The following is a 121,896-nucleotide window of genomic DNA, read 5'->3' on the forward strand; positions in this document are numbered from 1 at the left end:
AGGAAGAATATATTTGGGGGAGAAAATGAGAGAAAGCAATCTCATTAGCAACGAAAGAAATAAGTTACCACTTTTCTACCATCAAATAGCACTGACTTTTTAAATAATAATGTTAGCTGTTAAAGAAGGCGAAGTGAAACAGGCATATGCATACATGGTAGTAGAAAGGTAAATTGGTTTGACCCTTTTGGAAAAAAAAGTCATAACATCAAGTGTTATGAAAAAAAGTTGTCTAGTATATGGTTTGGGGAAAACTAGAGAAAACTAAAACTAGATCCCTATGTTAAAGTATGTACAAAGGTGGACTCCAAGGGGACTAAACATCTAAACATGAAAGGTAAAAGTAAAAAGTCAATTGCAGAAAATGATAGGAGATATTCTCCCTCTGACACATATGAGCTGTGTCACCTTGGGCAGGACGTTTCACCTCTCTGAGCCTCGGCTTTCTCATCTTAAAATGGGAATTTTAACGCCTACCTTACAAGATAATGTCTATAAAGCGCCTGGCACCTGCTTTGACAGAGAGGGCTTTCCTCCTGGGTGCACAGCTGGGTCAGCCTTCCTGGTCTCTCCTGTGTTGGTATGGCGATGTGAGTGAGTACTCTGGCCACTGGAGAGTGGGGACAAGTGATGGGTGCACTTCCAGGGGTCACCCTGCAAGGCCTCCCATGCATAATTCCATATCCTCTTCTCCATCTATTGGTTGATTAGAGAGGATTTAGGACTATGGAAGAGGGAGGAACAACAAGATGGAAGGAGCCTGGGTCACTGAATCCCTACTTGGAAGTCTGCTTGGCCAAGAAACCCTGATTAGACTATGTGATAAGATACAAACTTCTGTTGGGTGAAGCCACTGATTTGGAGATTGTCTATTACAACAGCTAACAATACCTACCCTAAGTAACAGTGCCCAGTAATTATTCTGCAATTTGACTAACAAATTCCCGTATTGGGAATCTAATCATTGGGGTTCATTAAATGTAATTTCTGATGAAGCCCTTGGTGGGTGGCAGTGGGATTTCTTAATCCAGTCACTAATCAAAACTGCACACTGCAACATTTCCAGAGAAGTGGCTAATAGAAAAATAGATTCTGTTAGTTGATTTCAGGTTTCTTTCTAAATTGTTAATGTTGGGTTTTGCACACTCTGAGATTGGGATTGACTAGAATGCTTTGACTAGACTAGACAAGCACTCAAGAAATTTTCAAAGGATAAACCAAAACAAAAGTAGGAAAGGGGAAATATGGAAGTAATCAGGTTGTCTGTATCAGCTGATAATAGTCTGTCCCTGGGCACACAGCCAGAAAATTTGAACCCTGGCCAGCAACTCACACACTCCAGGTGATCTGCCAAAACAGAGGGCTGTGATGACTGGCCTAGGAGCAGGGAGGCTGCAGCTCACAGGGGTACTGAGATGCAAATAACTGCTCTGGCCATGCAAAGGAATATTTAGGGCAGTATTTACATAGTGCAAAACTTCTGAAGAAACGAAATATCTGTGGCAGATACTGCTGGTTCTCTACCCAACAGCCATTTCCCCTTCTTCCTTAGAAAACGTATCCCAATTTCATTATGGTCTCAAAGATTGACTTGTGATTGTTCTCAGCTAGTCTTTGTCTTTCCATTCCCCCTTGTCAGTGATTGGTCTAGGACTGAATGTGTGATCTACTTCTGGCCACCAAGATGTTAGGGAAGATTTGCTAGGGCCTTTTGGGAGAGATAAAAGACAGAGGGAGATGGAAAGTGGCCTTTCCTCCCACAACCCCCTTTCCTTTTCACTTTGGACTTTGTGGATGAAGATGTGATTCCTGGAGCTGCTGCAACCATCTTGTCACCATGAGGGTAAGGCCAAAGAGACTCATAGAGACACCAATCCAAACTTACTAAGCCTCTGAGCCAACCTGGGAGTTTGTTATATGAAATAATTATGCCTGTACTATTTGCTTTTTTTCAGGGGTTTTGCTGTAGGTTTATCCAGTAGTGCTGTCAGGGTTAAGTTGATAGAAGAATCTTTGATGAAACTTGACTGATTTTCCTGGAGTTACCTAGACATGGTTCCTGACTCTCATCTGGAGATGTCTGAAGGCAAAAGCCTGGTTAGTTTGCCTGTGAGGACTAATTAAAGAGTGGGTGCTGCTGTGGGAGTAACTTGCCCATCCAGAGTTTTGTGGGGCAAAGAAACATTGACTTTTCCCATGGGCTAAGTGAACGCCATGAGACTAGCTAGGCTAGAGCCTTCTGGAAAGGACCTCTCCTAAAAGAAAGGCCTTCCAGGGCAAAAGGACCCCAGCAGGAGGTCTCTGTGGGGTGCATATCACAAAAGCGTAGGAGCTGGGGACATTGTATGTTGCCAGCCAGGGACTGTCTCTTAAGAGAAAAAATGGGAGTTTCAAGGTCCCCATCAGGAGGTCCCTGAAGAAGCTATAAAAGAGGGATGCAGCATTTGCTCAATGACTGACCAGAGTATGGAGAACCAATCCTCTATTGCCCAACACCAAAGTAGGCTGGAACATGTACTTAGCGGACTTCAGACATTACAGGGCATTCGGCCTGTGGGGCTCTTTACTGCTTCTCCCCTTGCAACCCAGTGCTGAAGGAGCCACAACAAACATAGGGAGTGGAGGAGGTATGGAGGGGCAAGGGCCATGGGGTCATGAAAGAACAGCCATGCTCACGTGATATCTACCATTGTCTCTTGGCTCCATACCTACCTTCTAGCGTTTGCCCTGCAAAATGGGGTCTGGGAGTCTATAAGCTAAAATTCTTAGCATTAAAAAGATGCTTTCCGAGTTGACTTCCTTTCAGATTCTGTCAATAAGAGGCCCTAGTACGAGATCAGAAGGTAGGAGGAGGGGACAGAGGAGTGAACAAACCATTGTTTGTTCTCTCTCTATCTCTCTCTTTCCTTCTTCTGGCAGTGTCTCTGCAGGTGGTTGCATCTCTTCCAAGCCCCCAGCTTCTGAGCACCAGCTCCTCCCCAGTGGTCCCAGCTCTGAAGATGACAAAAATTCTTCCAAGCTTGTAGAATTTAATAACAACACCTTCTCTCTCCCGACTCCATGGCCCTAGGGGTGGCAGCTGCTTCCTGCAGTTATTGATCTCTGTTGCTGTGCCTTCCTCCTTTTTGCTCCTCCATCTTCTAACACCCATTTAATCAATTTCCTGTATTCAGCCCCCTTTGTTGGAAATACCTGGCATGATTTCTGTCTTCCTCATTGAACTCTGATTGATACATCTCTCTTCTTAAGGGCTGATCTGAAGAATTTTCAGGTGAGGCTAGACTGAGGAGAGGAAAGAACTTTTCAATTGGATGAGAAAATCAGTTTTAATATTAGATGTGGCTGAGTTTTTAATAGCTGATAATGATATGTTCTAATGCCTGAAAGAGATTGGGAAACCCAAGATATCACCTAGAGGCAGGGGAGGGAGATGGAACAGAGCAGGTTTAAATGGAAATAGTGACAAAGAATAAAGCCATTTCCTTCCCTGTGAGGTCTGACTGTATCAGAAACCAGTCACACCTGAAATAAGATAAAAAAGCATTACAGTAGGGATTGCAACCTGGAAACTCCCACCAAATGTAATCAACAGACTTGTTTAGTTCAAACAGTGTTTTTCTATTCAAGGTTTCTCAAAGTCGCATTATTGACATTTTGAGCCAGATACTGGGAGGAGGGGGCTGTCTTGTACATTATATTGACATTTTGGGCCACATGTTTTTCTCATACAGGATGTTTAGCAGCATCTCTGGCCTCTAGAAGCCAGGAGTGCCCTCCAGACATGACAATAAAAAAGTATCTAGATATTGCCACATGTCCCTTGGGGTGCAAAATCTCCCTTGATTGAGAAATATTGCTGTAATTGGAAATTTTGCATTAAAAATTAGATTTCCAGTCAGCCTTCCTTGAAAAATCTACAGACTTGTAAACAATGGACCTATGTTTCTACCTGGCTACAATCAGCTGTTGTTAATTCCATCTGTTTCTGTTATATGCTATATTGGTTATCTATTGCTGCATAGCAAATTACCCCAAAACTGAGTGGCTTAGAACAACGTTTATTATCTCACAGTTACTGCAGGTCAAGAATCTGGGTATTGCTTAGCAGGATTCTCTGGCTCAATGTCTCTACAAGGTGGTAATCAAGGTGTTGGCCAAGGCTTCAGTCATCTAAAGGATTTGCTGGGGAAGAGTCAGCTTCCAAGCTCACTGATGTGGTGTTGGCAGGATTCAGTTCCTCATGGGCACCGGACGGAGAGTCTCAGCAAATCACTAGCTGGTGACTGCAGCCACCGCAGTTCTTTATCACGTGGTTCTCTCCATTATCACGTGGTTCTCTCCATAGGGCAGTTCACAGTGTGACAACTTGCTTCATCAGAGCAAGCCAGGAAGAAGACCCAGAGACAGAGAGAGAGAGAGAGAGAGAGAGAGAGAGAGGAGGCCTCTGAAAGAGAGAGAGAAGAGAGAGAGGCAAAGAGAGAATGAGAACTCCAGAAGTCACTGTCTTTTACAGCCTAATCTTGAAAGTGACATTCATCACTTTCACTACATTCTCTTCCCCAGCAGTGCTCAGTGGGAGGGGATTATACACGGGCATGGATACCAAGATGTGGGGGCCACTGGAAGCCATTCTAGAAGCTACTGTATTAGTTTCTTAGTGCTACCATAGCTAATTACTGTAAACAGAGTGGCCTGGAACAACAAAGATCTATTCTCTCACAGTTCTGGAAGCTGGAAGTCTTAAGTCAAAGGATCGGCAGGGCCATGCCCTCTCTGAAGACTCCAGGGAAGGATCCCCTCTTACTCCTTCCAGCTTCTGGTGGTTACCCTCAATCCTTGACGCTCCTTGGCTTGTTGATGCATCACTTCAATCTCTGCCCCCGTGGTCACATGGCATTTTCCCTGCGTGTCTGGGTCCAAATTTCTCTCATCTTATAAGGACACCTGTCATTGAATCAGGGCCCATCCTAATTCAGTATTACTTCATCTTAATTTTATTACCCTGTTTCCAAATCAGATCACATTCACAGGTACCAGGGGTTAAGCCTTCAACATATTTTGGGGAGCAGGCACCATTCAACTACAATATCTTTTCTGTCACAGATGGAGCACGTGCATCTCTGTTGAAGCATGCTGCTGTGCCGTGGGACAATTTTGTCTGCCCACTCCGCAATGATGCCCTATGAATCAAGATCCCTATATCATTGCAGGGGCTCCTTGAGGGAGGATCATTCCTCTACCTCAGTGCAAAGTTTGACAAAAGGTGCTCTGTGCTTTGGCCCTGGGCTCCAGCCCTTCCATTTGTACTCATGGGGTCAGCTCTTCTGCCCTGTGCTTTCCTCTGTCATAGCTTTTATTAGTCTGATTTCATGCTAGTTTCTTGCTAGTCTCTTTGACTGTTAAATCCTTGAAGTCAGGGATCTCACCTGATTCATTTCTGAGCTCTCAGTGCCATTTCTGAGCTCCCAGTGCCCACACATGGCCGGCCATCTCGTGGATGAGTTGATGGATCCATTTGACTAGTAGATAAATGCATACATGGAGAGCCAACATATATAGTATGCAAAGTCATGAAAAACAAGGAATGACTGAGGAACTGGCACAGATAGGAGGAGACTAAGGAGGTTTAACAACTAAATCCAACATGGTGCCCTGGAGTGCATTCTGAAACAGAGGAAATTAGGGAAAAGCTGATGAAATTCAGGCAAAGTCTATGAGTAGTTTAGTCAATGGTATCATATCAGTTTTCTTAGTTTAGACAAATGTTATGGAAGATGTTAACGTTAGGGAAATTGGGTAAAGGGTATATGGGAACTCTTAGTACTATCTTAATAATGCTTTTGGAAATCTGAAATTATTTCAAAATAAAAAATCTAAGTAAATCAGAGTTAGGGAAGGGCAGAAGCTAGGGTCATCAAGGGGATTTACTAAGCTGATGAATAAGTTAGAATTTAAAACAGGAGAAACTGGGAGCAGGAACCACAGAGAACAAGTGCCTAATCAGGGCCCAGTGGAAGGAATGAGCCAGTTTTGTCCAATTTGGCGAACTCTCTTGGCTCCTCATCTGTAAAGTGGGTGAAAACCCAGATGTTGGATGGGGCTTTGACAGCACTTCAGGTCTAACTAGGGTGGCCTGAAACCCCCAATTCCATGGACTGGAACAGACAAGAACTTCCAAGACTTCTGCACATTTGCAGAGGTTTGAGGCCCCATCATTAGCCATGCTTCTTGGTTCCTGCACTATGGGTATATGTATGTGGGCTGATGGCCTCATTCACTGGATACACACACACACACACACACACACACACACACACACACGCACGCACCTCACCAGGGACTTGGGAGTATCTAAATGTTTGAGAATCATAGAGCAGGGAGACATCCAACACAGCACAGCCTTCCATTCACTGTCTGGCTCCTCTCCCCTTTACCTCTTCCCTCCTGGGTTATGTCTGGGGACTCCACATCTTCTGTCTCTATTGTGTGGGGGCAACCTAGCTCTCCTCCTGGAAGCCCTGACTCCCAGGGCCCTCAGGATCACTGCCCCCCACCCTCCCCTACCTCAATTCAGTTCACAGTAAAACACAATTCCTTTCCTAGAAGGAATCTGGACACCAGCTATTAAAATGCCATTTACTATAGCTCCTTACACAGATGTGAAGCCTGTGCTGTCTCCTTTTGAGCTCATTACAGCCGTGGCTTTGATCCAGTGTCTAGACAAACTTGTGGATCAGAAGCAGTTGGGAAAAGCCTGGCAATGTAATTATAGGCTTACAACAAAGCACTGATAGTTCAAATGATTTGGGTTAAATTTATATAACTTAGAGCATATCCAAGGTTAGCCTCATGACAATGTCATCCCTCCTCATTTGCATTCTAATATGTTCTCTTAAGTGGCATGGAAATTGTGAAACTACAGCTAGCCAGTGGAATTGTGGAGAATACCAGGTACGACAACCTCATTATGTATATACCAACAGAAAATAGGTTGAGAACTGCCTCATCAGAGGACCAAGTGAGATCTTTACAAGCTATAAAATGCTTAAGCGAAATTACCAACTAAAGCTCATATTTGACTTGGAAGAGCCTTAAAGGTGAGCTAGTCCAGCCCTGGCTCCTGGCATATTACAGATGGCGGCACTGAGGCCCACAGGAGGGAAGTGGCCTGCCCATAGTTATACCTTGAGCCAATGATAGTCCAGGCCTGGATCCCAGGCCTGCCCCCCAACACATTGAAGCCTCTGTTCATACCTGGAGATGTTCAGATGAAAATAGAATGGCCATAGGGCGAGATCAGCAGCTGGGAATGTGGCCCTTTGTTTTTCTCCTGAATTTCTAAGAACAACGGCAGGCGAACATTATTTTTAGTCACTGAGAGACAGCGTTGAGCTGTAACACTTTTGCTCTCACTTCTCACTGGAGTGTGTCTTGTTTGACAATTTTAGGGCTAATTAGGACCAAACGCAAGGAGACAGCCAAGTTCCACAGAGGGAAGGATGTCGCCAGTTGGGAAGGGTTGGAATCCTGGCTCTGTGATGCCTTTACTGCCTGACCTTGGTCAGGTAGGTTAATTGAAGCAGGCCTTGCTTTCCTCTGCTGTAAAACAGTGGCAGCCGAAGCTCTCTCAAAGGTTGATGTGAAGAATAAGTGTCCCTGGTGCATAGGAGGTGCTTCTGGAGGACTCTCTACTATCTGCCCCAGCCCAGAGCTTGCAACTTTGCTGCTTAAAAGAAGGAGCATTACGGTACCTTACTCCTCTGTTTCCACAGGTGAATGGGCTTTGCTGTCCCCGTCTCCTTCCAAAGACCTCTTCTGTAAGAGATGAAAACACTGCAGGACTTCTGTGTCAGGGCGTGTTTCCAGAGTGGGGAGGAAGAGCACATGAATGAACTGGCAGTTTTCTTCTTTGAGAAACAGATGCCCAGTTTGAACCATCACATTCATCTCTTCAAGGACAGCCCCTTTGCCCTGAGTTCCACATTTTAACATTGTGCTCTGCGATCCATTGAGAGTTAATTGGCACCTTCAATAATAGTGCATCTTACAATCGATGGCATGTTAGACGCTATGAAACATGGTACCTCAAGCAGCTCAGCAAATTCATTAGCTCGTGGAACCACAGAAAGGAGTGATGCTGGCAGCAGGGGCCACAGCACCCAAGAACTGGGAGTCCGTTTTTTCTCCCAGTCTCCTTCTGTCTTCCTCCTCTCACCCTCCCTAGCCCACTTCCCATTTCTCTCTTCTCTACACCCTCTTTCCCTCTCACTGTGTTATCTGTGTGTTATCTTGGCTTCATCCCATCGGGTCAGCTCACCCCACGAAGCTGGATGCGTGGCCCATGCAACTCCAGCCTGTGTGTGGTCTCACAGCGCTGAGACAAGAGAGGAAAAGACAGCTCTTTCCGCCAACTCCAGTAAGAAAAAATCTCAGCAAAGGGACCTGAGTGGGTCATGTGCCCATCCCTGGACCAATCACTACTGAGCCTCAGCCCCACCCCTGTGGCTGGCTGGGAAGGTGGTACCCTGAGGGCCCACCTCTGCATGCCCACTGGGGGCACTCTCCCAAGTGCTGGGTCCACATGGTCCGTGGCTCCAGGAGCTCGTGGTACCTTCCCTTGACTTTTGTTCCTCCCCAAATCAAAGTAAGTCAATCACTTCCACTTTAAAACTCAGTAACTATCATCACTATCATTATTGTTATTTATCACTATGGCCCCAATTTGGACTCTATGTTTACTGAGGACAAGCACATTTTCCTCCATTTCTTTTGAGATGGAGGTCTCTTAATGCAATGAGCAGTCACTAAATTACTCTAGAAATGACTAATAGCTAATGTTTATTAAGCACTTGCCGTGTGTTAGGCACAGTTCTAAGTATATCACATGCATTAGGTCATTTAATCCTGAAAACTCCCAATGAGGTAGAAGATGTTTTTATCTCCGTTTTATAAGTGAGGCAACTGAGGCATGAGGAATTTGTGTAACTTGCAGAGTAAGTGAGAGTTCCAAGGCAGGCAGTGAGACCACATCGGGCACACCCTCAGCCACCACAGTGTCCTGGAGGGAGGGCCGAGTGTGTCCATCCTGGAGTCCAAGGCCCTGCTGCCTCCAGATGACCAGCTCAGTGCCAGGGCAGCAGGGAGTTGAAATCCCTCATGGATTTTATTTTAATCCTTAAAAATAATAGTTCCCATTTGTTGGCGCTGGTCTAAAAGCTTAAATTACATGATCTCATTTTTCTTCTAAAAAGCTCATTTTGAATATGAGGAAAGAGAGATTCAGGGAAGGTAGGTATCTTGCCTAGAGACACACAGCTAGGAAGTTGGGGAGCCAAGCTCATAACTCAGGACTGCCTGACTCCGACGCCTGAGCTCCTAACAATGCACTTCTCCCCAGAGCAAAGAACTCCAGGTCTGAGTCTGGAGTGAGGGCATGGGGGCTGGTCATGGGGAGAAAACTTGGGAGGGTGGATTTTCCTTCTCTGCTCACACACCCATGCCCACTCCCTCCCTGAGAACTGCCATGGCCTCAGGGGCAGGGCTGAGAGGAGCTGCCCACTTCCTCCCACACTCCTAAACTCCTCCCAGCCCTGAGTCTCCAAGTATCTGGGAACAACGCTGCTACCACTTCGGGTAACTGTGGCTATGCTTGTGTGTGAACCGTCCCCACCCCTGGTCTGCCATGCCATGATCTGTGATTCTCACAGGACTGACTCCACGGGACCAACGTGTAATAATAACCACAGTTACCCCTTATGAAATGCCTCACAGAAGCCAGGCACTGAGCTAAGGCAGAGGAAATGACCTCATTCATTCTTAATAATGCCCCTTTAGAATGAGCGTTCAGGAAATTGAGACTCAAGGAGGTAGGGTGAGGAACTTGGCTGAGGCTTCACAGTCAGCAAGAGGCAGAGACAGGATTTGAACCCAGGTCTGATTGACTTCAATGTCCATGACTTTAACACCAACTTGCTGCTCCTTAGCCTGACCGAGACAACAGAGATACAGAAGTCACTGTCCTTGTTCTCAAGAAGCTTGGGATCCAGTAACAGAGTTACATGAGTGAACAAATTGCAATTAGGTGGGAATACCAGAAATGATAGCAGTGACACTAGGTCCTGAGGTGGCACAGAGCAGGGAGGTGTGAACCTGGATGGTGTGTTTTTCATGACTGCTGATGGCAAGTGACAGGACTCCAACTCAACTTGGTTTAAGGAAGGAAAAAGGCAGGGGTGGGGCAGAGATTGATTGGCTCATGTTTCTGAAAAGTTCAGGGCAACTGGCTTCAAGCATGGCTTTATCCAGGAACTCAAGAACGTCAACAGGAGTCTCTCCCCTGCTTCAGCTGTGCTTTCAGCCACACTGACATTATTTTGAAGATGACGCCACTCTCTGACAGGCAAGTTGTCCACCAGAGGCACCCTCCAAGGTCAACATGGTTAGCAACCCCTCTGAAAGGAGAGCTCCTGTTTACTTTTAATTTCAGCCAAATTCCCAGCTTTGAGTGTTGGTGAATTTGCTCAGGTCACATGCCACTCTCCCAATCACTCATTGTAGTCTCCATAAAGGTGGAATCATTGATTGACTATTGGCCAGGTCTGGCTCCTCTGCTCAGTCCTGAAATTGAAGGGAGCCAGCCCCATGCAAATCAGGACACTGTCACCGGGAGAAGGGGAAGCAGGATGCCAAGTGGGCAAAGACAGTGGCATTCCACAGATGAGGGAGGCTTCCGGAAGAGGAGCCCTGGAGCTTAGTCCCAAGAACGAACAGAGCATGCTGGGCAGAGCTGGGGCTGCGAGGAGAGGGTGTTTCCTACCAGAGAGAACAGCCTGTGCCCGGGCGTGGACGTGTGAACTCATAGTTTGGCATAGCTGGAGGCTATGGTGGGTGTGGGAGAGGAGTGTGAGGTGTGGCAGAGAGGGGCCCAGTGAGGGTCTTCAAACCTGTGGACCACGCAGGCGTTTGGACTTGCTCCTGCAGGTACCCTAGGGAGGTAGCACCTCAGGCTCAGGGCGGAGGCTCTGGACTGGATCCCCTGGCCTGACCCTGCCTCTCTGAGTGACTCAGTCTATCTGATTCTCAGCTTCCCCATCTGCAAAACAGGAAGGATGGAGGACAACTTCACAGAATGGAGGTGAGAGCAAACTGAGGCAAAGCCATGATAAGCACAGAGACAACATAGAGGAAGTGTTCAGAGACACAGACCATTATTGTGGACCAATCTTAAGCATCAGAGGAACATACTCTAATCTCCACTCTAGAAAGCTCCCCCGGGGGTGCAGTGGAGGGTGGGGACAGGAGACCAGTGGGAAGAGGTGAGTTTGATGATTCAGGTCCTAGAAGATGTAGAGAAACACTGCTTTGGGGGAGATGGAGAACACAGAGAGAGGGCTCAGGGAGAGAAAATTCCATGGCACTTGGCAAAGAATCAGATGTGGGGAGAGGGAAAAATCCAGGATAAAAATAAACACGGAGACAAAAATCTACCCTTGACCTTGGATCCCTTAACTTGTAACTTTTGAACAAACACATTTTCTCTTAAAAGCATTCAACCAATTTCCCTAGGCTTTTTTTTTTCTCTTCAAATACCCCCCCAAAAAACATCCCTAGACTGCGCGATTCCCAGTGTTGAAATCTTAGGTATCTTTTTTTTTTTTTTTAATTTCAGCCTGAACATGCCAAGCTGAACATGCTCAGAATGTCCTTCCCACCTTGCCAGCCCCTGAAGCCCACCTCCTCCTGTTTGCCCTACTGGGTAAGTGTACCCGGTTTTCTAGGAAACCAGTGTTCGGTACGATGGGAACATGCGCTTGTTTGGGTGGGTTTACGAGCAATTTCATTCACCATGCTGAGTCTAAACGTCAAGTAGGTTTTCAAGACCCAGGTTCTACTGAATTCTACAAAATAAAAATACATTCAGTATTTATTATGAAAAAAATAAAAATAAAAAAAAAAAGAAGAAAAGAAAGGAAATGAGGGAGAAAAGAAGTAGGAAGAAGAGAAGAAAAAGAAACAGCAGCAGCCATGGTGAATTCAAAAGAAAACAAAATTTTAATCCAAAAAGCCCCTCAGTCACTTCACAGAATATTTCACAAGAGCTATTTGATGTCCAAGTGTAAATAATCATGGTGCTGAGATTTTGTGTGAAACTGTCATTTCAAAGCCATTTTTACAGTCGTAAATTAGCTAATCAGCAAATGAATCAGAGACATACGGGTCATATTTCACTCAAATCATATGATTTTAAATCGGAGAGAAACTGCTGTTGGAAAACAAACAGTAAACGTGCTTTTAAACAGATTTTTATGTATTTATTTTAATGTTTTGATTTTGTGAAGGCCCGGAGCTTGATAGCTGGATGAAACGAGGTTGTACACCAATAGGATCGGGTTGCTCATCACGTTTAATGAGAATATAAACCTCCGATTTCCATTACGGCACCTATGCTTCCCTGGGTGGAAACACTCGAGGGAAGGAAGGGATAAACAGGCATGTCTACCTGTCCCTGTACCCAATAAAGTCTCAGGGAGAATTTTCCCTGGGGAACCAGCTGCTGAGTAGACCAAACCAGATTCACCTGGGACACATGTCAAAATGATGTAGACGTTTCTCTAAAAAGGGCTTTGAGGCTGGTGGCCTTTATACACATTACTCTCTGCTGACAGCTGATGGGCAGTTTCCAGACATCTGAGGCCTGGTGGTTAGTAAGAATCATAACAGGCCGGGCACGGTGGCTCATGCCTGTAATCCCAGCACTTTGGGAGGTCGAGGCGAGAGGAACACCTGAGTTCAGGAGATCAAGACCAGCCTGGCCAACATGGTGAAACCCCGTATCTACTAAAAACACAAAAATTAGCCAGGCGTGGTCATGGGCGCCTGTAATCCCAGCTACTCGGGAGGCTGAGACAGGAGAATCACTTGAACCCAGGAGGCGGAAGTTGCAGTGAGCCGAGATCACACCACTGCACTCCAGCCTTGGCAACAGAGTGAGACTCCATCTCAAAAAAAAAAAAAAAAAGAAGAATCATAGCAATATTAGCGGAAGCCTACTACATTGTTACTAAGTGTCAGGCACTATTCCAGGTGCTTGGCATTCATTAACTCATTTAATCTGATGATGACCCTATGTACTGTTTTCCCCTGTATGTGTAGTTCAGGAAGGGGAGGTTAAAGATGGTCATGTTATCCAAGATCAACAGTTGTTATATGCTGAAATGATGTTCAAACCCAGGCAGCAGGGCTCCAGAGTTCAGGATCTTAACCACTGGGCTAGACTGCCACCCCAGGCACAGTGGAGGTCGGGAGAGCCTCCTCTCCTTGCCGCCCAGCACCCGTGGGGGAGTTAAGGCATTCCTTTGCAGTTGTTCCCCAGCACTGCAGTCTGCCTGGGTTTCTCTCAAAGATGTCATTTCATGAACTTGGCTTCTCCAAGGCCAAGTCTGGGGACCCTCTTGGTCTTTCTGGGCCCTGGAGAATGAGCTCTCCCCTGGGCTTGGCCTCCCCCTCCTCCTGCACAGGCCCTATCTGTTTCGCTGACAGAGTGGAAACCTCTTAGACGGGGAGGAAGATTGAGAGGGAGTGGGCAGTATATACTTCCAGAAAAGAGCCTTATTTTTTGTTCCACGTCCCAAGTCTTCCATAGTGAGAAGGGCCCTGAGCTCAGAGGAGGCTGAGAGAACAGGCCTGAGGTTGCCTCCTGCACCGGCCCCACTCCTCCTCCCTCATGTTACTCCAGCCACACTGGCCTCCTTTCTGTCCTTCAAAACCACCAAGCACTTTCCTACCTCCTGCCTTTGCCCATGCTTTCCCCTCTGCCTGGACACCTCTTCCCTAAGGCCTCCAGACTTCTGCTTACAGCACTTTGGGAGGCCGAGGCAGGCAGATCACGAGGTCAGGAGTTCAAGACCAGCCTGAACAACATGGTGAAACCCCGTTTCTAATAAAATACAAAAATTAGCCGGGCGTGGTGGTACGCGCCTGTAATCCTGGCTACTCAGGAGGCTGAGGCAGGAGAATTGCTTGAACCTGGGAGGTGGAGGTTGCAGTGAGTAGAGATCACACCATTGCACTCCAGCCTGGGCGACAGAGTGAGACTCCATCTCAAAAAAAAAACAAATGCCTCCCTTTCCCAGAAACCTCTGACCACATCGTCCGAGGCACCCCCAACCCTCTACTTGTTGCTCCTGGTTTTTCCGACTGGTGCCCCTAGGCAGTTTGCAACATTTATTCATTCGCACATCTAATTGCTCATTGACTTGTGATTCTCCCTTTTCGCTTTTGCCCTCCAGGAAGCTGTGTCTCTATGCACCTATATAATAGTATCCAACAACACAGTATCTAGCCCAGAGCCCCACGCTGAATCTGGAACACAGTACATGCTCAAGAAATACTTACTGAACAACAAAAAGATCAATCAGATTCCGGTTTCAGAGAGGAGCTCTAATAAAAGAATTTTCCTCCTCTTCATCTTCTGTTTCTGGGCTTCAAACTCCATGAGAGCTGGACTGGAGTCCCGAGATGCACATGCAAATTTATTTTCATTTCATTTTAATTTGACAAACATGGAAAGCTGGGACATGGAATCCAGGTCTACTGGTTCCTGCCCTCAGGGAGCTTCAACTTGGTGAAGTGGGCAGGGTGGGAGGGGGACAGAAAAAGGAGGCAGGGTGTCCCCAGCAGAGGAGTGGAAGATGCAAAGGCCTAGAGGTGGGAAAGATCATGGCGTATTTGGGGAGCCTCTGTGGCTTGGCATGACTGGATCAGGAGGACAGGTGGCAGAAGACAAAGCGGGAGAGTCCTTCAGTGTGTCAGTGTGAAGGACAGTCAAGTCCTTCAGTGTGTCAGGCTTACACAGTAGGGACCCCTGAGGGTTTTGCACCTCCAAGTGTGGTGGGGTTGACCAGTGTGGAGCGGGCAAGACAGAGGCAGGGGGTCCCACAAAGGGGCAATGACAGCCATCCAGGCAGGACGAGGACTGAGCGTGCTGACGGGAGAACAGAAGTAAGGGCTATTCAGAAACAAATGTCGGCCTTTCCATGACGCAGTCAGGGAGAGGAAGAAGAAAGGGCAAGGAAGACCCAGAGGTTCCCGTGGGAGACTATCTCAGGGACCCACACTTCCCAGTGGCACCCTGGCCACTCCCACAGCTCTCATCTGAATAAGCTTTGTCCTCAGAATCCTGAACTCATTGTCCCCTGGCAAACCCTCCTCAAGCACACAGCTCCTTCCTGCGCCTGGATAGTGTTTCTGGAAGACCCTGAAATGTCAAGGTCTTTCCCAATTCATCATCGCTGGGGCAAAGCCGCCCAGCTCTCTACCCACAGCAATAACTCTTGGGTTCGAGGGCTGCAGGGAGTGTGATCTACTCTTTGGCAGCTGAAATAGCCATTTCCCTCACGATATAGAACCCCCAATTCACGAGGGTGAGCAGGCAGGGCTCCAAGAGCAGAATACTGCTTCTTTGCTCTCGGTTCAGGGCCAAGATTTAATTTTTAATTTTCAAAAACATGAGTGGTCAGACCACGGCTTGAAAATTGAAACCATCCTCTGAGCACCTCTGTGTCTCCCATGTAGGCCTTCTCCACTGCAGAGCATGACGTGGCTTGGATGGGGCAGCATTTCAGAGTTTCCCAGCTAACAAGAGTAGGTTTAGGTTTTCACCTTGGGCTGCAGCTCACACTACCTGCCCAGCTCCAAATTCTCTAGCTCTCCGTGACCTTGGGCGTGGTTTTCAACTTCTTCGAACCTCAGTTTTCCCATCTGGTAAAAAGAAGCCTTAAGACAATACTTGATAGAGCTGCCGTGAGGAATAAAAGAGATACGAATGTTAACTCCTAAGACATGTCGGCCAGGCACAGTGGCTCACGCCTGTAATCCCAGCACAGAGAGTTAACATTCTCTTAAGACATATCTTAAGAGCTAACTCTTAAGACATGCCTGCCATAATGGGGAATAGTTGCAATTTCTCTGAGTTATAAACTGATCCAGCACTTTTTGTTTAGAGGAGCGAAAATTATATAAACAGTAACTTTACCCACGCATGCTCTCATTTCCTCACTTCTCTGGCCAGGTCTACAGAAACTCTGAGAAGAGTAGGAAGATGGGAGGTTCTCTGATCATTGGCAAGACTCTGAATCTCTCTGGATCTTAGTCTACTCATCTTTGAAATGGAAGCAATAATGCCCAACTTCAGGGTGTAGAGCCAGGTAGGGAAGGGACCTGCCATTTATCTAGCGCTGAGGGAGATATTCTCTGATGGAGGGATGAGCTGTGTGAAGGATTCAAGAGGTCTCGCCGTGAAAGAGTAAGAGGATTTCCCCCTTTTCTTTTTTGAGAAGGAAAGGAAGGCTTTATGTCTTGGAGGACCAAGGTTTCCTTGTCCCATGGGGGAGTAAGGGGCTGTACTTTCAAAATCTTAGGTTCAGAGACACAAATAACTGGCTTGCCTAAAAGGAGCTGGTTCCAAGGGATGAAAAGGGGTGAGATTTCTAAGAATGAGCGTGTGGTTGGGGGAGATGGCCTCACTTGCAGCCAACAGGCCTCCCACCCCCGTGAAGGCCCTGGGAGGGTGGAATCTCCGAGGATAATGACACATTGTTGGACTCCTGGAGAAGGACTGGCCTCATAATTTCCAGAGCCCAGCGTATAATGCAACTGTGGGTCCTTTGTTCAAAAGTTGTTCTGAATTTCAGGATGGTGGCAGAGAGAATGAAACCAAGAGTGAGGCCCTTCTGAGCATGGCGCCTGGGGCAGTGGCACAGGCCGGGCACTTGGGAAGTCAGCCTTGCCTCCCTTGGGCCTCAGAAGCCCAGTGAAGACTTCATGGCCCAGATGGGCACTGAGGAGTGGATGCCACAAGCAGAGGACTCCTTGCCTTCCAAGAAACCATGGCCCAAGAAGATCAGATGACTGGCTCTCATTTTCAGTCGGAATGAGGTTCCTGGAATTCTTTTACAAGTTTAGGGAAAGGAAGCCTCCCCACTCCCCACCCCTAAAGCATTGAGACTGAATATCCTGAGTCAGATTTCACATGACACAAAGTGGAGAAACAAGCCTTGTGTCCGAGTACCATGCGGCAAAGGCTGCTCAGGCCGCATTGCATCTAATCCCCACAACAGCCCTGCTGGCACCAAGCCAGCACTCATTTCCATGAAGGCTCTCAGCCTCCCAGACTCTCAAACCAACCAGCCAGAGCCTGGGCATATCGTGCGTGCATAGGGGACGTGGGGCTGGAAGGCAGAGCCCAGGCCCCTAGGAGGAAATACCCCCTAAGGACAGGCACCTTCTGGGGAAACGATGAGTGTATGAGGGAGGTCAGTGCACGTGGCAGGGATCAGAAGATGCTCACCCATCTAATATCAGTAACATTAATAACGATGGTACCAGCAATAGACAACATTTACTCAGCACTCACTAGGCGTGTCATCTCATCTATTCCTCAGCACAGCCAAGTTAATAGCAATGCCATGGCCCAGAAGAGGAGAACTAGTCTGGGTTCTCCAGAGAAACAGAACCAATAGAATGTTTACATATATCTAAATGTCCATATAGATACACATGTACTATATATGATTGATTGATAGATAGATAGATAGATAGATAGATATGATAGATAGATGATAGACAGATAGATACAGTAGATAGATGATAGATAGATAGATAGATAGATAGATAGATAGATAGATAGAGATAGATGATAGGTAGATAGAAATGACAGAGATGACAGATAGAGATAGATGATGATAGATAAATATAGACGATTGATAGATAGTAGATAGATGATAGAGTAGATGATAGGTACATAGATAGATATAGTAGATAGATGATAGAGATGATAGATATAGATGATAGATAGACAGATATAGATAGGTGATGATAGATAGATAGATAGAGATGATAAATAGATAGATAGTAGATAGAGATAGATGATAGATAGAGTAGAGAGATGATAGATACATAGATAGATACAGTAGATAGATGATAGAGATGATGGATAGATATAGATAGGTAATGATAGATAGATAGATAGATAGATAGATAGATAGATAGATAGATATGATAGATAGAGTAGATAGATGATAGACAGATAGATAGATACAGTAGATAGATGATAGATATAGATGATGATAGATATAGATGATTGATAGATAGATAGATAGTATATAGATGATAGATAGAGTAGATAGATGATAGATACATAGATACAGTAGATAGATGATAGATAGAGATGATAGATAGATATAGATAGGTGATGATAGAGATGATAGATATAGATGATAGATTATGATAGAGATAGATGATAGATAGAGAGATGATAGATACATAGATAGATACAGTAGATAGGTGATAGAGATGATAGATAGATAGATATAGATAGGTGATGATAGATAGATAGATACAGTAGATAGATGATAGATAGATATGATAGGTAGAGATAATAGATAGATAGAGATAGATGATGATAGATAAATATAGATGATTGATAGATAGTAGATAGATGATAGATAGATAAATAGATGATAGATACATAGATACAGTAGATAGATGATAGATAGATAGAGATGATAGATAGAGATGATAGATAGATATAGATAGGTGGTGATAGATATAGATGATAGATAGATAGATAGATAGATAGTAGATAGAGATAGATGATAGATAGATAGAGTAGAGAGATGATAGATACATAGATAGATACAGTAGATAGATGATAGAAATGATAGATAGATAGATATAGATAGGTGATGATAGATGGATAGATAGATAGATAGATAGATAGATAGATAGAGATTTACTTTAAAGATCTGGCTTGTGCAATTTCGGAGCGTGGCAAGTAAAATCTGCAGGGTGGGCCTGGCAGGCTGGAGACCCAGGGAGGAGTGAATGTTGCGGTTTGAGTCAGAAGGCCATCTGCTGCAGAACTTGTTCTTGCTGAGGGAGGTCAGGCTTTCTGTTCAATTCAGGTCTTCAGCCGAGTGGATGAGGCCACCCACTATAAGAAGGTCAATCTACTTTACTTAAAGTCCATCCATGTAAATGTTAATCTTGCCCAAAAACACCCCCACAGAGACATCCAGAATAATGTTTCACCAAATATCTGGGCACTATGGCCTAGCCAAGTGGATACATAGAATTAACCAACAGGTGAGGTGAGCACACCGAGCAGGCAGTGGCCCCAGCTGTAACTCAGGAGGTCCAGCCTTAGGCCCATGCCCTACTGCCCTCCTTGGTGTCCTCTCAAACCATTGCCTGTAATAGATGACTTCAAGAGGCACATGGATGGACTGTCTATGAAATGGTAGTAGGTATGTATCCACTCAGGAAAACAATATAACTAGCACGTCGACCCCATGAATTTTTGGACGTTATTTCATAGGAAGAGATCAAAGAGAACAAGTGAATCTATTTTAGGATTTTAAAACACGATATTAAGTAAATATTATTAGGTTGAACCATGTGATATTGTCATTTTTGTAGGCAAAAATGGTCAAATAGCAGCAGTTTTCTATGGCTCAAACCTATTGGAAGTTCCGTGTTTCATCGCACTGCCTCCTCTCTAATGTAGCAGAAATGGTTCACAGACTGTCTGTTTTCACCTTCATGTGGCTGCAAAGGGTCTGCTCACCAGAAAGTTCAGATCCAACATCCCTGGCTACCGCACACTTGCCAACATATGGGTCCGGGGATGGAAGGTTGCTCCCATGCAGATGCACGTAGGCCAGCCATGCATGGTGACATGGTATCCTGTGATCAGCCGTCTTAAACAGCAGAGAGGCCTCAGGCTTGGGAAGGGGGCACATCAAGACCCAACTAGTGTTTGCTAGCTTATTAGCTGTGTGACCTTGCTTGAGTGGCTTAACCTATCTGCATCCCCTTTCTCTCCATAAGTACAAAGGGAATTGGGGGCCCAGAAAAATAATTGTCTGTCTCGTGTACTTCTAGACAATGAAAACCACATAATCTGTTTCTCTCTGGCCTGGCCATTAGGAAGCTCAGAGCTACACTCCAGGTTTAATTTTCATAGTTTCCACAACTCCTCATACAGCTGGGTGCTCCCTTATCTGTCTCCGCACTATAATGTGAAGTGTTTAAGGACATACGTCATCACAGAGGTGGCACATGATTCCCCAGGCCCTGACCCAGAGTAGGTGCTCAGCAAGTGTGTGCTGATTCAGTAATAATACCCATATTCTAAGCCAGGCACTGTGCTACTTGCCTTGGCCCAATTAACCCTCACAACCATGAGCCTATGGGATAGTCACTGCTATTTGTCCCACTTTGCAGATGGGAACACAGAGACCAAATAGTGTTCTCAAAGTCCAAGAACTCTTAATAGTAAGTGGTAGTGCTAAGATAGGAGCCTAAGCATTCTGGCTCCAGAGGCCCCTGCTTAACCACACTGCAGGAGAAGCAGGTGAAGGAGAGAGCGACTATCTTCTCTAGGCCTCGTGGTGTAACTTCTCTCCTCTCCTCCCATTCTTTTTTATCTTTTGCCCTGCATTGCTGGGTCTTAGTCTCTGTCACTCTAAGGCTCTTACTGTTGGAGCCATAAACACCTTACAGAAGCTGATGGAGCTATAGTAATCACGGGAACTGATCCCCTACAGGCTTTGCTCACTCATCCCTGCCAGACCCTGTGTCCAGCCCCTTTTCACTTAGAACCCCTCACAGCTGCACAGGGGAGGGCATGGTAGTCCCATTTCACATAGGAGGAAACTGACACTCAGACAGCTGGAGTTGCCTGGTTAAGGTCACTCAGCTGGGATTGAACCCAGGTCTGGGTGACCCCACAGTCAAACAAACAAAAGGCAAAGATTTTTGTGGATTTTCTTCAACAATGAAGTAAAGCAGGAAAAGACCTGAACTTTTCCCCTCTCTGGCCTCAGCTTCTCCGTGTATAACACAGAGCATGAAACCCATTAAGTTCAGTTGTCTCATTCAAATTCCAGCACTGCTGGCTGTGTTACCTCGGGCATGTTACTTAACCTCTCTGAGCTGCAGTTTCCTCATCTGTAAAATGGGAATGAGGATAGTAACTGTCTCTACTTCGTAGGGTTGCAAAGTTAAGTGAGATTAAAGCAATGTAAAGCATTCAGCCCAGAGCCTGGCATATGGTAGGCAGTGGGGAATTTGGGATATTCTTATGAAAATGAAAGTTTTGAGATCTTTTCCAGCCAGGTTGAGATCTTTTCCAGCCAGGACCTCGTATAGCCTAAACACAGGCCTGAGCCCTGGCCCCTGTTCCCTGCAGCCTTGGGGCAGAAGCCCAGCTGGGGTGAATACTCCCCCATCCTCATTGCCCCTGTATGGGGGCACTGGTGGGAGAGGCAACTGCCTTGCCCTGTGCATGAGCCTGGCAATGACCCAGGAGGTGTTTCCTGGGCATGAGGTAATGGAAGGCTGGAGCCTGCCCATCATCACTAGGGCAGGGCAAAACAAGAGTGACAATGCACCAGGGCTTCCCACGGCCAAGAGTGGCACAGACCAGCCCAGGTTCCAGCAGGAGGAAGCCTGAAGCTGCAGCATGCACACTGTCTTTGTGTCTTAAAAGGAGATGACCAGCAGGCAGCAGATTAGTCTTGCAGTGAACCAGCCTCCTGCTGGGGGACCTGGGCTGGACCCAAACAACTGAAGAGACCCCATAAGCAAATGCCTGACTCAGGAGTGGCCCATCCCCATTCCTAGCCTGGAAAAGAGAGATACAAACAGAATCAAGTCAGAATAAATGTGTGGAGTGAGTCTGGGCTTTCTCCTCTGTCAGACTGGCCAGGTGTCTGACTCCATGCCTGGCCCTTAAGGTTCAAGAGGCAAGAGAACCTGACCCTGAACTAGCAGGTGTTCAGGCATGGAGGTGAGACAGGCTTTGGAAAGTTCAGTGGTGCCCTTTATGATGATTGGGGCAACAAAGGGGAGGAAAATCAGAGAGGGCTCCTCAGAGGAAATGACCTCCAAGCTGGGTCTTGAAGGGTGAGTAGGCTGTCGAGGCAGTCAGTCACAAAGAGGGTGTTCTAGGCAGAGGGTACTGTATAAGCCAAGGCAGGGAGGCAGGAAAGAGTACCAAGCACTCCAGGATCTACAGGTGCTAGCTGTGAAACATACGAGTAGGTAAGAGAAGGACAATGAGGCTCGTGAGGTTGTCAGTGGCCACAGATTTGTCACTTGTTGGAAGCTTCTTGGGGAACACAGACATCATCTCATTTCCTGTGCCCTCTTTACAGACGAGGGAACTGAGGCTCAGGAAGGTAAAGCAGTTTCTTTCTCCAAGGTCAACTAATAGTAGGGCATCTGAGACTGGAACCCAAGTCTACCTGCCCTACAGCTGAAGGTCTTTTTTGTGTGTGCAGTGGCGCGATCTTGGCCCACTGCAACCACCGCCTTCTGGGTTCAAGCGATTCTCCTGCCTCAGCCTCCTGAGTAGTTGGGACTACCGGTATATGCCACCATGCCCAGCTAATTTTTGTATTTTTTAGTAGAGATGGGGTTTCACCACACTGGCCAGTCTTGAACTCCTAGCCTCAGGCGATCTTCCCACCTTAGCCTCCCAAAGTGCTGGGATTAGAGGCATGTGCCACCACTCCCGGCCAAGCTGAAGGTCTTGACTGCTTACTCCATCACCTCTTACCACCCTGGGACCCTCAAAAGCCATGGTAAGGAGCTTGGATTTTACCTGAGAGTAATGGAGATCTAGAGAGGATTTAAGCAGAAGGAAAAGGCGGCCACATTTGCAATTAGCAGCCTCACCCTGGGGCAGAGCAGAGAATGGACAAGAAGGATCCAGAGTAGAGTAGGTCAGAAAATCAGGCGAGCCCAGTGAGCACCAACCCTGGTGTCAAGCCCTGCCCCAAGGACCTCAGCCCCAACAACCTGGCCCCTGCTTCTCTTTCCAGCTCCTTTACTCCCCGGCTTCAGCCATGCGAAAATTATTCAGCTCCCCTCTGCTGTGGGGCTTCTGTCGTCTTTTCAAATCTGCTATTCCCTCTGCTCGAGCCTTCTCTCTGCTGCTGCTCACCTGACTAATGTCCACTCCACCCCCAGGTTCCAGCTTGAAGATCATTTCCTTCAGAAGCCTTCTTTGACCACAGGGCCTGATATCTGAGTTCTGTGACCCCAGTCACCCTACTTCTCCCCTGGAACATCATTCATTGTTTTCTCCTTTGAGAAAGGGAGGGCACTTGCCCTCGCCCACCCTGGCCCCTCAGTGCCCAGCACAGGGAGCAGTTCCTGGACATCCAGCTAAATGGGGTCTCTGAGGTGGCAAGGCTTCCTCAGATGACATTCAGTGTTGTGTGCCTCCCTCAAACACTGGACTGCCCACCCCTGCCCTCATTGACAGTGACTCCCCAGTCATACAGACATTGTCTCATGAGCCAGGCTCTGGCCACAGTTTTAAGGGAAATTGTTAATCCCGAGGCCCAGGCAATTAAAAATGTCATCGTGAGACTTGGACAACAGTGGTCAGTTTAAGGGTGTTTCTACTCTGAGAAGACTGCCAGGCCCACTCTCACCCTGTTCGGCCTCTGTCAAACTGGGTCAAGGTCCCTTCTTGGGTTCCTCCAGCACTGAGCCATCTCTTGGGGTTTGCATGCCTGTCTGTCCCACCAGGCTGGTCCTATTGAGCCCCATTTCTGAAGCCCAGCACATGGATGAAGCCTGGAACATGGCCAGATGGATAAATGGATGGATGGGAGGGTGGCTGGATAGATGGATGGGTGGGTGGATGGATGGTGGATAAGTGGATGAGTGTGTGGATGGATGGATGGATGGATGGAAGGGTAGATGGATGGATGGATGGATGGATGATGGGTGGATGGGTGGATGAGTGGGCGGATGGATGGATGGTGGATGGATGGATGGGTGGATGTCTGGGTGGATGGATGGATGGATGGACGGATAGATGGATGGATGAGTTGCCTAATAAGCATGGGCCATCATAACGAACAGCTCAAACTGAATGATGTCCAAGGTTTACTGTGGACATGGAGGCTGCCCTGCTCAGCTTGGATGGACTGGAGGGGCCCACATAAGAGCCATCTCTACCTCTGATCAGGACAAGGATGAGCAATGCCTATGGATGACAGAGACTCACTTGACAAAAATGAGATGCCCTCCCTTCTAGGGCATCCCTTGCTCCTGCAGACTGGTTGCTTCCATTCTTGATTCCCATCTGGGTGGACCATACAGTGTCAGCCCACATCAGCCTGCTGTGGGCATCTTCTAGCCCAGACAGATGGGCACAGGACTGGCCCCCTATCTCGGAGAGACCCACAGACTTGCCTTCCTTCATCTTAGGAGGTGGAGGGAACAGGAGATGCCAGATGATACCTATTCCTAGAAATATTGGGACAACCACTGCTTGGAATGGAGAAGGTGGGCCCTAAGGCACAGCCAGATTTTTCTGTGTTAGCAAGGAGATGGGGAATTAAAATCTGTTAACACCTCCCATGTGCCAAGCACTTTACACACTTTGTCTCTAAGCTATACACCAGCTTTATAGATGGTTACTTACACACACACACATGCACAGACATACACCCATTTTACAGATGTGAAAACTGAGGCTCAGAGAGAGGTAGAGTGGCAGGTCCAAGATAACACATTGAATTAGTGGTGGAGCTAGGGTTTGATCCAGGTTCCATGTGGCCCCACAGTGTTTTCAGGGACCCTTCAGCTAGCAAGAACCTCTACCTTGAGTGTCCTGTACCCTCTTCTGTCACGGAGACAGGAGTTCCTGGCCTCCTCCCTCTTCTCTTGCTGAGGCTGCCCAGTTCTCGCTGCTGCTGCCAAATGCTGAGACCTGATTTGAATTTGGGGTTCTCTCCACTGCAGCCCAACAAAGGTTTTTTTTGGAATGCCCCTTAGATTTCCAGATTTTGAAGATGTTTCAACAATGCAGTAAAAGGCAGGTCTTTGCCACAACAAAAGGCAGAAATATCACCAAGAAGTAAACAGAATTCCTTGGCCACTTCAGAGCATGTGTCAACATCTCTTTCCCCTCCTCTCCCTCTGCCCCTTTTCTTGTCTTTTCTTTCTTTACTTTTCTCTTCTCTTCCTTTCTTGTCTGCAGATTCAGATCTTGTCAGTAAAGGTAGCTTGCTGACACGAATGGGCTGAGCCGTGGGTTGCCCTAAACTCAGCAGCTCTGTCTCAGAACAGATGCCGGGGCTTTGGTAAACTGAGAAAGCATAAACTGCTGCGAGACGCTTTCCTGATGACCACAATTACCCACATGGAAAAGCCATTCTGCAGCTCCAGTCCCTCGCCCTACCCCCTGGCACATGTAGTGGCCTCAGCTTCAGAAACAGGGCTTCCCAGAGCAAAAATATATGTGATGTGTACAAAACGGCTTGCTTTCAACCCATGGATGGAAATTAAATGCATTTGGAAAGTCCATGCTTAAAAACAATCTTGGTAGAAAGCGTGCCTGTTGACAATGGTGCCTCTAAGTGAGGCCTCACTCCCCAGGCAGGCTTATGAGGGGCTGAGAACAAGCAGTCGGGCCCCACCTGGGACCCCCTCTCACTCAGGAGACAGTCCCCGGGGCAGAGTGTGTGGGAGTGTATAAGAGTAAGTGTATAAGCATATGGCAGTGCGAGTGCATGTGGCGTGTGTGTGTCTGTGTGTGAATGTGTAAACAGTGAATATGTGTAAGCATGTGTACAGCCTGTGAGAGTGTGTGTGTGTGGCAAGTATGTGTTCACTGCATGTCTAGTCTGTGAGTGTGTGTGTATCCACGTGTGAGGGCATGTGTGTCTGTGTGGGGAATGTGAGTGTGTCTGTACGTGTGTGTGAATGGGTACAATGTGTGCACAATACACACATGCTTGTACGACTGTGTGCATGGCTGTGTGTGTGTGAAGAGAGACAAAGAGGGGCAAGATGCAACCCTTCCATCCTTTTCCAAGGAAGCAAATGTCACCGAGCACCTCCCTTGTGCCTGAAGGAGGAGGAGCTGGGGAGAGTGTTGATCTCAGGAAAGGTGGGGTCGTGGCCTCTCAGAGCTTAGAGGAGATTTTGAGACAGAGACCAGGTTAAGGACATCATCGAAGAGCAAGCCGAGACCGTTTTGAAGGGTGTACTGGAGAGGGGAAAGAGGAATGAAGCGATTAGGCATAGACAGCATTGGCATAGAATGGCAAAGAAACCTAAACTCAGACCAGTCAGTCCTGAGTGTGGGCTCATCTCTACCCCTTCCTGACAGTGAGGTCTTGAGCAAGTCACTTTTTCCCAGGCCTCAGTTTCTGCAAGTAAAGTAGGGCTAAGAAAACATCGCATTCATGGAAACATGGAAAAGAATGTGTGCAAATCAACGGTAGGCCAAGCATTCAAGAAGTCACAGCTGGTATTCTTATTATAATCACGTTCCCCGGATGTGACCTGGGAGGAAGGCATCATTTCCCCATTTTAGGGATGAGAAAACTGAAACCCGACGGCCTCACAGCCACATGGTGACAGAGTTGGGGCTGGCCCTCAGAGCCAGCCGGCTTCAAAATCTACCGCCTCACCTTTTCTGCTGAGGCTCTGACCTCCAGAAATCCTGGAGGTGGCAGAGCTCAGCCTTCCGTGAAGCCCTCTGAGATTCTGTGGGAAGGAGAGGCCCAGCACAGGGCAGGGGCTTCCCTGGTGGGAGAACATTTTGGATACCAAGACAGGAAGTGGCCTCCAATGAGGAACACTCTGTTTTGGAGTAAGCGGGGAGCAAGCTCCTATCTGTGAGGCCCAGGAAATGCCCTGGGGGTTGAGAGGTGACCAAGACGCAGACCGGGACCCTTTAAAACCCTGGCCGTACCATTCCCCTGACCAGTGGTCATTCAACAGCTATTAGCCCCTTCCCATGAAAAGGGGCTCCAGACCACGATTAGACACCATTGCCCTTTCCAACGTCTACAGTGGTCCAAAAATAGAATGGACTTCTTTGTGAGGGAGTGAGGTTCCCATGAATGGCAAGTCTGGGATATGGTTGTAGAGCTGAACACAGTATAGAACATTCAGCAATTCAGTGGCTGATGCAATTTAGTGTGACATTATCTACCAAGAGGCTCTATTCATTCCATCAGACACACAACATGCATTTATTAAGCACCTGCTGGGTGCTGAGAACTGTGCTGTGCACACAGGAGATGCAAAATTAATATAACATAATCCATGCCTTCAAGAAGCCCCTGTTCTAGCTTAAGTCTCTCTCTCTCACTTACGTCCCTCGCTGGTTCTCATTTTGTTTTAGTCATGGATGAAGTTTGGTGGGCCATGGCTTTAGCATTCTAAGCAAGTATACTGCATATTTGGTATTCATTGTTCTGTTTTTTAAAAAAGTATTTAAGACAAGTGACTTAGGTTCTTTTTGTGAACATGAGGCTTGATCTGACTGCTTTTCTTCTAAAGCAGGACTTCTCAATCTCCTCACTAGTGACATTTGGGGCTATAGAACTCTTTGTTTTGGGGGCTGTCCTGTGCTAATGGCATCCCTGACCCCTACCCTCTAGATGCTAGAAGCACCCCCTCCCTAAGTTGGGACCATCGAAACATCTCCGAGTATTGCCAGATGTCCTCGGGGACAAAACCGTGCCCAGTTGAGAACAACTGTTCTAAAGGATTCTCTCCACTAAGGCAAGGCCCAAAGTGAGGAATAAGATACATACAGTAAATCCAGGGTCCCTGCACCTGAGGACCTTCTAATCCTATAGTGCCTGCATTAACTAAACACATGGAAGATAAAGTATGACCATGGATGGTGTGCTGAGCACTGAGCCACGGCCCGCTGGAGAGGAAAGGGCCTAGGTGCTAGGCCTGAAGGCCGGATCATCCAATCCCACGGAAGAACTGTGGGGTTTGAATACCTGTTTCCTCACCAGGAAATGGCATTATTGTGAGAATTTGAGTGAAATCCAATTTGTACAAAGCACAAAGTAGGTGTCCCATCAACATGAATTACCTTCCTTTTTTCTTCAACTCCAATGCCACTTTTCCTAACCCCAGGATCAGCAGCAGCAAATGCCACCAGCTAGCAACTTCACTGTCCTGCCTCACCCCCTCTCTCTGGACAAACGGCAGAGTAAAACAGTGTCCTCTTGGGAGTCCAGGCACATAGATACCTTAGTATCTCTGAGTTGGGGAAGTGTAGAGCCTGGAGCAAAGGCATCACTCCCCAGACTGCCCATCTTTTGTTCCACACACAGGGCAGTTTTCAGACTCATCAAACAAACAGGAAAAAAAAAAAGGTTTCCACAAGCCAGACTTCGAAAGCATAAAATCAGCTGCAGAAAACTTCTGAACTTGAGCTAGCATGTTATTGGGCAAATTTTGAGTGCCATTTGCATTTGTTGCAAACAGCTCTTGGAGGGTTTCTGGGAAACCTGTTGAGCAGTGATTTTTTTTTTTTTCATTAGCCACCAGTTGCTAAATGCATGGGCATCATAGCACTCTGGGCATCATGGTTTGTAAGCAGCTGAAAACCTGAGATCAAGTGCAAGGAGGACTCTGGCTGCCAAATTTCAGGGCAGGGAGAAATAAAAGGAAAAAAGAGAAATGTGGAATGTGTTTCTACTTACTGTCCATTCCAGTAAAATGAAAAGATCTCTCCTCCAAACATGTGTTACTGCTTAGGCCAGAAACTGTATATATTGGTCTAAATCCAGAATGGTCTGTGTGACATATTACTCTGTATGACAAAATTACTACAACCTGCATTCGCTGTAGAAATGCCTGCTGCAACAGTATAGGATGATAATTTGTTGTACAACAGAAGTACATAATAATTTCATGTCAGTGTGGGCCAGGCCTTGGGATTTTCAAAAGGAAATCGCAGATGCATGTGGACCAGTGTTGAATAGGCACCCCCGATCCCTCCTCCTCTACCCCCACCCCCCCAACACTCATATCGTGTGTGATCAGAATAGGAGAAAGTGGGGCTTTATTTATAACATACCATATTCCACTTGAAAGTGACAAGAACACACACACACACACACACAGACATACACACACAATCAAAACACTAAAAATAAAGTCAAGTGGCAATCTGGTGTTCTCATGCATGAGGCACCAGTGGTCAGAGCTGGTTCACCTACCAAAGGGTGAAGGACGGTCAAGGAGCCAACAGACAAGAATGTTCATCTTTCAGCACTGAGCTGCTTCGAACCCGTCCAGAGTGAAGCCACGTGAATTCCTCAAGACCCCTCCTCCCCGCACCCGACAAACCACAGCCCCCACTTTGGCCCTTGTCTGGGCTAAGGTTTCATTACAAAGCCCGGGCCCCATTCCAATCCTCTCATCTGTCCCTCTAACGGGCTCCGACAGATCACTCCACAGTACACGGATTCTCGTTGGGATAATGTCTTGGAGAGTAGCAACCTGAAATATGATCTAGTCAGAGTGCGTTAACGGTAAAGCATTTCTTTATGACACTTTTCACAAAGCAAGGTTGCAAACCAGGGAGAAATATACGACTAGAAAAATGGAATGCAGAACACAAAAACAGCCCAGGTGCTAAGACATGTTAGCGCGTGACACCGTGTTTCCCGATGTGGACACTTCAGTTCCAGGAAAATGTTAAAACATTCTTTTCTCTTCCTTCTCTCCCTTTCCTTCCTTCCTTCCCTTTCTTCCTTCTTTCTTTGTCTTCCTTTCTTCCTTTTGCTCCTGCCTTTCTTTCCTTCCATCTTTCCTCCCGTTTCCTGTCATGTTGGGCAGGTTTTCAGAGTGGGAAAGAAGAGACTTCCCTGGGCAGCGTTATTGAGGTGTGCTTTTCTGGGTGTTACCCCCGATAATCTGGTCATCCAAGCACTGCTGTCCTCCCAGATCACATCATCTAAATTTCAGACCTATTGGTCCACTAGAAAATTAGCTAGGCTCTTCTCAGACACACTTAAAATGTTCCTACAGAGGAAAAGATCCCATAAAACCCTTTTATATCTCAATTACATCAAAATCTCACTTAATTTGTCTCTCCTATCAGGGGCAATGACTTAAGCTACCGTGGCTTCAGGGAACCAAGCCTTCTCTGCTGTCAGCTGGGCAGCCAGACCTGTATTCTGGGTTTGGTGACCGTCGAAAATCTATCTTCTTAGAGTTTTTTGGTTCAATAAAACCTGAAACATATTTTGCCTGGCGTTTTTCCTCAGGATTTTTAAGCCCGTGTGTACTTTATGGCAAATGGGATCCATATGTCCCTGATTCATTGATACTTAAGCCATTAGGATGCTTTGTTGTAAGAACACTTTGATGTCCAAGGGCTGTCTTGCCATTTGCAGGACTTTTTTCTTCACAAACAGGAAGTTTTCCCTTCTCAAGGAGTACACAAAGCAAGAGGCCGGCTCCCCCAGAATGTGTGACAGTGAGTGGGAGGCAGTCCCGGCCGCCAGGATGTGCTTGTCTGGCCCCCAGACCCTGCCCCGGGGTGGGGAGGGAAGGGGCCTTGTGTAAGGAGCCTTGGAGCCAGGATTGGGCCTGCCCCTGGCGCCTGGGTCATTAGTCCCCTGCCCGGCAACCCTGCGACTCAGAACCGCCTTCCAGAGTGGACTCAGCGTGCCTTGGCATGTTTACTGCTTTTTAAGGGACATCAAAATAACACTCAAGAAAAACAAACAGCCAAGCACCATGGCTGAAGAGAAGGGCAGGGACGTCACTTGCCCTCCTTTGTTCAGGACTGCTGTGGAGACTGCCTTGGGCTTGGTTCAGGGGATAGACCAGTCCCAGGTGCAGCGGACACCATTCCCCAGGGCATCTGCAGGATCTCTCAATGATCACTCTTTTGTCAGGGACCAGCGCATACCTCACAAGGTCCAGACGGGCCTCATGACCACCAGGTAAAGGCAGGAGACAGCCAGGGCTTTGGACACTGGCAGGCTTAGGTTTGGGATCCCAGCTCTGCCACCTACCACCTCGGGTGCATGACTTCACCCACTAGAGCCTCAGTTTCCCTTTCTGCAAGCTCTAAAAGCCAGCCTGCAGAGTTGTTATGAAAAACATGCCCAGAGGTGGATCAGCTGCAGCACCAAGCCTTCCTCACTTCCGTCTACACGGACGTGGTCACCTGTTTGGCTTTCCAGCCTCTCAGCCTGCTCTCTCCTGCCCGTGGCTCTCTCTCACATGTTTTCTGGGTGGGAGTGTGGGCTCTCTCCCTCACCCAAGAGGCCAGTCAAGGGCAGGCCCATGACTTAGGCCCAGCCAGAGGAGGACTGCATGTGTGAGTTTGCGTTTCGAGCTTGTGACCTCAGCACATGAGGGCGGCAGGGGTCAGACTCAGTGCAGCAGCAGTGGCACTGGGCAGCCAATGTGTTTCTGCTGTGTATTCCTGCCTCCTCCATCCCGAGACATTCTTGGTCCCATTCACAGTCCAGTCCCAGCTCTCCAGCCTCCTGTCAACTCTGGGAGTCTCCGAAGTCCTGCCGATGGGAGTCCTTATTGCTCAGGATGGAGAAAACTTTTGTTTCTTGCAGCCAAGAACCCTGACAAATCCATATCCCTAAGCCCAGCTCACACATTCACTCTAACATCTACCCTGGTGATAATCCTTGTTCAATGCTCGCCACAGCCTCTGCTCTTCCTGCTCTCTCACTCCCTCACAACCTCCACACTTGTCCGTCACCTCCTCCCTCATGGCCTCTTTTCCTCTGCTCCCCATGTGTAGAGGACACCCACACCCTCTGGGTCTCAAGTAGAGCTGACTCTAGGGGTAAGCACACAACCCAGACATGGCCAGTTGGAGAACTGCACCCCTCTGGACAGGCTCATTGGCTCAGGAATAGGCACATGACCTAAGTTGATGCAGTAAGTCGATCTTGTATGACATTTTCTGGAACTCTTGGAGCATGAAGCACTCTTTCAGCTGGAGTTGCTAAACTAGTTGGTTATAGACCTGGAGCTGCAGGGGGCAAAGATGGACACTGCAGAGGGACAAACTGCCTGAAAAGGAAGCCAATACAGGAAAGTAGAGTCCATAGACAAAGACAGTGTCTTGATGACATTGTTTAAACCCCTGGATCCAGCCATGCCTGAAACCATCACATCCCTAGACTTGTTGAATATGTAAGCAAATCTACTTAAGCCAGGTAAAATTGGGGTTTTGTCACTTACAATGGAAAGAGTACACTGCCTTAAATCCTACAGTTGCTCACTTGAACCAGTCCTTTGCCAATATATGTAACTTCCTTGGTTCCATTCTTCTTCTACTACCCAACCTAGAAAAACCCCAGCCCTAGATGACTCCAACAATCAACCTTCCTGGCTCCAGCTCCCAGGCTGCAGAGAGCTGCTAGGGAAAACCACAGCAGATGTACTGGCTGCATTTCAACTACCTGGTCTCCAAATTCAACCCGGTCCTCGATGGTGCCCTATAATACTACGGGTCACTGGCCCCAGCCCAATGTAGCTCTCCGCACATGAAATTCTTCTTTCAAACCCCCAGACTCATCAGTTCTCTTCTGCTCTCAGCAAGTGTTCCTACCTCTTGCTTCCTTAAGAAGCATTTAAGGCCACCTTCAACTTCTGCCCTTTCTGTTCACATACTAGCCCCACAAAATTCTACCTGTAGGTACAGCTATCCTTTCCTTCTAGGCTCCTGCCTTGGAGCGAGAGGTGGACTGCCTGTTGTCCAAGGCTGAATCTTCCTCCCTTCTGTTTTGGCTTTGGGAAAAGACAGACCTGAGTTCAGCCCCAGCTCTGCCACAAAACTAGCCATGTGGTTTATGGCCACCATGACTTGGCTCCCTGTGATCAAGCTTTCCTGGGCTTTGTGGCATTGCAGAGGACAGCACCTATTCCCAGAATGGGCATTGTCACATAATCACAATGAGACTGTTCATTTTAAAAGTCACATCCTTATTATATGATTATGCAGCAATATGGTCCTGTTGTTATGGGAACATATTATTGCTGTAATCCAATTCTTATAACTGTACAAATATTTGTGTTGGAGTTCCTGGGGGAGGGGGCTGGGAATAGGGCAGTAGACAAAAAGCCTGAAAGGCACTCACACAAAGCTTCCCACCACTTGGCAGGACCCAAGACTGGACAGGCAGAAAACCACCCCTGCCATCGCCCAAAGGCATCCTTTGAAAGGGAGTTGGGAGAAGCTGAGAAGGCATGCCACCTGCATCCTCTGACCTAACATCACCCGGTGTTCCTCACTGCGACCAGCCCCCTCGGCGCACTGCCATGGACAGCATTGCACAGATGTGAGTGTGCCACGTACTCACTCTGCCACCAGTGTTCATCAACCCTCAAATGCAGCATTTCAAAGAAGGTTTCACTGTGTGATCTCCAGCAAGCTGCTTCACCTTTCTGAGTTTCGTTGCCTCATCTGCAGGATGAGAATGACGTGACCCTCTCCTCCCAGGGCAGTGGGAAGCGTGGAGGAGGGTATGGAATGTAGCCCTCCACAGGCTCCTGGTGTGCGGGCAGCACACACGGAACAGTGCCTGCTGTTGCTCATCTCATTCCCTACCCACCCCATCAGGATGTGTGGCCTCTTCCATCCCATTAACTCCTCCTCCTCAACCTATCAATCCATTCTAGTTTCTCAGCTCTGAAATTAAAATAAAACCAAAACCTCTCCTCACACCACATCCAACTCCCACCACCGTCTCCCTCTTCCTTTCTACAATCACATTTCTTGAGTATTTCTTCCCTGACAATGTCTACGCCTTTTTTTCCCGTTCATACCTCAAAGCCCACTCAAGGCCAGCAGAGATTCTCCTCAGATTTACCAAGGATGCCTAGGAAAGCCTATTCTTGTATGTACCTTAGCAGCACAAATACAGAGGAAGCTGGCAGAAGACTGAGGGATGTGTTGAAAGAAAACAGCCCCAGTAGGGCTGAGACTAAGGTGTGGTGAGTGAGGCACCCAAGGTGCAAAGTTTCAGGAGGCGCTCACTCTCAGAGTTGTGCAAGAATGAGCGCCTCCTTAAATTCTGCAGCCAAGGCACCTATTTGCCTTACCCTAGTCATAGCCCTGCTTCTCAAAATAATCCAAAGTTTAGTTTATTTCTAACACAAAAAGGATACAAAAAAGGATACCATGCGGTCACTAAAAGGAATGAAATGGATCCTTTCATACAGCTTTTATGCAGCTACTCCCTCTGGCCACTCGTTGCCATAGGAACAGAGGCCTAGGGTTACTGGAGGTTCTAACGTTTCAAGAGAAGTTGGAAATGTTAATTTTTATGTGAAAGCTTATGACTTTGGAAATTGCTAACAGAATAGATTTCAAGTGTTCTCACCACAAAAAAATGGCAAGTATGTGAGGTAATAGGTATGTTCATTAGCTTGGTTTAGCCATTCCACAGTGTATACCTATATCAAAACATGCTGTACACCATAAATATATACGACTTTTATATGTCAATTAAAATAAATAAGTAAATAAACCAAAAAACACACAAAAAAGGAAGCTCATGACTTTAAAATGTCATCAAAGTCAAATTAAAAATCGAACACTTCGTCTGCCAAATAAAACCTATCACTAGGCTAGATTCAGCTTTCATTCTGCAGATCACAGACTTCTAGGATCTGCTGGCTAAAGAGATGATGATCAGGGTCTGGGAGGTGTAGATGTGTGTTGAGGGTGGATGCAAAAAGAGGCAGAGAGTAAGGAAAGTGGTATCTCTGGTTGCTGGGAGGGCAAGGAATCAGGCCCCCCACCCACAGCAGTAGCATCCTAGGGGATGGCAGAACCGCAGAAGTGGCTATGTGGTGCTATCCTACATACTGGGGTTTCCAGTCTCAGCAAAGACTCCATCCCCATGTGGATCTGAAGAGATCATGCCGGCCGGGCAACAAGTGTCTCCTTGGCAGCCAGTGTGCACTGGGGGAGATGGATGACCAAAGGCTCTCCCTGACATAACCCAGGAGTAGGGGAGCCCCAGGGATGACTGAAGTTGAGTTTCCTGCTAGGCCATCAGAATGGGACCTTCAGATCATTTTAAAGCTGATCAAAAAAGATAATAGGAAATGGTTATTTCTTGCCCACCTGAGATTCACATTCTCTATGCTTTTAAGTGCATTTTTCTATCTTTGTCTATATTTAGCCTTTTAAGTAATTTTTTTAGAGTTGTGCCCAGGCTAAGAACTGCCATTCTTCATATCTGTCTTCCTCACCACCAGATCCTGAGAGCCTTTACCACAGCATTACCCAATAGAAATAGAATGTGACCCACAAATGCAAGCCACATACAAAATTCTAAATGTTCTAGTAGCCACATTTAAAGAGCAAAAAGAAACAAGTGAAATTAATTTTAATAACATATTTTAGTTAACCCAACAGATCTAAAGTAAATCATTTCAACAAACATTTTAAAAATTGAGACATATTCTAAACTGCTAAGTCTTCAAAATCCCTTGTGTATTTTCTATATACAACCCATTTGTCTGCAAGGGGACAGCCACATTTCATGTGCTCACTCATGTGGCCAGAGGCTGGGTGTGGCAAGAGCAGGCCAAACCCAATGTGAGTGCCCAATGAATTAATAACTTGGGGCCCTTGAAGAAGTCAATGAATCGTGCTAAGCCCCAGGATTCTCATCAGGGGATGGCACACACCTTGCAGGCTGCTCTGAGGATCCACTGGGGTCACCCCTAATCCAGCAGGGCCTGGCACACAGGTGCCAAAAGAATTTTGTAAAATAAATAAATGTTAGCTATTGTGTTGTTATATTTGTCTGAAGTCGTGATTCTTAACCTTTTTCGGGGGTGACAGGCCCTGCTGCAAATCTGATAAACACTCCTCTTAGCAAAATATATCCAAACTTAAAATATTGGATAAGATTTCATATTCACAGCCAGGTGCAATGACATGCACCTGTAGTCCCAGGTACTCAGGAGGCTGAGGTGGGAGGATCCCTTGAACCCAGGAATTCAAGACCAGCCTGGGCAACATAGCAAGACTCTATCTCAAACAAAAAAAGATTCTATTTACAGAATCTCTACAAACCGACCACAGACTTCCTGGTGTACAGACTCAAGTAAGAAATCTATGGTCTAAAAACATATCTCTATTTCCAACAAGTGACTATATGAATGATACATTTTCAAATGTATATATCCTGGGCTCAAGAGATCCTCCCATCTCAGACTCCTGAGGAACAGGGACTACAGGTGCATGTCACTGCACCTGGCTGTGAATATGAAATACGTTTTCAAATTTATATATTGTTCATACTCTTTATGCTTTATTAAAAATATTCCTGCCTTCAATTGGTGAGTTTCTCTTTTCTTTTTTGTAGAGTCATTTTTTAAATTGGAAAGCAGCCAGTCTCCTTTCCAGCTGAGTGAGGTGCGATGGTTTTTGCCAGTGAGGGAAAGATTTTGGATATGTCCATCAAAAATCCATGTTTCGCTATATACCTTGATTTTTTTTTGCAACATCTAAGTCATGTACCAGGACTGTATCACCAAATACAAATCTGATGGTCATAAATCATTTTGCCAGACTCGTTCAAATAACACATACTTATTAAGAGAAAATACAATAAATACAAACTAAAATGTGTAAAAATAAGAACAGGGAAAATACCACAAATGGTGCTTACCACTCAGACATCTGTTTATGTTTCAATGTATTTTTCCAGCATTTTTTCTATGGATACATTTTTGATAATCATTATATGTTTATCTATATTTTATAAATTTACATTTTATACTTATATTTGTATATTTACATTATTATATGTTATACTTACTTTTATATATTGATATATTTATATATTGATATATTTATATGTATTTTAAAACTTCATATATGTATTTGTGTGTGATACATGCATATTTATTTATTTACTTATTTCCTGCTTTTTAAAATCTTATTATTTCTAAGCATTTCCCTGGATTGTCTTAAACTCTCCTTAAACCTTATTTGAAGTGACTGTCATATATGCTAATAGTCTACAGAATGGAGGCACTATGCTCTCCCTAATCCTTCCCCTACTGCTAGATTTTTAGATGTTCTCAATTAGTTGCTCTTTTTTTTTTTTTTTTTTTTTTTGAGACAGAGTCTTGCTCTATCACCCAGGCTGGAGTGCAGTGGCATGACCTCAGCTCACTGCAAGCTCTGCCTCCTAGGTTCACACCATTCTCCTGCCTCAGCCTCCCGGGTAGCTGGGACTACAGGCGCCTGCCACCACGCCCAGCTAATTTTTTGTATTTTTAGTAGAGATGGGGTTTCACCATGTTAGCAAGGATGGTCTCGATCTCCTGATGTTGTGATCTGCCTGCCTCGGCCTCCTAAAGTGCTGGGATTACAAGTGTGAGCCACCGCTCCCGGCCCTCAATTAGTTGCTTTTATAAAGAGCCCTGAAATTAATATCTTTCTGTAAAAAAGCTTCCATCTCACTGGGCCGAGGGATCTGTTATGGTCTGAATATGGTCTCCAGAATTCATGTTGAAATTTAATCTCTATTGTGGTGGTATTAAGAGGTGGCACTTTTGGGAATGTGACTAAGTCATGAGGCTTCTACCATCATGAATGGATTTGAGTGGGTTGCTGCCTTAAAAAATGGGCTGGAGGGAACTTGCTTAGGCCCTTTTTGCCCTTCTGTCCCTTCCACCATGTGAAGACATGGCGTTCGTCCTCTCCAGAGGGCACAGCAGCAAGGTGTCATCTCAGAAATGGACTCCAGGTCCTCATCATACACTAAACCTGTGAGAGCCTTGATCTTGGACTTCCCAGCCTCCAGAATTGTGAAAAATAAATTTCTATTATGTATAAATTGCCCAGTTTCAGATACTTTGTTACAGTAGTGCAAGTGGACTAAGACAGGATCTGATCTAAATAAAACATTTTACATGTGTTGCCTTACTCTTTCCAATTTATACTCTTTTCCCAATTATATCTTTCCCATGAGCAACACCAGAATCAGCCAGCCTAGAGCAAACGCTTTGGATGACATCATACTCCAGGTCATCCCCAAGGCTCTCAGGCACCGGCCAGGCATCTGGGTAGCCCAGGCACCCTGGGAGCCTGTGACGAACATTTTACAAGTATTCCTGGAAGTGCAGGGAATAGAGAGCAGCACACCCGCAGCATGATATTCACCCCAAATCACCTTCTTTTCTTTCAGCAGATATGCAAAGCACTCCTGTGTGCTGCATGGCAGCAGGAACTGGTCACAAGACTGAGAGCAAAACAGACATGCTCTCCCTCTGGGAGTTTACACGCTGCTGGGGAAACAGAGGTGAAAGAAATAAACATATATTAAAAATGGAGATAGAAATAAGTGTAAATTATGACTGGTGTAATGGAGGAAAATAATAGGAGCATGCCTAATTTAACCTAAGGCCCCAATGGCCTTGTTTTGAGCAAAATCTGAAAGCGTTAAGCAAGTTGGATTGGCGAAGAGCTGGTGGAAAGGTGGTTTCAGGCAGAGGGAACTGCACGAGTTGAGTTCCCAGGGCAGAAAGAGCTCAATATGCTCTAAGAACTGAGAAGAGCTCAGATGGTGGCTTTGTCACAGAGGGAGGGCAGAGGGCTGAGATGAGACTGGAAGGGTTTGCAGGGTCTGGCCCCACAGGCCTTGTCAAGGGGTTGGGCTTTGCCCTAAGAACAAGAAGAAACTAGTGGCTAACTGGGCAATGGCATGGTTGGACTCACTTTTGCCAGACTGGATGCCGTGTGAGGAGTACATTGGTACAGACAAGGTTAGAGGCCAAGAGATTACATAAGGCCCGTAGCTATCATCCAGGCAAGAAATGACAGTGACTCAGAGGGACAGTGACCTTGAGACAAGAGATACAATCCACAAGGGTTGGGATTGATTAGATGTAGGTGACGAGTGTGAGTGAGGAGTCAGCCATGACTCCCAGGACCCTGGCATGTAGGCCCTGCTCCCTGAACTGTGGGTGGAAGGCAGGCACAATAGAGAGAAGAATAAGGGTCCTTACTGGGTCCCTACTCAAGGGTTTCCACTGAGTTTGCCCTTGAGACAAGGGAAAGCTGCTGTTAAAGATGCAAGTCTAAGGAAATAACTCAATTCCAGTTTTTCAAAAAGTATGTTGTACCAATGACCCAATGCTCTTGGTTCAATGAATAAATAAGTTTGGAAATGCTGTAGACCATATATCTCCCAATTAGAGCTTCACAATCCAATGGGGCACATACAGCTTTCCTCGCAGGAAAAAAACCTGCTTAACTTTGTTTATTATATATTATTTGATCTGTGCTTCATATATTATTCATATATTATTTGATCAAGCTGCTTCATATATTATTTGATCAAGGAGTCATGTGTGTCTACAGCACCTATTAAAATTCCCTGGCACTGAAATTCTGTAGAAAACCATTTAGGAAAAGTTGATCTAACTGTATAATTATTAGTAAAACATATACACACACACGTACACACACACACACACACACCACAAACAAAAATAAAAAACCACCTTCATGGTCTCCTAACCAGGGCAGACCCACAATGAAACACAGCTGAGAAGCAGTTTGTGATAGTTATACCCACTTTTATTTACATGCAAATTAAAGAGTGGTTTATGCAGAAATTTCTAGGAAAAGGGTGTTAATTTCCGATTCATGGGGTGGTTGCTATAGAAAGGGATGGTAACTCCCCAGTGTTGCCATGGCAATGGTAAACTGACATGGCCCACTGGTGGGCATGTCTTATGGAAAGCTGTTTCCGCCCTGCCCCCGTTCTAGCTGGTCATCAATTTGGTCTGTTGTCTGAGGACACCTTCGTTGCCGAGTCCCGCCTCCTACCTCACTGGCCTTGGAGTAGGACTTTGACAACTGAATGGGTAGTTTGCAAAGAGAAGGGAGACGGAGAGGACAGCATAAAGGTATTTGGGAGGAAAAGTCCATGTCCTTAGGCTTGTTATAGCAGCTGCTTCCTTTGTAAAAGGAAAGACCCAGGGACACTGTGAGACCCTGCTTGCTCTCCCTGCCTCCACTGTGAGACTCTCCAGTCCTCTCTGCCACCTGCAGCCCAGATCATCTTTCAAGGGGAAACCTGGTCATATCACCTATCTCCTGAGAAGTCTTCGATGGCTTCCCAGAGCTTTAAGATAAGGATTGAAATCTTCCAAATGGCCTGTGTGGCCCTGCCTGGCCCACCCTCAGCCTGCCTCTCATTTCCTTCAACCTCTTACTGCTCTGAGCTCCCCCATCCTGCTACCTTAATCTCCATCATCGAACCTGCCATTCTGCCTCCATGTCAAGCCCTTTGCTCATGCTGTTCCACCTGGAATGCCTGCCTTCTTAGGCCATGCCCACACTCCTTAGTTGAGTGCACTCCTTCCTTCTGAGCTTAGTTCCCATGTCACTCATCAGGGAAGCTGTCCCTGACCCTTCAGATGATATCAGCTCTCCTCATAGGCTTGTGAGCTTTTCCGTCATAGCACTTATCATAGGATGTCACTCCACATTTGCTTCTCTGATCCTTTGATTGAAGCCTGTCTCTTCCACTTGTTCCAGAAGGTCAGAGACCATTTTTATTTGTTTGCTGCACAGTAACTGGTATATAATAAGTGCTCAGTAAAAATGTGTAGTATACATTAGTAAACAGAAGTGGAATATAAGGGACTGTCACAGGTGAGGGGCTTAGGGACAAAAAAATCGGAAGAGGATAAACGATATTGTTCAAGCAGCGAAGCAGAATCACTAGCAGATACACATTAAGAAATATATGGCAAGGAATTGGCTTACACAGCTTGGGGGCTGGCCAGGGAAGTCAGAAATTCACAGAGCAAGCCCTCAAGAGGGGCAGCCTGGAACTCTCGGCTACAAGCCAAAGCTGTCGCCCACTGGCAGAATTTCTTCTTCAAGGAAACCTGTTTTCCTCTTAAGGCCTTTTAACTAGTTGAATCAGACCCACCCAGATTATCTAGGATAGTCTCCCTTACTTAAAGTCGAATATGGACATTAATCACATCTATAAAATACTTTCACAGCAACACCTAGATAACACATTGATTGAATAACTGGAGGCTGTAGCCTAGCCACATTGACATATCCCAACACCATCACAGACATCAAACAAAGTCTAAAGTCTTTGCTTCAAAACTGGGAGGCAACAGAGAGAATGCAAATTACATTTAGCTTCAGAATCAGGGTGACCGTTCACCTTCTGTAACTTCTAGCTAAGTGAGCCCAGTGTGGCAGAAACTGGCTGGCTCTTCAGCAAAATTGTCTCCTTTTCTTCCTGGGCACACAGCAAGGCTACCTTTCCCAGCATCCCTTGCAGTTAGATTTGGCCATGCAACTGAGTTCTAGCCAATGACACATGAGAAAGGGGTGTGCCAGTTTCAGATTGGTTCATGAAACCTCCCTACCCTTCCCTGTGCTCTTTCCCCCTTCTGTCTGGCTGAATGGAGATGACCCCAGGGCAAATTTGGAATTTCCATGTTGAAGATGGAAGCACCTCCATTATCCTGAGTCCCAGATGGTGGAAAAGAAAAGGCTACCCTACTCACTTGTTACTGTAAAGTGAGCAAGAAATAAACATCATAGTATTTAAGACCCTATTATCTTTGGTATTGGGTCTACTTGTTACAGCAGCTAGTGTTATACTAACTAATACACTTAAGCAAGTTACTACATCTTTCTGAGCCTCGCTTTTCTCATCTTAACCTAGGATAGAAGCATGTTCTTACAAAAATGCGTATGTATTGGTTAGGGTCTCTTTTACAGCAACGGAACTCATGTTAGACAATGTAGAGATCCATTTATGTCTCACATGAGAATTCAGGCATAAGCAATTCTGGGCTGTTATGGTGGCTCCATGCTGCCACGATCCTAGATTCCTTCCCTCTTGTTTGTTCTGCTATCTCTAAGGCATTGCTCTGTCCATGTGCCCCAAGGTAGCTTGCTGTCATGTTTGCATTCCAGCCTGCATATAGAAGGAAAGGGGCATGCTCTTTCCTTTTAAAGGCATGATATTGAAATTGCATGTATCTCTTCTCCTCACATCTCATTAGCAGAACATGGTTCTACCTGGGAAGAAGGAAGAGGGTAAGATATTCTGCCTTTATTCTGGACAACAATGTGCTGAGGTTAAAATCAGGGGTTCTACACCCAAGAAGGGAGAATGGATACTGGAAAATATCTTGCAGTCTCTGCACAGATGTAAAGCCTTTAGCACAAGGCCTGACCAGCAGAAATGGCTGGATAGATAGATGGCATTGATAATTACCCCACCAACCACTCCCTTGACTCCTCAGTTTTCTGGGCCACCTTCTGCTTCCTTCTCACCCCTAATCACTCAGACACTGTAACCCCTCCAGTGTGCATTGAGACAAGATTGTTAACAGGCTTTCATTCAACAAGCCACAAGACACCAAGCTGGACAGAAACCTGCCCCACCCCTCATGCAGATGCTTGATGGGCTCAGCCTATGGACTGGCCTGGGTGACTTGGACACGTCCTCAGTACTTGTTTCTCTGAGCCCAGATGTCAGCCACATGAAGCCTAATGGTCTGCAGCTGGTCCTTGGGCATCCTTGGACTCCCAGAGGCCCAGGCCGAGGAATGATAATAATTATAATCATAATTGCTACTGTTTAGTGTTTGCCAGCAGCTTGGGTGTCAAAGAGGGTGCACATGCTTGCTCATTTGCACATACAGACTCAGAGTGAGGAAGTGTGTTCTCCACTTTAGAAGTGAGACAGCTGAGGCTGCAATAAGTGGACTTGCCTAAGCCCACATAGCAAGTAAGTGGTAGAGGCAGGATTGGAACCCAGGCTTTTCATACCACCCATCCCTGATCCCTAAAACATCAATAGCAGAGGGCCTGAAGCAACTCATAGGAGGTTTCATTCATGTCTTCCCCAGCATCCCTCCCCTTTTCCTCTTGTATGTGCAACGGGAGGATCCAGCACTCTCCCACCCCCAGCCCATGTGGTTTGGATGAGGCTCCATGCCAACCCAGGAAAGCATGGCCCAGGCCTAATCTAGTTAGTGCAATACACCCCCTGGCCACACTAATGGGTGCAGGAGTTGGCTTGTGGCCCAACTAAGAGGGCTGTGGCTTGGAAGGTGACACTGAATAAGAGAGTGTGTGAAGATGGGCCTCAGGCCACCAATCTGTGAGGCCTGAAGAAGGAAGGCAGTGAGCATTGACTTAGGAAGGGACAGGGAGAACATCTTGGATTCTCCGATCCTGTTTAGCTCCTGCTTGAGCTGGAATTACCTGGGCTATGCAGGGACATGAGCCCAGAGCTGCACATCTAGGAAAGGGCCAAGGTGGTATCTAAAGGAGGTCTGGGGCACCTGTTCACAGACAGAAGGAAAGGTAGACAGTAGCCACACTACAGCCTGAAAGGGATGGATGCTGCTTTATCCTGCAGCTCGCCATCCACCTACCCTGCTGTTTTACCTTTTCTCATCCTCTCCTGGAATCCCCAAGGCAGTCCCAAGGCTTATCCATGTACAGCCAATGGGGCCTTGAGCAAATGACTAGAAATTCCTTTATATGTTCAGAGTAGGCAAAGTAAGAACAAAAAGACATCACCTCTCTTATACTGTTTTGGAACTGCTGACTGCCCTCACCACATTGTCCTTATGTATTCGCCCATGGAATGCTGGAGGTGCCATCCTCAGCTGCTGGGAGTGCCGGGAGGTTTCCTGATGGTGCTCGATAACACTGCAGAGTTTCCGGTGTCTCAGGGCTTACTGTTTACTATGCATCAGGTGCTCTCCCAGGTGCTAGACAGTCAAGGGTAAGCAAATGCAGAAACCATGTCTGCCCTCGAGGGGCTCACAGTCTAGTGCCCCATGGAAACCACCAGACTTCCCTTCATGAAGGAGTTCAGGAATTACCAGTAGAAAACTATATCCTGCAGCAGACCTAGATCTGTGTTTTTGCATCCAGGCTTGGCAATGGAAGTCTTCAGCTTTAGCTAGTTATGGGCTGATTTGGTGCCTAGCAGGTGTGTGCTTGAGTGTTTGGCATGAGGGAAAATAACAAGAAACCTGACTTTTTAATAAACTGAACTTTTAAAAATACCTGCAACTGGGTGCATCATTTGGGGTCTCAGGAGGAAACAGATGGCACAGTCCAAAGGGGTGTCAGCAGAGAATTGAATAAAGGGACTGATTTTTAGGGGTGTGGAAGCCAACGAGGAATTGTGAAGCCCCCAGGAAAGTAGTAGTGGGAAGTTGCTACTGCTGGTAGAAAGAAGAGACAAGGGAAGAAAGGAGAGGATGCAGAACCCAGAAAGAACCCAGTTGTGGTTTTCCTGAGGATCTACACACATGTGACTATGGCCATTATTGATGCACCTCCCAGTTCTGTCTAAAGCTCAGCCTTTTCTCCAGAGCGTCATCCCCTCCAAAGTCTGATGAATATCTCCATCTGGGTTTCCCACAGGACATGCAAATACAACAGGTGCAAATCAGAACTCGGAGCTGGATTACTACACAGGCAGATGAAGCAAGTGTCCACCAAAGCAGGGGGAACAAGAAGAAGAAGAATGGAAAGTATTTAAGTATATTGTTATTTCATAAAAAAGTATTAAAGTGTGCAAGTGTTTACATTAGTGACAGAATGACTACAGAGCTATAAGGAAAAAAGTAAACTTTGCATGCATAAAATATAATTCACGCCATGCATAAAATATAACTCTTATAAAAGTTAAAAGATTCTAATTTCTAGAAGAAAATATAGGAGAAAATTTTTATATATTTTGGATAAGCAAAGATCTCTTAGATGAGGAAAAAAACCATGAGCCATAAGAAAAAAATTATAAATGGACTTTATCAAAATTTCAATTTCTTCTTCTTCAAAAGACAACATTAAGAAAATTAAAAGGTAAATCACAGACTCGGAGAAGTTATTCTCAAAACAATTACCTGACAAAGGACTTGCATCCAGAATTTAAAAGAACTTCTATAACTCGGTAATAAGAAGACAAATAATCGAATTTGTTTTAAATGGGCAAAGACTTTGCCTCTGAAAAAAGGTTATATGAATCTCTAATAAGCACATATAAAGATGTTCGACATTGTTGGTCATCAGGGAAATACAAATTTAAACCACAGTGAAATACTACCTCATATCCACTGAAAAAGGCTAAAAAAATTTTGTTAAAGGTCTGACTACACTAAGTGTTGGTAAGGACAAAGAGCAAATGAATTGCTCATGTGCCACTGATAGTAAAGGAGAATGGTACAATCACCTTGGAAAGCAATTTGGCAGTTTCTTTTAAAACTAAGCATATACTTTATGATCAAGCCATTCCATTCCTAGGTATTTACTGAGAGAAATGAAAATATATGTTCTCAAAGGGCTTGCACACAAATATTCATAAGTCTTTTCATAAAAGGCAAAAACTGAAGACAACCCAAATAGCCACCGACAGATGAAGGGATAAACCAACGGTGGTATAGTCATACAACAGAGTAATAAACACACTACTGATATTCACAGCAACGTGATGAATCCCAGAAGTAGGAGGCTGAGTAAAAGAAGTCAGACACAAAAGGATATTTTCAGAGTAACTGCACTGATTTGAAGTTCTAAAACAGGTAAAACTAATGCATAGTGATAGAAGTCCGATCAGTAGGGGATGTAGGTATTGTGTGGGAAGGCTCAGGAAGGAAATTTCTGTTATGATAGAAATATTCTATATTTTGACTGGGGTGGTGGTTACACAAAAGGTGTACACATTTTTCAAACTCACTGAAACGTGCCTGAAACATGCATGTATTTTATGTAAGTCATTGCTAAATAAAGCCTGTTTTTATAAAAGCATTGAAGTCATTATCATAGGAAAAATAAGAATACTGTAGGACTTTTTGGTAAGAGCGACTTTCTGAGAGTGCACCATCATCTTTCCAGTGACCAGGGTCCCACAGTCCCAATCCAGTTCTACCTAAAGTTGCCATCCTCTCCTCACTCCCCTAAACATTTCTTGGCCCTCGTTGGCTCTGGCGTGGAATCGATGTCTATGCTGGAACACGGATGTATCCCGACAATTCCTTCTTTTCCCCCCTCATGTCCTGTCCATCACCAAGTCCTCTTGGTTCCCCCTTCACATTGCCTTCTCCGCAGCCCCACCCAGACAGGAATCAGGCTCCTCCACACCCCTCCCCCACCTCCTGTTTGCCTTGCTCTTCACAGTCCACAGCTGCTTCTCGTTCGTCAGAAGAGACATTTCGATATTCTAGTGCCTACCCATTCTTCTCTTCTCCTTTAGGAAAATAACCTGATTTTGATAGGATTGGCAATGGGCCCAACTGAGAAATTACATTTCCAAGCCCTTTCAGATCCAAGTCTGAAACTTTTGCCCAAAGGCATAGAGATGGGAGCCACTGGTGGGGAGAAGAGCTTCTAGAAAAGCACAGTTACAAAGAGGTTGACTCAGCTGTGCGGTCTTTTGGCCCTTCTCCATCCCCATTCCTCTTTCTTCCTGACTGGAATGCTAATGTGATGGCTGGAGCAGCAGTGACCAGGAAGGGACCATAAGGAGATGCTGAGGATGGAAACAGGTACTAAGGATGGCTGCAGCTGAGAGATTTAAAAAAAAAAAAAAAGAGTCTGGGATGTTAACAACATTGAGGAGATCAGTTAACTGTCAGTTGCCTACTTTGGGTTCTTTTACAAGAGAGAAAAATGAATCTCTACCTGCTTAAGCCAGAGTTATCTGCACCTCTTTTATACTGAGCTGAAAGTCATTCCTACCTGTTGTAGTAACCTCACTGTCCTCTGGATGAAGTCTTGCCTTCCATGGCATGGCTTACAAGTTCTTCATGCCCTGGTCCTCTGGGTTTCTATGGACGAACTTCAGTAGGTTCACGAAATTAGATGCAAAATTGTTTGAGCATGTGTGCATTTTCCCCTAGAAAGAGGACCAACAGTTTTCATCAGATTCCCAAAGGGACCTGTCGCCCTCTCCCCAAGGTTTTTTCAACCTTACATGACAATGCCACTTGGTAGGCCTAATTGACCCCTTTTACACTTGAGGAAACAGATTCTGATCACTTCAGCACCTTGTAAAATGCTGGATTCTTTCTTTCTTTCTTTCTTTTTTGAGATGGAGGCTGGAGTACAGTGGCGCAATCTCGGCTCACAGTAACCTCTGCCTCCCGGGTTCAAGCAATTCTCTTCCTCAGCCTCCTGAGTAACCGGGATTACAGGTGCCTGCCACCACGCCTGGCTAATTTTTTGTATTTTTAGCAGAGACGGGGTTTCACCATCTTGGCTAGGCTGGTCTTGAACGCCTTACCTCGTGATCCACCCGCCTCGGCCTCCCAAAGTGCTAGGATTACAGGCATGAGCCACTGCGCCTGGCCTGGATTCTTGAGAAGTGAAGGGAGGAGGAATAATGGATGAGTCTGGAGAAAAAGGTGCCAGGAAAGAAGTGGACTATTCCTTGTGTTTGAAGCCAGGGCAGAGGGTCTGCATTTGCACTCTGGGCTGGGGCTTTCTGAGGCCTGCTGGGTGTCCCGCCTCTCAGCTAGTGTGGCTTTGAAGACCAAGGGCACTCTTTTTGGCATGTTACCTGCCTTCAGTTCTGCTTGACTAATGTCTCCAGCTGATTTCTCAGTAATTGAGAGGCTCTGGCTTTTGAAGTCATCTCGTCAGCCTGGTTTATTGCTGCTCTGTTCAATTGGTGGTTTACCCTGGATTGGTGCACAGCCCCCATATTTCCAGAGCATGTGCTTGGAACCCTGTCCAGTGGCCACGGGGATTGGGGGATAAGAGGCCCAGTGGATTTTCTTAAACCCCTGTCTTCGCTCAGTTCCCGAAGAAGGTCAATGCAACTTCTGAAAAGTTACAATGTTTGCTGAGCTCCTGGTTGGCTGAGCCCACGTCAAGCCTCACAGACTCTCGTTGAGAGCACCTTCTCGGACTCTCAGATGTTATGAAGGATTTTGTGTAGTGGATATTTTTCTTCCTATGTTTAGCTGCCCAGCATCTGAGCCTCCTTCCTGTGTTTGGGGCACTCCGATTTCATGATTCTTAGTGAAAGACAGGGGGGTCCACCTCCCTCTACTGAAGCTAGAAAGGCCAGACTCTCACTTTCTCCACCTCCCTCACAGGGTACATAGCCAGGGCACCACCAGCCATCTCTCCATATTATCAGGGGGGAACTGGTGACACCAAGAAGAGGGACAATGGAGAGACTGCCTTGGTAGGAGCAACCAGCACAGTGTGGGACAGTAGGAAGGTACTGTGACATCTATAGAGGGGTGGCTCTGGCGGTAGCCACATCCTTGCAGGGCAGGTTCTGTGCTTGATGGTGGCCAAGGTTCTGGGAGACTTTCATGCCAGCCTGGCTCTCTCCTTCATTTTGTAGGTCAGGTAACTGAGGTGCCTACAATAGAAGTGACCCACATACCACAGACAGGCAGCAGTTTAGGACTATCATCCACGTCTCCTGAGCCACAGTCAAATGTATACACTCTTCTCTGACCTAATTCCCTCCTTAAACTTTGAAGTCAGCTAGGAAATACCCTAAAGCCACATAATAATAGAGATCCTCAATTCCATTCCATGAGGCTATCTCATTCCACAAAACAGGCATTTATGTAGCACTCATTATATACTGGGAGAATGTATCAGCTATTGTTCTTAATGAGACTATCTCATTCCACCAAACAGGCATTTATTTAGCACTTACTGCATACCCCATAACTGCAGACACTGGGAGAGTATATCAGCTATTGTTCTTACAACAAATCATCCTTACACTCAATGGCTTAAAACAATAAGTATATATTTTTACTCTTGTGTTCTGCTGGTCTTGGCTCATTCACGCCTCTGCAGTCAGCTGTGTGCCATCCAGGTGGCTCTGCTGATCCTGGCTGGGGTGGCTCACACACTTGGGGGTTGGTTGGCTATAGGATGGTCTGCAATCACCAAAATCTAGAGGAGGAAAATCCTACATTCCAGGAAGATGTCAAGGCTTCAAGAAAATAATGTTGAGGGCTGCTGGGCTCTCCCACGGCATGCTCTTCCTCCTGACACCGCCCTTCGCTGGCCCTCCACCTCCCCCACAGCTGCGAGTCTCTCCACGCCAGAAGGTGAAGCTTACTTGTCCCTTGATGGTTCCAGAGATTGGGTGCTCGGTTTAAGTCATTTATCTCCTCAAGGTTTTTTCTTTTGGGTTTCCCAGCAGCCGAAGTAGGGGTGGGGGAGCATCAGTTGCCTAATATTTATTGTAAAGAGAAAATAACTCCCAGCAAAGCTTCTCTTTAACACTTATTTCTGAAATAAAAATTCATGCAGAGCTTCATCTGGGTACCCTAAATCACATAGAGGACCAAGTCTCCACAATAGCCCTACAAGAACGGAATACAGGATATGCGGAGCTATTTCTTGGGCTGCCTCTGAATGAAGGCTAAGGGGTAAAGATCGACCAACACAAGGCCAGAGTGCAATCCAATATGATGCAGCAGTCACATCCGACTCTGTGTGGCTCTGTAAAGAGACAGAAGCCCCTGGTACAGAAAAGCAGGTGGCACTCTGCATAAGGAAGAGAAAGCCTGGCCTTTGGAGGCTCAATCTGCCAGACACTGTGCTAGATACCATGCATCCGGAATCTCCTTTACTCTCCATGACAGCTTCCTGTAGCAAGCATTTCCTCTTTTACACCAAAGAAAACAGACCAAGAGAAGCTGAGTGACTTGTCCAAGGTCCCATGCTAGCAAGTAAGCAGCCAAAGCCCGTCAGATTCATATCACTTTTTTACCCCTGGGCCACAGAGCAAAGCATTCATCTCCTCAGGGACCCCAACTGTTAGATTAAACAGAGAGCTGTGTGGATCAGAAGAATGAAAATGCAAAGCTCCTATAATTCATAGCAATACCTGGATTTGAAAGTCTCTGCCTACTTTTTCAGATTTCAACTTAGAGAAAATGTTAACGTAGTTGCCAGCTCTTTCTCTTCTATAATCACTTTTACAATGGTAATAATTATGGACACATTTTATTTGTTTGTTTATGACATGCTTCTTCCATTAAGAATTTGGGGTGGTATAAAACAAAAACATGTGATGTGTGTGATACACAGAAGAACCAAAGAAAAGGAAAATGAACCAATCACAAGGTAGTGTGAATAACTTGAAATTGACCTTCTAATCTGGTTCTGAGCTTCCAGCCAGCCAGATCAAAAAGGAATACAAGATTAGTTCTTTGTGTTTATTTGTTTTTTGTTTTGTTTGGTGTTTTCAGACAGAGACTCTCTCTGTTCCGCAGGCTGGAGTGCAGTAGCATCATCTCATCCCACTGCAACCTCTACCTCCTGGATTCAAGCCATTCTCCCATCTCAGCCCCCCAAGTAGCTGGGACTACAGGTGTGCACCATCATGCTTGGCTAATTTTGGTGTTTTGTTTTTTTGTTTTTTTTTTTTTGGTAGAGACAGGGTTTCTCCATGTTGCCTAGGCTGGTCTTGAACTCCTGAGCTCATGCCATCCACCTGCCTCAGCCTCCCAAAGTGCTGGGATTACAGGCATAAGCCACCACACCCAGCCTCAGGAATGTAAGATTAGTTATTCACATATTTTCAGAAGAGGAGAAGAGTATATCCTTCTCTCAGGTTTCTCCTAATACTGAATTCTGAAAGAAGTTTACTTATGAAAGCACCACTGAGTGATACATGTAACAATATCTTCAGTGATATTTTTATAATAAATACATTCTGGAATTCCATATGACTGTCCATGTATGGCATTAAAGCTCAACTCAGAAAATTAAATTCTGAGACAGAAATTCTGATGGGTATTATAGGAAACTGATAGAAATGAGTTCTTTTATATACTGTCAGAAGGCAACATCTAATTCCCTGTTTTGGTATTCAGGCACAGTATTGTTTTTCTTGTTAGATTAAATGCTCAAAATCATCGTCTCATTCCCTTATCACATAGGACCATTTCAGCTTTTAAGCTGCAATTAATAGAAAACCCAACTCAAAGTGCTTTATCCAAAATAGAATTTTTTATTCCTGTTATTAAAAAGTCTTCAGGCACGGCTGGATCCAAGGGCTCAAGTAAACTCAGATAAGCTTGGTTTCGACAATTAGCATGAGATGGGCTTCGTTCTCAGGATTCTTATGGTTTCAGAATGGTTCTTGCAGCTTTGAACCTTCTATATGATCTGCTTCAGACCCGAGGGAGAGATTCTGATCCTGCCTCAGCAACCTCGGGAGGAAAGAATCTATCCTCTTCTCATTGTCTCAGGTTTTGTCATGGTGAGAGGAAGTAACACCTGCCTGGCTTAAGTCTCAATCTCTTAACCTGACCACACACCTTGAGAGATACCAGAAGAAGAGAAATGGACAATGAGGAGGTGTACAGCATGGCTCACAGCATGCACTTTCTGCATTCATGAGTCTACCTGCAAGCACAGAGGGTTTGATCTACAAAATTAGATCATTTTCAAAGGCCTGAGAGATGATTGATGCTTTCCAGAATTTGATTCTTTTTTTGGGGTGGGGGCGGGAGGGGGGGTGGACAGAGTCTTGCTCTGTCGCTGTCGCCCAGGCTGGAGTGCAGTGGCACAATCTCGGCTCACTGCAACCTCCGCCTACTGGGTTTAAGCAATTCTCCTGCCTCAGCCTCCTGAGTACCTGGGATTACAGGCGTGCGCCACCACGCCAGGCTAATTTTTGTATTTTTAGTAGAGATGGGGTTTCACCATGTTGGTCAGGCTGGTCTCCAACTCCTGACCTCGTGAGCCTCGGCCTCCCAAAGTTCTGGGCTTACAGGCATGAGCCACTGCGCCCGTACTCCAGAATTTGATTCTTGTACTTATAATGACCATTCAAATTTATAATCCTTAAATTATTGATAATTAGAGAATCACCTACTCCATTTTCTAGATGAGAATATTGAGGCTGAGAGAGGGTGCCTTGACTATGCAGGCCCTGTTCATTTAAACTGTCACCCTCACCATACAGTAATGATGATCTCTCATATCTCCTATTTTATTGGTTCTAAGATATACATTTTTTCACATTAGTGTTTCTGAAATTAGGCTGTGCGATGGTTATTAACTCATTTATGCTGGAGGTTGCAAAATTTTTTGTGTGAAAAATCAGACCTTGGCAATGACCTTGAGCAGTAGGGTATAAATAACTCCCACAAGCTTAGCGTTCCACTAATAGAACACTAGGCATAAAAGGGTTGTTGTCCAAAAACTACGGCAATTCTCTTTGCTTGCGGCGCAACGGAGCATTACACTTCCACAGTCACGTATCCTTTTGAAGTGAAACATGCCCTGTGACTTGCTTTGCCAACAGTGTGCTTTCCGAGTGGAAGCCATGGAAAGCCGGTGCTGTTTGCCATGTCCTTGTGCCCCTGGAAATGATCCTGGGAGCTTACGACGAACTGGAGCCTCCACTAGTCTGAGTTTCTGTCATGGGCTGAGTTACGTCCTTCGAAATTTCTGTATTGAAGGTCTAACCCCTATACCTTGGGATGTGACTGTATTTGGAGAGCAGGTCTTTAAAGAGGTAGTTAAGTTCGAATGAGGTCACTGGAATGGGTCCTAATCCAATATGACGGTGTCCTTATGAGAAGAAAAGACAAGGACTCAGGAGGGCACAGACAGAAGATACAGGGAGAGAGGCCTCAGAAGACACCAATGCTGCCGAAGCCTTGATGCCAGACTTCCAGCCTCCAGAAATGTGACAGCATGCTTCTTACATAAGCCACCCAGGCTGTGGTCCTGTGTGGTGGCAGCCCGAGCAAGCTCACAGTTCCTAAGTGACCACAGTGAGCCAAGCCCTAAGTTTAATATGTAATGCAAACTAGAAATAAACTTCAGTTGCGTTAAGCCCTGGAATTTTGTAATTGTTTGTTACTGCAGCTTCACCTACTCTATCCTAACTGAAAAGAATGCCTCTCACAGCTGATAGAATAAGAAAGCATGCTTTCCAGAATTTGATTCTTCTTTTAGGCGGGGAGGTGCGGACAGAGTCTTGCTCTGTCGCCCAGGCTGGAGTGCAGTGGCACAATCTCGGCTCACTGCAACCTCCGCCTACTGGGTTTAAGCAATTCTCCTGCCTCAGCCTCCTGAGTACCTGGGATTACAGACGTGCACCACCACACCAGGCTAATTTTTGTATTTTTAGTAGAGATGGGGTTTCACCATGTTGGTCAGGCTGGTCTCCAACCCCTGACCTCGTGATCCGCCAGCCTCGGCCTCCCAAAGTTCTGGGCTTACAGGCATGAGCCACTGCGCCCGTACTCCAGAATTTGTTAAACCATGGTTTAACAGGCAGCCTTTTTTCTTCCTTAGAGACAATACAATAATCATCTTCTAATCAATAACATTATGTATTAATTGAAACATGATAGCACTTAATAGTTGATAAAAATGTACCATTTTGACTTTGCATTTCAACAATAACAGTTATAGAAGAAATAAGAATAGCAATAGTATTAATGATAATAGCTAATATATTCAAGCACTAACTTTGTGATAGGCACAATGCTAAACACTTTCCATACTTTATATTTTTAGTCCTCTCAAAAACCCTGTGAGGGGCATTTTATCATCCCCATTCAAAAGTGAGGAAATTTAAAGAGCTAAAATGAACGGCTTCCACCCCTGCACCCTCCTTCCTAGTAAATTTTAGAACTCAAACCAAGGTCTCTAAATCTGGGACCCTGCTTTATTAAATGATGCTGTCTATTGACAAAGTTTCTCTTTTTATTTTGTAAATATCACATATCTTTTATTTCAGAATATGCACTATACTTCATAGTAATAAAACTTTTTTTTTTTTGGTTTAGTCATTTAGGCTTTCCACTGAAATCCAGGAAGCTTTTCTCATTCATCTGATTTAAGACAGTTTCAAATATCTAAATATAGTTAACTACTGCCTATAAATATGGCGGAATTTTTTATGTGTATTATCCATAGTACATGATATGTCATTTTTTGTTGTTCTTGCTGAAAAAAAAAAAAACGACCATCCTACACACTGTGGGATGATTTATTCGATTGTTGTTATTCATGGCTAGGAAAAACTTAGAATGCTCAAAATAAGCAAAAACATTTCTGCAGCTGCTACAGATGGCCTACTCCCCAAGACTAGGCTGGCCCTGAACACCAACAGTCATGCAGAAGTGCCAGCCTCATATTGAAGCTATTAGCACTTTCAAGGAGCGCATGCTGCGGGTGTGTGTGTGGGGGGGTGTCTCTGTGAAAATTCTGATGACTGGTAGAGTGCCCAAGCGAATCTTTGACCCTGAAGTCAGCCCCAGTCTTGGGGCCCCTCACATGCAAGAGCACCTTTTCTCATGCAACTGGAGCTGTGTGGAGCAGGGAAGGATGAGGTGTTAAGAGAGTCCTAATGAGCCATGTCACAGATGTGTAAAACAGCTGGAAGGATGATGTCACCACGCTCCACGCTCACCCCGCCGCCTCTGCTACTTGCTGCCGTTATTAGAAACAGACACTGGAGGAGGGCGCCTAGAATACGCGCCCGTCCCCTTCTCGACCACTCTCTGGTCCTAATTAGGTAGGCTGGGCCCCAGCTGTGCACGTAAATCTCACCAGGTGACTCCAAACCGTCTAGGCTTCTAATCCAGATGAGTCCTGCTCCAGCTTGCACTAGAGAGAGGCCATCTTCAGTGGAAGATTGATTGTACTTGTTACATTAAAAGCCTGACCTCCGGGTGGGTGGGGAGAAAAATTAAATTCTTAGGGAAAGGATCTGAAAAGGATTGCAATTAATCACAAACTCTGGACATTTTCAATTAAGAGTGCAATTCTTAACACGCCTGATGTCTGATGATGTCAGACTCTGTCATGGCTGTGAGTTTAAGACTTGTTTTCCAAAACAAACATGAGGAATCATCCTGTCTTGTGCTAACTCCAAACATACACGTTTTCTCCTTCTTTAATCTGGAAAAGGAGCCACTGAAGTGCCTACTATGTGTCAAGTGGTTACATAGAGTGGCTCATTCAATCCTTTAACAACCCTAGGAAAGATTGTTATAGATGAAGTTGAGCTCAGAGAGGAGAAGCGACTTATCTAAAATCACACAGCAAGTAAGTGGAGTGGAATTTGAATCCAGGCCAGCCATCCTACAGATCATGTCCCTGGCTTCCCCAACCACACTTAACCACCCCCATCTCCATCCTAGTTCAGTTTCTTTGTTATATGTTACCATACAACTGGATTTCCTTTCCTTCAGAACACTGACCACAGTTATAAGTTTGTTAGTGTAATTAGGTAAATCTTCCCCTTCTGACTGTATGCTCCATGAGGACAGAGCCCACATCTGATTTTGCTAGCCATCCATCAGTCATCTCACCCTCTTTATTCTTGAAAGCTGAGTCAAGATTTCATTCTGTTGTATACTTCTTTTTCAAAGGACTTAAGGACAATCCAATAAGGACAAATCCAATCCAAGTCTAAACCACTCATAGTGGCCCCTTTCCTTTGTCGGCATTTGACTGACAATATGGGCACAAGGGCCAGTTCTGGCCAAAGAAGTAAGATGAGAAGTGAGCTGGTGGAACTCTGGGGAAAGTTTTTCTGCTCTTAAAAGCAAAAGCCTAGGAAGAGCGAGGCTCTCCTCTTCCTCTTGACATTGTCATGTCTGCATCAGACCCTTGATACTGTAGCAGTCGTGTGTCTACAAGAAGAGCCAGTGGAGGAGCAAATCTATAGAGAAAATAAGGGAAAGAGAAAAAGAGCATGAATACTTGATGATGTGGGAGTTGTGAGAATTAAGTAACATTCATTCATCTTGCTGTTATTTATTGAGTGGCTACTAAATATCAGGCAATAGGAGTGTAACAGTGAACAAAATTAAAATGGTCCTTGCCCTTATGAAGCCTCCTCTAGTGAGGAGGACAGGCATTAAATAAATAAACATATTGATATACAATTACAGGGAGTTACATTTCCAGGAGAGTAACCTGTAGTATAATAACCTTCCTGCAAGTCACAATACACACTCTGGACAAAACAACAATTTGAAGGCAATTGTTACCTTTTTACCAAAAGAAGACAGAAACTGGAAGGAGGTTGACTCCATTTTTGCCTTAAAATGCTTTCCAGTTTATGTATCCCAGAGTGGCTAGAACTCAAGCAAAAAGCCTCAGCTGGCTTGAGGAGTCAGAGGATGCAGTTTGGAGCTGCCAGAAAGGTAGAAAGTGAAGAAGAAATGCGGAAAAAGAGGGAGCAATGAAATGTGAACCCCTAAAAACCTAAATTAAAAACTCTACTTCAAATTCTTGTTGACTCACGCACTGTGCATGTGTAAGGAAGATTTCAAGGTTCTTAGCAAAAAGCAACAGCTGGGAAGTTGGAGAAATTGAGCAGTTCAGCTGTTATTCAACACAAGAAAAACTGAGTTTGGAGTTTGAACTTAACCAAGGTAATGCCTTGCTGAAACAAAAATAACACTCTTCAAAGGAAGATAACTGAATCCAGAGGCTCTACAAGGTATTGTTCAAAACCTCCAGTATAGGCCGGGCGTGGTGGCTTATGCCTGTAATCCCAGCACTTTGGGAGGCCAAGGCAGGCAGATGATGAGGTCAGGAGATCGAGACCATCTGGGCTAACACAGTGAAACCCCGTCTCTACTAAAAATAGAAAAAGTTAGCCAGGCATGGTTTTGGGCACCTGTTGTCCCAGCTACTTGGGAGGCTGAGGCAGGAGAATGGCATGAACCCAGGAGGCGGAGCTTGCAGTGAGCCAAGATCGCGCCACTGTACTCCAGCCTGGGTGACAGAGCAAGATTCTGTCTCAAAAACAAAACAAAACAAAACAAAACAAAAACAAAAAAAAACCCTCCAGTATAAAATGAAGCATTACTAGATATACAAAGAAATGGAAAAGTGTGAGTTGTAATCAAGAGAAGAAAACAGGCAATAGAAACCAACCCCAAGACAATTCAAATGTTTGAATGAGCAGAAGAGCATTTCAAAGCATGAATTAGAAATAAGTTCAAGGATTTAAAGAAAAACACTGTCATAATGATAGAATAGTTGAGGAATCTCAGCCAAGAAACTAAAACTATTTTTAAAAACCAAATAGAAATTCTAGAATTAAGAACGATAATATATAAATGAAAAATTTACTGAGTGGGTTTAACAGCAGATTAGAGATGAAAATATAAAGAATCAGTGAACTTGAAAATAAATCATAGGCATTATCTAATCTGTAGAAAAGAGAAGGAAAAGCAGATAAAATAAACAGAGCTTCAATAGCCTGTAAAAATATATCTACCTGTGTAACACGTTTACCTAGTAATTTTGTGGAAAATGAAACAAAAAGCTCAGAAAACACATGCAGGATAAATACAATTATACCCAGCCACATCACAGTGAAACTGCTGTGATAAATAGAAAATCTTTTTAGCAGCCAGAGGAAAATAACACTATGCAAAAGAATAACTATAAAAATGATTACTAACTTCTCACAAAAGCAATAAAGACCAGAGACAATGGAAGGGCATCTTTATGATACTGAAAGAAAAAAAAAATGGTCAACCCAGGATCTTAAGCAAAAATGTCCTTCAAAAAGGAAGTAAAATAAATATTTTACAAGTAAATAAAAATGTACAGGTTTTTTTTTTTTTTTTTTTTGCCAGTCAGCTTAGAATACAAGAAATGATAAACTAAACTTTTTCAGGATGAAAAGAAAGGACATCAGGTGGAAACCCAGATCTACAAGAATGAGTGAAGAGCACTAGAAATAATAAATATGTGAGTGTAAAAGATTATTTTTTCTGCTCTTAATTTTTTTAATGGCAGTCTAAAGAAAAAAACCCCATATGTTGTGGGATTTACACATGTGTATATGCAATATACATTATAATAATGGCACAAAGGATAGGGTTAATTAAATTATAATCTTGGAATAATGTTTCTTATGGGAATTTATACAATATTAACTCAATAGTCTCTGATAACTTAAGGATGCATAGTGTAATCCCTAGAGCAATTTCTACAAAATACAAAGAGATATAGCTAAAAATAAAACAGAAAAATTAAAATGAGATTCTAAGAAGTATTTGACTAACCCAAATAATATAGGAGAAGAAAAATAGAGGAGCAAAATCAGACAAAAATATGTAGAACAAGTAAAAAAAGTAATAGGCCAAAATCCAACCATATCAATATTTGCATTAAATTTCAATAGACTAAAAAACCACTTCCATTAAAAGGTGGAATATATGAAGACCCAGCTATATGCAGTCTACAAAAAAAGAATTCTTAACTGTAACCACACAGATGGCTTGAAAGAAAAATAACAGAAAAAGATATATCTGCAAACCACAAGCAAAAAAAACTGGATTGCTATATTAATTTCAGACACCCTAACCTTCAGGGAGAGGACAATTACCAGAAATACAGAAGGGTGTTTAGAAATGATAAAAGAGTCAATTCATCAGGAAGACGTAACAATGATAAATGTGAATGAGCCTATTAACAGTGTTTCCAGATACATGAAGTAAAACTAACAGAACTAGGGGGAGAAACAGACCAATTCAAAAATCATGTTGGACATTTTAACACCTTTTTCTTAGTAAGTGATAGACAGAAATCATAAAAATATAGGAGACCTAAACAAGACTATTGACTGCATTTACCTAATTGACATTTATAGAACACTACACCCAACTACTGTTGAATAACCAAATGCAGGCCCATAAAACACATGTCAGAGGATTTCAAAAGATTGTACTCTAACAGTATGTTTTATGATGACACTAGAATTAAATTAGAAATTAATAACAGTATTTAGAAAGCTTCAAATATTTGGAAATTAAGCAACACATTTATAACATTATATTCAAAGAAAAAGTAATAAACCAAATCAAATTGTATTTTGAACTGAGTAATAACAGAAATACAATATATCAAAATTTATTAGATTTAGCTAAATTATCACTTATAGGGAAATGTGTAGATTTAAGTGCTTCTATGGAAAAGGAGAAAAGTTTAAAATCAATTAAGTTTCCACCTTAAAATGTTATGGAAAGGCAGGCAAGTTAAATACAAAACACATAGAAGATAAAATAAGTACAGAGTTCAGTGAGATAGAAAACAGACAAACAATGAAGAAATTAACAAAACCAACAGTTGCTTTTTTAAACAGACTAAATAAGTTGATTAATCCTTAGCAATTCTCACCAAGAAAAAAAGAAAATACAAATTACCAATATCAGGAATAAAAGAGAGTATATAAGTACAAACTCTAAATATATCAAAATGATAAAAGGATATTTTGAAAAATTTTATTGCAATAAATTCCACAACTGAGATGAAATTATCAAATTCCTTTTAAAAATGTCATTATAACTTTGCAGGATAAAATGGAATATTCAAATATCACTATATACACAGAAAATTAATTATTATCAAAACCCTTCCCAAAAGGAAAGCTTGAAGCACAGATAGTTTCACTGGTGAATATTAAAAATCATTTAAGGAAAAGTAATATCAATCTTTTATAAACTTTGAAGAAGTCAACATAACCTTAACACCAAAATATGACAAAAATATTACAAGAAAAGAATATTACAGACCAATCTGTCTCATAAACATAGACACAAAAATCTTTGGATAAAATATTAGCAAATTGAATTCAGTGATACATAAAGAGTACATTACATAATAACCAACTGGGGTCTATCCCAAGAATGCAAGGTTGGTTTAACATTCCAAAGTCAATAAACATAATTAACTCTATTAACAGAATAAAGAAGGTAATTGATGAATAAAAAGCATTGGCAAAATTAAACACCCATTCATTGTAAAATCTCTCAGCAAACTAGGAAAAGAAAAGAAGTTTTTCAATCTGATGAAGGTTATCTATAGAAAGCATAAAAGTAAGATTATAGTAAATGGTGAAATATTAAATATTTTTCTTAAGATCAGGTACAGGACAAAAATGTCTCTCTCAACACTTATATTCAACGTATCAGTGAATATCTTCACCAGTGTAATAATTCAAGAAAAGAACACAAAGATAAGAAGAAGGAAACAAGTAAAATTACTTCTGTTTAAATGTGACATCATTATTAATATAGAAGATCCTAAGAAATACATAAAATGACTCTGAGAACTATGAGTGAATTTAGCAAAGTCATAGGATACAAAGTCAACATTCGAAAATCAATTGTATGTCTATATATTAGCAGCAAACATTGAAAAATGAAATTTAGAAAGCCCATTTCCAACAGTATCAAAAAAGTAAATACTTAGGGATAAATTTAACAAAAGGTGTGTAAGACCCTTATACTAAAAACCAAAATATTGCTAAGAGAAATATTTTTAACTAAATAATGGATAGATATGTCATGCTTATGAAATGGAAGACTTGGGATTCATAATCAGTTTTCAGTTCTTCCTGAATAAATCTACTGAGTCAACGTGATCCCAATCATAATCTCAATAGATTTTGTTCAGGTTGCATTAATTCAGTGTCTGGTGTCTTCTTGCTGTGTCCTTACATAGTGGAGAGGACAAATTAGCTCTCTGGGGTCTCCTTTATAAGGGCACTAGTCCCAGTTATGAGGGACCTAATCACCTCTCAAAGGTCCCATCTCCTAATAGCATCACCTTGAGGGTTAGGATTTCAACATATGAATGGGTGGGAGGAATAAACATTCTGACCATAACAAATGGCAAAAGGATAGACAATTCCGTGGAAAAGAACTGAGAGTTTAGAAATAGAACTACATGTATACAATCAACAGGTTGTTGTGTTTTTGTTTTTTAACAAAGGTTCTAAAGACTGGAGAAAAGAAAGTATTTTTTTAACAAGTGCTGCAACAACTAGTTATCTATATTAGAAAAAAAATGACCCCTATTTCCCACCACACACAAGACTAACAAAATATTTGCAAAAACAAATCTGACAACTGATTAGTATCCAGAATATACAGAGAACTTCTACAACTCCATAACAAAAATATTTAATTACTTTATTGCCAAAAGACTCAAAAAGACATTTCACAAAGAAAGATAAACAAATGACCTTTGAACATAGAAAAAACTACTCAATATTATTAGTCAGCCAGAGAAAAGCAAATTAAAACAATGAGATATTAATACCTCTACATGGCCACTAGCATGGCTAAACTTCAAAATACTGACAATCTTAAATGTAAGCTAGGATGTGAAGCAATAGGAATGCTCATACATTGTTGGTAGGAATACAGAATGGTACAACTACTTCAGAAAATGATTTGCCTGTTTCTTATAAACAAATATATGTGAATTATACTTCAGTAAGGCTACTACAAAAACCATGAAAAAAGTTAAATATATATCCACCCTATAATCCAGCAATTCCACTTCTAGGTATTTATCCAAGAAAATGAATATATATGTTCACAACAACACTTACACATGAATCCTCATAGCAGCTTTCATCATTATAGCCCCAAACTGGCAATAACCCAAATATCCTTCAACAGGAGAATAAATAAACAAAGTATGGTATATTTATAAAATGGAGTACTGCTTAGCACAAAAAAGGAACAAACTACTGACACATGCAACAACATAAATTCCTCTCACGAGGAATGTTATAGTGAAGAAACTTGGTAGGCAGCTCTTTAACCAAGTGAGCAGAAGTAACAACACCAACATTGGGACAAATGAACCCCATGTGCTTCCCAGTTTGAGGCCTTGAAAAATACACATCACTTTGGTAGTATTCTTGCCAAGAAATGCATAATGTGAATATAATTGTTAGGAACCAGGAGATAAATTCAAATTTAGAGCCCTTCTGCAAAGTAACTGGCCTTGTATTTCAAAAGGGTGATAAGCATGGAAGACAAGGAAGGACAGAGGGCCTATTCTATATTAAAGAAGGCTGAAAGACATGACAATAAATGCAATCCTGGTCCTGAATTGGCTCCTGGACTGGGAAAAAACGGCTATTAACAACTAGATTGTTGGGTCAACTGATAAGATTTGAATGTAGTCTGTGGATTAGATGACAGAATTATACCCATGTTAATTTTCCTGAGTTTGATCATTGCATTGTTGTTATATCAGAGCACACCTTTTTTCTTAGACAAGCAAGACACACTGAAGTATTTAGGGACAAAGTGGCATAATATATATATATATGCAGAGAGAGAGGAGAATGAATGAATAAATAAATGAATGACAAAGCAAAGGAGCTATATGTAAACAATTGCTGAATCATGGTAAAGAATATTCAAGGGTTCTTTTTTTATTTTTTATTTATTTATTTATTTTATTATACTTCAAGTTCTAGGGTGCATGTGCACAACGTGCAAGTCTGATACATAGGTATACATGTGCCATGTTGGTGTCCTACACCCATCAACTCGTCATTTACATTAGGTACTTCTCCTAATGCTATCCCTCCCTCAGCCCCACACCCCCCGCCCTGTGTCCAAGTGTTCACATTGTTCAATACCCACCTATGAGTGAGAACACACGGTGTTTGGTTTTCTGTCCTTGTGTTAGTTTGCTGAGAATGATGGCTTCCAGCTTCATCCATGTCACTGCAAAGGACATGAACTCATCTATTCAAGGATTCTTTACGTCGTTCTTGTGACTTCTCAATAAATTTGAAATTACACCAGACTTAAAAGTCGGCCAGGTGCAGTGGCTCACACCTGTAATCCCAGCACTTTGGGAGGCTGAGGCAGGCAGATCACTTGAGCCCAGGTGTTTGAGACCAGCCTGGGAAACACGGTGAAGCCACATCTCTACAAAAAATACAAAACACTAGCAGGGCATGGTGGTGCATGCCTGAAGTCCCAGCTACTTGGGTGTCTGAGGCAGGAGCATCACTTGAGCCCGGGAGGTCAAGGCTGCAGTGAGCCAAAATCACACTACTGCACTCCAGCCTGGGTGACAGAGTAAGACACTGTCTCCAGGAAAAAAAAAAAATTAAAAGTCAAAAAGCATGCAATTACATATTTTGATACATGCAATGAAGAGATAATGCATGTAAGGTACTTAGCCCAGGGTAAGCACCTAATAGCAGCTATTGTTCTTGTAGGTAGAAGAAATGGGAAGGAGCTGTGTACCCACTCACACAGAAGGTAACTCGGCTAGCTTTTTGCCCAGCTCTCTCCTTATGGATAAGATAGATGGGACCAAGAGATGGGGAGCTCCTGATGAGTGGCAAAGTTCTGTTTTTTGTTTGTTTTCTACCCTATATCAGGAATATCCACAGTGTCCAGGGAAATGTGAGCTGTATGATAATTTACATTAATAATAATGAGGAGATATTTTTAAATAGGCTTTAGCAGTTATATAACGCAATGCAAAATCCAAGTATATCGGCTTTATTTCTGCAGTGATATACAGTGATAGGCCCAGAATTAGTGATGGTTTAATCCTTAAAACGTTGAGTCTACACTCACGTAATCAACATGTCTGCCACTTTCCTGGAAATATTGACTGAGGCTGCAGTGAGCTGTGACTGTGCAACTGCACTCCAGCCTGGGCAACAGAGCGAGACCTTGTCCCCAAAAAGGTGGCAATTGGTCAGGACCCTGGTCAAGACCCATTAGGTAGAAAGTGACAGAAAACACAACCTAGAATGGGCTAAGCTAAAATGTGTGTAATTAAACAGTCCAGGCTCAGATGGTTTCATGCATGTCTTGACTCAGCACCTTAGACCCTGGGAGCTGGTCTTTCTCTGTCTCTATGTTCCACTCTGGCCTCCTGAGTTTGCAAGATGGCAAAACGGCTGCTGTAACTATGAACTTCCCTCATCTAAGGCCCCAACTCAGAAGGAAAGGGTAAATGCCTACCAGAGTGGCTTAAACAACAGCCTTAGGGTAGTCTGTGATTGGCCCAGTTCGGTTTTCTTTGAAGCCCACTCCTCAACCAATTAATCTGATTAGGAATATAACACACAGTGGGTGTCTTGTGCCAAAGTTAAATACTCGATTCTTGGGGCTGCTGTATCTCTTCTGACCCTTCCCCAACTCCATGTACACACACCTCCAAACCTCAGATAGCACCTGAACCAAACGGAACTAATCCACAGGCCTGCTGAGAGCCAATCAGATTCCCTGTCTGTGATAGAACAATTACACAAGTAATTATTACCCCAAGTCCTCATGCCTCCCAGTAGCCATGCCCTTTGTAATGTGACTTTGTAGCTTCTCTCTTCAAGAGGTGAAGCCTGTTTCCCCCACCCTTGAATCTGGATTGGCCTTGTAACTTACTTTAGACAAGAGAATGCAGCAGAAGGAATGGTGTTACAGTTCTCAGAGTAAGGCCCAAGACCTGAGTCCTTCCACCTTCTCACTTGCTTGCATCTCTGCTTCTGTATGAGGACATGAGCAAGCTAGCCTGTTGGAGGATAAGCCACATAGAGCAGCGCCAAGTCAGCCCATTTGTCTGAGGTGAGGTCCAGACATATGAGAGCACCTATCCAAGACTTACAAAGCCACCCAGCTAACCCAAAGCTGACCACAGATACATGAGCGAGTCCCACCAAGCTCAGGTCAACGCAGCTGAACCACTTAGCAACCCTTAGACTAGTGTGCGAAAATCAACGTTTATTGTTGTATGACACTGAAGTGTTAATGATTGTTACACAGCATTAGTGTGGCAACAGATAACCGATACACTGTCCCCACCAAAAGCATCAGAGAGCCCCAGAGCCAGCAGCCTTGGTGGATGGTGCTGAACTTGTAGAGTCATACGGAGATGAGGCAGGAGGTGGTGCCAAAATCTTGGTGGAGGCCAAACTTGTGGAGACACAGAAACCACAGGCCAGACACAGTAGTTCACATCTGTAATCCCAGCACTGTGGGAGGCTGAGACAGGTGGATCACCTGAGGTCAGGAGTTTGAGAGCAACCTGGCCAACATGGCGAAACCCCATCTCTACTAAAAATACAAAAAATTAGCTGGGCATGGTGGTGGGCACCCGTAATCCCAGCTACTCGGGAGGCTGAGGCAGGAGAATTGTTTGAACCCAGGAGGCGGAGGTTGCAGTGAGCCAAGGTCACGCCATTGTACTCCAGCCTGGGCAACAAGAGTGAAACTCCATCTCAAAAAAAAAAAAAGCAAGAAAGAAAGAAAAAGGAAAAAGATAAAGAAACCACAAAGAGGCAGGGAGGCTGGCCTGCTGCCTCCCAGAGAGAGCAGAGATGGGACCACAAAGGGAGAAATGGGAAGACGAGCTGTCAGCCTGCTTTCTAGTTCCCACAGGTTGAGCTTTACTCTCTGTGCTTTCTTCTGATGAGAATCCCCTTCTTAATCCTCAGTTAGTCACCCTTTTATATGAGTGATTTTAAATGGGTTTCTGTTCCTTAAAGCCATCCTTTATTACTATGGGGTACATAGAGCTCAATGTTTGCCACCCTATAAAAAAAAGAATGAATTTCACATATACATGGGAGCCCAAACACTACCCAGAGCTTGACCACATGGTGAGAAACATCAGGATATAGTTCTAGGATCTATGCTCACCTCCACCAGCAAAGCCACTGGGGCTTCCAGTAGGCACCATTTTCATTTCACCCCAGCAGGTCTTCTTGAAACTCAGCCACACAGATAATTCAGGTGTCCGATCATCAGACCCATCTCCAGGTCTGTACAGCAAAGGCAGCCACTGAAACCTTCCCCAAGAAGTCTGAGATTCGGTCCTGAAAGCAGATCCATTTCCACAGAATGGCTGTGGGTCCTTCCAAACCTGCGATTCCCAAGTGGTCCGGGTAGTTGGGCAATGAAATGTGAACTCAGCTTCCAGTTGCTGAACGCATGCATCCAGTTTGAATGTGGATTTCTGCAATTCGGTTGACAAAAGAGTGTGTGATAGGGTTTCTTTTTCCTGCACTCTCAACTACAGATTTACTCAGATGTCTTTTCACATCATTAAGAAAGTACAAAGCTGGGCGTGGTGGCTCACACTTGTAATGCCAGCACTTTGAGAGGCCAAAGCGGGAGGATTGCTTGAGCCTAGGAGTTCAAGGCCAGCCTGGGCAACATGGTGAAAACCCAACTCTACAAAATAAAAAATAGAAAATTAGCTGGGCGTGGTGGCATGCCTATAGTCCCAGCTACTTGGGAGGCGGAGGCGGGAGGATCACTTGAGCCCAGGAGATCAGGGCCGGTGAGCTATGATCACACCACTGCATTCCAGCCTAGATGACAGAGTGAGACCCTGTCTCGAAAAAAGAGAATAAAAAAAATAAAGTATAGTTATGAGGAGTCACTGGAGAGGCGGTTGGGGCATGAAGGCTGGGGGATTGTTCAACAGGTCAGGCCTCTTGGAGGTTCTAAAATCTCAAAATTCTTGGATTTGAGGAATTCCAAAATTTCCCCCAGAAAGCTGCATAAAAGTAAATGGGTTCTTCATATGCAGCTCAAACTTCTCTCAAATATCCCCAAACTGACAATAGAAAGGCACAAATATGAAAGAACTCACCATTTCCATGGATTTCCTCTGCCCTCACATCTTGCAATGAATCTCATCTGTGGAATTCACAGCACAGACCTTTCTGATACTTGAAGGATGAAAGGAGAATCTGGTGGCCTCATTTTCTGACTCAAGGAAAGGGTTAAAACCATTTTTCCTTTTCCCTGCAGGTGCCCCCTCTGGGGCAAATGAACTCAGCTTTTCCATGTTTAGACCAAAGGCCTCAAATTCCTTCCTGGCAGGTGTTCATGTATGTGAGCAAATTAGATTTTGAAAGTCTTTTTTGCCACAAGTCTCAGGCCAGCAATGTAGGCTGTATGTTGGAAGTCCCAGGCTAGCCAGCGCCACCTCTCCGAGGCACTGCAAGCTGGAGCAGATGAAAAAGGCAAGTAAGAAAACATGGAATTCAGAATCAGAAAAGCCTGGCTTCAAATTCCAGCATTGCCACTCTGCAGCTGGGCAACTTTTGACACATCACCCAGCTCCCTGAGCCTCAGTGTCCTCATTTGGAAAACAGGGATAATAACGCTTTCCTCACCGGGGTGTTTGAGGATCTGACAAGATGTCACATGTCAAGTGTCTGGCTCTTACTTAGTATTTAATAAGTGGTTGTGTGTTATGCTGGGTTCTTGATTGCAAGCCATGTGGTAATCAAGTGGAATTTATTGGAAGGCTATCAGGGGCTCATAGAATTGGCAGAGAAGAGTGATGAAGTCTGGAAAATGGCCAGAAACCAAGGGCTTGCCAGAGAGTTAAGCAACAGGGGCCTTAGCAAGGTCACAAGAATGGGTGGCCAGCACGCCACCGCTGCCGCTGGCCTGGAGAGCCTCCAGCCGCTCCTCCCGGCCCCAAATCACTCACTCAAGGGTCCAAGTCCTGGAGGGAACATGTGGCTACCCTAGCCTGGATTATGTGCACACCGTTTTGTTGCAGCTGGAGAAGAGAGGGGGAGAACTGGGTGTTTGTGCTTCTGTGTAAGGGGCAAGTTCATCACCCCCTGTGCCGTGATGGCACACAGTGGAAGGTGGGTCTCCATAGGGAATAGAAGTGCTGCTGGCCACTGAACAGTCCCAAGCCCACAAATGCTCACCGCAAACGTTACTATTTAAACCCAGAAGAGAAGGCAGATGCTTCTTGATAAAACCAGGGCAGAGTTACATGGCGTGGAGGAAAAGGGTGGGCTTGAGTTTCTGGCAAGCTCCATATGTAAGGGTTAAAATCACCTGAGGTGAGGGACTCTAAGAGGCGCAGTGCTCAAGCCTCCACTTGTACTGACTGTGTGACCTTGAGCAAGTGATTTCAGCTCTCTGAGCTTCCAAGCTCTGAAGGCCCAGTTAGATGATACACCTAGAACACGCCTGGAACGAGAGCGGGTACATGGCAAACACTAAGGAAGAACTAGCTACGGTGATTGCAGTGTCTTCTGTTTAGAGAAGACGACTGGCTTCTCCTGCAACTGAGGCCTGGGGGGTAAAGCAGAGGAGCAGAAGCAATAAACATGGGTAAGTGAGACTGATGTGTCTGGGGAAGTAAACAGCTTTCTCAGAGAGGCTCAGCCCCCTGTCAAGGGAGCTGAGTCCAAGCTCCTCTGGGGCTTCCAGCAATAACACACTGTTATGAGCAACTCCACGAGCCTGGGGCATGAATTTCTCGCCTAACATAAAGATGTCTCTGAACCTAAAATACTCCCCCAAATCACACTCAGTTCTGTCCTCGGAGGTTTTCCAGGGACATTGAGCAACTTACCTATTTTGCAGCTCGGAGCTTCCCCATCCCACCCACTCGTGACTCTGCTGAAATGTCGGAGGAATCTCCTGCCCAGCTTCTTGTAACCCGAGAGTTGCCAAGGGCAGCCACCCTACGGAAAGAGATTCTGGTTCAGAGAAAACATTCTAGACAGAGCCGACATACACGTCTCTTTCTTTTTTCTGGAAGATGATTTTCCACAGTGAGCCACAAGATCCTTTTTCTAAATGAGAAAATAACAGCTTGCATGTAGCAATTGAGAGTCATCTACCCCTTATTAACCCGCAGCATTAATTAATTACTTATTCTACATGGCTCACTATCTTACACACCCTTTGAGGGATGATGGGGAAACACCAAACAAACGTAGGATTTGGTTGTCACTCATTTTCTCCAGGGTTCCAGGTTTCCCACCTTCACTGATTCCCAACAACATAACACAGTGTTACCTTATCACATCCTCATCACATCCTCCTAGAAACCCTTGATTGGCTTTCCATTACCTTTAGGGGCCTCTTAGCACCACATACAGTCTTCCAGGCCTGGCACCTGCCCACTTCTCCAGTCTTTCTTCTTTCCCCATCCCTCACGTCTTCTACTCTCCAGCCATTCGCTCATTCACTTTCCATTCATTCATTCTTCAAATGCGTATTGGGCAGCCACTCCAAGTCAGATGCTGTGTTAGCTGCTAGAACCACAGTGCACAGTGGGGGGACAAGACAAACAAGAGCCTTTCTCTTAAGAAGCTTACATGGCAGGGAATGTAAATAACAATGAGAGAAAGAAAGAGATGAGAGCATTTCTTTCTTTCTGTGAAAAGTGTTGCTAGGAGAATGCCACAGGGCGATGTGATTGAGAGTGAATGGAAGAGGCCGTGTGCCTTTAATTGGGTGGCCAGGGAAGGAAGGCATGAGTTGAGAACCAGCCACTCCAAATTTCTTGCAGTTCCATGATCGTCCCAGGTTTCATCTAACCTCTGTGCACGTGCATACGCCACTGCCTCCTCCAAAATGCCCACTCCACCCCAGCCCCCCAATCCCTCATCTACTTGTAATCCTGGCTCAGATTCATCTCCACAGGGAAGCCATTCCCAGTCTGCCAAGGGCTGACTTGGGCACCCCTTCTCAGTGCTCCCCAGATTCCCTGAGCCTTAGTGCCCACTCCACACCTACTCCATCCCTATGACGCCCAGCATCAAGAGAGCAGGACCCAGAAGTCACCCTTGCTTCATGGCGAGTACCTTGGGAAGGAGAGAAATGCTAAAGCAGGATTGGAGGGCACCCAGTTGGGGTCTGAGCTTGGTGGACATCAACGATTTTTCCAGCAATTTTTGTCTGATTAAATCCCAAAGGACATTTTTTCCTCCAACTCTTTTTCCTTTAGCGTTTAAGCCATATGGTTCTGATTCATTTATACTTAACTAATTACATTGGTTTGGTTAGAGCTATTTGATGTCCGTGAGTCTTCTGAGCCTTTTCATACAATTTTCTAACTCTTTTTACTGTGAAGCCCAAAGTGGTCTTTTGCCAGCTGTAAACAGCACCAGAAGGTTACTGTTTGGTCTCGGTTTGGTCACTAGGCTGAGGCCCTGTGGTTACAAGGCCTCTGAATTTGGCAAAATGTGTTTTTTGACTTCCAGTGAAATTCTAAGAAGGTTCTCAGAAAAATAATGAGATGAGAACACATAAATAAGATATCCAGCTCTGGAGCAAGGCCCCTCCCTTTAGAGAAGCCCCGGTTGGGGTCATGGCTTCCACCCACCTTCCCCATCCTCCCAACAGCAACTGGCAGTTGGGTCACTCAATGAAGTCCTGAGGCATTTCACTTCATGATCCCACCCTGTCTCTAGGATCTTAGAAAGTGGCATTTGTGTAACGGGTAGGATTTTATGGAGATGCCAGTGTTCTGGCCAAGTTGGCCGCAAAGCAGCTCTGTTTTTGTTGTAGGAGATGGAAGGATCTGAAACCAGCAGAGGGCCCACGGTGTTTCAGGCCCTTTTCAAGGATAAAGGTGTACAAAGATGAAGAAACACAGTCCTTGCCTCCAGGGGTTTAGAGTCTAGTGTTCCTATAACGTGTAATAGCAATACCTGTTATTGATCAACTTACAATATACCAGGCTCTACACTAAGTGTTTCCAGAATATTATTTCAGCCAATGTTTGTGATAACTTCAGAGATTGGTACTTGTCTTAGTCCATTTTCTGTTGCTTATAATAGAATATCTGAAACTGGGCAATCTATAAAGAAAAGGAATCTATTTCTTACAGTTATGGAGGCTGCGAAGTCCCAGGTAGAGGGGCCACATCTGGTGAGGGCCTTCTTGCAGGTGGGGACTCTCTGCAGAGTTCCAAGACAGCTCAGGGCATCACATGGTAAGGGGGCTGAGCTTGGAAGCTTAGGTCTCTCCTCCTCCTATAAAGCCACAGTCCCACTCCCATGATAACCCATTAATCCATTTATGAGGGCACAGCCCTCATGACCCAATGGCCTCTTAAAGGCCCCACCTGTCAATACTGCCATATTGGGGATTAACTTTCAATATGAGTTTTGGAGGGGACACACATTCCAGCCATAGCAATACTCATAATATCTCCCACTGGCCCATGAGGAAAGTGAGTCTCCAAGAGTTCAAGTGACACAAGTGCTAAGCAGGAGAATTGGGATTGGAACCCAAGTCAGCCTAATCCCAAAGACCGCAATGCATGGAACATGAATAGCTGCTTATAGAGGCTCATGGATTCTGAAAAGGTGCATGCCAAGAATCAGACCAAAGATCATCCATGCAAAGGTCAAAGAACAAGGCATGAGGCAGGGGGTGGAGGGAGCAGTCGACAGAGACATGAACTAACATCATTGAAGACCAGGCCCAATAACCCAGCAAGGTCAGCACTATTTATATCCTCATGTTTGTAGATGAGGAAACTGGGAGTCAGACTGGTGAGGTCCCTTGCCCAGGGCCTGACAGCCAGAAAAAAGGAACACAAGAGCTTGGACCCTGTTCTCTCTGACTCCAAGGTTCTCTCCAACATATCCTCACAAGTGTGGTCTGTCTCCCTACGGGGTTAATGATAAAATCACAACCTCCCCCATTCAGCTAAAAATCTCCATAAAGCATAACAGTTCAGATGAAATTAAGAGAAGGTCTATTTAAGGCAAGTGACATAAATGCTAAACAGGGTAAGGAACGCTGCCCGAGAAGGGCTGAAGTAATGGAAATGGGATTCAGAATGATGAACAATGCAAAAGATTTATGAGATGCAATACTCCCAAACAGTCTATGTGCAAAGTCCTCAACAAAAGAATGAGGAGGGGCCAGGCATGGTGGTTCATGCCTGTAATCCCAGCACTTTGGGAGGCTGAGGCGGGTAGATCACTTGAGGTCAGGAGTTCAAGATCAGCCTGGCCAACATGGTGAAACCCCGTCTCTATTAAGAATACAAAAATTAGTCAGGCATGGTGGCAGGCACCTGTAATCCCAGCTACCCGGGAGGCTGAGGCAGGAGAATTGCTTGAACCCAGGAGGTGGAGGCTACAGTGAGCTGAGATTGTGCCACTGCACTCCAGCCTGGGCGACAGAGTGAGACTCCATCACACACACACACACACACACACACACACACACACACACACAAAAGAATGAGAAGAGAGCATACAGTAGCCAAATCTGGGTGTAAGCTGAGAGAATAGAAAAGTGAAACCATGAGTCCAAAATGTACCTAGGTTGGTCAAGGGAGAAGAGAGTTTGCTGATGGATGACAATTTCCTGTTTCTTTTCTAAAAAAAAGAAGAAAGGAAATCTTTACAGATGTCTGCCAAGACGCAGCTGTTTTCAAACAGGTTTATCTTATTTAGCCATTTTCTTATTTAATCTTTACAGGGTCTTTCAACAATTGGCTCAATTGTCATCTACATTTTACAGAGGAGAAAAAAAGGCTCAGAGATATAACATGACTTTCCCAAGGCCACAGGCCTTGAAAGTACAAATTGGATCATCCTTATCGACACCTTCCTGTGGCAATCAGAATAAAACATCGATGTCGGACCAGGACCTAAGTGTGTTACGAGTCCCGCTAACATCTCTGACGACATTTTTTTTTTTTTTGAGACAGAGTCTCCCTCTGTTGCCCAGGTTGGAGTGTAATGGTGTGATCTCGGTTTACTGCAACCTCCATCTCCCGGGTTCAAGCAATTCTCCTGCCTCAGCCTCCCAAGTAGCTGGGATTACAGGCACCCACCACCACACCTGGCTAATTTTTTGTATTCTTAGTAGAGACGGGGTTTCCCCATGTTGGCCAGTCTGGTCTTGAACTCTTGACCTCAGATGATTCGCCTGCCTCGGCCTCCCAAAGTGCTGGGGTTACAGGTGTGAGCCACTGCACCTGGCCATCTCTGACTACATCTTAAAACTCTCTCTCTCTCACCCAGAATGTTCCAGTCACAAAATCATTTTTAGTTCCTCAAATACAGTTTCATTTCCAACTTGGGGCTTTTAGATATGCTGTTTCTCTGCCTACCAGAGTGATCCATCTGGATCCTTTGGTCAAACTTTAGCTCAAGTGACGTCTCCTCCAACAAGCCTTCTTTGACTGCACACTCTGCAATGGGCCTTCCCACAGCTATCTAGGACAGTCACCCATCTTTCATCACTGACCATGGTTAGTGTAAATGGGAGTGTCCTCTCATCCATTGTCCATCTTCCCACTTCAGCTATAGCTCCATGAGAGTAATTTGAGCCCCCCATGAAATGTTCCTCACTATGACTCACTGACAATTAGGTATGGTCCAAATAGAGCCTTTCTTTCACACAGAGATGTCAACCCCAGCACGGCCCCCTCACAGCTCCTCCTGAAGGGGAAGCCTTAAGTGAGCCACATGACAGCACAGCTGATTCAATACTGCATGGCATCAGACCTACCCAGGACCCCAGGCACAGCTGTCGGGACCTGAGATGGACAGCAGACCTAGGAATCCACAGACCAACCAGCAACCCGAGATGTGTCAGGAAGGGATGAGCTGGGCTAATCCTATTCCTCCTTGGGGGGTTTCCAGTGAGAACCGAAATGGAAAGGATATCACATGCTGGAGTCAGGGCTGTGGTGGACCATCTGCTCGTGGAGATTTGAGGGAGCAGAACTCATGAGAAGGCAGAGGCCCCGGTGAATGAAACTGGAACAAAGTGCACAAGAACAGAGAGAAACAGAACTGCCACAGAGACACATAGAGCCTCTGGCTCCAGGGCTGTCTCAGTTCCTGCCTGAACCCCAATTCCAGTTCCCATCAAGGGAGTTCCTTCAGTAAGTCTCCCTTTCCAGGAGGTAACTAACAGTTACTTGCATCAAAAAGAGCCAAACTGAAGCAGTCTCCAAACCAAAGTTACATACCAAAAAAGTGTTTGAGCTTGTGGTGGGAGGGTGGGGATGACAATCTCCCACGAACACGAAAATATGAAACAATTTTTTTCTAGCACAATTTGTGCTGCAATCAGTATATTTTAGGCATATCAGTCATGATTCTTCCCATTACAGGAGACAGCACTGGCTTCAGGAACTGATGGATCCAGGTGCTCATGTGTGTCTTCCGTCATCCCTCTGCCTCAGCTTCTCAGAAAGCCTTTCACATTTAGTGGACCCAGTAGCCCACCAGCAGAAAAGAAGCTGTCTTCCCCAACAGACTCACAAAAGTCCTAGGATTGCAGAGCATTAGACAACTTGAACTTTGGTCTGATGAGAACACTCTGATTCTTCAAAGCTAGATTATGTGACCACCCCTAACATGTGGGTGGGAAGTGGGGAGAGAAGAGAGGAGGTAGTCTACTCAAACACTTTAGGAGTGGAGTTGAGGTGATTTCCCCAAAGGAAAAATTGGGGTGCTGTCACCAAAAGAAGAGAGGATGGATAATGAGCAGGCAAAAACCCCAAATGTTCCCCTATGGGAGTAAAATCCACTTGAGGCATAGGCCACTTGGGGAGAAGACCCGTAAGCTCCTTCTCCAGGAGGGTTATCTGATTATGAGAGGAGGCTGGTAACCACTGAGTCTGCACGAAAGCTTTTCCTAGGCCTGGTCCTTGGGGCTACAGCTTTATTCTAGGGCATGTTTATTTGAGGAACATGGGCTCCTTGAGAAGCACTGGAAACAAGGGGACAGGATGGCTTCTAAATAAAACAAATCCTAGCCTGGAAGTTCTGATCTCTACTCTGCCACCTATCAGCTGGGTTGACCTTGGGCAAATCCTCTCACTTCTCTGAGCCTTAGCCTCCTAATCTGTGGGATGTCAGTAATAGTACCTACCTTGCATGTTCGCCACAGAGATTCAATTAATTTAAATAGGTAGAGGACTTGGGGCAGTGCCTAGGACAACATTACACTCAGGGATGGTGATGATGATGATGATGATGATGATGATGATGATGATAATGGAAAAGAAGATAGAGGAGGAAGAAGAGGAGACAATCATGATGTCGGAGGTAGACTCCAATCTTCAGAATCAGAAGCTCAGGGTTGGAAAGGACCTTAAGAAGTCACCCAGCCAACTTCCACAATCCACCCCAAGACCCTAAAAAACAGGATTTGACATTGCTCAAGTTGAGGAAACTGAGGACGAGCTTGCCCATTGCTGGTCTTTTAGCCAAAGAAGTGGGAGAGATGGCCATGAAACCCAAGACAGTTAGCTTCAAAGCCTGGGCTCCCTTTACCAGAGCCTTCTGCCACGAGGCATGTTGATGACTTCTACAGTCTAGAATGAAGAACTCAGGGTCTCCAAACGAGCCATCTATGACTTTGTGACTTTGCACCCATGCACTGGCGGAGGAAGTCATTGCATTATAGGACCCTTGCCTCTTTTCCTTTGGGCTTTCTTTCTACCCTCAGTGAGCATCAAACCAAAGAAAAGCTTCTTAAAAAAAAAAGAACACAAGTTATAAGAGCCACCAATATTTCAAAAACAATTTCACATCTGCACTGAAACTCCTCTACTTACAAACATTCACAGATAAGAACAAAGCCATGCACTAAAGGAAAAGTAGGCCAGCTCCGCCTGCTTCCCCACAGATGGTGAGCAGCAGTCATGCGCATCCATTTTAGTCTTGGCCATCACGTTAGTCATTAGTGTTGGCCCATGAGCTGTTTAAAGAAGTGTCTTCTTACCATGAAAAGAAGAAAGTCAAAGTAAAAACATCTTTGGATACATTTCTGAAGAGCTGAAAAGCACCAAGTAGAGCCAGAATCAATGCCAGCACATCACCGGTCCTTTTGTGAAACTCAACTTTATACAGACATGTATACTGCAGAGACTTAGAAAGAAACAGACTTAAACACAGCCTTTTGGATATGATGTATTTGTACATGAATGATTTCTAAATTTCTATCAGCAAAAACAACACTGAGTATTACTTTTAATGCTTTTATTTTAAGCAATGAATGGTATTTTCTAGAATGACCCTACTTTGGCAGTTGACTAGACTAGAATGACTCTGACTACGGCAGACATGGTTAGTTGCCTATTCAACAGCTATTCCCCTACACTTTCTTCCTTCCTGGTGAATTTTCTCTCCAATAGTAGAAGTTGGAAATGGCAGATATTTTCTCAGGTTCCTTTGCATATGCAGCACTGACCAATGGAAATATAAGAAGAAATCTCTAACCTTACAGACTCCTCGATTAAAGAAATCGATGCAGGAGGAAAGGCCTTGTACTTCCTGCTTTGGATACTGTCCAGTGAAGGCGTGATATCTAGAGCCACCACAACTATTTTGCAGCCATGACATGACAAGTCTAAAAACAAAAAGCAACAGGCTATGGATGGCAGAGCTGAAGAACAAAAAGATGCTGGCTTCTTGATGACAAGGTTGAACCACAAACCAATCCCAACACACCTACTCCAGACTTCTTGTTATTGAAGAGAATAAAGGTATTTGATAATTAAACTACTTTTAGTTGAGTATTCTTTTACTTGCAGCTGAAACCATTCCAACTAATATGTTCATGAAACCTTTCTATGTATGTCTGAGCTGAGACAGAGAGAGGGCCAGTCTGCCAGCTCAGGTTTGTACCACATTGACCCCACCTCCCGGCCACAGCTGATTGGACCAGGAATGGACTCCTCATCCAAGCTGAGTTCATCTGAGACTCTCTGCTGGGAATTGAGGATTGAGATTCAGAGACCATTAGATGGTTTCTGCACATAACTTTGGGAGCTATGTACACAGAAAGACATGGAAAGCTCAGGTGTGCACATGTAAGAAGCAGCACAGAAGATAGACTGATTGGCTTCAGAAAAGAAGAGCAAGATGGAGTACATAGTTGCCTGGTGACCTTGACCTTCCATTTCCTGGTTCCGGGCCTTCACGACTTTCCATCTGTTTACTTTCCACTTTCAGGTCCCATGAAAGACTTCCATTTCCTTTGCTTAAGCTGCTTTGAAATAGGATTCTCTTTATCTCTAACAGCTTTGCCAAGACCCCAGGGAGTTGATGGCCAGGCTAGGGTGGAACTTACATCTCCTGACTTGATGCTGCACCCTGCTACCTGCCAAAACTACAACTCATATTTATTGAGTATTTGCCAAGCACCACGAACTCTTCTAAAGGACGTCTCATGTGTTATTTTTAATCCTCACAACAATCCTATGAAATAGCTCTTGTAGTAGCTCCTGTTTTGCAGAGGAGGAAACTAAGGCACAGAGATTTTAAGTAAATTGCCTAAAACCACACAGCCAGCATGTGTCTGAGCCAGCATTTGAACTCCAGAGCTCAAGCTTGTCACCACTTTGTTTTACTACCTCCCCTTCCAATTCCTCCTCCCCTCTGTACTGCCCTGTAGACTGACAAATTATCTACATGTTTTCAGTGAGTGCATCTGAACTATCTCCTGACCTCCTATGGCCCTCATAATAGCTCCACCTGGCAGCTACTCACTGCCTGAGGAATCCAAGAGGGCTTCCTGAAAGAGGTGCTATTTGAGTAGATTGTGTAAAGATGAGTCGGAGTTTGCCAAACATTGGAAGAAAGAGAGAGAGTGCCTTAGTCAACTGGGACTGCTATAACAGAATATCACAGACTGGGTGGCTTATAAACACCAGAAATCAATTCTCATAGTTCTAGAGGCTGGGAATTCCAAGGTCAAGGTGCTGGCAGATTCAGTGTCTGGTGAGGACCCCCTTCCTGGTTCATAAATAGACATCTCACTGTGTCTTCACATGGTAGAAGGGACAAGGAAGCTCTCTGGGGCCTTTTTTACAGGGCATTAACCTCATTCATGAGGGCCACGCCCTCATGCCCTAATCATCTCCCAGAGTCCTCACCTCCAAATACCATCACACTGGGCATTAAGATTTCAACATATGAATCTGCAGGGAACATAAACATTTTCTACAGAGAAGGGCATACTAGTCAGAGTTCATAGTTGCAAGTATAGGTGCTGAATCTGGCTTTTTTAAACAGGAAAATAATTCATTAAAAGGATGGCAGGAGCTCTCAAAACTGCTGGGAGGGATGGATAACCACGTTCTAGGCAACACAGCTGAGAGCATTGCCCTAAAGCATGTCACAGAACTGATCCAATAAGGATATCACTGCCACCTCACCCCCAGCACAGGACACCACAGCTTCCATCACCACAGGGGGTTCCCCGGGTCCCTACTATTCTGCTTCAACAGTTCCTGATGTCAAGGCCATGCCAAGTACATCTGATTAGTAGAGTCTGGGTGACATGCCACACCCTAGCTGCAAGACAGGATGAGAAAGTAGGCGTTGGAATTCTGAGCTCTTATTCCAGGGAATAGACTCTGCACTCACCAAGACTCACAGGAAGGGCATTCAGCTGCTGGGTGGCCAAAGACAATGTCAAGCATCTACTACAGGGGGCATTGAAGGCAAAGGGAACAAATCGTGCAACGGTACAGAAAGCATATGCTTGCCTTGGCTCAGAGCGATGAGATGGTCACTGGGCTACTTAGAGTATATATTTAGTGCTGAATTCTGCCTCCCGAATTGCCGTTTGGACAGCTTGCCTTTGCATTTCAACGTCTTCTGTCTGCAAGGGCAGACTCTGTTCTTGACAGACCTCAGAAGGCCTGGAGGGGGGCCAAATGCTCCAGAAAGAGTCAAACGCTGCTGAGAAAAAGGAGGAGGTAAGAGTGGTAGAAGGACAGCAGTGGAGCGAGGAGGAGGAAGCGGAGAGCAAGCTCAAGTGTAAAGCCATCACTCTCCTCCAGCCAAAGTCCTGGCTCGTGGCCACCATGCAGATCCCTTTTTCCAAGGCCCAACTCCCAAGAAGAGCAAGTTCACCAAAGGAGCCCAGCCTTCATGGAAGGTCACCCTTGCTCATGAAACCTACTCTTTCCCAAAAGACACGGAAGTCCTGCTGAGAACAGTTCTTCTTAAAGGGCCAGCTGCCTCCAGTCCAGTCCTCTCAGGCCAAGGCCTTCTCTCATGTGATGCTCAGGGAAGGGGTAGCGACATCTTCTCTAGCTCCTCATTCCTCCCCCAGCCATTAACAACCTGACTAGAAACCCTCCCCCAGGCTCTGGTCCACAAGAAGCCAAATTGAACTAATGTCAGACGGTAGCAACAGCATAGCCAGAGCCCCAGCTTTCTGCTGGAAAGACGTGAGGCTGCTCCAGCCAGGGCAGTGACCCATCAAGCCTCTGCTCATTCTCCCTGCCTTGGAGGGCAGCAGCCATGGGGGCTGGTTCTCAGAGATGCTGAGGGACAAATATCAGACAGGGCTGGAGAGGGTGGGGATGACCAGAGAAGGAGGCCTGAGTTCAGAGTATTGGCTTTCGTCCCCGCAGCCACTTGACCCCAGCTACTCCTTGTCCCAGTGCCCTGTCTTTGCTCTTGAAACAGCAGTCTGCACAGTGGTCTGAACCAGAAACCAGAAGCCACCCTCAGCTCCTCCCTCTTCCGCAAACCTAATACCCAAACACCTCTCAGACCCATTAGTGCCCTCCCTTGCCTCTGCCATCACCCCAGCCCAGACCAACCCCACAGACCCCACGAGGCTCTGGCCTGAGCTGCCTCCTAACCTTCTCTGCCTTAGTCCCTGTGACTCCCCTTCCGGTGCCCAGACCTCCGGCCAAGCAGCTGATCTCAGTGGCCTCTAGTTTTGCCATCTCTAAATGATCATCTCCATGGTCCCAGAATGGTGGGCAATTTTTCCTGTGGTCCTAGCAGAATGCTCCTGTACAGGAAAGTGCTGAGATTTCTCTCTATTCACCTTAAGGTCTTAATTCCCAGACTGAGGCAATTTTACCAACCCAGGAGACATTTGGCAATGTCTGGAGAGTTTTTTTGGTTGTCACAACTTAGAGAAGCATGCTGCTGGCATCTAGTGCGTAGAGAGCAAGAATGCTCTTAAACATCCCACAATCCCTGCCAGTGAAGCATTATCCCACCCCAAATGCCAGCAGTTGAGAAACCTCACATAAAGGTGAAACTGTTCAACTCACTTCCTGGTGGCCCCTCCTAGGCCTCCCAGGGACCGCCACAGAGGTTTGCCCACCAGCACTCCCATCATCCCCTCTCTCGGGCCCTGAGTGTTCCGCCTGTGCCATCGCCCATGACTTTCAGGCCTGGGCATCCCCTCCAGGCAGGAACATGGATGTCCCAGCCCCCAGCCTCACTGCCGCTAGAGGTCCTCCTAGCAGGGCCTGTACCACCTTGGCAGCCCTCCCAGCAGATCCTGGGAGACACGAGACCCAGTGACTCTCTGACCATTCAGAGACTGGTCCTTCTCCAAAGAGACTGGAGAGGCAGGCGCCTTCGCTGGTGCCAAGAAGAAGGGCCAGGCAAGGGCCTCTCCCTGGGAGTCACTCTGCTTTGGGCAAAAAAATACGCTAAACAACAACAAAGCCTGAGTCATTCCTTCTGTCTCCTAGGGCCCAGTGTCACACTCACTGCCAGGAGGGTTAGCCAAGGTTGGGGCTGCAGATGGCTGGGGTTCAATGCAGGGAGCTGGGACAATGCTGGCTGGAGCCACCTCCTAACCTTCCCTGCCCTACCCGCTCTGGTTCCCCTTCAGGTGCCCAGCCCTCCAGCCAAGTGGCTGACCCCTGGTTCTGCCTTCCTGTCTCCAGGCCTTTGCTCACAGCAGGCCCTTCCACTGGAAGGCGTGACCCCTGCTAATTCTACACATGCGGATCCTACCTATTAGGTGCCACCAAGGAAGGCCCCTGAGTCCCCTCCACTAGGAGATATCATAGCATTTTGAAGGCATACGTTCCCCTTGGTTTCTAGTTACGACTGTTCGTACATCACCCTTCCTAATGGACAATGACATTCCCAAGGGCAGGAGATGTCCCATTACTCTCTTAGCCATTGATGCCTACCTAGTACAGGGCTGGGCCCACAGGAGATGGACAACTAGTAGAATAAATATGCCACCTCAGCCATGATCCCTCCTTCCTCTTAGCTTTCTCATAAGCTCTTCCCTCTGCCTAGAACACCATTCCCACCACCCACCACCATGGTCCGTCTCCCCTTACTGGCTTAACAGAGTCGCTTCCCTGAAGAGGCCTCCCCAGTTCCCTGGCCCAGGTAAGTGCCCTGCAATATGAACCAATAACAGCTGTGAATCTTTTTTTTTTTTCATAGCTTTTGACACATTGCAATTAGGCACTCACCTAACCACCTTCTACTTAGGGAGTTTCCCTGCATTAAGAAACTCTCTCTAGTCTCTCCCTCTGGGTAACGTGAAACTGATGCCCAGAGCAGGCTGAGCACTCATGCCTGCTGAGCCTCAGTGCTCTTCATACTGGGCCCCCTTCCCAACCACATTCCCCTTCCCTTCATCTTTTCTGGCAGAGCACATATCCCTATAAAGAGGCTGAAAATGCCAGTCACCTGCTTTCCCAGCCTCCCTTGCAGCTGGAGCACAGAAGTGTGACCAATCCTGGCCAATAAGACCAGAGGAGGAGCAGCTGGGGGCTTCTGGGAAAAGTTTCCTTTCCCTCTTTTTTGTTGGGTGTAATTGTGTCCACTTGTAACAACTGCTAGATGTGGAAGCCATTTTGCACCATGAGCGGAGACACTCCTAATTCTCAGAAGATCGCAGAAAGAAGTCTATGGAAAATACCTGTGACCTTGAGGAGGCTGCTGAGCTACTGCAGCATCTCAAGGGCTTCTCCGTCTCTAGACATCTTCCTACATAAAATAATAAATGTCCTATTGGGTTAAGCCAGTGTTTTTCACACTGTGGGTTGCACTCCATTAATGAGACATGAGATTATATTAGTGGGTCATGATTAGCATTTTTAATAGAATTAAAATAGGAAAGAATAGACAAAAATATTAGGTAGCATCACATAAAGTAAAGGTAAGTGCTGCTTGTGAAAATTTGCTTCAGTTTATACTCTTGCATATGTGCTAAGGGACAATTTAAAATGCGTTTTTTTTACTATGCACTGAGAGTTTTTTGAAAGCAAAGCTTAAAACTTGTTTCAGTTAAAGATTCTGTTCCTTGCAGACAAATGCATTATGTCCCATAGAGGTATCCTTTAGCAACCCCATAAACTTCCACTCTCACCATGTGAGTTGTTTACTGACCAAGAGACCATTGCATTTGCTGTCTAAATCATTTATGGCAGATGTATTCAGTACTGTCATTACATAATTTAATTAAATATTATGCCAACGAATGAAATACGAGCATTAAAGAAACATTGCTGTTTCTAAGTTGACCACTTTGGAAAGAATCAATAAAGGCAAGTCTCAGAAAACATATCTGTTGGATGGAGGTGAGGAGAAAACTCCAAACAACTGGCAACAAGAGCCACAAAATTCTAGAAAGATTATGCACTTGTATTAATTCATACATATTTTGTTTCACTTTAAAGAAAAAAGATACAGAACTTTATTCTGCAAAGTCAGATGCCACAAAAGACTCTTTCCTACATCACAATATTGGTGACTGAATGTATATGTGAATATTTTCAGTAAAAATAAACTGTGTAAGTCATATAGTATTGTTCTTATAATTTCTTATTGTAACAAAGTTTTTTTTGATTGACTGCCTACCTTTCCATATCATATTTCACATGGAGCTCTGTGTACAATTGTATGATGTCTCTATTCTACAATTGATTGTAAACTCCACAAGAGCAGAAAACATGACCATCTTGTTCATCACTTTATACTCTGGCACAGTACTGGGTACATAGAAGATTCTTAATAGATATTATTCAAGTGTATAATTAACTAAAGAACAAGAAAACCCATTAAGTATGACCTCACTTTACCCTCAAAAAAGCCTTGTCAAGTGTGGCAATTCCTCAAGGATCTAGAACTAGAAATACCATTTGACCCAGCCATCCCATTACTGGGTATATACCCAAAGGATTACAAATCATGCTGCTATAAACACACATGCACACGTATGTTTATTGCGGCACTATTCACAATAGCAAAGACTTGGAACTAACCCAAATGTCCACCAATGATAGACTGGAAAGCATAATAATAATAAAAAAAAAGAAAGTAAAAGAACTCACAAAATTAAGCATACAATCCCCACCGCAAAAAGTGTTGGAATAGGTATATTAATATTAGACAAAGCAGGTTTTAAAAAACATGTATTATAAAAGACTAGAGAAATATTTCATAATAGTAAAGGGGTAAATTCAGCAGGATAGACATATGTCAATAATAATAAACGAATCTGATTGCATAACTTCAAAAAAAAAAGAAAATGTGGCACATATACACCATGGGATACTATGCAGCCATAAAAAAGGATGAGTTCATGTCCTTTGTAGGGACATGGATGAAGCTGAAAACCATCATTCTCAGCAAACTATCACAAGGACAAAAAACCAAACACCGCATGTTCTCACTCATAGGTGGGAATTGAACAATAAGAACACTTGGACACAGGAGGGGGAACATCACACACCGGGGCCTGTCGTGGGGTAGAGGGACGGGGGAGGGATAGCATTGGGAGATATACCTAATGCAAATGACGAGTTAACGGGTGCAGCATACCAACATGGCTCATGTATACATATGTAACAAACCTGCACATTGTGCACATGTACCCTAGAACTTAAAGTATAATAATAATTAAAAAAACCTTGTCAAATAGAGAGGAGTTTTATATTTGTATCTTAAAACTGGAGAGGAATTAGTTGTGGTTCAGAAAAGCAAACTGACGTCAGTCACACTACTAGTACCAAGAACCCACCACCCACTACCCACTACCCGTAAAGCCAAGCCCCCAGAATTCTTAGCTCATGGAATTATTCTGCTGCAAGAAGGTTATGACATGAGGCCATGACATTACCAAAGATTCCTTACTGCATTTTCACTCCCAGGGCTATGATTTTGAAATTCCTTTGGAATTCTGCAGAGAATTCTGGGTTTTGTGAGTTTAATTAACATTTTGAGTGTTACTGGTGAAGTTTTATCAGAGAATCACTTTTCTTTTTATTGCATGTAAGTCTACAGCCAGAGGCCAGTATTTGGATCCCCAGAGAATGCTTCCAATTTTATGGTAGGAATTGATGGGAAAAGATTATTTTTGACAGCAATTCACCTGACGGCAGAATTTCCTGGGTCACATCTCTTCAGTTAAGTAGAAGATTCCTGATTCTGAACAGTCAAACAATTTAATACCAACTGTCAACTAGCATTGAAGATTTTTATGTCCTCAGTTCAGCTTTGTGCTTGACCTTTCTTGTGCACCTCCCTTTTTTATTCTGGGACATTAATGGTTGTTTATAAAAGGAAACATATAATAAAATTGTAAAATCTTTTTATTCTTGTATATATGCTCAAAAATGTGTCAAGGCATGAGGAAGTCTTCTAGGGTATGGGACAAATTCTATGTCTTGACCTGGGTATTGGTTACCCAGGGTATACATTAAAAGACCACTGAGCCACTTAAGACCCATATGCTTTACTGTATGTAAGACACACCTAAATAAAAAGATTTTTTAAAATGTGTCTGGCTTTAATCTTACAGAGAGCCAAAACTTGATAAATGTAACTAGTACATCCTACAGTAAATCAGTTCAAATCTACAAACATTTATTAAGGGCCTACTACGTACAAGGCACTGTGCTGGACCATGAATAGGACAGATTGTAATGATGATACTAATTATAAATGATTCTTGATACACGATGAGCCCTCAAGAGATGTTGTGGAATAAAAGAATGACTTAATTAATCACCAGCACAGGTAGAGGGGCTAATTTTATTTTATTTTTTTTTAATTTATTTTTGAGACAGAGTCTTGCTCTGTTGCCCAGGCTGGAGGGCAGTGGTATGATCTTAGCTCACTGCAACCTCCACCTCCTGGGTTCAAGTGATTCTCTTGCCTCAGCCTCACTAGTAGCTGGGATTACAGGCATGCACTACCATGCCCAGATAACTTCTGTATTTTTAGTAAAAACGGTGTTTTACCATGTTGGCCAGGCTGGTCTCAAACTCCTGACCTCAAGTGATCCACCCACCCCAGCCTCCCAAAATACTGGGATTACAGGCGTGAGCCACACCCAGCCAAGAGGCTAATTTTAAATAGGAACAGAGATGTACTGTCTCCTGATGCTGAAAAAAGGAAGATAAAGCTATGTGCATCTTTTTTTTCATAGTTTCTGTCACGTTGCAGTTAGGCACTCACCTAACCACCCTCTTACTTAGGGAGCTTCCCTGGATTAAGAAACTCTCTCTAGTCTCTCCCTCTGGGTAACGTGAAACTGATGCCCAGAGCAGGCTGAGCACTCATGCCTGCCAGGCCTCAATGCTCTTCATACTGGGCCCTCTTCCCAACCACATTCCCCTTCCCTTCGTCGTTTCTGGCAGAGCACATATCCCTATAAAGAGGCTGAAAATGCCAGTCACCTGCTTTCCCAGCCTCCCTTGCAGCTGGAGCACAGATGTGTGACCAATCCTGGCCAATGAGACCAGAGGAGGAGCAGCTGGGGGCTTCTGGGAAGTTTCGTTTCCCTCTTTTTTGTTGAGTGCAATTGTGTCCACTTGTAACAAGTGGACTCTATGCCCCCAGGGAGTGAGAAGTTGTTGCATAATGGTTACATAGTTTCTGTTTGGGGTGATGGAAAGTTTTGAAAATAAATCATGGTGATGGTTGCACAACATCGTGAATGTAATCAATACCATTGAACTGTACACTTGAAAACCATTAAAATGGAAAATTTTATGTTATATATTTTTAACTACAACAAAAATATTTCAGAAATATGCCTATTCACACACAAATATGTATTATTCATCCCCACACACCACATCTCTCAGTTAATGTGGCCTATCAATCAAAGCTTAATATCTGCTGCTTTTCTTTCTTATTTGGGGCTATCCTCTACCCTCTCCATCGAACTTCTGTCCCCAGAGTACTGACCCTCATCTCCTCTCACCTTCCTAACTGGCTTTTCTTAATCCAAACATTACACACCAATAAGACGAAACTCCAGCAGTTTTAATAATGGCTATTTTGTGCTCAAGTATCTCTAGTGAGTCTTAGTGAATTCGTACATCATGGAGCTTCCTGAAGTTTATATTCTTGCCTCTTCACCACAGGGCTGACCTATCTTTCTAGCCTCATCTTGATTGTCTCAACCTTCCATTAAAATGGACTTTTTATTTGTGTCCTTGCTTCTGTTTCTTTATTCAAGCTTCTACTCGATGAAAATTGTTATCTCTGTTAACCTCACCTATTGACATAGTGAATCCTCAAGCTCCCATCCCTAAACAAATATCCTCCAAGAAGTTTCCCCAAGGCTCTCCTCCTCTAGAACTAATTCTCTTTATCTGACTATATATCTTCCTTGGGAGTTCATCTTTTTGTTATTTTCCAAACTCTTTTTAATTCTAAGATTCTCTGATAATTTCTGAAATATCTGTCTCATAATTAATAAATATTTATTGCTGGACAATGAAATGTACCTGGATTCTTGGAGTGAATAGTAAAGGCAAGCCTGTGGCAACTGGAGTGCAGCTAATTAGAAAGGGCTAATTAACAAACTTTTAAGACATGGTTTGTTTACACGGAATACTTTGGGTCTCAGTAATCACTGTAAAACCAGTTATTTGCAGCTATTAGATACACATTATACAAACACTAACATTTAAAAATGTGTGGCTACACTAATGTAGTAATATACCGCCAAAGCGAATTTCCACCAGAAAGTAGGACTTAGAGATACAGAGGAACATTTCATGATGATGGAAGGATCCATTCAACAAGAAGAAGACAAAAAAAAATTTGTGTGCACTTAATAATACAGTTTCAGAATATATATGTATAGCAAAAGTAGTCTGCAAAAAACACACAAAAAAAAATTTAAAAGAAAGCCGAGCGTGGTGGCTCATGCCTATAGTCCCAACTACTCAGGAGACTGAGGCAGGCGGATCACTTGAACCCAAGAGTTTGAGGCTACGATGATTTATAATCGCACCACTGCACTCCAGCCTGGGTGACAGAGAAAGACCTTGTTTCTTATTTTAAAAATAAATAAACAAATAAAAGCAGAAATAGACAAATCTACCCATAAGCCAAGATTTTAACACATCGCCGGGTAACTGATATAAGAAGTGGAATCAATTAGGATACAACAGACTTTTTAAAATGCTATCAACAAAACTGACCTAATTAACATTTCTTGAACACTATACACAACAACTTCAGAATACACGTAAGTGCACACGGAATATAAAACAAGCATTTTAAAAGTCTCAACAAATATGAGAGGAATATAATCATAAGTGTATGTCCTCTGACCACAGAAAAATTAAACCAGCAATTTTTAAAAAGATGACTAAAGTGTTCCCACTCCTCCTTCTCCACCACCCAGCCATTCTCCTTCTTAGCACCAATCATAGCATTTATCACAGCTCGAATTTTATATTTTTAATCTTTTTCATTTTCTTCTTCTTTCCCACTGGACAATAAACTCCATGAAGGAAAGATCTCATCTAGTTTCCTACGGTATTCCCCAGTGTCAGGAACAATGTCTGACTGGAGGCAGGCTCTCAAGAAATATTTATTGAATAAATGAACAGCACTGATGGAGAGGTTAATCTGAAAAAGAACCTGGATGTATTGTTTCCTGGTACTGAATAAAGAAGATAAGGGTATGTGTGCACATTGATCAGGACATTTTTGGTTAGTAGTAAGAGAAACCGAGTTTAAACTGACTTAGGCAGAAAAAGGGAATTTCCTGGCCCCTTTAACTAAAAAGTACAGAAGCAGCACCTTCAGGAATAGCTTGATCTAGGGATTCAGATGACGTCATTGGCTCCCTCTCTTTCTTTTTTTTTCATCTCTTAGAGTTGTGATGGCTCCAGTCTCATGTAGGACCTATCCTCATGGTATAAGCATACTCATGATTAATGCACAAACTTTACCTTCCTAGCTTAGTCATCCCAGCAGAATGTAAACTTCTCACTCTGAATCATTCCTGAGGTGGTTTCTCATTGAACACTCTTTGGCCCTGTATCTATTCAAAACACAGTCATCCTGGCCAGGGAGATTGACTCTTTTTATTGAACACCCAAATTCAAAGGATATGATCACTCCCATTCAAAACAGACAAATTGAGTAGAGCAAGTGTTTTCCCAAAGGAAAACTGAGACACTATTACCGGAAGAAAGGGACATGTATACTGAGCAAGCAAAACCTATGGAGGCCCTCTCTAGTGCAGATGCAAAAAGTGTATGGATTAAAAAATAGGAAGTTGTGAAAGATTTCCCCTAATGGCCCCACGGGCTGCTGTGAAGGAGATGGTGAAGGTTTGAATGCATCTTTGAAGTGTATGGAAGATTAAATAAAAACAAGACAAAAAAGAAACCAAGACAAAAGACAAAGCTACTTTAGAAACTGCAGTGTTTTCATGATGGCACCAGTCTTCACAGCTGCATGAGTTCTAGCTTCAAGCCACTTGAGGACTTGAAAAGGTAGAGAGTGGCATCATCACAGGGCTGGGGGCTTGCCAGGTGGGTGATGTGTAGCTAACAAATGGAAAGGTCAAGGACCTAGAAGTCTCAGGGGGCACAGAGCACGCATGAAGTGTAGGGGGCCAGAGGATGAGACATGAGCATTTTCAGGTTATGACCAAGTGCAGGGAGTGAGGTTGAAATGGAGTGGAGGTAATGTTATGAGAGTTAAGAGAGTTACAAAGGCCCAGGAATTTTGAGGTGTTTGGATGAGTTGTTTAAATGGAAAAGGGATCTCTGAGAATGATGACGGGAGCTGGGGTGAAGAGGCAGATGAATGCTTTCCACACCTCAGTCTTGCCTTCATCTGCACAACATTCACCGTGGAGGATATCTGTAGACTGGCCAGCATCCATTCCCCTTCCCTCTGGAAAAATAACACCTCCTCTTTTTTTTTTTCCAAGAGAGCCACCCTGCCCTCATGTTTAGTTAGGTGGATCATTTGAAGCAGATCACACCTGGACTTCATAGTAGGTATGTGACAAGGCCTTAAAAAAATCATATTTTATTCTCCTGCCATAGTGATTGAATCAGGATGGACACATGAACCAAACTAGGCCAATTATTGAGACTATTGAGAAAGAGGATTTCTCTTTCTACCAGGATTGTTAATCTACTATAAGTCTGGAGTTTCTAGAGACCTTCTCTGCAACATCAGGAGAAATGCTGTTTGAGAAGCCTATACAGAGTAAAATGGAGCTGAAAGAAAGAAAAAAAAAATGCCTAATAATATCACTGGTCATCTGGATTCAGCTGTTCCTGTAGTTCCAAATCTATCCTTAGGCTTTTGAGATACATAATCCAGAGACTTTTGCTATACTCCCTCTGAGAAAAGCTGAAAAAGCCAGACAAAAACCCTTTTTTCCTTTTTAACCTGTTTAAAGGTATTGGAAATCTGCTGAAACAACCAGAACTAGAGGAGATAAGAGTCAGAGAGTAGGAAGTGTAAAAAAGTGATTTGGCATTGTGAAGCTACTTTCTCCTTGGGGAAAAAGTTTGTTGATTTAGCATGCAAAAAAAAAAAAAAAAAGAGAGAGAGAGAATGAGAATCCAGACTTTTCCTGGGCACAGTTTACTCTGTTTGGGGACAGAGAAACCAACAGAGCTTTTGAATTCTGAAGCTAAACAGAAAGCCCTTTAAAAGCAGGATAGAGTTTTCAGCAATCTCACAGTGCTAGAGAGACAAGGATTGGAATTTTAGGCCTTACTAGGGGAAGGAAGTTCCAGTGAACACATCAGTCTCTCAACTGGCAGTCCTGGAGGACTAGAAACAAACAGTTAGATGGAACCTTACTAAAACTGCAACCTAACCTTGACTCACCTCAGTTTCATTAGATTAAGGTGATCAGCCCCCACTCTATCTGCCTAACATAGGAAAGAGTGAAAGAGTTTTTCTCTGGAAGAAGATAATATTATCTAGAGATTCTACAATGTTTTGATACAATGTCTAGTGTTTAATCAAAAATTACTAGATATGCCAAGAAACAAGACCATATGATTGAAGACAAAGTGAAGTAATAAACTAAAGAAACAAACATGTGAGCCAATAAATTCCCTTTTTTGGCTTAGGCCATTTCGAGGTGGATTTTCATCATGATAGAAAGATTCCTAACTAATATACTCACAGTCCTTCACTGTTCAGATCAGCCATCACAGCACCCATGGCAGAAATTGTACCATAATTTTCCTTTATATTTTGTCCAGATTTGAACTAGAATAGTTTAGACGACAGTGTCCTAATTTTTCAATATTAAATTTCCATAACAAAAGTTGCCATATATTTAGGTTCCCTGTTACCTTAGTCTATTCAAGTTGCCATATTCAAGTTGCCAAATTATCTTAGGCTGGATGACATAAACAACAGAAATGCATTGCTCATGATTCTGGAGGCTGGGAAATCCAAAATTAAGGCATTGACAGATTCGACGTCTGGTGAGGGCCTGCTCTCTGCTTCATAGATAGCACCTTCTTGCTGCATCCTCATGTGGCAGAAGGGCAAACAAGGTTCCTCAGGTCTTTTTCAGGAGGGCACCAATCCCATCCACAGGGCCTCCACCCCTATGACCTAGTCATCTCCCAAAGGCCCCACCTCTTAACACCAATACACTGGGGATTTGATTTCAACCTATGAATGTATGGGGGACACAAATATTTAGACCCTAGCACCTGTCCTTCAGCATCAATAGCAATAATGCTAGGAATTTATATGGAGCTTTATCATTTATGAAATGCTTCACATATATTACCAATAGTCAAAGTCATATGGAATTCTTAAGGTAGATATTAGTATCTCCATTAACAGATGAGTAGCCTGAGTATGTGGTTATGTCATGGCTATAGATAAAGAAGCTGAAGATTAGAGGACATGCCCAAGGAAGTTAAATTACTTGCACAAGGTCACACAGAAGTGGCAGAGTGGAGTATTGAACCCAGGCTTCCTTGGTGCCTTCCAGGACTCCACAGGGCAATAAGTCCAGTAGCCCTTGATCCTGGTCCTAGCTCCCGCATTTTATGGCTTTATAACCTTGAGATGGTCACTTCACCTCTCTATGCATGAGCATATTCATCTGCCCTCCAAGGCTGTGCCTATTGCCCTTGACCTTCCCGGCATTCTTCAAAATGTATGCAGTTTGTTTCCAACTTTTACACCAAGAAGATCTTAATATAAGATCTCTGGATTTCTATGTCAATGGATCCATTAGTACCATGGAATTACAGGTAAATTTCATGTGAACATAGGGATGTGCATTTTGTGAGGGCACATCAGAGTCACAAAGGGTTCCATGACCCCAAAAGTTTAGGAATTCTGCCTTAGAGCCATTGCTAGATGAGCAGGGACATACGACATGCCTTAACATGTTTCTCCTTCTCTGGTAGGATTTGCATTTGAACATGAACTTTCAATGCATAACCCAAGGTAATGACAAATGTCAGACATTTCCGTTATCAGGGCGGAGCTAATTCAGAGGATAGCTTGAAATGGGAAGTTTTCATTTCCTTCAATAAAAATAATACTCATAATAATAATGCCTATAGCACTTACAACTGATATATCTCGTTTGTTTTTAATCACTACTAATCCTGACATTAAGAAAGGAACAGAAGTAATGCCTCCCCCAGTGCATGATTCCAAGAGGTTAAAAAAAATTGTTTAGGTTCAGCAGTCAGCGCCTGGTCCCTTCTTTTTCTTTCCTCAAAGGCAAAGCCAGGATTTGAAATTGGGAGTTTCTAATTGCTGGCCATGTGGGTCCTTTATTCATCCCTGGAGTGGAATCAGTGCAGTGACAAAGGGGCAGAGTCCTAAGCACATATCTTCCCTCTGCCCACACTCAATAGGCAGCCCCATGTGGCACCCCTCCCAAGATCCCATTCTCAGGCACAGAAGGATGGCAAAAGTAGCTGAGATCCACAGTACGGCGTTAACAAATCGCATTTTCTTAAGGGCATCCCATCCCCTCAGTCACATGCGTGTTTGTGGGCATGCTGGAGATTACTAATCAAGTGCAGCTGGCCTCAAGCTGACAGCCAGGACACACGTGTGCACACACACATGCACACACACACGCGAGCATTCACACACACATACACATGTTTAGAGGATGCCTGCTGCCAATTTCTTGCCTGGCAAACCAGAAACATTTTAGTGGTTTATAAATATGAGCCCAATCCATCTTGGGACACTTCTCAGGTTCAAAGCCATCTGTGTCAGGTGCCCCCAGGGCTATGAATCCCTTTCCGTCCACACCCACACTCCACCCCAACCAGGCTTCCACGTCCCATGATACACAGCAAACTCCTCAGCATCAAACATCTGAATTGGACAATTTCACAGCCTGCATCAGTCATGTCTTGATTAGTTCTTTTTTCTCTCCTGTTATTGAAATGTTATTTTTTCCACTCACATACCACCACCTCTCGCCCCTCCCAAATCAGCCTGTTGGAAAAGATGTTTATTTTGCTTTTCTTTGGCATAATTTAATATCAGACAAGTGCATCCCTGATGCAGACAGTATATTCTTGGGGCATACATTTGAGATTCTGGTTGATTAGAATTACAAATTTGTCATGCAGTCCTAGCCAATTTGGAATTTGGCACCCCGGCATCATGTTTATGTCCTTTTGGCCTTGCCAGCGGTTGCTAGGACTGTCGGGGGGCTTTTTTCAGCAATAAGTTAGGATTTCATAAATAGTTGGCAGTGCCTTCAAAGAAGCCTGCTCTTTAACATGAGATAATGTATGTTTTCTTTCTACTTACTTGGAGTAGGTTGGATTGGGAGACACCCAAGTTCACTTTTAAATCATTTCTCCGCGTGCCAGACGCGGCTTTTGAAGTCGTCTGCACCAACCCACAGGGAAGCCAGCGCCCTGGCCTCAACGAGCGGCCCCACTGTGTGCCCTGTCGCCCATAACAGGAAGTGTGTCAGAGCCGGGTGGGCACGGGGTGGGTGGGGCAGGCCCACGGGGCTCAGTTCCACCGAGCGGAAAATCATCTGACGTGTCCTCGGTGTATGTGTCTGGAGCAGAAGCAGGTCAGATGTCGCCCTGGCCTCCAAGTCTCAACACGCCTCTCTGGTCTGCCCCGTTGGCCTTCAGAGGCGGCACATGGCATAACAGGAGGCTTTTTCAAAGTGCAGGCCACAGGAAATCACATTTGAAGTGCCTGGCATGGAGGGTATTTTTATACCGTTCACTTTTTCCCTTTTCTTTTCATCTGTTTTCTGCATTCTTTCAGTTTGCTTTTTCTTCTTGATTTATTGTTGTATTATTCTATTTTTAAACCAAGACATACTTTCCCATCAGACACTTTAATATAACTCATATGAAAATTAGGGATGGGTGGACCTCAGACGGTGCAGAGGCTGGATTCAGTAGGAATCAGCTTCCTAAAGTGCAGATGCTTATCTGAATCTGCACCAGCTGCTAGGGTCCAGGGGAGCAGAGCAAGGAGAAAGGAAACCCTTCCATTCCTCCCTCACTAAGTAATCTGGGGCTCAATCGTGTGAGCCCCTGGCCCCGCCTTTTGCACATGTAACGAATGTCACTTGCACAGGTAACGAATGTCACGAGTTGTCTGGACCCCTCTCGTGGCTAGGAAGTCACTGCTGACCTCCCCTTCGGTGTGGGAACACAGGTATTCCAGTAAGGATCGTGAAATACCCAAGACACGAATACCCAAGAAAACCAGTCCAGCCCAACCCAGCTTGAGTACTGATGGCCCTTGAGCCAGATTTCCAAGCAGGATAGGGGGAGAGGTTGGGGCCGTGCGCAACCCTCTTTGTGGCTCTTCCATGTACCAAGGAGGCCAACTCAACCCTGAAGTCAGGGAGGCCTGAGCAGAAATTCCTGGTAGCCATGTGGCCGGGGCAAGCCTCTTTAACGCCCTCTGCCACAGGTATCTGTAAAATTGGAATGAAATACTTCTAATCTAGAGTTGTAAAAACTAGAGAAAGTGTTTGTTGAACAAATGGTAGGTGCTCCGTAAAGTAGTAGCTGGTCGTATGATTCCAAGATCCATTCCCACCTTCTCCATTCAGCCTGAGTTCATCTCCTCTTCCCACATCTTCCAGCTGAGGACAGCAGTCTCCCTTTCATTTTTTCATGTCTCTCTCCCTACTCTGCCCAAATTGGAGAAATTGAGAATGGTAAGGACCATACACTGTGTAGCCTGGCAGTTAAAAACCAGATTTCAGAGGCCCAGCGTCTGCCTCCACTGCGTCTTAGTGCACCGGCTCCTCTTTCCAGCCTGGGCTGTCCTCATAGAGCACAGCAAGTGTGGGCCCTGCAGTGACATCCCCGCTTCTGCCCTCTTATTTCAGCCACAGCCACAGCAGACACTTCCGTACAAGCTCACCTCGGGCTTGCAGCCTCCCACCTACCAGGTGCACTGCAGGACATTCTGCTTCCCGCCCCAAGAAATTTTCTGGCATGAAAGGGGCCTCTTAGAATCTTCTGTAAATGCAGCACAGAAGTGTAGGGCTAACACTCCTGGGGGCTGCCTTCAATCAATGGGGGCAAAAGCTGGCAGATAACCCTCCAGCCTCCCATCCTTCATGTAGGCAAGTCTGGGAGACATCTCGTGCACTTTTCTGAGACCCTAGGGGAATCAAGGCCCTGCTGCCTCCAGCCACAATCTCAGCAGCACACCTTGCATTGGCTTTTCCTCTTTCCCGCTTCCACTCTCCCTGCTCTCTCCCCCGTCCTTTCTGGGAGCACCTCCCAGATCTACTTGCACCTAAACCCTTGACTCAGGCTCTGCCTTCAGAAGGCAATCTCTGCTCTTATAATGCTTATAAGCCAATCTCTGCTCTTATAATGCTTATAAGGCAATCTCTGCTCTTATAATGCTTATAATTTGGTGAGTGTAGAGAGACAGTAAGTAAATTAATAAACAACAAAGTCATCACATAATATTAAATGGTACACAGAGAATTAATATCGGATGAGGTGAAAGAGGATGAGTAAAGGGCTACTTTATGCTGAGTGGTCGGGAAAGGTCTCTCTGAAGCCACGGGAAGGCACCATGCTTCTGACATTCAGGGACAGCTCATGTGGCAGCTGGAACAGCTGAGACGAGAGCCCTAGGATGAGAATGATCTTGGAACGGGATGAGAATGATCTTGGAACAGCCAAAAAACTTGAAGAAGGTCGGGGTGGTTGGCGCATGGGGATGGGGAAGAGAGTGGTCTAGGATAGGGTCAGAAAGGTAGACAGGGGCCAGGTCAAGTAGGTTTTAAATCTGACTTCTAGTATGATTAAAGTAGATTAAAGATTTTAAATCTGACTTCTAGTATGATAGGGAGTCATTGTGAACTATTAAGCAAGATAATGTGACACGATCTGCTTTACATTAATTAACCTCTTTGAACCCCAGTTTGCTCAACTGTAATTATCTAGCGCCCTGGTGGTAATGAGGATGGAATGGAATAAAGTGTGTAACGTGCTCAGCACACAGCCTGGAACATTTTTGTTCCATATATATGTTTGTTATAATTACTATTATTCCTATTTTAAGTCCACTGCTTATTCTACAGTGCCCAGAACAAAGCAGGCATTTAAATATTTATTGGGTGGCTTAAAACAGGAATAATGAAGGTCAAAGAATTTGTTACACTATAGACGATTTTAGGGTTCCACAGATTCAAATCATAGCTCTGCCACTTAGGAATACATTATTTCCCTCTTTTGGAAGACTTGCTTACATCCTCTGCAAAAGAGAGAAAATAATAGCTATTTCATTGGACTGTTGTATGATGATGCATTTATCACATAAGGTAGATATGGTTTCTAAAAGGTTGAGGGCAGTGATGATGGAAATATAGCTTTGGATGTACCCAAACCCCGTATAAAAACAGAGCAACCAGGTAGAAAACCCCAAACCCACGTACAGTCTTTAAAACAAACTAGGTAAAAATGAATGCCCACAAACCCCAAAGCACCAATAGCCATAAGAGCTACATGTTATTGGCTTCCATTAGAGAGAAAGTAATGGAAGCAACAAGGCATCTAATGGCCCCAAGAACAAGAGGACCCTAAAATAGCCAAGAGGCATTCATGAGAAAGTGTGACAGACCAAATTGGCCACAGCAGCTGAACCTAGGAGGGCCTTTGCTGACTTCCAAAAGGGATGAGTAGAACCAGTAAGCAAGGGAGAGATTGGTGCAGTCTCATTCCTACACACTCTCAGAATGGACCCACCAGAACTCCTTTCTGGGACAGGATCCAACACTGAGGAGAAACTTCTGGGAAAAGAATCAAAATTAAATAGGACAGGGGAAACAGATAAAGGATTGAAAAAGTACAGGTAAAGTGAAAGAGGAGAACATAGCCAAGAAGTTTCAAAAAGCAAAATCCTATAATTTTTTACTTTACATGAAAATAACAGAAGAGGAACCTAAGAAGTTATAAAAGAACAACTAACTTTCTAGGAGTTCAGGAAAATTAAATTAACATAAAAAGGATAAACATTAAAGACATTAAGGACAAATGCTGTACAGTGTTAGTGCAAGAAAAAAGAGATTCAAGAACTGAAAAATAATTCTACAGTTAATAAGAACACACCAGAAAAATCCTTTAAAAAGAAATAAAAATTCTAATATACTATTTTGAGATAAATAAATGACCTTAAGACAATGATAGAAGCACATATATCAAAAATTTAAAATCTCAGAAGCGAGATGGCAGAACTCAAGACAGAATTAGAAATAAAGGAAAAGAATGATTTTATAAATGAAGACTAAACTTGGAAGAAGCACAGTGCAGACAACACAGCAAATAATGCCTTAAGATAAATACAATATGAAAAAGAGAAATAATTTTAAAATAAAGATGTTAAAAAAGAGACTAAAAATAATTTGAGGGGAAGCTGCAAACACTGAACATAGACCAAGAAGATCCAACATATGGATAAAAGAATTCCCAGAGGAAGAAAACTAAAGTAACAGAACAAATACTAGAATCCATGATTCAAAAATTTCCTAAACTAAAAAGAATTGAAACTATGTATTGAATGATGACACCATGTACCTGAGACTTTATTGACCCAACGTGACAAAAACTAGATATATTCTAGTAAAATTACTGAACATTAAAGAAAAAAGAAAGCCCTTCAGGCATATGGGGAAATAAAAAAACATGTGACTTATAAGATAAAGAAAATGTGATAGTCATCAGACTTTTTGACACCAACATTTTATACCAGAAGACACAGGAAAGAAAAGGTGAGCCAAGGATTTTATATCTAGCAAAACTAACCTTCAAATATAAAGGGTACAAACTGTTATCAACTCAAGAAATATTATTCCCATGAGCCTTTTGTGGAATCTACTAGAGAATGATCTTCAGACAACAAAAATGACAGAAGGGACAACTATGCATAGAACTAAGGCTAAATGAGAGTTAAAAGGGAAAGATGATAGTAGAGAATGGTTCTTTGATCTGACTATGTGGATATAGTACAACAGTTTTTTTTCTTTTCCTTTTTTAATGAAGAAGAGTGAAGCTACTATATGAAAGAAAATGAGCTGTTTCAGCAATTTTAATCCATGGTGGTAACTTTAATATTGTTATTTTGCGATGGTTGTATGTATGAAATGGAACAAAGCAAATGAGTAATTATGGTTTATTCAGATTTTACCAACTGCTGTGTCCTTAAGAACCAGGGTTATCAGTGTGGAAGCAGATACAAATATAACATAGAGAAGCCTAAGTAATATCTCTGAAGTGCTGAATTTGAATTGGACATATCAGTATAAACTCACAAGGTATTTGTGTCTGCATGCACACACGTACACACGTATTGTTTCAGGGAAGAGGTCTAGGAACAATGAGCAGCCCTGTCACAATGAACAATAAGAACACTCAGATTGTGGTCTCTAAACACCACATCCTATCAGTAGAAACAGGGCTCCTGGGAGAAATGGCTGATTCCAAGCCTGGACCTGGAAATATACAAGATGAGCATGGAATATCTTGCATACCAGACAGCTTCAAAGCTATCAAAGGCTACTAAGTTATATCAAAAGGAACCAGAAGCCAATGTGAAGTGGCTTCCACTTGCCAAATATAGAATAATTGGAGCTTCAGTAAGGTTGAAAGTTGCAATGAATTGGAAACCTATCAACTATGTTTAAATCTGTGAGTTTTTAATTATATATATATATTTTTTTTTTTTTGGAGGCGGAGTCTCGCTCTGTCCCCCAGGCTGGAGTGCAGTGGCGCGATCTCGGCTCACTGCAAGCTCCACCTCCTGGGTTCACGCCATTCTCCTCTCTCAGCCTCCCGAGTAGCTGGGACTACAGGCACCCACCACCACGCCCGGCTAATTTTTTTGTATTTTTAGTAGAGACGGGGTTTCACTGTGTTAGCCTGGCTGGACTTGATCTCCTGACCTTGTGATCCACCCGCCTCGGCCTCCCAAAGTGCTGGGATTACAGGCGTGAGCCACTGCACCCAGCCTTTAATTATATTTTTAAAACTAATTTGTTGCTTTTAGTGGATCATAGGAAGGAAACAAACATTTATCCTGCCTTTCCCTTTATATACTTTCAAACAGGAAATCAAACAGCAAGTCAGGGAAAGTAACTTCTTAAAAAAATATTCTAGCCGCTACACAAAGACAAAATGGTAGCATTAGGTTATCTCCATTTTCACAACCCCCAATCAATTAACAGATCTAGTCCTGGGCAGCAATGGCTGCCAACATCACAAAAAAAGCAAAAATTAGATTCTAAGCCTCCTGATGATAAGTACACACTACCACCTCTAGTCCTGCTGACACACTGAATCTGATCAAGCCTCTGCCAGCTGTCAATTAGCAGGGAATATAAGGGACACGTGAACATGTCCAACTGCTCCAAGAGAATGCAAAAAAGAGCAAAATCCCAAGTGTGGAAAAACAAACAGGTCAATCAATCCAGGTTCTTGAACACATAAAATCATAGGAAAAATAAAAAGATACAGGGGGAACCTATAAATTAAAGATATTTCAAAGAGATATGTTTTTAACAAATGAATAAAACTAAAGTATAGCATCTAGGATTGCACATTTGGGTGATAAAACCATGAAGAAAAGTGTGGAAGAGATTACTCCAAAAGTCAGGATACTGGTTCCCTTTGGGAGGAGGGAGAGGTTTGATTTCAGGACAGGGCACATGGAGGGGCTTCTGGGTGGCTGGCAAAGTTCTATGTCTTGAACTGGGTGATGGTTACAAGGGTGTCCACTTAATAATGATTCAGAGGGTATGCATTTGTTTTGTGTGATTTTTTTCTTGATCTTTATTCTAGTTTACAATTAAAACATTTTAAAAAGAAAAAGAAAGTGTCTGCTGCACAGTAGGCACTCAAAAGTTAACTTCTGTCTCTTTTTTTTTTTTTTTTTTTTTGGAGACAGAGTCTCGCTCTGTTACCCAGGATGGAGTGCAGTGCCACAATCTCGGCACACTGCAACCTCCACCATCCAGGTTCAAGGGATTCTCCTGCCTCAGCCTCCTGAGTAGCTGGGATTACAGGCATGTGCCACCATGCCCAGATAATTTTTGTATTTTTTAGTAAAGATGGGGTTTCACCATGTTGGCCAGTCTGGTCTTGAACTCCTGACCTCAAGTGATCTGCCCGCCTCGGCCTCCCAAAGTGCTGGGATTACAGGCGTGAGCCACTGCGTCTGGCTCAAAAGTTAACTTCTCTTGGTTCAATGGATGACTGATACTCTGATCCAATGACTGGAATGAATAAGTCAGTTTCTCAGGAGCAGAGACCTCCTCTGTCTTTGTGCGTTGCTGCATCTCCAGCACCAGCAGTGCCCAGCAAATCATCCGCACTTGAACACCCATGCTTTCTGCCCTCCACAACTTAACCACAATGATGATGCAAAACGTCTTCCTTCCTTCTCTCCAAATCCATCCACCTCACCTTCCCAAGGGTGCTGCCTAATTAACCAGTGCACCCGGAGCTCTCTCCTCTGTGCTTGCTTTCATATAGCTCCAAAGCCATCCCCACAGCCTTCCTGCATAAAACCCCAGCTGCCTAACTGGACGTCCAGGCTCCAGCATGATCAGACCCCTCCTGCCCTCTGTGACTTTGTCTTCCACCACTGCCCTCCTGCAGCCAGTCTAAACTATTTGCAGTTCCTCAAATGCCCCATGAGGGCTCCCTGACATCACATAAGCTATTCCCCAGGCTGGCCTGTAACACCCACCCCATGCCTTTCTTACTAGCGCATTTCATTAAGATTTAACTCCTTCAGAGGCCCTCTTTGGGGGCCCCCTCCACAGACCTCAGGCTGGGGCCCTCCTCCATGTTCCCTGGTATCTGCCATAACACTTATACTATAGTGTGACAGTCTGCCTACAGTCTGCAGACTGTGAGCTCCTTGAAGTCAAATTGGGTCATCTATGTCTGTGCCCACAGTGCCCAGCAGTGCGCCCTCAAATCTCCATTCCCTAAGGCCCTATAAGTGCCCTTTGCTAATATCCCCTTTTAAGATACTATGAGACTCTCTCACAGTGGTGCTCTTCCTTGCCCAACAAGTTTGATAAATCTGGCTTAGGCCAGGTGCAGTGGCTCACACCTGTAATCCTAGCACTTTGGGATGCCGAGGCAGGTGGATCGCCTGAGGTCAGGAGTTCGAGATCAGCCTGGCCAACATGGTGAAACCCCACCTCTACTAAAAATACAAAAAAAAAAAAAAATTAGCCAGGCGTGGTGGTGGCAGGTGCCTGTAATCCCAGCTACTCGGGAGGCTGACGCAGGAGAATTACTTGAACCCAGGGAGCAGAGGTTGCAGTGAGCCGAGATTGCGCCACTTCACTCCTGCCTGGGCAAAAGAGCGAGACTCCGTCTCAGAAAAAAATAAACAATAAACAACAAACCTGGCTTGGTATGGTCAACAAATTCTCCGAGTGGTCTTTGTATGGAACTTCGGGAGAACCTAAGGCAGTGCCTGGCGCGCAGTGGGTACTCATAAAAATATTTGAGAGAAGGAAGTGAAGGAGAAAGCAGGGGGTGAGATTGAGTATGTGGACCAATAATGAATGCATGGGTTAAAAAACTGACATTTTGTTATTATTAGTGATTTTTTAAGGGCACAGGGAAGGGTAGTTTGAATTGACAAATACGTATTTACCTTACTTTAGCTTAGAGGCAGCCAACCTATTTCCCAGCTTAATCTATTATTTTAGAGGCAGAAAATTAACTTGCTTATCCTGAAAAGAAGTGCAAATGTATCCCAAAAGTGCCATTCTTTCATTCACCCACTCAAACAGATACACACACACACACACATACACACACACACACCCTTTTCACCCCTTGGTAGTGTACAGTCTCTGACTTGTAAAAAATAGTCATTCCTTTCTGCTTGAAAGACTGTATTAGCTACTCAGGGAATACTAGCCCTTTCCTTGGACTCAAAAAAGTATTTTATCCATTAAAATCTAACCAGGGTGTAGTAACCATAAAAATCCAGCCACTCTGGTAGGAAGACGGATATCCTCAAAGATTTATGTCTGGCCGTCTCAAAGAAAATGTGTAAGATGGAGTTTTCTCAGAGACTTCCTGGCTGCACTCCACCCCACACATAATTTCTGTTTGTATAAACCTCAGATCAAAATTCAGGAAGGGTTAAGGGAAACCTTTCTGAACCACAGGTTATGTCTGCTCACCATCCTCAGTTGACCGTTTGGAATGAATTAACCAGTCCCTAACCAGCCTATGACTGCTTCTTGGATGGAATTAACCAACCTCTTCAGTCCAAATGGTTGAACCATTTAGGGTCTCAGTTTCCATCCAGATGTGGGGTGAGGGTTTAGGTCACAAACTATATTCAGAGTCATTTGCATATTTTTATTATTGTGGTGAGAGATAATGAAAACACACCACTTTATTAGTTTCAGGATATGGTGAAGACCATTGGAAACACCAGCATTCGGGAAGGGGTGGAGAAGGAGGTGTGACTATTTTGAATGAACCTGAAAGAAAATACTTCCCGAACCTTCTTTCAGAAGGCGATTTCAGTTCCAATTTTTCATAAGGTTGGAAAAAGTTAAGCAAACTAGAACTATAGACACTTGTTTATAGAAGGTTTTTCTCTTTAATTACTGTTTTTGTTTCATGAAAGAAAAGTCTCATAAAATAAAAGCTCGTTTTGGGTTCAGCGAGGCAGCGAGACTCCTGAGAACACCACAAAAGGGCTGACTTGACCTTGGCCAGCCAAGGAGTCCTGACGACTTGAACGTCTATGTATTTCCACAGCAAGGTATGTGCCTTTCCCACCCTCCACCCTAAAGGTCTCTCCATACATTTGAGACAGTTTTAAAAATCTGAACTGTGGGACCGTCTGGTCGCTGGCAAGCATTCCAGACAAGTGGTTTTCTCAGAAGCCAAGTTCTGGTTTGACTCTTTGATTGGAAAAGTATCTATTTCACTAAGGGTGATAGGCCCCTGGATGCATTCTCACCAAGAAACCCATAAACCAATACTTGAAATGCCAGCAGCGAGTTGTAGGGAATTCTTTTGGTTTGCCTTCAAGGACACAAAACATCGCAAAGGTCTTCTCTTTGGCAGAGAGGGGCCTGGCATGGAGAGCTGGCCCAGGGAGTATGTGGAAAGAGTCAGATGTGGGAGTCAACAGACCTGGGTTCGAATCCTGACTCTCCTGCCAGCAAGCTGGTTCTGACCTTAGGCAGGTCTCTTCGGTTCTCTTGAGTCCGACTTTCCTCATCTGTAGAATGCGGACATTGACCTCAGTCTCAGGGAGGTGGTGGGGGCTCAATGAGATGATACTCCCATGATTCCTTCCACCATGACTGGTACACAGCAAGGGCTGGATAAACACCAGTCTTACGTCCACCATGGTAGAGCACTGGAGATGCAAGACCTCTTTGAGGTCACTGAATCCCTTCCTCTGAGGTCACTGAATCCCTTCCTTTAAGGTCACTGAATCCCTTCTGAGCCCCCTGTCTAGGGCTGCTTGCTTTTGGTTAATCCAATTAACAGATAATTACAGGGCATGCGCCCTGGGGCCCACACAGCCCCAGACAGGAGGGATTCTGAAGATGTGGAAGGCTTTTCCCTCACATGGGAGCTGGTGCCCTCACGGGGCAGACTGAAAAATGCATAGAAAATGTTTGCCAATGATTCAAGGCATTGTGATGAGATAACCAAATAGAGGGTAAGACTCAAGCCAGATGCCTTCAAGACCAGGCAGGCATAGTGTCCAGTAGCCAGCAAGAGCACCCAGGCCCCATCTAAAGGAAGCTAGGCTGCCCAGCCTCAGGCAAGTGTTGGCATGCAGGAACATAGGTCATTGTGGCCAGATCGCTCATTCTTCAAGAAAAGCCAGAAATCTAGATTGTATGGGAAAGCTCCTAATTTTTAAGACAACTTATTTTAAAAAATTAAACATCTGTCTGCAGTCCAGATGGATAAAGAGACATCCCTGTGGTTGGAGGACTACACCAAGGAGGTGGGGCTCATGCCAGGGCTTGAATGGTGAGTAGAATTTACATACGCCATTTGTGCATTTATTGTGTGTGCACTTCGCAGGAGGCAGTGTTTGGTTTGGTGGCAATGGGCTTTATGTCTGATTTCTTGTCTGACAAAGAGAAAAAAAATGGCATCTATTCAGAAGGCATTTGTAAGGATTGGGTGAGATCAAACTTGTTAGATCCAACACAATCAAGATTTTGGTGACATTGGCTGTTACTGTCCTAACACCTGGTTGTTGCGATTGCTGTTGGCATGGAGAGCAGGGATCGACGGCATGCAGCTCTGTCACTCTCCACCCCGGCCCATCCCATTCAGAGATCCCATGCTTGCTCCACCTTGACATAATGGCCTGTGAAATAGACAGTAATGTTGTTCCTGTTCTACAGATGAGGAAACTGAGCCAGCAGAGAGACAGGAAGGAGCCCACGCAGGGTTACACAAGCAGTTAGCAGAAACAATATGGGAACCCAGGTCTGCTCGGCTGCACAGCTCACCGTCCGACCTCTCCCCCAATCCCCATGGGCCTTGCACCTCGGATGGCCGAGGGGATCCTGGATTTCAGCAGTCCCACACCCCTTGTGGGTTTGAAGTTCCTTGCGGGTTTATCTCGCGTAGGCCCATGGCACACTGTCCCTACCCTGCCCTGCCCCACCCCACCCCACCCTCCAATTCCTTCACAGCCTCCTTTGAACTTGGTCTCAAGGCTCGCCCACAAATCCCAGGAAGTATCTTGGATGCAGAAGAGTTTCATGGTGTTCCTTATAAAAGCACAACCTGACATGCAGCTATTGTGTCAAGAATCCCTCTATTCCCAACTGCCAGAAACTCAAAACAGCTTAAGACAAAAAGCAACTGGCTCAAGGTCTGTGGGAGCCTTGTCTTGGGCCGTGTCTACAGGCTCACTCTGTTTTTATTAACGTGGCCTGAAATTGTGACCCACAGGTCTCCCAAGTGCAGACCCAGGAGGCCCCTCAGGAGACCCCAGCTGTCTTCAGACCCCTGGGGAAAGGGATGCCGGGCCTCTGGTGGTCAGAGAATCAAGTCAGAACTGAGGCAGGATTCTCAGCCCAGAAACATCCCAGACACGGATGTTTTGATCCTGTCTTGAAGCCATTTCAACCTTAGAGCGCTAGTTACCAACTCCAGATGCTCGCCCTCCACCACGTTCATTTGACAAATAGACACTGAGCCCTCACTAGATCTGCTGGGAGCACCATGTGCCCGCCGCCCCTCTAACAGGGTCTTCCCATCCCGTGGGCCCTTGGCCACCTTCTTTCCTCAAATTCAAATGTACACAATTGGAGAGAGAAAGAAACATCTGGAATAGACCAGGAGGGCGCTGCCTCACACTCCAGCACCAAGAACTGAGCATTCCCCCCAACCCCCACCTCCCCCTCCTTCGGGCCCTGCTGTCACGTGTCTCCTGGAGCGGACCTTGCCCCTCTGAGGGTAACTCTACCGTGTGAAAGGATCTTGTTAGTCCTGCAACCACTCTAGCTTGTGCTCAGATGAAAACACAGTGGTCCTCCCCATCGCCACGGGAAGAGGAGGCAGTGGTGGACTTTGCCTGAGTCTGTCTCCTCCAGTTTGACTTACCGTAAGCGCCTCCCCTGAAGACCCTGATCTCCAGGGGAGGCAGTAGATGTTAAGAACTCAGGCTCTGGAGTTGTGGGTAAGGCCCCCAGTGTCCCTTAGCCTCAGTTTTCTATCTGTAAAGCAGACATGGTTTTAGTTTCTATCTCATGGAGTTGCTGCGAGGATTCCATAAGGGAATGAATGCAAAGTGCTTAATTCAATGCTTAACAGTAAATGAATGTGCAAGAAAAGGAAGCCCACGTTATCATCGTCATGCGTCAGAATTTTACACAGTATCTTTTTTTCCCTTACGACAACCCTATAAGGCACGTATTTCATTTTGTTTTGTTTTGTTTTTTGAGACGAAGTTTCACTCTTGTTGCCCAGGCTGGAGTGCAATGTGTGATCTCAACTCACCGAAACCTCCACCTCCCGGGTTCAAGCGATTCTCCTGCCTCAGCCTCCCAAGTAGCTGGGATTATAGGCATGAGCCACCACGCCCAGCTAATTTTGTATTTTTAGTAGATACGGGGTTTCGCCATGTTGGCCAGGCTGGTCTTGAACTCCTGACCTCAGGTGATCCACCCGCCTTGGCCTCCCAAAGTGCTGGGATTACAGGCGTGAGCCACCGCGACTGGCCTAAGGCAGGTATTTTTATCCCTACCTTACAGATGGAAGAACAGAGACCTCTCAAGGTACAGCGTGCAGCCCACGGTCTCACAGTGAGCGGGGGGGTAGGGGGTGAGATTTGTCCTCAGGATGCCAGGCTCTGCAGCCCAAGCCCCAGACCACAACACAACGCGCCCGAGGCACATGTAGCCACCCCTTCACTTTCACGTACATCGTCACTCTTGGCAGTTTTTGTTGGCCAGGGCAGAGCTAAACCCATCCCCCACTTTCCTGCATCTGCAGAAGCCACTCTGTCTGCTAAAAACCCCTCGTTCAACCAGGACTTCCAGGAACAGCGAAGTCACACATTTCACACCCACATGTACCAGGCAAAGGGTCTCGAATGGCACGGGAGATGCTTGCCTTCAAGCCACCAGAAGACCACTGACAGGGTCTCAGGGAGCACATCATCATCATCTCTATGCCCATGCACAGAGCATGCTTACTCCTCAGCCTTCTATCAGTCCTGAAATCAAGCATCTGGGCTGTCACGTCTCAAAATTCTATTCCTACGTTAATTTTCCATAAGAGTCTTGGATTCGGGAGCAAGCGAACTGAGGAATTCAACAACCCCACTGGGGTTTCTCCCTCACCCTCCAACCCAAGACCCAATTTAACACACTCAACTAATTGAGGGGCGCTTCACACTCCAACCTTTTCCAGTCCTGCTCCTGCAGGTGGCGGCTGAAGTCATGGGCGGAAGGGCCCAGGTGCCTGAGGAATTCTCAGAGCCCTGCCGTTGATTCATTTGTCTGCAGACATTCTAGACTCCATGTCTCCGAGACAGGCCACGACAGAGTGCATGACGGGGTGAGCCCGCCTTATTTTTCCCTCCAGCTTCCCCCTCCTTTTTTTTTTTTTTCTTCTTGGCCTCAGAGCCCAAAGTATTCTGGACATATTTTTCATTTTTCCAAATATCAATTGCTCTTTTATTCCCTCTCTGAAGCAGTGAGTAATAAGAGTTGTGTCTGGTCCTGAAATTCCGACTGAAATAAATTAGCCCAATGACCAACAGGAGGTGCCTAGAACAATAACAGCGGAATACTTGGCATGTTACAAAAGGGCCCCTGGATGTCGAAGTACAGTAAGTCTAGAAGCACATTACAGAGCAGCATCGCCAGAGCGGGTATGCAATGAGCCATCCAGGCAGCAGAACGCCTCATAAATTAATCCTGTATTTTTTTTCCTTTTTGGTCCACTGTTCACAGTTCTTTAGCCCTCTGGTTATGGGGCATGCAGAAGGGTATTTTTGGTGTGGCCTGTGGCCCTAGCAGGCAAGCCTATGCCAAGGCTGTGTGTCCATGTGTACATTTGCCCCTCAGCTGGCCTGGCCTCCCAGCCTCTGCTTGCCACAGTGAGAGAGAACAGAACCTGGAGGCAGCAGGCTGTGAACAAACACTGAGCTTCTACTCAGTGGCAGGTGCTGCGCTAAGTTCTGGAGTGCCACGGACTGTGAGAGGGAGATAGACCTGCCCTCCTGGGGCCGAGAGCTTGGACATCCCCCAGCCTCTCAGAACTAGGTCTCCATCTCAGTGCAGAATGGAGGAGGGGAGAGCGGCAACACTCAGCTGCCCCATCCCTCCTTTCCTGGAGGTAATCACCCATCAGATGAGTCTTGGGGGTGACACAGCCTTGTCTCCCACTTCAAGAGCAGCAGAAGCCTCCAGCCTCCTCCCTACCTCAGCCTAGCAGCTGTCCTTGCCCAGAGCTTTGAATCTGCAGGGAGCATCCCAAAGACACAGCAGTGGGCTGAGAAAAGCCCCCAAGAGATACTCACATCCTAATCCCTTGAACCTGTGAATATTACCTCATATTGCAAAATAGGACTTTGCAGATGTCATCAAATGCAGGGTTTTAAGACGAGGAGATTTGGCTGGGCACAGGGGCTCACGCCTGTAATCCTAGCACTTCGGGAGGCCGAGGCGGGCGGATCACCCAAGGTCCGGAGTTCAAGACCAGCCTGGCCAACATGGTGAAACCCTGTCTACAAAAATACAAAAATTTGCCAAGCATGATGGCAAGTGCCTGTAATCCCAGCTACTTGGGAGGCTGAGGCAGGAGAACTGCTTGAACCCGGGAGGCAGAGGTTGAAGTGAGCTGAGATCATGCCATTGCACTCCAGCCTGGGTGACAGAGCGAGACTCCACCTCAAAAAAAAAAAAAAAAAAAGATGAGGAGATTTTCCTGGATTATCCAAAGGGCCCCAGCATGATCCTATGAATCCTTATAAAAGGGAGATGGGAAAATTTCACACACACACACACACACACACACACACACACACACACACACACACACACAGATAGAGACAGAGAGAAGAGGACAAGGCAATGTAACCATGGAGGCAGAGATGGGAGTGCTGTAGCCACAAGCTAAGGAATGCTGGCAGCCACAGATGCTGGAAGAGTTGAAGAATGGGTTCCCCCTGAGGGAGCACAGCCAGATGCATGCTTTGAGAGTTCAGCCCAGTGCTACTGACTTTGGACTTATGGTTTCCAGAACTACAAAAAATTAATTTCTGTCGTTTCAAACCATCCAGTTTGTAATAATTCATTATAGAAGCCATAGTAACTAACACAGACACCAAGAGAACTTAGAATTCTTTCATGGCATTGGAATCCCACCACGCAGGGTATACATTTACCCCAGTATTCCGTTCTGGTTCAGTGTCTGCCTGTGGTATGCCCCTGCCCGTGGTCCCAACGGCTATTCTTCTCCCTGGAGTTTCAGCCTTCCCATCAAATTCAGGAGGTCCCTCTCTCCTCTCCAAGACTGGCCTTTTCCAATTTTAGTTAGCCATAGGGGCTTCTGTGGCTCGCCATAGCAGGTAGCAAGCTCCACAGAGCAGGGCTGTTTCGAGGATTAGGGACAAGCCTCGGTTGAGCACAGCAGACACACAATAAGAGAGTTCACAAATTGATGGCGTACGTTGGGCTCACAAAGTGAATTTTTTTCTAAGTTGAATTTGTTGCCAACATTTACAAGCCAGGAGGTTTCATACAAAAGACTGAACTTCTTACTTCTCTTGAAAATAAATCAGAAGTTCTCACCACACTGAACCCCACATTCTCATGCAACAATTGGCTGGCCTTTCTGGACACACGTGTTATGATTTTGCCATGGTCCCCACCATGCCCTTTCGTTTCACACCCAGACTACTTCTCTCATTTTATTAACTGTTCAGTACCTGTATGCATCTGAGTTTGCAATGTTTGTTATAAATACAAGTCTTTATTCTGTAGACTAAAGGCAGGCACCAGACCCAGGCTAGGACTGGGTTCTGGTTTCAGGCCCAGGTTGTGAGGTCTTTTCCCATAATTCTCAGTCTCCCCAGACATCCTTTCTTCTCCCCTCCAGCTAGCCAAAAACGCCTCCTCCTTTATGAAGCCATCCGGTCCTCTTCCTTCCGTAGTCCCCACCCACTCCTGTACAGGCTTGCCAATTATGTCATCTCTATCAGTTTTCTGGATAGACTTTTCATATAAACTCTTTGCAATCTTACATTACTGGGAGAATTAAATTGAATTGGCATGGGGGCAGCCCAACAAATACTTGGAGAAGTGAGGAGGAGAAAAGGAGGGGGGAGTGGGAATGAAGCGAGGAAGGCAGGGAGAGAGGGAGGGAGGAGAGGAAGGAGAGAGGGAGGGAGGGAGGAAAAGAAGGAGAGAGAGAGGGAGAAGGGGGGAAGAGAGAGAAACTACCTGAGGTTCCAGTTTGAGCCAGGCACTATCGAGTTAGTTCATCCCGTTTAGCGCTCCCAGTAACCCTGTAAGACACATATTATTATTATTGGCCTCACTTTTCAGATAACTGAGACTTAGAGACATAATGTCACTTTCCCAAGTGAATGTTACAATGATACCAGGATTTGAACCCAGGTGTGTTTGGGAGACAGGACTCAAGCACAAAGCACTGCTTGGTCTCCACTTATTAGGTTTGGGGCAGATTTCTCCCTTGGCAGAGTGTAATTTTTCAAGACTGATTAGTTATTGCCCCGGAAATCTTTATTCATTCACACATTTCCATTCATTCCCTGCCCCCGCCAACTCATTCTCACATTGACTTGCTCCCTAATTCCCTCCTTCAAAGGCCTCTCTCTCCTTTCTTATCCTCTCCCTCTTCCTTTACTAGGAAGTGTGAAGCACCCAGTGCTGTACTAGACCCTCTGCCAGTCCCCGGCCCACACCAGCTACTGGGCCAGTTCTCTGAGGGCCAGATGGGGAAGCTCTTCCTCCCTCTCCTCCCTGCCCTGAGACCAAATCCTGGAAGCTCTGCCTTCCGAAGGAGTTTCCTGGAAGAATTTATTATGTTTCCTAGAAAAATGTGACTGTAATTCATTACTTTTTGTGTGTGTGATTGTAATTTTTTTTACTGTAATTCATTACTTTTTGTGACCGTAATTCATTACTTTTGATGTGCCATAATTAGCTTAATGAGCAGTCCTTACGTACCTGCATTTGACATTTCAAATGTGCCCACCAGATAAAGCCCAAGAGCCAGCAACCGCATGGGTGCCTGCAAGACCATCAAGATGATGCAAATGGCCTTTGGAGGGCCCTCAAGTGGGAGGCAAGAGACTTGAGTTCGGTACCTTTCCTTGGACTGTCTTGGGTTGGACTCTTTCTTTCTCTGGTCTTGAATCTTCCCAGGGAAGGAGCAGTATCCAACGGCCACCAAGAGCCAGGGTGCTTTCACAAGAATGGTAGAGTCCAAATCTCAACCCTGCCTCTTACCAGCTGAGTAACTTTGGAAAAGTGTTCAGTCTAAGCTTCAGTCTCCCCATCTGTAAAATGGAGACAAAAATATGATTTACTCCCTAGAGTTGTAATATTTATATGGTGAACCAATGCATGTAAAGCACTTTGCACAATGCCCAGTACTTAGAAAACTCTCAAAATATCTTAGTTGCACATGGTAATGATACAGGAGTTAAGAAGAAACTAATTAGTCAGATAGTGAGGGTGCAGAAGTCCTCGGTAAGGTTTTCCTTTTAATGAAAAGCAGCCCCCAATTATTTTCCTTTCTGACAAAGAACAGTCTGTAAAATCGAGCTGCAGACATAGCTGCTGCAGTTGTGCCAATCATGTTCAAGATGGCGGCTCCGTCTTCCCTTCTCTCTGTCTGCCACATGTATACTAAGGAGCAGACAAGACAGCCCCGGCTAAGGGGAAAGTTCATTTGCATAATAAGATTAGGGTGGGGCAGCTAGCCTTCCCCAGCTATGTAACTGTCATACCTCATGGAACCAATCTGTGAGCCCCATGTAAATCAGACACCACCTCCACAAGCCTAACTGTAAAATTCTGGTGCATCCACCACCGGCTAGTCTTTTCCTCTGAGAAGTGCCCCCCCACCCACAGAGCTGTTTTTCTTTCTCCTTTTTTGCCTATTTTGTGTGTCCGTGTCCTAAACTTACCTGGTATAGGACACGAACCCTGGATATTTACCCCAGACAACGTAGCCGCTTTGGTAATAATAATAAAGATATGCAGAAAAGGCAAAAAGGAGTGGAGATTGCATGAAATGCCACGCGCACCAACCTGGGATAGTCATGGAGTTGGAAGTGAGAGGTGAAGCCAGCTGGACTTCCTGGGTCGAGTGGGGACTTCCAGAACTTTTCTGTCTAGCTAGAGGATTGTAAAAGCACCAATCAGCGCTCTGTGTCTAGCTAAAGGATTGTAAATGCACCAATCAGCACTCTGTAAAAATGCACAGTCTGTGCTCTGTGTCTAGTTAAAAGATGTAAATGGCCCAATCAGCCCTCTGTAAAATGGACCAATCAGCACTCTGTAAAATGGACCAATCAGCAGGATGTGGGCGGGGACAAATAAGGGAATAAAAGCTGGCCTCTGCAGCCAGCAGTGGCAACCTGCTTGGGTACCCTTCTACGTTGTGGAAGCTTTGTTGTTTCGCTCTTCACAGTAAATCTTGCTGCTGCTCACTCTTTCGGTCCACCACCTTTAAGAGCTGTAACACTTACCGTGAGGGTTCGCAGCTTCGTTCTTGAAGTCAGCGAGACCATGAAGCCACTGAAGGAACAAACTCTGGACACAGAAGGACAGGAGGGAAGATGGTTATGTTGGATATTCAAAAAGTCTAATGGAAATCTCACATCTACTTACGGACAGTGAAGCCACAAAAGACAAGAATGGCCACTTTCTTTGTTTTTAGCTGAAACTACATTAACTCCTTGTGGTAAACAAGAAGACTTTGGAGTTAAACAGACCCATACTAAGGCAGGGTATGTGCCACTGGGTAAGGAGAGTAACGTTCCTAACAGAAACTAACAGTGCCGGCCTTGCCGGGCAGTTAGGAGAATGAGATGAAATAACGTGTGGAAGGCACTTACCCTGGGTCAGGCGCACGGTAGGTACTTCGTTCATGACACCAACTAATTCTGATACCCTTCCCTAGCCACCCCGGACCTCGGCTTCTTCAAAACGTAAAAATCATACCACCTGCTTTACTCATTCGGCAAATATTTACTGAGCCAAGTACTATGAATACAAAAATGTATTCACCAGACACAGTTCCTGGCCTCTCAGAGCCTGCAGTTTGAGACCGTTCATTATTCATCCTTTCAACAGGTATTTTTACTGAACATTTACTATGTAACGGGCTGCGTAAGGGGCATCAGAAATGCAATGTTTAGTAAGACAGATTTAATTCCCCACTACCCACAGAATTATAGCCTAGAGAAGCTGTAGTAAAGTAATCTAGTGAAATGCCTAGCGTATAGCCGGCCTCCGTATGTAAGTTATCTGGATGCCAGTCAGAAGCTCTGTATGTGGAACTTTGGTAAACTATTCACAAAATGTGGAACATTGATTTCTTAACACATGAAATTTGATTGATACATGGGGGCTTTTAAAGTATAAGGAAAGTCCAAAGAATATGAAATATTTAGGTATATACCTAACAAAACATGTACAAAAGCTATATCCCAAAAATTACAAAGTGCTGGTTAAAAAACAAATGAAACGGAAGACCTAAATAAATGAAGAAGCATACTGTGTTCCTGGGATAGAAGACACCACATAGTAAATATGATAATTCTCCCCAAAGTGATTCATAGGTGTGATGCAATTCCTATCACAATCCCAGCTGGCAAAGTATTTTGTTATGAAGTTTATATGGAAAGGCATAAGCCCTATGAGAGCTGAAACAATCTTGACAAAGAAAAACAAAGTGGGAAAAATCACTCTACTTGCTATTAAGGCTCACCATAAAGCTACAGCAGTCAAGACAGTGTGGTATTGATGCAGGGACGGATACATAGATCAATGAAACAGAATACAGAACAAATGGTCCTGGAGCAACTGGACATCCATAAGCAAAAAAATTAACCTTAAACTCCACACTTTATACAAAAATTGATTCCAAATGAATCATGGGCTGAAATGTGAAGCGTAAAGCTATACAACCAAAAAAACAAAAATAGGAGAAAATCTTCGGAACCTAGGGCTAGGTGAAGAGTTCTTAGACTTGCCATGAAAGAGCACAATTCATAAAAGAAAAAGTGATAGACTGGATCAAAACGTAAAACATTTTATCTGCAAAAGTCCATGTGATGAAGTTCAAAAGATAAGCCACAGACTGGGAGAAAATAATTTGCCAACCGTGTATCCTAAGAAGGACTAGTATCTAAAATGAGCAAAGAACTGTCTCAAAACTCAACTGTAGCAAAACCAATCCAACTAGTAAATGGGCAAAAGACAGGAACAAATGTTCCACTGAGGAAGGGGTGCAGATGGCAAATAAGCTAATATGAAAAGACGTTCGGGCAGGGCATGGTGGCTCACACCGGTAATCGTGGCACTTTGGGAGCCCGAGGTGGGAGGATTGCTTGAGCCCAGAAGTTCAAGACCAGCCTGGGAAACATAGCAAGACACTGTCTCCAGCAAAAAAATAAAAAATTGCTTAATGAAATTTAAAAAAAACGAAAAGATGTTAAACATCATTAGCTGTCGGGGAAATACACATTAAAACCACAATGAGATGTTACTAAACACCTGTCAAAACGGTTAAATTAAAAAATAGTGAAAACAGCCGGGTGCAGTGGCTCACGCCTATAATCCCAGCACTTTGGGAGGCCGAGGCAAGCGGATCACAAGGTCAGGAGATCAAGACCATCCTGGCTAACACGGTGAAATCCCATCTCTACTAAAAATACAAAAAATTAGCCGGGTGTGGTGGCGGGTGCCTGTAGTCCCAGCTACTCGGGAGGCAGAGGCGGGAGGATGGCGTGAACCCAGGAGGCAGAGCTTGCAGTGAGCCGAGATCGTGCCACTGCATTCCAGCTTGGGCGACAGAGCGAGACTGTGTCTCAAAAAAAAAAAAACAAATAGTGTAAACAGATATTGGTGGGGATGAGGAGAAACCAAATCACTCATACACTGTTAATGAGAATGTACAATGGCACAGCCATTCTGGAAACAGTTTGACAATTTCTTATAAAACTATCATGCCATGATGCTATGGCCCAGCAACTGCACTCTCAGGCATTTATCCCAGACAAATGAAACTTACGTTTACCCAAAAACATGTACAAGCATGTTCATATCACCTTTACTCGCAAGAGTCAAAAACTGGAGGCAGCTGGGTTTTGAACAGGTTTGGAACGTGTCCTTCATTATGGCTTACACATATCACAAAATACTACTCAGCAGTCAAAAAGAATGAACTACTGATACATGCAACAAATTGGATGAATTTCCAGGGAATTATACTAATTTTTTTTTTAAAGCCAATCCCCAAAGGTTAAATACTGTTTCATTCCATTTATGTAGCATTTGGAATAAACAAATTTTAGAGAGAGAGAGCAGATGAGTGATTTCCAGGAGTTAAGGACAGTGTGGGTGGGGTCGGGAGGCAGCAGCCATCACGAAGCAGCACAAAGCCCCTTGTAGTTTTGAAACTCTTCTGTGTCTTGACTATTGTCCTAAGTAAGCAAACCTGCACAAAATTGTTTAGAATTAAACACACACACACACACACACACACACACAAATGAGAACAAGTAACACTGGGGAAAGCGTAAGATTGGTAGAGTGTATCAATGTCCACATCCAGGCTGTGATCTCCTACTGCAGTGAGGCAGGATATTACTGTACCACTGGGGGGAAAATTCATAGAGGGTACACAGGATCTCTCTGTATTGTTTCTTACAACTGCATGTGAATCCACAATTAGCTCCATACATTTTTCAATTAAAAATAGCTTTCATTGTTTTTTTTTTTTTTTGTAATTTTTTAAAAATAGAGACATGGTCTCACCATGTTGCCCAGGCTAGTCTCAAACTTCTGGACTCAAGCAATCCTCCAGCCTCAGCCTCCCAAAGTGCTAGGGATTACAGGTGTGAGCCACTGCACCCAAACTATTGTTTTTATATTTTAGAATTAGCATTTTTGAAAATAATCAGAAAAATCATCATCCTGAAACATAATCTTTTGATGCATTTCTTCCTGATCTTTGTTTTCTACACTCATGTGAAAAATAAAAATGAGGGAAGGGACTAAAAATCAGGGTGGTGGAAAGGTGGGAACCTTGCTGTCCCTACCTTCTGTGACATCAGAACTCAATGTTTGCAGGATGCCTGGTGACCACAGGTGGGGGAGGGGAAGGGTGCCCTTCTGTCTGTTGAGTGTGGTCCACGCAGGCAGCCAGATCTGAGGCCATGGCAACCCAGCAAGTGGACAGCAGAAGGCAGGTGGCCGCAGAGCAGGTGGCAGCCCAGCTGCTTGAACGGAGAAGGGGCAGCCACCGTGATGACGAGAAGCAGGTGAGGCCAGGCCAGGTACATGCTGCTTTCCTCCCATCTGGGCTCCTTTTGCCACTCCAGACAGACTAGAAGTCCCTCGAAGCCCGGAATGAATCTTGGACCCAACCGTCCCTGGATCCCACTCTGATGGAGCACAGCTTAGGGGCCTAGGCACTTCTTGCCGGGGCCATCACTGACACTGTCTTATTAAATTCTCAGCACTGCCAGCAGAAGGTATGTTCCAGGAGGACTGGGCTTTTTGTTGAGTTCCCTGCTGAATCCCTAGTGCCTAGCATGGTGCTTGGTGCCAAGTAGATGCTGAATGAACGAATGAACTGATAATACTCCTGAACTGGAGCGCTCCTGGAGGATTCATTCTCAGGGCTGAAATTCAAAACTCATGTGGGATTTCGTCAAAATGGAAAACATTAATGCTTGCTGCACACAGCCTGGTGCATCCACACCCCATCTCTTAGATGCTATCAACCTCATTCACAGAGGGTAATCTGAGGCCCAGAAAGGCAAAAGGGCCGTACAACTGGGACATATCAGGATTTGAAAACACATCCATCTGATTTTAGAACTCCCTGAAACCAGGTTCATCTGCTATGAGAACCCTGAGCAAGGGTTTATTCTGAGGATAAGAAGAAGCTGTTGACGGGTTTTAAGCAGAGCAATGAATGAATGAGCTCTGCTGTCTCTGTTTTCAAAAGACTTGTTCACTCATTAATTTACTATACATGCACCGAGTGCCTTCTATATGCTGGACCTTGTAGCGTATAACAGGGGCCTTCGTGGGCACCCATCATGCTGTGGCTTTTCCTAAAAAGTGTTCCATAGACACCAGACCCCAGGAATGCTCCTTTTAGAAACATTCTTTACAGAATTCTGTGGCTTGGGGAAGGCTGCATACCCTCATCCCCTCCTGAAGACTGACGTTGCTCATTCAGGTAAGGAAGGCTCTGAGAAGTCCTGCAACAAAGAAGTCTGCATAGCTTTGTTTACCACAGCATTTTCCACCTTGATTCTACCAGAATCCCATTGTTTCTTTTTTTTTTTTTTTTTTTTCTGAGATGGAGCCTCGCTCTGTCACCAGGCTGGATGGAGTACAACAGTGCGATCTTGGCTCACTGCAACCTCCACCTCCTGGGTTCAAGTGATTCTACTGCCTCAGCCTCCCGAGCAGCTGGGACTACAGGCGCCCGCCACCACACCCAGTTAATTTTTGTATTTTTAGTAGAGACAGGGTTTCGCCATATTGGCCAGGCTGGTCTCGAACTCCTGACCTCATGATCCACCCGCCTCCGCCTCCCAAAGTGCTGGGATTACAGGTGTGAGCCACTTCTTCTTTTTTGAAAGACTTTGCAGTGTATTTCAAAATCCACTTTACAGATGAAGAAACTGAGGCTCAGAGAAATTATTTGGCTCAGGCCCCAAGACGACACAAGGAAAAGGACTCAAACTCAATCCTAGTCCATGTTCCTCCCTTTGCCTCCATGCAGCACAGTATAGAAACCAGCAGCAAGAATGCCGGGGAAGAAATCAACCTGTAAAATACATTGATAGAGGACTGGTTAGACACATAGAAGAGCTTCCAGGCCACGAAAACTCATCAGCCATTTTAAAGATTGTGACAATTAGTGTGTGTCTTCCATGAAAAGATTCCTAAAGAATATTGTTAAGAAAAGAAAAAGGACCCTAATATTACATGTACAGTGTGATGATTTTGCATTGGGTGTACACACAGATCAAACTATGGAACATTTCTAGCACTGAGGGAGGCTCTTTTGGGGCTCCGCCCACCTGGCATCCCACCCTTCATAGCAGTGATTCTGATTTGTGTCATCATAGCTGAGTTTTCTATGTTCTTGAATTTCATGTAAATGGAATCATACCATGTATACCTTTCTTTCTCTTATCATTGTGTCTGTGAAACTCAACCAGTTGTTGCTATGTAACATGTTTTTTTTTTTAAGTTAATAGTAATGTAGTTGCTAGTATTATAAAGAAAATTATCTGGGGAAGAGGCAAGTTAGACAAATCTTTCATCTTCCTTGTTTAGTACTGGGTCTAAATGTTACTTCACATACTTGGGTGTGTAAGAAATTTATTCTTTCTTTAAGGCAAACTAGATCTGACTCAGCCAACATCTAGTGAGTTTGGGGAAAATTCAATGTCAGTCAATATGCACACACACACACACACACATATTTGAAAAACAAGAAAACTTTAAAAGCCATGGTCAAAATTTCCACATTAGCAGAAAAAGAAGAATTAAACTCAATAGTATAAAGAAATAAATAATAAAGACAAAATCAGAAATTAATGAAATGTAAAGCAAACAATAAAATTAATAACCATTTTTAATTGGTAAAATTAAATTAAGAATTGGAAAACTTCTAAATAGACTCAACAAAAAACATACATAGAAAGAAAACACAAGTTACCAATATCAAGAATGAAAGAGGTCTCTTGTTTCCTCTCTTGACCTCTTTTCTTTATATATATTTTTTAAAAAGAATGAAAGAGGATTATTATCATGACTCTTACAGGCATTAAAAGAATATTAAGGTAATATTAGGAACAATTTGATGCCAATACATTTAACTTAGGCGAAATGGACAAATCTTCCTTGGCAGTACAACTTACAAAATTGACTCAAGAAGAAATAGTCTTAATAACTACAGGCCCAAAAGTTTTCACCAATAAATTTTATCAATCCTTTGAGATGAAAATAATACCAATCTTACACAAATTATTTCATAAAATAGAGGAGGAGGGAGTTCTTACCAACTCATTTTAAGGGGGCAACAAAATCTTGATACCAAAACTTGACAAACGTGTAGAAAAAAAAAATTTTTTTTGAGACAGATTCTTGCTCTGTCACCCAGACTGGAGTGCAGTGGCGCAATCTTGGCTCACTGCAACCTCCGCCTCCCAGGCTCAAGCGATGCTCCTGCCTCAGCCTCCCGAGTAGCTGGAATTACAGGCGCCGGCCACCATGGCCAGCTAATTTTTGCATTTTTAGTAGAGATGGGGTTTCGCCATGTTGGCCAGGCTGGTTTCGAACTCTTGACCTCAGGTGATCACCACGGCCTCCCAAAGTGTTAGGATTACAGGCATGCGCCACCGCGCCTGGCCTAGAAAAAATTTTAAACCAATCTCTTCTGAATATAGATGTAAGAAATCTCAACAAAATAGTAGCTTATCAAATCACATGATATATAAAAAGGCTAGCTAATGCATCATGAACAACTAGAGTTTACTGAAGAAGCTCATTTGGCTCAATATTTAAAACACAATTAATGCAATTTACCACAAAAATGGGGACACATATAGTTGCTCAGTGGGTAAAGAAAAGTCATTGGTGGTTTCTTATAAAATTAAACATACATTTACCATATAACCCAGCATTTGCATTTCTGAATATTAACCCAAGAGAAATGTGAACATATGTTCACATAAGGAATTGTATATGAGTGTTCATAGCACTTTTATTCATAATAGCCCCAAACTGGAAACAACCCAAAAGTCTATCAACAGGTAAAGAGACTGATTGTGCAATATTCTATGTTCATATAAAATAAATACTCATCAATAAAATACACAATATACTCATCAATAAAATTGAGCACAAAAAAATAGAGGCATTTCGAAAACATTGTCTTAAGCAAAAGAAACTAAATGCAAAAGCACACACACTGTGTAATTCCACTTATACAAGGTTATGGAACAGGCAAAACTACTCACAGTGACAGAAAACAGATTAATGGTTCTCTCCAGGCAGGGCAGGAGTGAGGATGGAATTGACTGCAAAAGGAAACTTTCTAAGATGACGGAAATGCTCTACATCTTGATTGGGGTGATAGTCTCAGGTATAGACATTCATCAATACTCATCAGACTCATCAGACTATACAGTTTAAATGTGTGCGTTTTATTATATGTAAATTATACCACAATGAAGTTGATTCCTTTTCAAGGTCAATTAAAATGAAAAATGTTTACATGAGAGAAAATGCAAATTGAACATCAGTAAGTTGCAGTGTTATCTATTTCTTCAAAGTTTGGGAGTTTTGTAGTAAGTAAGTGTGACTTAGATAACTAGAACAAAAGCTAAACTCAAAAAACTGTCTTATAAGCATTCCCATGTCTGGCCCTTTGTGATGGAAGCAGGGGGACCTGGAGAGAATTCATCCTCATGTTCTTCCTCCTCTTCCTCTTCTTGCACCCTAGACGCTGTTGGCATTGCTGATCTTGGTGCTGTACTTGAGCACGGAGATATGGGGTGAGCATTCTGGAATCTGAGAAAGAAGGAACCAAATCCACATGAAGCTTGGTGGAGTGTTCCAAAGATGGTTGTATGTTAAGGGGACCTCCATAACCCACCTTCTCCCACTGACCCTTCATCATACTGGGATAACTAACCATGTTTATTTCAATTAGTGCTCATTTGCTCTTCAGAGGTGATGTTTGTGCCTGTTTCAGGAAGCAGTTGGGAGGTGTCAGAAAGGATCAGAGAATGTAACTACTACCAGAATCTTGCAGTCCCCCAGGTAATATGTCCAGCAAGTACTGAGGTGAGGCAATCTGGGAAGGCTTTCCAGAGGAGGAGTCATTGGCAACATGGGTCACGAAAGATAAGTAGTCGCTTGTCAAGTGCAGAAGGTGGGAACAGGTACTACGAGCACAATGAGTAGCATGTGCAAAGGCCCAGGGATCTTTTTGAAACCAGTGGGGATGGGGAGGAGGGTCCTATCTGAGAAAGCACAGGATGCCACTTCTGTGTCTGCCTTCCAGGGGCTTGAATATCAGACCGACGAGCCCTCAGAAGAACCGATAAAGACCATCAGGAACTGGCTGAAGGAGAAGTTGCATGTCTTCTCGGAGAAGTTAGAGGAAGAGGTGCAGCAGCTGGAGCAGCTAGCGTGGGACCTGGAACTGTGGCTGGATGCTCTTCTGGGAGAGCCGCACCAGGAGGAGCACTGCTCCACATATAAAAGTCACTTGTGGGGGTGGGCCTGGGGCCTGGGAAGAGAGCACAAAGGTGGGGAGGGTTTGCCAGAGATTTCTCTAAGCAGGGCAGAGCTCTGACTCTTGAAGTTCCAGTCAGGCAAGAAAATAAAGTAGTTGGGAAATGAAGTCCGCTGTTCACATTCATGAATGCTGACAGAAACAGCGTTGGCGGAACACCAGAGCCCGGCTGAGATATTCTCCCTGGCACCATGACGTGGCCCCCTGGAACAAACACGGGCTTCAGAGCCAGCCATAGGTTCAGGACTCTTCTACTTTCTTGAGACGTTGTGTAAATTTCCTTAACCTGAGACTCAGTTTCCTCACATATAAAAATCGGGGAAACACACTTTGCCTTATAGGAAGACAATGTATGTAGGGTGTGTATACAGGGTGCGTCTGGCACAGAGCAGGTATCGGATAAATAGCTCTTCCTTTCTCACATGCCTTTTCCTTCCTCCCTGGAGTGTGGTAAGAGGATACTAGCTCCGGCTAAGTGTGTGGATATTATGCGGCATTCAACCCTCTGACTCTGCTGGTGGAAGTATACGTTCCTAAAATCTCTATTTGGTGATAGCTATCAAATTTACAAATGCATTTTCTCTTTGACCCAACAATCTGCTTCAAGGAATTTATCCCACAGCTGCATTTGCCCACACATGAAATTACATGTGTATAAGATTATTCACCCCAGCTTTATTTGCAGTAGCAAAAAAATGGAAGCTACCCAAATGATACCAGGAGGGCTCTGGTTATATAAGTTATGGTACAGCCAGACAATGAACAATCATGTAGCTATAAAAGAGAATGAGGAAGCTTTCTACTATGGTGTGAATATGGGTGACCCCCAAAATGCATATATTGGAACCTAATACTCAATGTGACAGTGTTAAGAGCTGGAGCCTTTCGGAGGTGATTAGGTCACGAGGATTCTCCCCTCATTAGTGAGATTAGTGTCATTATATTAATAATAGAGGCTTGAGGAGCCTGTTTGCCCCTTCCACCATGTGAGGACACAGCTAGAAGTTCCCTTTTATGAGGAATAAGTGCTCACCAGACACTGAATCTGCTGGTGCCTTGATCTTGGATTTCCAAGCCTCCAGAACTGTGAGTAATAAATGTCTGTATTTACAAATTATGCAGTCTAAGGTATTTTGTTGTTATAACTGCCCACATGGACTGATACTTTCCTTCTGCTAAAATGGGAAAGCCTGAAAGATATGTAGTTAAGTGAAAAAAATTAAGGTATAGGCCAGGCACAGTGGCTCACACCTGTAATCCCAGCACTTTGGGAGTCCAAGACAGGCGAATCACTTGAGGTCAGGAGTTCGAGACCAGCCTGGCCAACATGGTGAAACCCCGTCTCTACCAAAAATACAAAAAATTAGCCCAGCATGGTGGCATGCACCTGTAATCCCAGTTACTAGGGAGGCTGAGGCAGGAGAATTGCTTGAACCCAGGAGGCAGGGGCTGCAGTGAGCTGAGATTGTGCCACTGCATTCCAGCCTAGGTGACAGAGTGAGACTCCGTCTCATAAAAAAAAAAAAAAATTAAGGTGCAAAAAGGGAGCAGAAGATAAAAATATATATTTTGTTGTTGATATTGATGATGATAATGACGTTATTAAATATGCATAAAAACTCTAGAAGGATACAAGCCTGCCTGGGAGTGAGGGGATTTGAAACTGGGAGATGTGTAACAAGGATGGGAGGAAACTTTTCAGCATATATTTTTCATACTTTCTTGTTTTCAAACTATGTGAATGTTTTGCTTATTCAAATATTTTTAAAAAACAAATTTCTATTTTGCATGCAGACAAGGACTGGAATATATGTATATAAGCAAAAATAACAGTATCATTATGATGAAATTATAAGTGAATTAATTTTTAAAAATAGTCCCAAAAGAAAACCCTTCTCTTTTGATTACTT

At 44.5% G+C, this 121,896-nt stretch overlaps 1 protein-coding gene and 1 pseudogene across 1 annotated transcript; both read left to right on the top strand.

Moving 5' to 3' along the window:
* Positions 1-30,591: 30,591 nt before the first annotated feature.
* On the top strand, positions 30,592-103,639 carry LOC134730484 (uncharacterized; annotated as a pseudogene).
* An 11,079-nt stretch (positions 103,640-114,718) lies between these two features.
* SMIM23 (small integral membrane protein 23) lies at positions 114,719-121,654 on the top strand. The gene is made up of 4 exons (XM_008966593.4): positions 114,719-114,974; positions 119,189-119,240; positions 119,441-119,508; positions 119,753-121,654. The coding sequence occupies exons 1-4, from the start codon at positions 114,870-114,872 to the stop codon at positions 120,044-120,046; spliced, it is 519 nt and encodes a 172-aa protein (XP_008964841.1). The 5' UTR covers positions 114,719-114,869; the 3' UTR covers positions 120,047-121,654.
* Positions 121,655-121,896: the final 242 nt, after the last annotated feature.

Source organism: Pan paniscus, chromosome 4 (genome assembly GCF_029289425.2).
Source record: "Pan paniscus chromosome 4, NHGRI_mPanPan1-v2.0_pri, whole genome shotgun sequence".
NCBI classification, from domain to species: domain Eukaryota; kingdom Metazoa; phylum Chordata; class Mammalia; order Primates; family Hominidae; genus Pan; species Pan paniscus.

Excerpts from the sequence above, each read along its gene's own strand:
- SMIM23 (XM_008966593.4), top strand. The coding sequence starts at position 114,870 with ATGGCAACCCAGCAAGTGGACAGCAGAAGGCAGGTGGCCGCAGAGCAG. Across the intron at positions 114,975-119,188 it reads ACCGTGATGACGAGAAGCAG|ACGCTGTTGGCATTGCTGAT; the intron begins GTGAGGCCAGGC and ends CTTGCACCCTAG. Across the intron at positions 119,241-119,440 it reads CTTGAGCACGGAGATATGGG|GAAGCAGTTGGGAGGTGTCA; the intron begins GTGAGCATTCTG and ends TGCCTGTTTCAG.